This window comes from Ochotona curzoniae, unplaced genomic scaffold (genome assembly GCF_017591425.1).
Source record: "Ochotona curzoniae isolate NIBS_2020 unplaced genomic scaffold, NIBS_Ocur_1.0 contig_883, whole genome shotgun sequence".
Taxonomy (NCBI): domain Eukaryota; kingdom Metazoa; phylum Chordata; class Mammalia; order Lagomorpha; family Ochotonidae; genus Ochotona; species Ochotona curzoniae.
In genome coordinates, this window is record NW_024466599.1 from 44,234,086 (window position 1) to 44,377,073 (window position 142,988).

Genomic DNA, 142,988 nt, shown 5'->3' on the forward strand with positions numbered 1-142,988 from the left:
TTCAAGAACGTTTAAATCAACACATGCCAGAGATATGCAAGCTTTAGCAAAATCTCTTTATGTGCCCAATGTCAAATAAGTAATGTAGATGATTTCCTTTTCCATTTACAGTCAGAAACTGAGTTTATTTTAAAAAATCCCCTAATTTCACATTTTCTCCTACAAATAAGCTCTGAGTTCAAAACTCAAACTGAAGAACATACACAGACACGTCCCTTATTGCTTGAGGCAGCATGCAGAAACCAGTGTTTGGGGATGGAGTGGCAGGGGGCAGTTGCCAATAGAAGGCTCTGCAAGCTTCGCCCAAAGGAGAGCCAGCTAAAAGAGGCCTTGGTATTTAAAGGAGGTAGTGTCTGGGGAATCAGGCTCCAGTATTAATATCTCACCATTATTCTGTGGTACAGTGCACTTGGAATTTGACTGAAAATGTTATTGCATTTCAGAATCTGAGGACTTAAAACAATAAAAAGATTTTTTTTTAATCAATGATAGATAGGATTTGGAAGTTTCTGGATGCCTGTAAGGTTTACTTTGTGAGCCTTTCCAGGTATCAAACATTTTCTTCAGGTCCTACTCTGTGCTGAGCGGGGAAAGGCTATGCCCTATCAGCACCACTGTCCCAGGATGTGAACGATGTGGCAGGTTTCATGACGTGCATTACTAAATGAAATTTACACAGAAAGGCAAGCAATTGCTTCCACCTGATTAAAATGGGCATGCATTGATGTCAGTTAGATAGCAGTGCAGGTGACCCATACTTCTTAACTACTGAAAAGGTGCAATCATTTTCCATTATGTGAGTATTTAATGCATTAGTGAGAAGACACAAGTATCTGTCTCTTTCATCAACAGCAGCAACCAAACACGTGCTTATAGAATTGATTCCTTTGTTCTACAAATGTATTAAATACCTACTATGTGTTAGGGAAGTGAGACAAGTGTTGTCTTACGCATGCTGTACTTGCAAACACATGCTAGAGTTAGTCTATAAGCAAGCTTACACATTAAATGGTATCACAAAAAGCTCATTTCTGAGAAGAAACTGTTAAGCTATTTGGTAGCATTATAAAAACTGACAAGACAGTGGAGATGCATTGTTAGACCACATTAGTTACCATTTTCAATCATTTCTGGGAAACTAAATTCATTCTTCAGAAAAAAAAAAGTCTGGTGTCAGAAATGACCAGAGCTTTGCTGCCTCACCCAGACCTTTGTCATAGGCTTAGAACTGTTTAAATCAGCCATGGGAAGCCCAGGCTCTTCTAAGTGAGGGTAATAGTGTGCATTGGTGTGGCTTTTGGCATTTGTTACTCTGAACTATATGTGACTTGCTTATGCTGTGTATGTGTGTCTGGGTGCCTTAAACATACATATATATGTATACATATACATATATATCTCCAGAAGAGGGGACCATGTCTCATTAGTTCAGTGTGGTGCACCAAAAAGAAAGAAAGAATAATGCTTCTTGGCCATTTGGCTAAGATCAAGTGTAGAAAGAAAGAATAATTTCTAGGACTGGAGTCTTCATTTTATAGGAACCTAGAGGGTTAGATAACTGACCTCTTACAAGGAGTTGTTTTTAAAAGAGAAAGAGAAAAAAAATATGGGCAACTTACATATGAAAAGAAATAGAAGACTATAGAAATGTGTTTATTCACCACCAAGCTGCTAAGGATGAGAAAAGGGTAGGCATTTTCTTCCATTGCTGACTTTGGCAGGGAGGCAGGGGAGGGAGGACACGTAACTGATGATTGTTGGGGGAGAGGGAGAACCAAGATGTTTTAGTTTCTAGAACAGGGTGCAGAATGGCCCCAGCTGTGGAGTGTGCTCTGGGTATGATTAGTTTGCATCTGGTTGGCTGTGGGGCCAGGCATGGGTGAGATTTAGGAGATACTGGCAAAGAAGGAACTTGAGCTGGGTGACACATTTTAAAGATTGCTTCTCTTTTGTCACCCAGCGAATTCCCGAGAACAGCTGAAGCTTTTGTGAAGTTATAATTGTAAAAGCCTTATGATACTGGGTGGTCTGATTTGGCGGCCTAATCCTGGTGAGAGAGAATAGAGAAAAGGAACTGTGTTCCTGGGTGTGAAAAGGTTTCTGAACGCAGATACAGTTGCTGCAGAGTCAAAGGTGTCTCTAGGCACAACAGGCACCCCGAGTCAAGGCCATACCTTGAGGTAGGGGTTGGTGTGAGAGATGCACTACAACGAGCTGCCTGCATTGGAGAACTTCTCATTAACTCCGTTTCCACCTGATCTTCAAGCAATGGCTTTTCCAAAGCAGTGAAAGTGGAAGAGCAAGCGGTTGGGTTTCTCACCTCATCCCACCTTTTATCCTATTTCTACTGCCCTCTGGTGGGCATGTTAATTAGGGACAGCACAACCACTCTAACCGCTGTCACCGCTGCCATTATAACCACCACCATCCTTGTTTTCCTCAGGCAAAGAATCAGCATCAGCCACATCATCACTAATAAACATTAACTACATGTTATGGTGGTGATAGGCCAGGTTAATTGCACATATTTCAAAACTCTGGTCCAGGGGGTGGTTACTTGGCTTAGCAGTCAAGACACAACTCAGAACACCCCCCATCCCACCAGCAGAAGGCCTGGGTTTTAGTCCCAGCTTTGCTCCTCAGTCCAGCTTCCTGCTGATGCACACCCTAGGAGGCAGTATTTGAGGGTTCACGGGCTTGGGTCCCTGCCAGCCAAGCGGGAGACCTGCACTGAATGCCAGGTTGTGATTTTGGCCTGATCCAGCCCTGGCTGTTGTGGGAGTGAGCCAGTGGAAAGCTTCCTGCCTTTCAAGTAAGTTAATTAACTAATTAATAAAAACTACTAAAGAAAAAACTCTAGTCCATTAGATAACCCAAGGTAGATTCTCCATCTATGACATTGGTACACAAGCACTGGGTCCTGTGGTATGAACTGTACCGTACCAGCTGAAGCTTTCTCAACATTCTAAGTGATGTCAGCAAAGTACAGCTTTTTATCAACTAAGCTGTTAACACCAATTCTTTTATTTCAGTTTGACAGACAAGATGAGGGAAACATGAGGTGCTTTATTTCACTTCTTTCATGAATGCATGCTTTTCCATTAGAATGTAACACACGTTGTCTACTTTTGTGTCTGTATGAGGCTGCAACATTTGCTGGCATACAGTCTTTATTTTTAGATTGCTTCTTCCTGTGTGTGTGTCTATGTGCATGTATATATGTGTGTGTGTATATACATATATATGTACACACCCCCCACAAACATACTCCAAGATAACAGAACAATAAAAACTTACAATAATAGTAAGGAGTACTTGTCCAAATAAAGGACTAACTGCCTATAAAATTTCCTTTTAGACAGTGAAGTCATAGCTGAGAAGTTGGCAATACAACCATCTGAAACCACTAAAAATCATTTCTGCAGTGTTCTCTAAGAGAGAGAGGGAGAGCTCCCCAAAGCTTCCTCAACGAAGTTATTCTGCCTTTTATAAAACAACCTCACATCTGGACTGATAACTAGAATTCCACCCAGTGCCATTTAAATAGCCCAAGTTATAAACCTCTTAAACTTGGGGTTTATAATAGAACCACTGACAGACCCTTAACTATAGTGCCTCTATAGTAATGAAAGCACAACTATTTCATTATAGCAGTGTCTGGCAAGGCTGCTATAATTAAGAGTCTGTCAGTGTTTCCATTATAAACCCAAATTTTAAGAGGTTTTTAAACTCACATTGTTTTAAATCACATTGGGCTGAAACTGGCTGTACAAAGTGTCAGACCAGATGTGTGTGTGCATGCGCGCGTGTATGTGTTTGTGTGTGTGTGTGAGAGAGAGAGAGAGAGACAGAGAGAGAATGTTGCTTTCCCTTTCATTTACAGAAAAAAAAAAAGAGGCAAATAGGTGATGGTTGTTTTTAAGATTAGGAAAAACAAATATTGAAAAAAAATTCTCTTCCTAAGAATGTAAGATTCATGGTGATAGGCAGGCACAGTGGGTGTGGAGCACAGAGAATATAGTTTGAAATATTTTTTATGTTTGGTTGTGTTGATTGCATTTTTCTGCTGAGAAGCTCTCATTTGGGAAAGCAGATTTATACATATGCAAAAAGCTGTGTTGAAAAAATGAATCATTTGACACTGGGTTCTTGATATTAGCTTATTTGGAAGCTATATAATGATGCAAACTGCTGGGGACACGGACAGATATTACTTTGTGTTATTGGCTCAACTGCTCTGACTTTTGGGGTCACTCTTTTTTGAGTGTACCATCCTTGACGGGAACCAGTTGTGGGTGTGAGTGCACTGTTCCATCAGGTTTCCAGATCCAAGTGTCATTTTCTGTGGCCAGTGGATAGCATCTGGATGGTTATATTGGCTTCATGTGTGTGTGTGCATAGGGCTTACAGAGTCAAGGACCATTTCTGGAGCACCTACTGTGCACTTGGCAATACATTGGGAAGTCTCCAACGTAGGATACTCACTGGCCAGGGAATTCTGCCCAGCACCTTCGTGTCTTTGATGTCAATGTTAGGTAGCTAAATTAAGTATTCCACCCAGACTCCAGTCTCTTCAAAGGGGCCCCTTACTTAAGTGGTGAGACTACAGTTTTTGCCTGCCATGCATTATAAACCGCACACAGCATCTGGGTCTAGAGGCATGCATAGACTTGCTTAGAGCAAATTCAGCCCCTCCCCCTTTGGTCTTCTCCACCCTCCTTTCTTTCTTCCGTCCATCCATTATTCCATCTTTCTTTCCTTCTCTGCCTCTCATCCTCTTTCCCCCTTGTTTCATTGCCCCTTCCTCTTTCCTTGCTCCTTATTTCCTTCTTTCTTCTTCCCACCATTTCTTTCGAGTAGGTTCTTCCAGGCACATGAAATAGCCACACCAAAGGTCCAAGAACCTCTAATCCATCACCCAGGAGCTGCCTTGGGAGAAGTCTGTGTCTTGCCCCAAGGTGTAGACGCTGCCCTCCAGAGGCCTCCCCAGATGCCAGGCTTTGGGTCAGCATTGAGACTAGAGGAAGAATCAGCCTACCCATTTCTTCAAGTACTGCAGCCCCCTTCTGAGTTTATTTTCCATTGTTTTAACACCCCAGCCCTGCCTCCCTCCCCCAAACTCCAGATGCATAATGTATGCCACGTAGAGACTCCAGACTTGAGTTTTATTTTTATGAAGTTCATTCTCTTAGGTTTAACTTCATGATTGTCAATTGACAAAAAATTAAAATAAGAAAGAAAAAGAAAAAGAAAAAAAGATCGAAAAGGTGGGACTGATGAAAATGTTTTTAATCGTTCATTCATTCATTAATCTCTAAGTCTATCACAGTATTTGCCCCTTACGGCAGACAGTGAATATTTTATTTTGGTTTCCTGTAGTTTCCATCCAGACAAATCTTTTAACCCTTCCTTCCCCTGCTGCACCCCAGGGAGCCCAGGCTCCAGGGTTGGGACTCTAGCAAGTCTCCCTTTTGGAGCTGTTTGTTGACCACGTTCACGTTCAGAACCCTGGAGCTAAAAGCACTTTACACCATAAAATAAAAGCACTGCCTTTTTTTCTAAAAGGTTACGTCTGGAGGCCACGCGGCTCATACTTCATACCGAAAACTACTGAAAGGACTATGAAATCCTCTATGATTTACACTCTCTCCCTGCATTAGGGTATAGATCTCTTCGACTCTAAAAATACGGTGGGTTTCTAACCGACGTGAATATAGGTGCATTATTTTAGAAAGTCTGTTGGAAAACTTGTCAACACATTATAAAGCATAAACCAGGACTTGGCTATTAAGTACGGAGATCAGAGGCGCATTATATACAGCAGGAAGTCCTGGGGAGGCTCCTCCGCGGGCAAGATAAAAGAGGGAGGCGGGCCGGGGAAGGCTCACGCCGGCCTGTGGTTGACTCACGCCGTGGTAGCCCAAGGTTCGCGAAGGAGCCACGGCGTATGCTGGCCCTTCCGGTAGAAGCAGCCAAGGATCCACGGCCCCAGACGAAGTTAACTCAACGGCCACGGAATCATCTCAACGTTGTCCTAATTGATGACTTTCTAAAAGCCACTTCAGCAAAAGTAAATATACTCAGGGTGCAGCCAAGTGTGTGCCTCTCACGTGACCTTTCACCCCTTACCCCAACCACCTCCATCGTGAATATTTACGTAATATTTCCAAATCTCCTCAAACAACACTTCAAAAACATTTTTTTTTCCCTCCACTCACACAAGCAAGTCCTCCCCTCCCCCACTACTTTGGGGCTCTTCCTGGAGCATCCAGCGGCGACGAGGGGAGGGGACGTCTCCCGCGGGGCAGGGCCAGAGAGGGTGGCGGGCGGCGAGGGTGGGTGAGAGGGTCAGATGCCCTCGCAGCCCCCGGGTTCTGGATCTGGGTGAGATCTGGCTGGGGGAGGGGCGGGAGCGGAGGGCAGTCCTCATTTCACCCTGGACATTTTATGAGGGTGAAATTAAATATATGTTAATGCCGTTTCCCTCTGCATGGGCACCCAGGGAAAGCAGCTGCAGAACTGGCTTTTTAATGTTTGTTTTTAAGATGTGGTTTCGGAAGGAACCCCCTGGAATCTGAAACAAGTGCAATAACATAACAGACCTACTTGTAACTAAAGTGCTTAATTTCCTATGATTTTTTTTTAAAAAGAAAATCAATACAATGTTGCCAGTTATTTATTGGAAATAACCACAGATAGCGGCCCTGATAGGGTGCCGGTTTTAGAGAGCACACAATTGTGTAATGAATTGTAATTCAGACGACTGTTAAATGTGAACCACAGAACCTTTCAGAGGCAATAAAGTCATTACCTTTTACACTACAGCCAACCCTGAAAAGCTTTAGACACGCCATTATGGATAAATCATAGGCACATCGTATGTATTTCCACAACCCAAGTCGTCCCACTTAGATTTCTCCCTATGTGTAGGACCGTCTGGGGGTGGATGGGAACTCGGTTGAAATTCTCAGAGCTCGGTTCGGAATGCCTGTATTTTATTATTTCTTTTCAAAGGCCTCCTGTCTCTTTCCCTCTCCTCACCTTCCCTCCGAGCGTCCCCCTGGCCTCGCCGCCCCGCCCCTCCCTCGCGATGACATTCATTCATGTGGAGGCTCCCAGGTTGGTGGAACCAGACAAAAACCAGACCGCGTTGGGGGAGCGCTGACCTGCTCCGAGGAACTCAATGAAAAGGGTAAATGGTGTCACACACACGCCGCAGCGCTCGGCTGCTGGGGCATCTTGCTGTCTCTCCGACAGAATTTGGGCTTCTCAGCCTTCTTCCACCGGGGCGGGGTCGGGGGGGAACCCACAGCACAACCACCACCCACCACGAATCCATTTTTACGAATCAAGTCCAAGCACACACCTCTCCCGACGGTGAACCTTCAGAGCCCTGTCTGAGAGGGGCCCAAAGCCGCGCCGAGCAAGCTAGGCTGCCGGTCTTTTTCGAAAAGGTTTGAAACTTTGCAGAGACGACCCAGGGATAAAATAACCACTACCCGGCGAGGCTGGGCGCTCCGAGAGCGCGCGCACGGCTAAGATCCTTGGTTAAAACAATGAAGCGTGCCCCCCCCCACCAGGTTCCCGCCCCCCCCTTCGGCTGGCTGAAGGGCGGGCAAGTATGCGGACACAGCACCCCTCAGCCTGAGGAGGGGCTGTGAGCGCGGCTCGGGCTGGCTGACCCACACTCACGCACGTCCACCTGCAGCGCGGCGACTGGCGGTCGGGCCGGCCAGGCCGGCGCCCTGAGCACGGCACGCAGCCCCGAGTCCACGTCCGCCCCCCGCACCCGGCCCTTCCCGATTGGGATGGCAGCGTGTTCTCCCCGGCGGCGGCGGCGGCAGGGTGGCGCAGGCAGGCAGAGAAGCTGGGAGGCGGGAGCCGCCGGGGGACTTTGCAGGCACGTTTCTGAATAAACTTTCCAATCGCAGGGGGTGCTGTTGCTGTACATTTTACGTAAAACTGAAAGTATCCCACGCCAGAGTGAAGCCCGCTTTTTGACAGCGGCAGCGCGCGCGTGTGTGCATGTGTGCATTAAAGAGACAGGGGTTTATTTTCCAACAGGTCTTCCCCTAATTTCCACAGAAGCTGGACAGGCAGGCCAGACCGGGCTGAAGGCTCTAGGCCGCGCGCCCCGACCGCGGGCGCTGACCCGGGGCGGTCAGCACACCGCCGTGGCCTCTGCGCAGCTCCTGCGAGCCGGCTGAGCGTTTTCCTTGTTGCCTTATGCCTCCTTCCCCGGGTCAGCAGCATGGGATCAGTTAGGCTTTGCCCGTAGGAAACCTTGTCTTTCCGTCCTCCAGTGCATTTGCGGTTGCTCTGGGAGAGAGGGAGTGCCCCCCCCCCCCCCCGGCTCTGGGACCTCCCGTGGTGCCGAGAGCACGGTCCCAGGGACAGGACTCCCGGGACTGCACACGCTTTTGTCCTTTGGCTCTCGGCCGCTCGAAGAGGTGGACCTCTCGGCGCCTCCTTCGCCCATGCCTCCGGAGCTCCCCTGCCGGAGCTGGATCGAGCCCTGACTCCGGCTCCCCATTCTTTATGACTCGGTCTTCACTCTTCTCCCACGCGACCCTGGGGAACCGGTGCTTCCAGTTACATTCAGATCCAGCCGCTTGTTGGGGCGCGCAATCCCTGGTCCCAGGCTCGGCTTTGAGGGCACCCCTTCGGTCCTAGACCTGCGCTGACTTCCTTGCCCCAGAGACCTCTTCTCCATCCCCGTCCCTAGCTCCCTTTAGGTTGCTGGGGGTCCTAGGAGGCCCTGATGCTGCCCTTCTGGACCCTCAGCCCTCTCAACTTGGGCTGGAATCTGCTTCGCTGAGCGCTCCCTCTCGACTTCCCCTTGCCCCGCTGCGGAGCTCTAACTTGGAAGCTCAGCTCTCAACTTCGGGTTATTTTTCTTTGCTATCCTCTCCTCCGGCAAAGTTTCCCGAGCGCAACCGTGGGCTCGGGGCTTTCGCTTGAGTCCCGGGCGTCCGCACCCGGGGCGCGAGCGCGGCGGCGGCGGGGAGGGGAAGTGGGTGTGCGCACGGAGGAGGGTGTCCGAGAGCAACTCTACCTGGCTTCCCTCCGCCCGAGCTTCCCCGGCCCTTGGCTACAGCCTCCCGGTGCACTCTGTTCTGTTTTTTTTTTTCTTTTAAAATAATCTTTCTTTTGGGCGTCTTCATATGGGGGGGCGAGCAGGGCACACGTCTTGCTCCCCCCCACTCCTTCCTCCCACCCCCGCCGCCCCTTTCTTCTCTCCCGGCCACGCCACCGCCGCGGCGCTCACTGCGGCCACTGGTGAGCCAGCGGCCCCAGAGCCCCCTCCCCTCCGCCCGCCCCTCCCCCAGGGGCCGCGTCTGGCGTCTGCGGAGCCCCCCGCCCCGCACCTCCCCCGCCCCGCACTGGCCATTGGCTTGTCCTGGTCTCTTTTTCATGTCCAGCCCCTGATGTGTGTCCATTGGTGTGAGCTTCCCCTTCCCTCCTCCCCTTCTCTCCTGCTCGCCCTGCCCATGTTTTGTGTGTCTCTGTCCATCCAGACTCCTGACGTTCAAGTTCGCAGGGACGTCACGTCCGCACTTGAACTTGCAGCTCAGGGGGGCTTTTGCCATTTTTTTTCATCTCTCTCTCTCTCTCCCTCTATCTCTGGTCTCTCTCTCTCCTTTTTTTTTTTTTTTTTTTTTTGCTTAAAAAAAAAGCCATGACGGCTCTCCCACAATTCATCTTCCCTGCGCCATCTTTGTATTATTTCTAATTTATTTTGGATGTCAAAAGGCACTGATGAAGATATTTTCTCTGGAGTCTCCTTCTTTCTAACCCGGCTCTCCCGATGTGAACCGAGCCGTCGTCCGCCCGCCGCCGCCGCCGCCCGCCCCGCAGCCCACCATGTCTCGCCGCAAGCAAGGCAAACCCCAGCACTTAAGCAAACGGGAATTCTCGCGTAAGTAACCCAATAATAGTAATAATAATTATTAATAATCACGAGAGTGCGCAGGACAAGAAGCGAGAGCGAGGGGGAGAGAGGGGTGTGTGCATGCATTAAATTTTTTTTTCCGCAAGAAAAACCTACGAGAGTCGAGGCAAAAAGAGATGAAAGGGGGGAAAAGCACCCATATCCCATCTCGAAACATAGCTGTGTGTGCACTTTTGAAATCGCACGCACCTTTTACATTTTATTTAATTTTACAAAAAATGTGACTCCTCCTCCTTTCCGCCGCTTTCTTTTCGAAAAGGAATGCAATGATCCCCCCCCCCCCCTAGTTTTTTGCAAAATAATGAACAAAGCTAAGGATGCGAATAACTCAGTTGCAAACCTGGGGGTGGGAGCTGGAAGGAAAGGGGGGGGGGCTGCTGCTATTCGCCGCAGGAAAATGGAGGGGTCTGAGCGAGTTCAAGTCTAAAAAACAATTCCCGGGGAGAACGGAGGTGCTACTGGCCCTTGGCACAGCAATGCGCTCACGGTCAAGTGTTCCGGGAGAGCAAAGTAGTCATCTCCACAATAGTGAGAAAGTGGGACTGGAAGGTGCGGGGCGGTGTGTGTGTGTGTGTGTGTGCGCGCGCGCGCGCGCGCTCCGAAGCTCCCAAGTCCGCCGAGTCTGGAGAGGGGCTGCGGCTGCTGGGAGAGCGGGGTGACCGGGAAGCACGGGCGACGCGGCCGGCGCTGCTGCCTTTTGTTCCGGCCCGAGGTGGGTGTTTGTCCCGCTGCCTTTTGTGCCGGCTCCTCGCGCTTGCCCTCCTGCGCCGCCGCTGCCGCTGGCGAAGGGCTAGAGCGAGGGCCAGAGGAGGAGGCGGCGGCCAGGGGCACGCGGGAGCCGGAGGGAGCTAGCCCGAGGCCACTGCTGCCCGGGTGGCCGGCTGCCCGTCCCTCCCGGCCGAACCCCAAAGGCGGCGAGGAAACGTGCAAAATCAATAAACAAAATAAATTCAAAGTTAAATTTAAAAATAAAGCAAAAGAAGGTACAATTTCTTGCCCCAAAAGAGACGCCAAACGCTCCACCAGCCCTTTTCCGCAACGCTTTCTTCTTGGATTGCCCCCTCCCCCATAAAAAATCTTGCAATCTTAATCGAGAGGAAAAAAATCACCCCCTTTCCCAAACCCTCTGGAGTTGCAAACTTAGAGCTCCAGCGGCACAGAGAGGGAGCGAGGAACTCCCTCCTCTTACTATTTTTTGGAAGATTTTCAAAAAAAGTGGAAGTGGATTTTGATTGGGAAAAATCTCGTGTCTGAATGTTTACAAGCACCGCGTGTGCGGGAGCTTCCTGCCAACAAACAGACAGAGGACCGAGCGCCGCGCGGCAGCCCCGGGAGCAGGCGGCGGCCGGGCCTCGCCTGACCTCCTCCCAAACCCCGACCACGATCGCCCACCCGGCGCCCGCCGCCCACCCGCGGGGCAGCGCGGCAGGCCACGCCGCGCCTCCGCACCAGCCCGGGCCGCGCGCGGGCTCCGTCTGCCCCAGCACAATGCGGAGCTCCACCCCGACCTCAGACTGCTAGATCTGCCGGGTGAAACTAGGCTTGGGGAAGCATTTTTGTTATTTTTGTAAAGCAGCTGTAAATGAGCGTTCTGCGCGCCCCCTCCCCTCAGCTCAGGGTACTCTTGCAGACTTCTCTTGTCCACGACTCCGGACAGCCGGGAGGTCACCACGTGCTCTCTTAGCCCCCTCCAGCCCTTCTTCCGGGCCACCAGACCCCAGCGCTCGGCTGCGGCCAGGTGAGGGGGGAGGGGCAGAGAAGTGTGCTTGAATGTGCGTGGAGGGTGGGGGGTTTCTGTTGGATCCTGAGAGCCCACGCACCCCCCACTCCAGGATTCTTGCTCTTTATCCCAGGCCTGGGTCGGTCAGAGGTCCTTGCGAGTCTATTTAAGGGGTGGTGGCGGTTGTCCGGCCGAGCGTGCCTAGCCAGGCGAGCAGTGGGGCACTTGGGGAAAAGTTTGTCATCGAGGGAAAGAAGGGCGTGAGAGGGCCCGCATCATTCCGCCCTTCCCCTCAAGCCCCCTTTCGGGACTCTAATTTTAGTTTTTGATGACATTTTAAAGGACCACCTAGACTCGATTCTGTGTTTTTTTTAAGGGGGAGGTTGGGCATAGGGAGTTGAATTTTTCACTGGGCCCTGGAACTTATCACACACTTCCGAAGCTCCCCCGCCCGGGCAACATTGCGGGGCCCTCCCTCTCCCCACCCCCGCGCATCCCTCCCTCGCCTCTCCTCCCCCGCCCCCCCTCTCCTGGCCGCGCCGGATGCGGAGCAGACGCGGCGTGCGGCGGTGTGAAGTTACAACCCGGCCAGGTACCCGCGGGAAGGAAGGGCAGCGTTCGCAGGACTCGGGAAAGCTGGGCCCTTCTTCCCAAGGATGCCGTGGGGGCTCTGAGGACCGACGGGCTCTCAGTCCAGGCTGCTCGCTTACACCCTCCTCCCCCTCAGGTCCATCTCGGGACATTCCAGGCTGGGAGGCTTAGCTGTCCCCTTCCTCCCTTCCTCTGCCCCACAGCCTGGTATGGGCACTGGTTACGGACACGGGAGGGCAGGGGTCACTCTTTTCCTCGTTTTCTGGATGCGCACAGGGGGCGGGAACTATCCTGTGTCTAGGGACCCTCTTCCCCCCAACCTTCCACCCCCGCTATCGCTACGTGGGCTGAATGAGGCATTCGGTCGCTAGGAGGCAGAACAAGATCAAGAAAGCTCAGAGAACTTGAACCTGTACCAGAACCTCCCCCCCGCCCCCCGCTCGGCTTTTCTTGGCCTGGGAGGGACCAGCTTTGCGAGGGTGTGTGTGTGGGGGGGGGGAGATGGAGAACGAACGGTTAGGCAGACTTCCTCCCTCTACACCCCCACCCATCACCCCTTATGTCTTTGTTCTTCATTTTGACTTTTATTTAAAATGCTGCTGGCCAGGGCCGCGGAGAAGCGCCCAGGCGCGCGGCCGACACCCCCGCGCGTGAGCTAGGAAGAGCCTTGCGCGCTAGGAGCAGAGCGGAGTGGGGTGCAGTTTTCCGCTTTCTTTCGGGGCAGGCATTTTTTGGGGAGGGGATAGGAGGGAAGCGGGAGTGTGCGCTCTTGAGCTTCGGGGGCTTGGCCGAAAGAAAGGCTGTGGCAAGTTTGTACTTGGTCTCCAGGTTTACTTCTTCCACGACCTCACCCCCGGCGCAAAGCACAGACTTCGGCGGCGGCGGAGGGCTCTCCCGGCGGCTCTGGCCAGCCCGGTCACCCCTCCCCTCCCTGCCTCCCGCCGCTCTTCCTCCGAGTCCGAAATCACAATAGTAATAGTTATCATCATAATGATGCGGGCTAGCAGCGTCATTAATAATGAATAACCGCAGCCGTGGCGCGCACGCCGGTGCCCGGGATTGCGGGGTAAACTCATGTGCACAGATTCCCTAAAGTATTAAAGAAGGGTGAGCGCGTGGACACACAGAATGAATTTCAGGACCCGCGCCTGGGGCGTATCGGTGGTACCGAGACTGCACCCGGTTAACCAGCCGAATTTGACCAAACCCCACTTCCTTTTTCACCAGCCGGCGGACCTGGTGAGCCAGCCTCCCGTGCGGCCCGGCTGGATGGGCGTGGAGGCCCCCCGGCTGCCCGCTGCCTCCAGGCTCCGGAACCCAAGGCCGCGCGGCCACCGCTGCACGTGCTCGCAGCCAGCGCGGCCCGGGCGAGCCTACAGCCTGCCTGCGGCTGGCTTTGTGTCGGCAAACGGTCCCCCAACTTCACTTTCCGCACGGCCCAACCCTGCGGGGCTCTCGGCCCTACTGCCCCCAACCCCCGGCTCTGCCCCTCGGCTTTGTAGCCCCCGGCTTCGCTTTTGTCTTTTTGCTTTTGCTTTCTCCCCCCATGGTTTGCCTTTCAGATCGCGGTTTTGCTCCTTTTCCGGGTTAAGACTATCCCGGGGAAGGACTTGGGAAGCAAACTTGGAGACCCATCTCTCGGGCTCTCCCCCTCCCCCACCCCTGCAACCCTTGTTTCCAAGGCTCCTTCCTGACGTGTCTTCTAGAGCTTAAATGAAAAAAAAAAAAAAAGCTTTGGCAACTACCGAGTGAGGATAGGGGACTCTGTCTGCCTCTGGAAGGTGGAGATCCTTCAGGCTGTCTTGCTGTTGGAACGCAGAAGCGTTCTGTTTTCTCTTTTCTCCCCTGGTAGAGAGAATTCGCGGCTAATTATTCTGATGATTTGTCCACTCCCTTCCACTTCAATGGAGCACTTCCCGCTTTGTAGCCGGAGTTCAGGCCGGAGCTCAGAAATGATGGTGTTATGGGGGGGGGGGGGGAGAGACGCACAAGGAAGCTGGAGTTGAATTGAGGGGAGGGGGAAAATGGCTAAGGCAGGGAATGTTTTTAGGGAAGAGGAATTTGCATTAAAATACGGAGAAGTGATCAGATGCCCAGAAAGGCAGTGCTGATTGCCTCCGAGAAGAGATGTCAGCGCACCTCCGTAGACTGCACTAGAATTGTGTTTTCGTATTTCCTTTGTGTCCCACATCGTCTGCTTTTTAATAGTGTAGCAGCAATAAGAGGAATATGTCCTGGTCTTTTCTCGGAACACCACCAGGCAAATGTTTTGCAAGAAGCCCGATGTTAAACATATTTCATACATTAGGATATAATTCTTGTTAATTAGCAATAATTTACGTTAAGAGCATGGAAAATGTTGAGGTTACAGGTTTTATATCTGTACATTTGATCATCTTGTTATTTTCAAGAACTTTGCCTCCTATAAAATTAATTAGGTGAAATGTGGAGGTGTACTCAGCAGCCTCTGAATTACCACTTCATTTCCTGGTTTTGATTGTAAATCACTTCAGTCACTACCTTCGGAAGACTTGAAGCCAAGTCTGTTTTGCACAGAATTTACTTGAACTGTTTGAAACCTAGGAAAGTATTTCCTTTTGCTCCTAAATAATATTCCCACTTTCAGAAATGTGTCGGGCTTTGGGAATAGATGGAGAAAGAAAGAGAGGGAATCTTATCGATGGAATTTATTTTTTAAAATGTTTTCGAAAACATTCCACTGTGCTATTCACTTTAATAAAATATCGTTTTTTTCCTTTCTTGGAGAACCCCACATTTTCCTATGCATACTTAAAACCCTGAATTCGAATAGCACAGATCATGGAGAATGACTTCCCTGTTCAATTTCTCACTTGGTCAAAATGAAAGCAAATGTAAGGAGAAACAAATGACATGTGGGTGCAATGCAGAAGCACTTCCGTTTGTCTCCTGTCTCATTTGAATGTATGCATGTGTATTCTGTATTTATCTTTTGGTCAGAATGTTGGGCAAAGAAACATAAGTGCTTACTTTGCTGTCTTTATTAGTAGGGATGTAACCTTCATATTCTTTTGGTGACCTTATGTTAAATTAGGAGGAGTACCAGAGGCTAGAAATGATGACATGTCCTATTTGAGCCCAGGTGCAGCTAGGAAGGGCTCTCTCAATATTATTTCACCCAGCACATCTGGGAGTTACTCCAGATCTTCCCCCTCAATATGCAGCCTGAGTAGGGTTGAAATAAATTTAACCTGAGTTCACTAGATTTTTGCACTTTATCAAAATCTGTTCCAATATTCTACACTCAAATTAAAATCTATTTTTTGATTCTCTGTGGCTTTAAGTTCATTAAATGTGAAATTGGCAGCTTGCTAAAGAAGGTCAGACTGATTAACTGTTTAAGACTTGTACATTTTCTGCTTCAGTTTTATTAACTGGCAACATCCTGAAGGTGTTTTGTATTTTGTAAAAAAAAATTTTTTGATAAGAGTAAGCATATTTTCTAAGCAGAGCCTTTTCGAATCTCTTTTCCCTCTTGGAAGGCTAAGAAATGATAGAAGCTGTCCAAATAGATGCTGAAGTATTTTGGTGCAAAGTTAAAAAAAAAAAGCCAGCAGGGAAGGAAGACATGTCTACCTTGTTATACCATCCGCTGTGTGACTGTGTACAGAAATAGTCCCATAGTGAAGTGTGATGAAGCTCATTCAGAAAATTAGTCAACTTGGACAACATTAGATGAAATATCTCAAATCTGAAGAAAGGGCTTCACAGCCTGCTTTTGAAAGGTGCCGTTGGCCTGACCATTTAGATTTTTACATCCTGGATACCACAAAGTGCAAACATGTTTAGGATATTTTAGGTGTTCCTTTCTTCAGAATGAAAGAAATTACTGATTGGCTTATTTTCCTAAGTATTCAAAAGTATCTTCTTTAACTAATGTGCCTCAGAGGAGCTACTAGCAAATTTGGTATTTCTTTAATTTTGTGGCACTGCTAAGTCTGAGATCAGTTTTTTAGGCATGTGAATTGTGCTGCGCTGTGATTATTATTTAGATCTGTTTCATAGGTGAACATAGTGCTTTCCTTGTCACAGTGAGGTAAACGGGGCACATTTTCTGTGTGATGTAGGAGCTTTCTAATTTACGAAGCTTGAGTGGACACTTAAAGGTATCTGCAGTCACACACAAAGGCTGTGTGCTTATTCCTTTCTCCTTTTATTATTTGGCGTAATAAACAACTTAGTGTGTAGCAAAAAAAAAAAACAATTTGGATTTTAGTTTGTGTCTTTTTTTTTTTAAATCAATTTCTCTTTTGTAGTTCTTACTTAAGCTTTCATATTGTCCCCAGCCTTAACTCTATGTCATATTATTTCCAAACCTACAAACCAGATTCCCTTCTAGTGTCTGGGTGTGTTTCTATGGAGTTAGGCAGGTCAGTTTTGTAGAAATATTGGACAGTTGCCCTGGCTGATCCCTGTGCCTTTTAGTGGATAACCTGCACGGCCTGATGCACGCTGCGCACTCAGGTTTTCTGGGTGTTATGTGGAGAAGCCTAGAACTGCCTTCTGCAATATGGTGGGATGGGGTGGAACTGAAAGTGTGTCTGCCCCTTTTCTCTCCACACTGGCATTCTAATCGTGGTGCTTTTGTTTCTTCTATCACAGCCGAACCTCTTGAAGCCATTCTTACAGATGATGAACCAGACCACGGCCCGCTGGGAGCTCCAGAAGGGGACCATGACCTCCTCACCTGTGGGCAGTGCCAGATGAACTTCCCATTGGGGGACATTCTTATTTTTATCGAGCACAAACGGAAACAATGCAATGGCAGCCTCTGCTTAGAAAAAGCTGTGGATAAGCCACCTTCCCCTTCACCCATCGAGATGAAAAAAGCATCCAATCCCGTGGAGGTTGGCATCCAGGTCACGCCAGAGGATGACGATTGTTTATCAACGTCATCTAGAGGAATTTGCCCCAAACAGGAACACATAGCAGGTAAATGAGAAGCAAGGAGGAAAGCTGTTTGCATGTTTTAATTTTCAGAGGGACTAGAGCCAAGCAGTGTAAGGAGTGGTGAAGTGCTTTCTGTGTATCTCCATGGGGCTGTCATGATAAAGTAATCATGCCTATTGCTTATACCCAGAAGGTAAAAGAATGAATATTTCCCATCTTACCAAGTCAGCTGCAAGCAGAGTAGGAGCACATACCTGACACCCTCTCTATAGGTCTCCTGATTCTGTGTTCAATTTCCCTCTCCACCTGCACACTTGAAAATGTTGAATCTGGTTACCCCTAGCCCAGTCTGCAGGGTCCACATCCAGCCTTGGTGACGTGTCGGAGGTCGAGCTGCCATCTGGGTCAGCCAGTGTACCTGCTGCACCCAGAATCTCTGTCCAGGCCTCCCCAGGGGTGCAGTTCGTTCTCCACGCCTCCCTGGAGTGGGCTGGGCTGGCAGGGTGGTCTGGAGGAGGTGGAAGGAGTTAACTGAGCTTCAGGGCTAGCCTTAGATCCATATTGGCTGACAGCCCGGATGGGGCTGTAATTAAACACAGCCCCGTGGTGGGATGACACTGTGACCTTGACTTTAAGATGCCATTTTCGACTGGCCAGGCCAGAGTAGAGAGGGCAGTTGCTGAAGCGCACAGACATGCTTACTCGAAAAGTTTAAGGGCATGTTGGAAATTTCAAAAGGTTGGTTTGACAGGAACGGCTGCTCCCTGCAGTCTGCCTCCTCAGCTCAATGATAAATGCTTCTCTGGGCTCTCTCTTGTCTCTGATGTGGTTTTGACAGATGTATCTTGATTTTGTTTGTGGTTTACACAACCACATGTCACCCTTACAAATGTCCAGTCCAGGCTCCTCTGTTCCTGCTCTAACGCTAGGTACAAATCTTTCCTGGAAAGATGCGAACACATCTTCCTCGGGGCAGTGCATCTTCACAGGGAGGAAGCCAAAGTGTGTGGGTTCCCTGGGAGCTCAAGGAAATAAGAATTAAAGGCCAAGAAAGGGACCTGCCTTCTCCATTTGGACTGAGAAGCAGCAGCAGCACTTGATGGTCATCCTTCGTGTGGCTTTGATGGAGCAGGCCCCACAGTGAGGGTGGGTCCTGTGAGGGCTGAACTGCTGTGCCAGGTCCCTTTCTCCTATGTCTCCCTGACCACCGCCCCCACCGCCCACACATACACCCCCAAAGGCAAGTTTGTTGAAGTTTGGGGAAGGTGCTGCTTGGAATCAATGAATTCTTTCGAACTCATCTCTCCAACAGCATTGGGCCAAAAAGTTGAACTGTAATAGGTCAGTTGTCCGGAGGGGATTAAATGTCATGTTATTTCTCCTCATCTCCTCTGGAATTTGATCATTAAAATCAAATGTGGCATTTTCTTCCTTTTTTTTTTTAATAAGACGTTTTCTGCAATACCACTCAGATACTTTCCCTTTAAAGAAATGAGAGATCTGCCACCAAGAAAGTTGCATTTAGACAGTGTTTCCTTGAGGTCTCTGCAAGGCTTAGGTGGCCTGTTGGTAAAGATTTTTATCTCTCCCAGCCCCCCACTAGGACATGGCAGTGACCATTTCCATGTGCTGTCTTGTGGCTGGAAGGAAAATGAACAGAAGTGTAAGGCATGATTAATGAAGCAAGAGCAGGCGGAAGGGGATTTGTCGTCTTGCTAAATCACCAAATATGGAGTAACGCTTGCGTGATGTAACATCGTATTTACATATCGGGCTGCTCGTTTAAAAGACAAAACACAGTGTCTGTCAAGCAAGAATTAAAACCACACTTCTTACTGAGGTCCCAGATAGGTTATTCAGTCTCAGACTAACCAGCTCGGAAATTTTGCGCCTCTGTACTTAGATCTAAAAGCATGGGGGAGGGGGGAGTTCCTCAGACATACAAGTGGTGCAGGCTTTGTACTGTTACAGCTGTGAATCTACACAGAGGAAGAAATATACCTTAGCTCCCTCATTGTCATTAGAGTACTATTATTTTTTTTTAAGGGAGTCCAAGAGCAGAGCCTGGGGATGCAAAAACAAAAGCAAAAGCAAAGCAAAGCAAAGCAAACAACAAATTCCAAATATGTTTTATGGGAAAATGCTAAATTATTTCCCTGAGATGTAAAGCCATCTGAGGTGTGTAAGCTACTCTGTGGGTGCATAAGGGCCACGACCCAGGTGAGGCAAACCTTTCATGCACGAATAATTACTAAGTCTTGATTCCTTTCATTGTGTTTAATCACTTGTTCCCACCCTGGAATTGGCTGAACATAAATAGCATGGTCACATCTCAAAGCGAGATGTCAGTACCTGGAATCACAATTTCCCATAATTCATAGTAATGAATTAAGAGTTTCCTATGGTGAAATTAACGTGCTACTATTGCACAGAAATGATGAGATGAAGTTCTGGAAGGCAGGCAGTGGTAGTCTCAGCTCGTTGCGCCAAAGCTCACGTCTCCACTATTCCAAGTCTGCTTTCCCTTTTTTTTATGATGAGGAAGGAAACAATAACAGCCGTCATTCAGTAGATATTTGAATTGTTATGAAAAAGAAAGGGGAAGCAACCGCTCTATATCAGGAAAGAGCTGTATTGATGAGTCTCGAGCAGAATATGTTTGGCAACCACATAAAAGGTAGCCATTTAAGCGTGCTGGGTTGGAAAGGCTTTATTAAAGTGATGTAAGTTGGATTCGAGTTCACTGTGTGCTCCGTGCCATTTTACAGGCAGGGAGCAGAATAAAACAGTGACAAATCTGCCTAAGATAAACAGAGCTTAGAATCTGGGGCTTTCCAATAGGAGATAGAGTTCTTTACGTGAGCAGTAAAAATGGCATGTGTTGGACTATGCAAAATACTACCCTCTCCCCTCCCCTCCCACCCCTGCCAAAGCTGAGTAATTGTTAAAGAGGATGGTTTTTACCTGGAAAAAGGGTGGATATGTGTTCCTGTGCTTCATACATGTGCATGTGCTAATTAGACACGGAAGACATTGATCGGGTTGCTTTTTCCATTTTATTCAAATATTCCAAATACTGTGTGATTGTGATCTATCGAGAGCCCTGAAAAAGTATTAATTTGACTGGAAATTAGCAGCTTGTTTTGTCTTAGCTCAATGTATCAAGATGTGTGTCAAATATCCACTATCAGATATGAGCAGCTTTTGACTGGAAGTCAGAGCTTTCAATAGGGGTTTTGTCTTGTTTTCTAGTCTCATTCTGACGGGGTGTGTGCATGGGGAATATTCATAGAAGACTACTGAACGTGAAAACTGCTGTTGCTTTATAGAAAAAGGTGAAAGTATTATCCCATAGTTATCAGATTTGAGGTCTGGGCTTCCTGCATGCAGGACTCGTTAGATTGGGGTTACACGATCATAAATAATCATGTTAAGAGAATGGGGAAAGTGGGGAAGCTGCCTTGTGACAAATCCTATAGCCAAGACTGCTGCTGTGGATATGTAACTTTTTTCTCCTTAAAATCATGAATATAGATGTTTATACCCAGGTATTTAAATGTATTTGTCCAGACAACACAGTGGCTATCCAGATAATGACATGTAAGACAGATTCCCTAATTGGGGGGGGGGGGGATGGTGACTCAGAGTGAGAAGACATTAGCATGTTACAAGTAAATCAAGTCTAACATACTTCGTGCTCTTCATTACTGAGAAAGTCAACTCGCCTCTTGTTTTGGTACCCATTTTCATTCTCCCCCAGCTCAGGCCGAATGGGGGGGATGTATTTATGTACTCTATGGTGTAGTTGTCCATGCGACTATAAATTACTGTGTCCTGTTATGACCACCTATTTTTCATTTCTCTTTATTTGCGTGATTTTGACCTCTAAAGTGAAAGATCAACATGGCAGGTAAAACAAAGACAAACCAATATCCTAATGAACATAATATTACCTCCAGAATCCTGAAAGTGGAGTTCTTGTTTCCCTAATAAACACCTAGGATTTTGCTAGGGAGTTTTGTGTTTGCTAGGCTACTACCCAAAGCCTCATGCTCATGAATCTGGGAGTCCCATATACAAGCTGTATTTGTAAATAAGACAGAGAAAGGTTGTGAACTGGCAGCTTGGATGTTTTGTCAAAGTACAATGTCAGAGAAACTCTTTCTAAGACAAATTGTAAATAGAACTGTCACAGTGATTGCATGATTGAGCCGCAGAAGTGTCCTACAATTGTTGGCATTGTCAGAGGACTTTTGAAAGCTTAATTAAACACAGTGGCCCGCATGGCTGCTAAATTTACTTCAGAAAGCCAAAAGGAAAAGAAAAAAAAAAAAAGGAAAGAAAATCTAAAATGCAGAAGATCCCAAGGATCCCAAAGTTCTTCCTACGTTTATCCTTTAGGTGACACAGAAAGCAGGCATTGTGCTGTCTTTTATAAATAACAGTTGCGAGAATAGGTCCACGTGATATGAAGACCATCCTGTGTGTGATGTGGAGATTGTGTTAGTTTTTCTGTCTCCTGCTGTTACAGACAGTTAATGTAAAAACGGCCTTTTATTGGAAACACAAATATGTATTCACTTCAAGAACAGGAGCCAAGGGGGACAAAGTTTCCCTCCCATTCTCTCTGTTTATTCTGTGAAGGCTTTAAAAAAAAAGTGCTGTAATTTCTGAAATCGCCCATCCCTGGTTGTGTCGGAAGTTGTGCCTTTGACTAGGAAGGCGCTGTGTGTTTTGCACACCCTTCTCCTGGCGAAGGTGCCGTTTCATTGTGAAGCTGCCCACGGGCTGGAGAGCAAGACTGGGCGGAGGGGCGGGCAGGCGGGGTCAGGACCGGCAGCCCGTAGCTCAGGGACAGAGCGAGGTGGATGCATATTAATAGCACATTCTAGAATCCTGGAAAATCATTAATTTCACACGGCAGCCTCTGTTGTTGGACTAATCTGGGAGGGCTGGAATGGGAAACAGGTTTCAGATTTTCAGAATCTCTTAATTGAAAGTGTTTAATAAAGGGGACTAGGTGAATGATGCCTTCAGCAATACTATTCAGTGAGGAAGGAACAAAGTTTGGCTTCCCTTTAGGGGGAAAATATTAAGTGTAAGAAAGTAGTAAGCATAGCTAGGGAGATGCAGCTGAGAGAGCTTGTGTCACTTGTGTTAATTCAATCTACTCTGGTTGGTCGTTTTACACCCTTTATTGCACAAAGAAATCATTTGACAAAATTTACCCCAAGCCAGTGTCTGTTTTCCCCATATAGTGGTACCAGCTTGTGCAATGGAAAGCACTTAGCATCAAGCTGGACCCAGCCTGGCATCTTGCCACATTTTTTTTTTAGCATGAGATTTAATCACCAAGGATCTTTAATACCTGTCTACTGGTTCAGATTTCATTTGGGTCATAGCTATGTCAGTAGTGTTGTTACTTCAAGAATTAGGAAAGGAAAAAATTTAGAGCCCACTTTTGGCATTATTTCAAACTACACAGGTTTGTATTTTAGGTGTCAGTTTGGAGGACCTTAAGAAAGTTCACCTCATGTGTTGAGTCTGTATAACCTAAAGGATAATGACTGATATTGATATTTGTAATAGAAACATAAAATGGACAACCGTATCCATCCCACTTCTGTGCTTTCTCACAGGCAGGTAAGCACGCACCTGCTAAAGGAGACAGCACTGGCCAGTGTCAGTGCATTTACCTCTGTCATTTGCCATGTAGTTTTTACGACAATGACCTAATCAATTTGAGCAGGCACCATATTATTGCTACTGAAATCATTTTCTGTCACAAACTTAATTTCCAGGAAATGTAATCTGACGAATAGGAATTCTTTCGCTCTCCACATGTGTTCCTAGACACCGAAGACTGATTTAAAATAATAATAACAATAATCATTTTTAAAAAAATGCCAGCATTATTAAAGCCAGTATGCCTGATGCCAAACTCAATTGGAAGCCAGTAAACACGGGGCTGTATTTCTAATCAGTTCTAGAATGTAACGTATTCCATATTGGGTTCGCTGGAATTTGTCTCCCTGCGTTTTACTGGCCAGCTGTACTCCCTATGCATTTTTAAAACATTTCAGCAAAGGCTTTTGCTGTTCTTAGCAGGGTGAGTAACTTGGGGTCTATTTCTGAGCTCATTCGTCATTCTGCGATGGCATTGAGTTAGGTTGGCAAGGGAAGGATTTGAGGCATGGGGGGTGGTGAGGTCACTTGTGATCCCAGCAGGGAATAGGTGAGCTTCATTTGCCTTTACAATAGGCGCACAGTAACTGCACCTTGGAGGAGCTCTGAGGTGCCGCTCAGATGGGCGCATGTAAATGCCCTGTCAGATGCAGAGCCGAATAGTAATGCCTCTTCCAGCACCGCACAGTAATAAAGCTGTACACAGCAAGCTTAATATGCAGCTAGTCCGGGGAATTGTATAAACTTCCAGAGCCCAGTGTGAAAGACAGCGGTGGAGAGGTGCTCGTTCTTCCATGGTTCCCATCCCCGTTCTCCTTTGATCAGTAGCAGAAGGAAAACATCATCTTTCCTTCTCTTGGAGTTGTCTTCCCAACTCTGCCACCTCTGAATCCACCCACCGGCAAGACTTGCAAGACTTTTTTTTTTTTTTCGCATGTGCTGGTATGAAGAAATGTGCCATAATTTGTTTCATATGGTTAATTACAGGCGTTTGAATATTTAAAATTTTAAATAGCCACAGTTCCAGCTTTTCCTGTTAAAAGTATGTGATTTGAACAAAGGGATTACAGTGTAAATATTTGTGGTGATTTGCAGCACTCCTCTTTCCCCATTAAACACACACACACACACACACACACACACACACACACACACACGGTTTAAATCCAGTGCTGACTTGAAGGGCTTGTGTACCTTCATTTGTACTTATATTTTTTAACCAACTCTCCCCCTAGAACTCCATTAAAATATTTTACCATTATATTTTTGAGTACACTGTTACTGGAGTTTTAAAGAGGATTTTTATAATGTGTTCATTTAACAGAATCAACAGCTGTCAGATCCAGTTGTGGTAAATCCACCAAAAAAAAAAAAAGGACAAAGAAAAAAAAAAAAACATGTTCCTGAAGCAAAACACTTGGAAAAGCAAGCTGCCAAGAGCTGGTGAATGAGAAGTTTGCAGACAGGCAGGCAAAGTGTCTCATGTCTTGGTTCACCCCAGAGACTGATCTGAGGATCTGATGTAATAACGCTGCTGCAAGGGCCACCTGAGCGGCCTGGGCTGTAGCCTGCTGCTTTTTCCCTCTCCTTTTTTTTCTCTTTGATCTCTGGAGATAAACTACCAGGTCCTGAGAGTGCTAAAGGACAAATTATAAACACCTCCAGGTGAGCTGATCTGTTTTAAACTTCCTGTAAAAGAGGCAAGGAGGTGCATGGCACACCTTTCCTGGCTGGGCTTGGTGGTGAGTTGGTCTCGCCAGGGAATTCCCAGTGGGGACCCGGAGCAGGTCTGTTGATGAAGGGGATACCTAGGGACCTTTGGTCACTCACAATGAGTTTTTGTTTGTATCCTCACTGTTGTTAGCGCTGTCGCTGAACAATTACACCTACAATTTGATCTTCGTTTTAGATAGCGGTGAATCCACTGATTAAAAACTCCCATGAAAATAAAGAATGGAATTATTGTGGGACCTGCAAAGGTGCTTTCAGGAAGAACACAGGTGTTGCTGTGTCCAACCCCCCCCCCCCCGCCCGCCTGTTCTGTTTGCTTTTTTAAACTTTCTGGAAAAACAAGGAAGCCTCCTGCCAAGCATCAGGGCATTTATGTTTCTGTCCATCAGTTGATCAGGTTCTTAGAGGTACTGGTGCATTGAGAAAGCTGCAAAAACAAAATGAAACAAAACAACAATAAAAACCGTCACATCTGTTAATTTTCAAGGAAATAAGATATAAAGTGTGTGTTCTTACCTTAGCTGGAGCTCAAGGCTTCTTGTGCCAAATCTGATCTTTTATATTTTTAAATATGGAGTTTTTCTTTGGGTAAAAAAAAAAAAACAAAAAAACCAAAAAAACAACTTCATACAACCAACTACTCCCCCCACCCCACCACCATTATTCCAACCTCCAAAACAGTAACAAAAAATATTCCTTCACCAGCTCCAGCTATATGAGGGGCTCATGATTCATTTACGCTTAGAGGGGGACACCTACAATGTGTAGCCATCTCCTGCCCATCTTAACTGCCCCCCTCCAAATCTTCTGACTTTGCAGCTACAACAGTGCATTAACCCACGTTAAATTTTAAAGCCCTTGATGTTCCATCCTACCCTGAGATTTTTTTTTTAAACGATTCCTCTACATTTAAAAGTGAACATTGGCTGCTGAAGAACGATTTCAAGGCTGGAAAAAAATTTTAATAATACATCGTAACCTTCTCATGTTATGTTTTTGTTATGTTAAGGGGAAAAAATCAATAAGGAAAAATTTAATTCTGATAAAGATACTCTTGGATCTTTGAAAACAACTGCTGTCCTTTTAACTAAAACATTTGAGCAGCTTCAAAGCCCATGTATTTCTTCTGATCTTGGAGCTGTGTGACTGGTAGCAAGAAAGAAAAAAATTCTTATTCTACATACAAGTGGATTGCTTAACAAGTCAGCACAGACACGTACTTGTTTGTACAATAGAGATAAAAATTCCTGTATAAAAATAATTCAGCTGTTGACAGCAGGCATTGTTGTTGGACCTGTCTTTTGTGCTAGTCCCAGCTCCTGGCCCTCCTCCCCTCCTATCTGCTTGGGACAGCCTGCTATTGCAGACTCCTGACCAGAAGTTAATTGCTAGATATTAAATATATAGGTACTGTGTTTCAGGAGGAGCCTTCCAGTATGTATTGCACTGTCTTCTCTGGTGTGACTGCTGTGGTTGTGCCAGCAGGGGGGTGCCAGGCAAAGGCTCTAATGGGGAAAATGATTGGGAGGCCGTTAGGGGGAAATTTAGCCTTCAGGTCCCATTTGCTCTGCAGTGTAACCTCACTTTGTAAACTTTTGTTTTTAATCTAATTCTGATTTGCTCTGTCACATCCCATCTCAACCATCACGTGGAGTAACGTTAGTGTCACATGGAATTGGTCCAGACTGTGGACCTGTGGCTCCTGCAGGTGATGGGGGATGCAGGTTTCATGCAGCTCTGCATCCTGTGCTTCCTAAGAAAGATGAAAAGATAGCCCATTGCTGGGTGGGACCCCCGGGTCAGAGAGTGAGGCAACAGAAGGAGCACCTGAGGTTTCCTCCTTTCCACTTCCGCTCACACTTCTGGTGAGCTCAGCTGCGGGTGTGAGAGGTGGAGGAACCAAAGGCTGGCAGAGAGAAATCATTGGTTTTCTTTTCAGTTGAATCCCTCTAGCAGGGGGCCTTGTGGGCCCAGCAGTGCCACAGGGAGCACTGGCACGTGGCCCTCAAAGCTGTTATCTCAGATTCTCAGTCTGACTTGTTCTCTAGCTGGGATACAACTTCCATAGACTTTTTACCTGAGTTGTGGGGTGCTTGGGGAGTTGGGGGTGAGGGGCTCATGAGCTTTTCTGTCTTTGGAATTGTTCACATGCTAAGCTAGTAAAATGTGAGTTTACCTGCACAGGAAGGCCGCTTCTTCAGACTGGTGACTGGGAAGTGGGAAAGCCCAAATTCCTAGGATAGTCTCATAACCCAGGATGGGATTATAGGGAGTGGGGGAAGGGGGCGGGCGGGCCTCATGGCTACCTCCAGGTCAGCTGGTGTCTGCAGGATCCCTTCGGAAAGACAGCCAAGGTCAGGGGCTCCTTCCTCTGCTTCCTGCTTGTCTCCTGTCTTCCCCTTTTCCCTTTGAAAGCAGCAACGTCTAAGAGGAAAGCCACTCTGAGTCGATGAAAAAGCTGTTTCTATACCATAGTGGATGTTTATATGGAGAGGCAACTTCAGGGGAGAAAGAGTTTTTTTGGGGGGGATGGAGGGGTGTTAATCTGTTCTGTGGGAGGACTGTTCAGTGCTGGCTGTGAGCAACTCTGAGCTGTTTTTGAGAAATTACTATGTTTAGAGATAGGTTTGGCTCTTAAGGGCTTAGTTTTATGAACAAAGTCCGTAACGATGTTTGCGGCCTCTGTTTGTCTCCTTAGCCCCTTTGGCTTGACTAGAAGCTCTAGTTTAGTTTAAGCTCAGTCTGGAAGATATAACAATTTTGCATTAAAAAAATGAGGAAATCATAGGAAGAAAAACCCTTTGCTTTTTGGATGAATCTTACTGATAATTTGCTAAAGCTCATTTGAATTTTAAGCACTTCTTTAATCTTCAAAGGCTAAATTGCTTTATGAATATGCATGGTGTGGGCAGACTTCAGTTCATTACCTAGTTGTAAATTCTAATGACCATTAGGTCCTTCCAGTAATTGCGAATTGTTTTGCATTTTTGATTGGCCTATTAACATGTACATTCGGTGCACATCAGGCCGGCCTGTCAGCCTGCTGAAGGAGAAAAAAAAGGTGAAAATTGTTTATAGCACCAAGATTCTTAGATTTTCAATCTTGCAAAATTGATGATGTAAAAAAATTAAAGCAGTGTTTTTTCTTCTCAAGATTGAAAGTTCACCAAGAGATTTGACATATTTAATTTACATGATGACTTTGCACTCCTTCATTAATGCAATTTGCATATGAAGCTGTTGTTAATCACTTTTGATCATGTTTTGTGTATTAGCTGCCTCAGTGGCTCTCCTCCTCAGATGCCCCAGTAGAAAGGAGCAAAATGATGCATCTTCTTGCCAAGTTTCCTTTAGTGAATTGAGGAATTAGAAGTCTAACCTTGAGTAATTACATATGTTTTATCCGTTTCCTTTGAACGTTAAGTACAGTTGGTGGATGTGTTGGCTGGAAACCTTTCTCATTTGGGGAGAAGACTGTAAAATTGAAGTGTGTGATGGAGGCAGACCCGGAGATGGACAGAGGTCCCAGGCGCCTGTCTCGTGTGTTCCCTCACCAACACCGTTGGGCACTTCCATTGTTCGCAGACTGATAGCAGGGAGGCTGGGATAGTCCAGCATATTAAGACATCAGGCTCCCCCTCTGGAAGAAAGCAGACTAGAGAATTAACAAATCTTTCCAACCATGGCTTGGGTTGCTTCTCTCAGTGACTGTAGGGTTAGCACCCGCATGCCATGGGTCTTGGTCTGGCTGTCTTGTTTTGTCATTGAGGCCAAGCAAGTTTGTTCAGCCCAGTTCTGAGCTCCTGGGTGTCCTCTGGGTGCTAAAGCAAACGTCTCGGCTGCTGGGGGCCTCCCTCCAGGTACACAAGAGCCCTGCTTGTGAAAACAAGGTGCTAACTCAAGGTTTCCGAGGTTTGAGAGCCTGTGATTTTGGTGTTTGCCTGGGCTCTTGAAGAGCCGTGTGCTGTATTATTGATGCTCCTCTTCGGTTTATGAGTTTATCACTGGTTAACAAGCAGAATCAGAACACTGAAACTGATATTCTGATGAAAAGGAATGTTTAATGAAAGAAAATAAATTGTGACGGAAAGTGAACAGTGTGTAAGAAACAGAACTATAATTTTAACCTCCAAGGGACCTAGCACTGCCCTACCGTGACTTCTATCCATACCATGCTAAAAGCATGCTTCAGTTCAAAGTTGTTAATATTCAGCTGGGAAACAGTATCCAGAACACAAATAAATTATTAAGTGCATGAACTTTTTAGGCAGTAAGATGAACTGATGGGGTCCATCTGTGAGATCCAGGGGCTTTTTATTTGTGTGTGTCGAGCGATTCTGCCCTCTCCGACTTCACAGCCTTTGGTCTCTGGCCAACTGCATGCATAATTGATTCCACACGCACTATCATTTTCTTGATGTAATTGCTTTACTAAGATATGATGAAATCTAATGGATAATTTGCTATTTGAAAATGGGAAAAAATATCTTCATACTTTATATTGGGGGGGTTGGGTGGGGAGTGGAGAAGGGGACATTCCAATGGCCTGGGTCTTTGAGAACAAAACAGGCAGGGCTATTCCTGGGCAGTGCTGCCTCAGCTGTGTGGACTGTGACTCGGAAGGCCTTTGTGACATCTGGAGGCCCGTGTATAAATCTCTCTCCATCTCTCTCTGTATCTCACTCCCACCACCATATTCCTTTTCTCTGTCTCTCCCTTAAACTTGACAAGGAAGGGATCCCAACAAGGTAAAAAATAAACAATTTCATCATCGCAAGCCTTATTATTCAGTCTATCCAGGAGTTTTGCCATGTCGGTTTATTTAACTTCCAGGAATGTAAACACTGACATAGCCCTTAGAAGCAGCAAGAAAGATTACAGTATTAGAGTTAAAAACGTGAGCATGGAGTAGCTGTGCTTCATCCTCCAACATAATAACACTTTACAGCGAAACATAATGGTGAGTCAAAACCCACTAGCAACTTGTGCTTAGATGAAGTGCAAATTTCGTGCTAATAGATTGGCATCATCTAGCGTGCCCAGGGTGGATTATTATATAATGGAGAAACTGTATAAATGTCAAGTTCACAAATAATTCTGCGGGAAGTAGATGAAAAGTATTAGAATTTCTTAAATCACCATTAAATTTTTTTTGGTAGGACAGTCTCATTAGCTCCTTCAAAAATCATGTGTGGCTTTGCATAAGTCTCTTGGAAATGTAGTTTGAGGGAATTTACGCTTGTTGAAACCTTGTTTTAATCCAAACCAGTTCGTGCTTCCAGTATACCTTAGGAAAAAATAAATAAATAATGGTAGTGGTTTTCAAAGTCCTTCCAGGGAGCGCATGGGTGGGAAGTGAAGAAAGCGAATCTCACTGTGGCACACTGTTTCTCAAGGAAAGTCATAATAATGAACAACACATGATCTGAAATTTGATCAGCAAACATATACTTATGCCAAGGAATTTTCTTTTCTTTTCTTTCTTTCTTTCTTTTTTTTTTTTTTGCCATTCACGTACCAAGGTTCTGAAATGGGTAAAGCAGGCCCAGTAAACCTTGGAAGGGGAGCCCCATCCTCACACAGAGAATGGCACAGAGCTGCCTTTCTGAAGAAATCCTAGCCAATACTACCACCATCACCACCACCACCACCACTGACCAAAAAATCTCCCTAACAAAACTGGAAATGACTGAAAAATTTTAAAATGGGGCTTTAAAAAGGGGGATGGAGGGGAGGAACTCGCCTTCTGACGCTCAAAACTTGCAACTATTCATAGACCACCAGTGAGAGAGACTGCCTTTGTGCCTTGAAATGCAAAATGAGGGAAATAATTAGCAGAGGAACAAAATTCTCAAAATTTGAAGAACTTGTGTGATTGCTGGGGGTACAATGAAAAGAAAATGCAAATTTCTTCCTGATCTTAATTAGATTCGATTGTGTGGTGGGTGTGTTAGATGGGGGCGGGGCGGGGCCGGGAGTGCCGGGGTGAGGCGACGGAGCAGAGAGGGTGCAAACAGGTTAGCCCGGGGCCGGCCGGCTGGCGGGAACAAAGGCGCTTTCCAGCGCAGGGGCACTGGGCAACGTCTTAACCCCGCTGCTGATGGTGCCCCAGTGCTCAGACCTTTGAGCTGCTTGGGCTCGCTTCCCATTGGGTCTGGGGGATTTCATTTGTCCTGCCAGGGGTGGGACGGAGACTGGCCTGGAACGCGGAGGCAGCTGCGGGCCAACTTTTCCCGGACACGGAGGAAAGGGGGCGGGGTGGGGGCTGTAGAACCCGGAGCAGTTGGCTTTCTAGTGGCGGCGTCCGGGCCGGGAGCCCCTCCCCCGGGGCAGAGCCAAGCTCCATCTCCAGGAGTAGAACGGTGGTGTGTAGTTAGGTCCTGCCAAAGCGCGTGCAGCAAGTTTCCTTGGCATGAGCGCCCCCCCCCCTTTGCGTGAAATAATAAAAGCCCCGGCCAAGGCTTATGAATCTATTTTTGTTTCATTAATATTATTTATTATGTATTTTATTAATATTTTTAGGAGGGACCGTGCTCTCATTTGACCATTTGTAGTTATAATTAATACATTCTGTACCGGCTGTAAAAAGTGTACTTGCATTTAATTGCAAGTCAGGATAAATTAATGGATATGATTTAAAACAAAACTCACTTAAAATATTCTTGCAGAGAGCAAAGGAGGGGGGCAGCCCCTGCATTTCATTTGCTTTGTGGGTGAGAGTCCGTGGCGGGGGCGGGGGGGGGGAGGGGTCCAGAGGATCCAGGACCCAGGTTTCAGGTTGTGGTTTTGCAGGACCAAGGGGAGCAAAGGCAGGGTGTGTGGGTGGGAGGGTAGGGGGAACCTGCATGAGAGGAGGGGCAGCCAGGAAGGCACTGCTCCTTTTCTTTAATTTCTGAGGTTGCCAGGAGGGGCTTAAGCGAAGTGGTCAAGTCCATCTGCTCCGGAGAAGGTGGTAAAGAAAAGAGGTTAGTGGCAAGAGCGAAGGAGCACAAAGGGAAAATTGTACGTGGAGAGTGCTGCTCTCCCTGGCCGTGGTGTAGCCAGACTGGTTTAGCAGACAGAATGATAGATTGTTTTGTCAAGGGTCCCAGGGTGCGCCCTGAACTTGAAGCACTTTGTTTATCTTGAATAGAAAGGGAAAAGCCCAGACATAATCGATGTCTAGTTTTTTAGGAGCTCGAAAGAGGTAGGAGAACAGAGAAGACTTGGGGAGGGGCTGGGGGGATGTGGGGGAGGTGCAGGCCCTGGTTGTGGCTGTCCATTAACAGATGAACTTGGCCCAGGGCCAGCCTTTAGATGAGAGCATGTCAGGCCCCAGAGCAGCCAAGCCTTTCACTGTGTGTTTTGTTTTGTTTTGTCGCGCCCCCATCTTTCTTCCAACTTACTTTCTCTCTTTCTTTCTTTTCTTTTCTTCCTTTCTTTCTTTCTTTCTTTCTTTCTTTCTTTCTTTCTTTCTTTCTTTCTTTCTTTCTTTCTTTCTCTCTCTTTCTCTTTCTCTCTCTCTCTCTTTTAAATTAGCTGCTGATTGTATAGCAGATACTCTCAGGTCTTTTGGTTAAAGGCAAAATTAATAAAGACACACACAGCTCCATCTTCCCCTCTGATCCAGTTGAGGCCATTCTGTTGGCTACAGATGTGGGTTTTATCATCTGTCCTGGCTGGCCACTGCGGAGAGGATGATGTTCCAGAGGCCAGCCTCGTTGGGTGCAACTTGGGGACCTGCTGTACAGGGAGGTAGGACATCTGGGGAAACTTTTTTTCTTTGTGACTGAAGTTTGACTTGTTGGCAAAGAATTGTGAATTAATGTGTTGGTAGCTGAGAAGGATAGCATGCAGGGAAGGCTGGAATGGGCAGGAGGTGCCCCTAGTTTTTGGGGAAAGGCAGCATCTCCCCTGCAGGGCTGGCAGCAAGCCCTTGTGTTTGGGCTTCTTTCATTTCATCTTCTCTTTGCTCCGTATGTATGCGCTTTTTGTGTCTTCCAGTTTATTATGGCGTTCTGCATTCATATCTGAGTGTTGGCAAGGGGAGTCATCAGCCCAGTAACTTCCTGACATTTTTAGTTCCTTTAATGTGCAGTCTCTGCCCTTCTGCCATAAGTGGCCAGGTAATTGAATTTCCCTGTTACTTCCTGGCAGGAGACATGTACTGGTTCCCACCAGAGAGGCAGCCAGGGCTAAGGCCAGGCGCATAGCATTGTCCCTGGGGGACACAGGGATTTCCAAGTGGCTTAGGGACCTGTCTACAATGCGATTCACACACCAACACGTTCTTTCCCCCACCACAGATGTACAAGGGTGCTACTGAGAATGTCCCTACTGAGCAGTATACCAACCTCGCTCTACTTCTCCAAGCTGAAGCCTCCTAAGGGAGGTGGGGTTTTCCTCTTCAATATCTGGGAAATTAGGGGTTCCTTGGCTTACCCACAAGTAAATAACACAACTGTCAAGTATTCATTTAAAATGTTATTATTTATGTATTTATTTTTATTTTATTTGAAAGGCAGAGAGAGAGAGAGAGAGAGACTCCCATTCATTGGCTCACTTGCCATTGGCTCACAACTGGGACCTGGCAAGGCCAAAGCCAGAAGCCCAGAACTCAATCCAGGTCTCCCACGTGAGGCGTGGAGACTCGGGCAGTTGAGTCATCATCTGCTGCTTCCCAGGATGAGCATCAGCAGGAAGCTGCAATCAGAAACTGAGCCAGGATTGGAACCGGGGATTCCTTTACTAGGGGATAAGGATGTGTCCCAAGTGGCAATTTTGAACCGCTGTGTCAAAAGCTCGCCTCATCAGCCAGGCACCTCAGTGCAGTCTTTTCCTTCACTTGGGTGTTGATAATGAGCTGCTAAGAAAGGGAAGAAGGACTAGGAGAGTGGAATTGTGCTTGGAAATGAGTTTTAACTCCTACCTTTCCCTCCTCAGCCTCTGAGCCCATGAACTATGATGGTTTTGGTTGAAAGTGACGAGGAATTGCTATTTCTAGTTGTGCAGCACTGGGCAGAAGTCTCTCTCTGTGCCGCAGTTTCCTAATTTGTAAACTGGGAAGAGTCCTAAGGGCCCTCCCCTTCCATCTTGTACGGCTTGGTGAGCCGCGGTTCAGAGTGCTTGGGTGTGCTTGTGTGCTGGCCACAAGATAAGCATGTAACCAAAGCCAGTCATTTTTAGGATTATGTGATGATTCCAGACACAGAACTTCTCTCAGAGGAGCTGAGATTTCCACATGGTACCCCTCTGTGTGGGGTGAGTAGGGTGGGATGAGAAGAGAGTTCCATGTCTCTAGGTCTCAGGGTAGGCTCCCTCCTGCCAGGGTCCCAGGAGGCAGGGTAAATGGGTGGAGGGAGCTGGGAACCATGAAGCCTGGAGAGTTGGGGAGATTGGGCTCTGCAGTGGCTTTGTCCCTCTTGCAATCCCTCTTGTTACTGCCTTCTTCCTGTGGATGCCCCCTGCCTCAGGAGTGTGTGCCTGGGTGTATGACTTAACCCCCCTGACTTCATGGTTGCCCCTTTGGCACTAACTGGTGACAGTCATTTAATTTTAATCATTTGAATAATCTGTGAAGTGGAGACAGCTCAAGGTCCCCTACATTCCAGGATGGAGATGAGGGGCCAATTAGGTGGCCAGTAAGTTACTTGCTACGCAGCAGCTCCTGGAGAGTTGCTGTCATCGTTCCTGTGAGTCAGGGATGTCCTTCCTCCATTCTCTTTAATCCTAGTACTCTTGTGCCAACAGATACTGAGGTTGAGTTAGGGCTGAATAACTGGCTGGAGTGTCCACAGTTGTTAAGGGCTTAGTTCTTGGACTGCCAGCATCCCTCCTTACTCCCTCTTCGAGAGATTGGCTGCTTTCTGTGTTGAGGCTGGGCACCAACTGGGCAGGAAGCTCTGGCGATGGACAGCAGTCCTCTTTGTGGGCTTTGCGGTCAAGTTTTTTAGTCTTCTGGGAAAGAGAATGTTCCCATCCGGCTCCTGGGCGGTTGTTCTGGGCATATTGGAGGAGGCTGGGAGCCGTTGGAACGGTTACAGTGTAAGGAATCCTGCTTTGCAAGTAGTCACTTCCCCATCTGTTCACGAGGAGCCAGAGACTGGGCATGGGTCTCACGAAGAATAGGGAGGAGGTGTGACTTGGAGAGAGAGCAATGAGCTTAGCAGGAGACCCCGTGAGGGCTTTGAAGGGCTGGGCAAGGCTGGCTTCACTTAGCTCTGTGTGCTGTCTCTTCAGCATGCGCTTCTCCGGCCACACCTTTAAAGGGTGAGGTTGAGTCACCATTGGTACTGTGAGGGAGAGACTGCCAGTGTGTGTGTGTGTGTGTGTGTGTGTGTGTGTGTGTGTGTGTGTGTGTGTGTGTGTGTGTTGGGGACAAAGGAAGCTAAGGGCCATCATCTGTTTCCAGGAGGTTTTCAGTTTTGGCCCGGCAAGCCCTCTGGTGAGGAATGTTGAGAAGGTACTCTAACAGACTCAGGGAAATTTAGCTTCTACAGCTCCAGCAGTATCCACATGTGGCTTGCCTCAGGGCAAGTTCTCAGCCTCCTGGTGGCTGCCCACTCCCCTCCCCGCAGGCTATTGTGACTCTGGTAATATTTGCTGCAGCAGGACCTGAGGGATTATTCATTGGCCCCCAAACCCTTGCTTTAGCTCCCATTCCTCGTCCTTTCCAGGAGTTAGGAAGCCACCTATTGTGTGAAGAGGCTCCCTGCCAGGGAGTAGGAGACTTGGCCTCAGCTCTGGCCAGAGTCAGGAGGAGCTGTGTGCCCCTGCTGAGTCCTCCTGCTCCAACCCGGCCAGGCTGCTGGGGCCACCACCACCAAGAAACTGGCTGTGGTGTGGAGCCAGCCAGCCATATTCCAAGCTGGGCATGGGCCTGGAGGTGGCTGCTGGGAAGACAGGCAAAGATCTCCAGACCTTCAGTTTCTTTTCTTACTCTGTTCCCGATGGGAGTGTGCATCCCCCATGGATTTCCCTTGAGTCCAAGCTGCCTTTGCTCTCAGGCCCCCTCCTCTCTGCACCCCTTGTTTGAGAGCACTGTAGCATTCTCTGCTCTCCCCGGAGAAGAGCTCACTGTGAGTTCATTTGCTGGGACTCCCCAGGCTGGGAAGCTGACCTGATGAAAGGGACACCTTTGCCGTTGCTTTTAGAACCCTATGTGTCTGTTCCGCAACTCTTCTCCCTCACACCCCTATTTTTCTTCTGTTTCTTTGAAAATCAGGCCGAAGCACTGATGGTGGCCTATTGTTTGTTTTTCTTTTTTTGGTCCTGCCTTCGTTAAGGTAAACAGGAATGTTACGTCCCAGGAGGCAGGCCAGTGACCCTCCAGGCCAAGTGCCTGGATGTGGCAAAGCTACAATAAATATCGAGTGGTGAGAGCAATGGGCATTTAACAAAGCTGGGACGAGGAAGCCTCAGAGGGCCAGCAGACTGGTTAAGAGGCTGTTGGATGAGCTGGGTAGTATTTCTACTTCAACCTGATTGAAATGTCGACTAAAAATCAATGCTGTTGACTAGTGATAATTTACAGCGTTCCTGGTGCTAAGTAGATCTCCGCTTAAGAATGCCTTGGCTGGGCAGAGATTAGTATAGGGAGCGGTGTGTGTCACAATGAGTCAGACGCATTATGGGTCAGCCCTTTATTTGTTTCATCATGACTTTTACACAGTTGTCATGTAATTTATGGCTGCTTTCACGTTGTCAAACATTTTCCTTGCGTCGTCTTTAACACACTCTTGACACAGACATGCTGCATTGGAGAGCTCAGTATTGTTTCCTAATCCAAGAGGAGGCCTGTAAACCATCAAATTACTCTATCTCTGGGCTAACCTCAATGCGCTGCAGATGAAAATCAGAGCTCATTTGTCCCTGATGCAAATTATTAAGTTCTAATTATAAATATCCATTTAATTACTCCATACATTCTTATGTTGCAGACCCTTTTGAGCACGGCTGTCTAGATGGGATGGGGTGGCGTGATGCCTGGGAGATAGTCTGTGGTAATTAATGTATACTTCCCCAATGGTAAAGGGTAAACATATGCTGCTTTGTTTGTGTTATTGACTGATTGATTGGATGTATAGAGACTTTGGCGTCGGCACAGTCCGAAGTTTAAATCTTTTTTGAAAACTGTCTAAAAATCTTTTCTGGGGGAGAATAAAGAGCCCAAATGTAGCCAAACTAGTAGCTTTTTCTGCAAGAAGTCGTCATCCTGAACTGCAGGATTCTGAATTCGATCAAACCACCACTGAATTTGGTAATTTAGGTTTGACAGAAGCTAAGGTTGGGGGGAAGGAGTTATACATGTTTATTACCTCGAGTGTGAAATCGTTCTTGAGAATACGCAACAGTGGGGTTTTATTTTGGTGGTTGCTGTATTGTGTTTTTCAAGTATTTTCTTCTTCCTAGCCTGCTGTCAATGTCTACCAGAATGTGTGTGATGTGAAGATGCTGTGGGAGCCTGATGGTCAGCTCTGGTTGACTGTCAAGCAGTCATTTGAAAGGCAGTAAGAGTCTTGCAACTAGATAATGCCTTTCCATGAAAGAAGTATAAAGCAGAAGTGCCAAGATTGGTTGGGAGGGATTGAGGCCTTTTGCGTATTACAGAACTTTCTAGAACCTAACTTTGACTTTTAATGACAGTGAAAGGACACTGGTCTGAAAACCAGGGTGCCTGGGTTTTGACCGTGGATTTCTTTCACCCACTGGCATTTTGTTTTCTTTATCTGTGACCTAGGACAGACAAGTATACGACAGTGGGTGGGTCTCTCAGCTCACATCCTTTTCTACCGTCATGTCAACACCTGTGGCCCCTACTCTTTCAGGACCCTCCGGGCCTAATGGAGCTCCACCTGCAAAGAAAGCAGGGCAATTTTTATAATTATCACTATTATTTGCTTCGAAGATTGGAGGTGTGGTGGAGGTTAAGTCTTGGGCTCATGATCCCTGAGCAGAAAGCTTAACTAAATCTTGTAAATTGCTGAAAGCCAAGTTGAAGCCCAGTGTAGTGGAATGGTGATAATTCACAGAAGTTTCTAGCCTCACAAGATTTTTCCATCTTTTAATTGCTGCAAGCTGTTTTTGAAAAAAATCGAAAAAAAAATGTGTATTTTCTTTCCCAACTTGCCTTTTTGGGCCACTGTAACTACGTCAAAATAGAAAAACGTCTGAAAAAGAAATCGTTTGAATTCAAACACCCAGGTATTTTAAATTCAATTAACTGACGGAATGTAGTTATTTTCCGCCTACCTCCTCCCCAAAGCTGATCTCCCGGTACGGACATAGCGTGCATATGCTGAGTTCGTGGAGTTACCAATCCCTGTTTGCCACAGGCATCCACGGCAGCCTGTTTAGAAGCGCTCTCCCTCTGTTAGTGTTGAAGACAGCATAAATTGAGTAGAAATGTTCTTTTTTTATTCAGCATGTAGGTAAAAGCATATGGCCTCTTCTGGGACATGCAGTCTTCGCCATCCACGTTCTAAACTTGGTGTTTACCGTTGGCTGTGGGCACGGATGTTTCTGTTTTCCTCACCGTCCGGCAGATACCATTTATATGCGGCGTTAAATGAGATATGAAATGGTGTTTTGAGAAACATACTGAAAAAGAGCAGTCACAGTTAGTGTAGGGATAATGATTGTCTGAAACTTTCTTTTATTATCCCACAGGCTCAGAGTAAGGGGAAAAATGAATCATGTATTCCTTGTAGGACACGGGCACTCTTGAAGATCTATAGCATCCATAAAAATGTAATTTATTTAAATTACTGCCTCTTTAACTTATAATGTTTGGGATGGTTTATTATTATTATTATTATTATTAGGAGTGCTTTATTAAGGTGCTGATAATCCGCTCATTCAGATTGCGTATATTCTCTTCTGGAAACCCAAATAAGAAACTAGGAGAAAAGTTTAGCCTTCACCCTAGCTAATAGATGATGGACAGATTGAATGAGTGGCAGCCCTAGAGGCTCTGCCTGAATGCAGAGTATGATCATAGTCATGCCAAAGGGACAGGGGATGACATAGGTGCACAGACATTTCCTAGCCCCATAGTCCCCATCCTTCTGGTGTTGTGCTAATGTATCAGCCTTTGTGTTGTTAATGTATGGTGGGAAGCTGCGGCCAGGACAGTAGTGGCTCACTAATGGGGTCAGTTGTGTCACCATGTGATATATGGATTATGTTTACTATGGCATATTTTGTTTGCGAGCTGGGCTGTGAGATGGGAGAAGATGATAAATGAAGATGCCCTACGGTTTTCACACTAGTTCCTGTGGTCTCCAAAACAATGAGGCGGCCCTGATAACGGAGAGGTATTTATGGATCCATAATTGACTTTGAAGTTTTAGATTCCTGGTTCAAGTTTCAGATGGGAGTGTCTACTCCATTAATAACTGCGTAAAGCTCCTGTTTGACTTAAATAAATTATTTAGGGCTGATTGCTAGAACCTTGGTAAGTTCAGGAACCTTCAGGCTAAGTAACTGTCCTGTGGCTTTTGTGTCTTGTTGGCTGTATTTGCTAGAGCCTCTGGGTGTTCGTATGTTACTGCATTTATTTCTCAACTATCTTCTGGTAGTGAATGATTTTTCTTACTGGAACCTTCAGTGGTACACATATAAAAGGCTTAATACCTCTTGTCAGAAAAAAGTCCTCAAGCATGTCAGCACCATCATTATAAGATATAGCACACACACACATCCACACTTATACATACAGATAGAAATACACCCATACTATATACAGATGTGTGTATATATAATATATATATATATATGTAAGTAGATAGGCATATGTATCGAGAGATAGGGAACAGGAAAGTCTTTAGATCTTTAGAGCTTGCAATTTCCATGTACCAGGGGTTGACAGTATATTGTGAAAAAAACTATACATGGATTTCAATATATATATTTTTTGCCCTCAAATGAACTTTATCAGTTCCATCTTCCACAAATGTTTAGAAGGGCTCTTGCAAGACCCTATCATTGGCCAGATCTTGACTCAGGCACTTCCCTGCTCACCAGATGTGATTGGGTGGCCCTGGGAGGCAGCCCCATGCTTGTTGCCTTCCCTGCATTGCTAGGAGCCACAGCACTTGCTGCCTGGTAGCCTCCCCGCTGTAGCATTCTGCCACGCCTGGGTTTCTTGTGACCCGCCCCTGCATCTGGTTAAATGGACTTCAGAGATGGGTACACCCTTACTTCTTACTTGTTTTATACCCTGAAAGATATTAAGTCCAACACGCTTTTACCCACCAAATCTATAGAGAAAACAGCTGGGCAATTTTTGTTTCAATCTCTGTGTCTCTCTGGAGCACTAGTTCCAGAGACTGATCAATAGGTTTTATTGTAGACCTCACTATCTCTAAAAGGTATATGACCTTATCCTGTCTAAAAATAGTATTTGCTCTTGCCTGCAGAACCTTGACCTGTGAAAACCCATTTGGAACATAACTGACATATCTAGTCAGCTGTATATCCAAGAAATGCTCTTTGAATGAAATTCTGTGCAGACCCAGCCTGAAGAACACTTGCTTGGAAGAAAAATAAATACCACTTCTGAACACTGGGAGTGCACCTGCCTGTCTGATGTGTGCCACATGGCTGAGAAGGGCGAGGACCGGATCCAAGGACTCCCAGGGAGGGTGTACATGCAAGGCCCTAAATAGCACAAAGCCACCACAAAGGGGCAAGGGTTTGGGCTGAGTGCAAAGTGGCTTCACCCATCATCCTTGGCCCTTTCAGAGAGCATCTTTCTCTCAGTGCTTTCCTTGAAACCTCAATCTTAACCTTGGAGGATGGGATTTCCCCAGAGCATGACCTGAAAGGGAAGAAATATTTCTGAGATTAAACTCACTCTACTATTTGATATTAAGACTTTGTTGTCACTATAGGTTTTTAGGTATACCAATAGTTTTGCAGTTGTGTGTAAGAGGGGGAAAAATGAGTTCTTATCCTTTAAAAATACATACTGAAGTAGTTAGTGATGAAAAAGATATGATGCCTGGGGTCCACTTAAATAATGAGGTGGGCAGGGAGATGATAGGGCTGTAGATAAGAGTGATTGAAGCTGTGTTGTGAGGACTTGGATGGGTTATTGCCACCCTGTTTCTCCTTTTGTGTACATTTGAGAGGCTTCCAGAGAATAACAATGGCGAGCAAAAAGGCCTTGTCCGGTGGGTGCTGTTTCTGCTGGGAGAGAGTGAGACGGCAGGTGGACATTCTGTGGGGGGAGAAAGTTCCTTTGTGTTTGGGCTTGGATGGCACAGGCTTCTGGTCAAGGAAATCATCTCAAGGCCTGTACCAGGCATTGTGCTTTGTTCTTCTGGAAGATGAGCTCTGATGCCTTTCTCCCAGTGTGCAAGGAAAAGCTGCAGGTGGAGACTGGTGGAGTTGGACACAAGGTGCCTTGTTTGGTGGGAGCGGGGATTGCAAAGAAGCAGGAGGAAGACACTTGGCTGACAGCACTGATGGAGGCAAGGTCATTTTGGCCCTGACCCTTGCCTGGAAAGATGCTGGCCACCCTCTGAAAGAGAGGGGATAGAGAATACAGTCAGGGACAACTTAGACACTGACCCAGAGGGAAGGGAGCAGTCCTCCGATGGCAAAGGTGGAATGGGGCATAGTGTTCTCCTGGTAACCAAGGCCAAGACTGTGGTCACTGTGGGCTTTGCACAGCATGGAAACCTTGTCTGTGCCGGAGATGCTGCTGCCTGGAAGCTGGGACCCAGAGCCCTCTGGTTTTATAAAATGTTCCTGCTTGCTTCATGCAGAGGCTATTATTAGCAAGTGTCACTCAGTTATCTGAGAGTGGCGCTTTTAGCTGCCATCTAAGTGTCTGACACTTGGGCTTACAGCAAATTAAATTAAACTCTAAGTTGGTTTAGCTTCACTGGCAGTAGACAATAGGAGCAGCTGTTGTGGAAATGGAACCTGGCACCTCCAAGATCAGTTGGGTGAGCGTGTGTGTATGTGTACGTGTTCACTTTTGGTAGTTGTGAACCTGCAGGTGACTCTTGGGAGACTAGGGAGCTGCCCAAGCCGTTTTTCATCAGTCTCCTTTTGTGAGGAATGGGGAAAGTATCATTGCCTAGAGATGACCACTAGGCCACATCCCTTCCCAAACTTGGTTGCACCGTGCTTGGCTGACCAAGGTTGTGTGTAAAGCTGGAGTCATTTTTTTCTTCGTTCTACTCTTTGTCCATGGCAGTGCTTTTCTGCCACATAGGGTAACTTGCATGAAAACACCAGTGGAATCCAATTGGAGAAAGGGGTAGATGGTGCCGGCTCTGTGCCACACGGCCACCAAATTGGTGCGATGAGTGGTGCTGAGTGCCTGTGGTTGGAGACACTCCTCCAGGTTCAGCAAGCAGACAGGGTGGGGAGAAATGGGTACAGTCTGCTCTTTCTGATGCAAATGTCTTCACAGGCCTTGGAGCTCTGTGCCTGTGAATTCAGGACCTTTCTGCCTCACAGTGTTGAGTCAGAGCAAAACCCTGTACATCAAAAGCCACTGATTTAAAATTCTTCAGAAAACTCATGGTCATTTCTCCCTTCTCATAAATGGAATGCAAATGTGGGTATTATCCTACCAAAGGGCAATGCTCTTTGCTTTTCTAATCTAGATTTTTAGAAAATTCTGTGGCACTTGATTTCAGTTCCTCAGATTCCAGAATTTATACTCACTGATTAGTAATGCATTATGCAAATAATTCAGTTTACATATCCAAATACTGTTTTGCATCATTCACACCTCATGTCTTGAAAAAAAAAAGTGAAATGTTTCCTCAAAATAAACAAAACCTGCAGAAGAGTTTATTGTAAGGGTGCAAATTAAAGAGGCACCCATTTGCCTGGGAACTTTTGAGGAAATTTTTAATACTCCTACATAAATAATTATGCAAGATTTTTTCTTTGGCTTTTACATGTAGGACATGCAATTCCTACATTATTTTATCTCTGGCTTTGTAAATTTTTAAATTTCTTTTTGAAAAAGAAATTGTAACACCATGTTCCATACACATTTGCGAATATACGTACGTGTAAGGAATAAATTAAAATCCAGGCTGAGTTACTTGGAGAGGGTCTGATAATTGTTTACCAGTGATGCGACCCGTCTGTCAAGGAGTAGGGAGCGTGAGCAGGTGCAAAGTCAGTGCTGTGTGTCAACTTAGCCAAGTCCAGCCGAGAATTCTGAGGCTGCACATTGGCAAACAGCAGTGCCCTAAGATAAGTCTCTCTTGTCTTTCAGGGAATTATTTATTCATATGTCTGAGAGGCAGAGAGAGAGGAAGAGAAAAATGGAGAGCTCAGTGGCTTATTTATTTGAGAGGAAGAGAAAGAAAGTGCTCTTCCATCTGTTGGTTTGCTCCCCCAAACACCTGCAACAGCTGTGACTTGCTGGGTTAGACCACTGTTGAAGAAAGCTGGAAACTCATTTCAGGTCTCCCACAATGGGTGGCAAGGACCCAACTTTTTGAGTGCTCACCTTCTGCCTCCCAGAGTGCCCATTAGTATAGTACTAGAATCAGCGTCAGAGCCAGGACTTATACCCAACACAGGGAAGTAGGATATGTACATGCCAACGGTGAGCTTTGCTGCACAAATGCTCACCCCTGCTGTGTGTTTTTATCGTCATTAGAGTAGTGTGGGAGAATGTGGGATGGAACTGGAGCTCCTGTATGAGTGAGCATGTTCCCAGGTCTGCAGCAGCCCCAACCCCTACCCCAATCTCACATGTGAGAACAGAGTTGGCCCCGGAATCCTCAAGGAATTCCGAGGTATCAGCCTAGTCTGTTGAGCAATTGACTCAATACTGTTAGAGAGCTTGTCAGATTTCAGGAGCAATTTCCCTCCGAAGGAAGGAAGGAAGGGAAAAGGAAGGAAGGGAAGAAAGCCAAGCAAGGACCTTATGTTTCCTTTGCGCGTTTGCTGCTCCACACCCATCCCTCTTTACAGGTTCTGGACACATTTTTGGCACCGCATAGGGTAAGCGTTCCAACATGTTCTTAATCTTTAACTTTCACGTCATTAAAAGTCTGATGTACTGACTTTCAGCTGCCTGGAGACAGTTCAGGGCCCAGCACCTGACAGGTGTAATGGTCTGTTTTATGTCTCTCAATATGGAGGTTACAGAATCAAAAAGGCCGCAAAAAGCCTTGAAGATGTTGATCCCATAGATGGAGCAAGCACACAGGTCTCTGTCTTACCCTACTTTCACACCTTCACCTCCTCCTCCTCCTTGTAGCACCTGTATTTGAAAGGGACCAATTGGAATGCTGGGGGACAGGGTGGGGACGGGGAAAATCTTCTTGGCTTGGTACTACCTACTGATGACGCTCTGCTTTTCTGCTAGGGTCAGTACTAAAATTTCCACTTTGTTTCCCTTTTCCTCTCCAGCCTGAGCGGTGTGTGTCATAGCTTTTTTCAAGAATGAGTTCTCCCTTTGCTGTGGATGATAGGGAAACAAATTTGTTGCCTATTGTGACTTCAAGTCCTGGCTTGAATGGCAGAATGTAGCGGGCAACCCCAGGAAATGCAGCTGTGAATGACTGCATGTTGGTCTTTGCCCAGGAAACAGAGGCTTGTTGATGAGATCCCTCCAGCTTGACTTGAACTTGAATAACAATAGCTGGGCCCTAAAGGATGGCCCTTCCAGCAACAACTTCCCATCTTACATTCTGATTATTTAAAAAATTATGTATTTAAAAGAGGAAGAGAAGCAGAGATTGATCATCTGGTGGTTCACTCTCCAAAAGGCTACGACAGCTGGGGCTGTACCAGGCAGAAGAAAGGAGCCAAAAACTCAATCCAGATCTCATGGAGGTGACAAGGATACAACTATTCGAGCCATCATGTGCTGCTCCCCAGCATGCACATTAACAGGAAGCGGGGATCGGAGTGCAGTCCAGACTGAAACCCAGCATGCTAGTATGGGCTGTGGGTGTCCCAAGTGGCATGGTAACTGCTGTGCCAAGTGCCTGCCCCACATTCTAATTTTAGAGGGACTTTGAAGGGAACTCTGTGATGACAGGTAGGCTCTCCAAACTCTGCTAGCCTCTGCTTTCTCTGCTGCTCTCCCAGGCCTCTCTGGGTGGGGTGATTCTCAAGGCTCCATGAAACGTCTGGCCTGGTCCTCCATGCCCATGCATGCCCTGTGCACTACCCTGTATTGGACAGTTTCACTCAGTGCCCTGTCCCACTTTCCACCACAGGAAGCTCACTGCAGTCCAGATGAGTTGGAGCGTCATCTGCTCTAATGCAGGCGTTTAGAAAGTAAGGAGTTCTGAAACTGTCATGCTAAGCTGTCACAGGCTTCTTAGGGTCTGCTTGAGAACAGGCTGCTGTACACCAGTATGGAATCATGCTCTGGTTTGATGCGTCCTTCCTGGGTGATGTTTCTGCAGAGGATGGGAGCTCAGCAGTGATGGGAGCCACCAGGCAAGGTGCTTTCAAGCCTAGGCTTGTTGCAGAGAATCTGAATCCAGGCAGAGTGGAGGGGAGTCAATGGGTGGGGCGGGTGGGAAACAACGCAGAGACTCATTCTTACATTAAGATTGCTAAACCTCAGGAATTACTCTGAAGTGTTTCAGAAAATGTCTGTATCCTCCCCTAACACAGGCTTGGAGGGAGAGGCTCTTGTTCGTCTGTCTGACAAGAGTAGTTGGGGGATCACAGAAAATAGAGCAGGTCTGTGAGCACAGGCACTTTGCTCTGTGGAAGGGAGAAGACGTCTTTGTTGAGAATCTTCTGGATAGGCAGAAGCATGAGGTCACAGTGTTGGCCCTCTTATTTTACAGGTGAGAAAGGTTGAAGCTGAGGGGGAACTGTGTGCCAGAGGCCCCTTGCTAGACAGTGACAGATTTGGCCCTGAGCCCGGAGCTCTACACACTTCCATCTTTTCCTGCCGGGCTCTGCCAGCTCCCACAGCCTGTCCGGTCCCACAGGGACCAGGGTGACCCTCCCGTGCTCTGCTGCTGAACAGGCGCCAGTACTTGGCCGTGAGATGGCTGCTCCTTCTCCAAGTGGGAGCTTTGCTGGGCTCTCTCAGCTGTGCTGACCTCCAAGCCATCTCTGTTGCACTTGGCCCAAGCCTTCAGTGCCCTGTGTCCCGTGTCTTCTGTGAGGCTTCCATCCTGTGGCAAGTGTGAGGCTGGCAGGGAGTGCTGTGCTTATTTGATTCAGCCAACTGGATGTATGGGGTCAGCAGAATTAGTAGGGTGGTGCGACCTGTACCCTCTCAGGGACAGACAGTCGGAGTCCTGAGAACTGGCCAGTCAAACCTCTTCCACCCCTCACGGGTGCTATTTTTAAAGACCCCTCTCAATTGCAGGAAATCCTTCCTTTTGTCTGTCTTCAATCCCTCATGCCTCAGTGTAAACCCATTTCCTCTTCGTGGTGGTGAAGACAAAGTATCCCATTACCAACTGTGGACTAAAACTTCTCATATTTTGAAATGCTTTGTACTACTCTGCCACCACTTTTTCCTGAATAACCTCTCTTCCCTGAACTTGAACCCATGGATCTATTCCAAATATTCCACGTATCACCTTTATACCTCTCTTCAGAACCTGTTGGTTTCCTAGATTCTTTGCTCAATCACTAGCAAGTCTGGTGATTACCCAGGATAGTAGCCAGGTACTTGAGGGTTCTCCACCTTCCTCACTTTTCTACCTGCACCCTTCCGTCTGGCTTTGTCTTGGAACCAAACAGTGCTTCATTGATGACTCATGCTGAGCTCGTGGTCTGCTGGGAATCCCAGATCTTCAGCCAATTTGAGTGCTGTTATGTTTTCACTCCCTCCTGTGCTGGTGCCACATTTCTCCCCGGGCATCCCTCTCTGTCCTTATCCCTCTTGGATGTAGTTCTCTACCCCTGACCCAAGTTCCCCGACCTCGCTCTCCCCTCGGCTGGGTGATGGAGAATTACGATCCTGTCTCCGAAGGTGCCTCCTCCTTCTTGGCAGCTTGCCCAGTGACAACTTCACCGAGGCTGAGAAGTACAGTGAGTGGCCTTTCTTGCCTCCTTTAACTGCTTGGGGGTGGTGTGGTGGGGGGATTGTTCATAACTCTCCTCTGACACCTGGAGAACAAAGGTTTTGGAGAAGCAGAGCCAGGAATCCCTGTGAGCCAGCTGGGCCAAATCTCTTTGGAGTTTCCAAAATCCTGTGTTAAAATGATAGCAGTTGGTCATCGTGTTTTGTAAGAGCACAACAGAACCCGAGTTGCAGGTAATAGGCGTGTCCTGTCTGTGTATTGGGGTAAGGAGAGGTGACAGTGAGTGTGTAGGATGATCTGAAAAGCATTACAGACATGGGAAAGCATTTCACACAACACCAGTGTGGCATGAGTAATCATAGGCTTATAGCCACAGGCTAGATTTTGAGTCCCTGCCTCTGTGTTTTTTTTTTTTTTCAAACTCCTGTTCCATGAAAGACATACTGCCTTGGTACCATGAGAGGGCTACCTGTCTTGAGAACTCAAAGTGTATATGCCCCCAACACCCCTTTTTTGTGGGCGTTGTCCCAGCTGTGCCCAGGCAACACTTCTGGTTGGCGCTCTCTCTGATCGTCGTGCTCACCTCCCCTTCTGCCAGGCCTAGTAGTCATGCAGTAATCCCCATGGTTTGACATTATGGTGGATGGGCGGAAGTGGGATGGGCTAGAAACTTTTGCCTTAAGTGTCAGGTCAGGAGCAGCAATGGAGAAGCTGGGAAATGTGATGATTAGGAAACTTCCGTGTCTGTGTCAGACTCTATGGACACCTGTCCCCTGCCTGAGATCAATGGGTTGAGTGGCAGAGAGGCTTGATGTGGTTAAGCTGATGCTTGGGACACCTGCAGTTTGTATCTGAGTGCCTGGGTTTGATTCCTGCATCTCCACTTCCAGTTGAGCCAATGTGCACCCTAGGAAGGAGCAGGTGGTGTTCAGGTGTTTGGGCACCTCTCGCCCATGTAGGATGTTCTGTTTGAATTGCAAGCTTCTGGCTTTAGCTTCATCCATCCTAGGCAGGTTGTAGGCCTTTGAAGGAGTGAATTGCTGGATAGGAGATTTCTTTCTATCTGCTTTTCAAATAAGGTTAAAAAGAAAAAGAAATTAAAAGTTATACTGGTCCTACATATACTTATCTATTTTTTAAAATTTATTTTTCTTGGAAAGACATAGTTACAGAGAGATAAAGAGAGACTTTCCATTTGCTGATTTGTTCACCAAACGCTTCCTTGCAATAGATAGTGTTGCACTGGTGTGAAGCCAGGAGCAGGAGTTTCTTTTGGGTCTCCCACATGGGTACAGGGTCCTAAGGCTTTGGGCCATTCTCCACTGCTTTCCCAGGCCACAAGCAGGGAGCTGTATGTAAGTGGAGCAACCAGGACACAAATTGGTGTCCGTATGGGATCCCAGCACATGTAAGGGGAGGATTGATTTTTTTTTCATTTTTGTTTGAAAGACAGATTTATGGAGGGAAGGAAAGGCAGAAAAAAAACCCATCCTCACATATACTTATTAAAGGCTTGCTACTATATAAGGATGCTTCAAAAAATTCATGGAAAATGGAATGAAGAGATGTTTATTTCAGTGTCAAAAGTTTTGAAATATATGCATGAGATGGATCTTCAAAAAGTTCATAGAAAATACGTGGTATGAAAAAAATTATGCATGGATTAAAAAAATGTTTTGCACCAAGATAAATTTATCTTTTACTTCCATTTTCCACAGACTTTCTCCTGTACCCCTAGTATCTCTGCTTGATGGGCTTGAGGGCCTGACTCTGTCAACAACCTCACTTCCTTTGCAGGGGTTGTCACTCTGCTCCTCATGAAAGGGGGTCAGTGGCTTTCACATGAACTTGTGGGTGTTGGTATTTTCTTTCTTTCTTTCTTTCTTGCTTTCTTTCTTTCTTTCATTTCATTTCATTTTGAAGATTTACTTATTTTTATTGCAGAGTCAGATTTATAGAGAGGAGAGACAAGGAAAGATCTTCCATCCACTGGTTCAGTGCCCAAGTGGCTGCAACATCCAGAGCTAACACGATCTGAAGCCAGGAGCCCAGAGGCTTCTTCTGGGTCTTCCACGTGAGTGCAGGGTCCCAAGGCTTTGGGCTATCCTCAACTGCTTTCCCAAGCCACAAACAGGAAGGTGGAAGGGAAATGGAGCAGCCAGGATCTGAATCAGTGCCCATATGGGATCCCAGCACATGCAAGGTGAGAATTTAAGCCGCTAGGCTATTGTTCCAGGCCTTGGTGTTGCCATTTTCTCATTCCAAAATGATCATCTTTCAGAGAGCAAGTCTGTTTTCATCATGTGCATTGAGTACCCATTCTCACTGCTCGGGCACAGGAAGATCCAGGCTCTGCATCTGGGGAGATGGGGGCTGGGAGTTTATTTCTCTCTTTCCTCCCTGCAGAGAAGACAGTCTGGGTGGAGGGGGGGATGTAGGATGAGTCTAAGGGGCATCTTCTGTGACCTTCCCTATGTGGCTGGGTGGGGAGCTCGCCTATAATTACTGGCCCTTCTCACCTGGATGTTGGTGTGGGCAGGCTCTTCAGTGCTGGGCAGATACTGGGGAGGAAAGGAGCTAACCCCTGGGGTGTGGGAAGCTGGCAGCAGCATCCTGGAAACAACAGCCCAGTGCCTGTCTCAGTGGAGGTAGCATGGCCAAGGACGCCAAGTGTGACTTTCCTTGGGGAACCTTGGGCTGGCTTTGGGTTGGTCTGGGAAGGTGCTTCTTCCTCTGCCTGGGGAGGCTAGCCATGTATGTGGATTTGATAGCTAAGTCAGGAAACCCTCTGCCATGGAGGGGACAATTCAGTGACTTTCGAGGCAGGACGCCCTCTTTGGTGTGTTGTGAAGAAGACAGATTGGGTCTATGTCTTCTGATTGCATTTCTAACAAAAAGCCATCCAAACTTCAAGCTGTGTTCAAATGACTTCTCCCCATGAGTCCTAGGACTGTGCAGAAATGGATTACCAGCCCTTCCGTCCCCGACCAGGGCTGGTGGTCTTAGGATTGAAGTCAGTCCAGCAGTGGTAAGGGTGGCCCACAGTTATGGCCTTTTCTACCTGCCGTGTATGGAAGCGGTCCCATGTCTTGGGCAGTGGTTCTTGGCCTGTGCATGGCCTCAGTTCAAGCCTGCCCTCTCCCATGCTTGTGCTTTCTCTTTTAGACCTTATGGTGGAGGGACAGTGGGCTTAGGAATTCAAGATGGTGGAGATGGGATTCAAGGCTGTTGACCTGATCCAGATATTCTGTCTAGTGCAGGCCAGGGAGCAGCTTTTCTTCTTGTGGAGGTGCCTGTGTGTAAAAGGAGGCCACTTGCCCCCAGGCTCTGTGTGTTTGTGTTTTTGTAGCCTTGGATCCCTGGGGAGGCCTGCAGCTTGTGTAGCTAGCTAGTTCCACTGAGTTCCACTGGCAGTGCTCAGTTCTCATGGCCAGAATGGTGAAGCTATGGCAGGGTTTGTTGTGGTGGTGGAGGCTTCTTCTTGTTATTTGCTTAATCCTGGCCAGAGAGGAATCTGATGCGTTATGGGTGTGAGTGGGAAAACCAAATAAGCAGTCTGCCTTGGAAAAGTAGGAGGCTCCAGAAAGGAGAATCAGACTGAGAAGATCCTAGCAAGATATGCAGATGTGCTCCATAAAGAGTGGAGCAGGAGTCTGACTCGGGGCTCTCCCAGCATCCCAGGCTGGTGAGGAATGCCTGTGTGGGCACTGGTTTGAGGGTATGTGAGGCCTGGCTCTGCTTGTATGCAGCCTCATGGGTGTGCGCGGGTGGTATCTCCCCCATTAGAGGGCACTGGCACCCCCGTGAAGTGCATACACTCACCAAGGCAGGGACCCCATTTAGTGCTACTGCTGGGACCAACTTCCCTGTTCCTTGACCCAGCACATTGGAGCAGTGAAAGCTACAGAACTGCAGAACTACCCTGGGATGGGGTGGGAGTACAGCTAGAATGCAGCTGGTACCTGTGTTCCCGAGTCTGGTCATCCCATCTCAGGGAGGAGCCAGCATAGGGGTTTGTCCCTATGTGGCCTGTGTGCTGCCTGTTGCCCTGGGCATCTGTCAGAGTTAGGTTCATCTCTGAGATGTCAAGAGAGAGAAAAATCTCCTTTCTCCAAATGGATGCCTTGTGAGTGGACAGCAATGTGGTGAGGATCATTCATCCACCTGCGGTGCATCACGTAGTAGTGGCTGCTTGTTCCCGCACTCATCGTAGGTGACTCACAGCCGAGAAGCTGAAGGGGAATGAGCTGTCTGTGCCAGACCGTAAGGCCGGGAAACCCCAGTATTGGTACTATGGAAGCTGTCGTAACTGACAAGTACATAAGCAGAATGAACTTCCTGGGGGGCTTTGGCTTCTTTAAGACCAAAGAATTTAGAGCTGAGAGGAAGTCCACTGTCTAATCTCATTTTTAAAAAAAGCTTCAACCTGTGTTCATTGAGTTATTTCCTTATGCCAGGCCCATGACAGGTGCTGGAAGAGAGAAGAGATAGTGCTGCCTGGCAGCTGACTTTCTCATCTGAGATGTGGGTGGGTGGGGTGGGGAGGTGCAGGAAGACCAAGGCATAGAGCCAGGAAAGCCAAGGACACCTAGCTACCCAGCAGAGCTTGCCCACAAACCCACAGCAAGTATCCTGAGTCCAGAGCCATGCTTTTTCAAGGACACCGTGTGGCCACCTGGAGTGACTCCGGTAGAACTGGAGGTAGGATTCTTGGTGGCCCCTTGAGTTATTTTCTTTAAAATACTCCAGGTGGGGCCCGGTGTCACGGCGTAACGGCTAAAGTCCTCCCCTTGAACGCACTAGGATCCCATATGGGCGCCAGTTCTAGTCCCAGCAGCTCCACTTCCCATCCAGCTCCCTGCTTGTGGCCTGGGAAAGCAGTCGAGGACAGCCCAAAGCCTTGGGACCCTGCACCCGTGTGGGAGACCCGGAAGAGTTTCCTGGTTCCTGGGTTCGGATCAGCGCAGCACCAGCCGTTGCACTCACTTGGGGAGTAAATTGTTGGACGAAAGATCTTCCTCTCTGTCTCTGCTCCTCTCTGTATATCTGGCTTTGTAGTAAAAATAAATAAATCTTTAAAAAATATAAATAGGGCCCGGCGCGGTGGCGCAAGTGGTTAAAGGTCCTCGCCTTGCACGCCCGGGATCCCATATGGGCGCCGGTTCTAATCCCGGCAGCCCCGCTTCCCTTCCAGCTCCCTGCCTGTGGCCTGGGAAAGCAGTCGAGGACAGCCCAAAGCTTTGGGAACCTGCACCCGCGTGGGAGACCCGGAAGAGGCTCCTGGCTTCGGATCGGCATAGTATCGGCCTGTTGCGCTCACTTGGGGAGTGAATCATCGGACGGAAGACCTTCCTCTCTGTCTCTCCTCTCTGTATATCCGCCTTTCCAATGAAAAAATAATAAAAATAAATCTTTAAAAAAATATATATATAAATAAAATACTCCAGGTGAGCTGACTTCCTGTCCAGCTGTGATGGAGACACACCAATTCTTTCTGGCCCCTCCCAGTCTCCAGGTTGCTAGAGTAAAGCTGGAGCTTCCATGGAGGTGCTGGGACACTTGCATTTCCTGGGAAGAGTCCTCTTGTCTCAGGCTCCATTAACACTAAGCTCTGAGCCCCTCTCTTGCTTGCGCCTCTGGACACCCACCTGAAACCCTCCCTCCCTCTCCCGTTGTTTGCTGAAGGACAGCTTGGTGAGTAGCGGGGAAGCACCTCCCAAGCCTATTGATTTATTTATTTGAAAGAAAATGATTCTTTTTCCCACTTGCTTGACACTTCCTCCTCTTCCTGCCTTCTTAGCAACAGAGTGCTCAAAGTGTGGAGAATTAACAGCAGCCCCCACCCCCTCCCGAGCTTGTGTCTTACATTACGAGCTGCTGCTCTGCTTGCTGCATTTTCAAGCATTCTGTGGCTTGGAAAAATACGTTGACTGAGTGATGATTGTTTTCATGAAACGGTACAACATGTAAAGCCGTGGTTGTCATTAATAGTGCAGTTATGTAGAGAGTAGCTCTTTAAGTCTTCAGTTTCGAATCAGATTAGTGCTGTTAACTCAAAATAGCCCCAAAAAAGAAGAAAGGGAAAAAAAGAAGAACTGTCGGAAATCAGAGGGAAATATTAGCATTATGAAACATGTTAACAAGTGGCCATTAGCACTTTATGTCCGCATGAATGGCATCTTTAAGTGTTTTATTGGTAACAAAATAGAGTGGAGTCACAGAGAATGGCATTACTTTCCAAATTGGCAAGTTCTTTTTAATTCAGACTTCTCCTTGTTATTGCCTACTGGGGAGCATTTATTCACCTGTCAAAATGTATGCCAGGGCCCGAAAGGGGGCTTCAGTGTTTCTGGCTGGGTCCTGGGCTCTCAGGTATAAGGGGGTTAGCCCTGTTGCTCCTGTTCCGCCCTTCTCTCCATCATCCCCTCCGCCCCCCATGAGCCACCCCAGGAGGTAGGATCTAAAAGTACAGACAGAGGAAGAGCGATGCCATTTGGGGTTTGGCTCAGGCCAGTGTCCCCCAGGCTACCCTAGGTGTGAGCAGTGGTGGCATGGGGGGTGGTGGGGCAGACTCTCAGTACACCAGATGTGGAGCGGGCTGCCCAGGGCCATGTGGGTACCACCAGCTGGGAAGAGGCATTGGGCTGGGAAGTACCCTGGGCTCTTAGCCTTTGCTCTTGCTCCAGGCTCCAGGGAAGCCTCAGGAAGGGACCTCTGTTCCAGTGCTCACTGACCCCTCCCCAGGGCCCCACTCTTTTCCCTCAAGCTGCTGAGCTCCTGCCCATGTATTACAATGTATGAGACTCTTTCCCCTGGGCCTCCAGGCCTGTGGAGAAAAAGGGGTTTGGCTTCAAAGCAGACTCCAAAGCCAAGCTCCCCAGATTGGGCCGCCTGACAGTCTTACAGATTTGGTGCTGGGCAGCTGCCTAACAGGTGGGAGTTGTGAAGGCTCATACACTCACTTCACAACAAATGTTTTGAGCATCTGTCATGTGCTAGGTGCTGATTTTGGTAGTGGGCGTATGGCAGTGGTCAAAGCAACACGAAGTTCCTGTCCTTGGAGCACCCCCATTTTAGATGGGAGAGACCAGAATACGGAAGTCAATAGGTGTGAGCACTGGTCACACTGCCTCAGAAAGGGACAAGCCAGGGACAAAAGGGACAGGGTGTATATGGTGGGCAGACCTTTGTGTAAGATGTTTGGGCAGGCCCGCAATAGGTGAAGGTGAGGAAGTGGGTTGCATGGGGGCTGGGGAAAGAGGGTCCTGAGCAGATTCAAAGATGTTGCCATTACCAATCGAGTTGTTAGAGGCAGGTGGGCAGGATGTTGGGGAGAGCCGGTGTTGGGGCTGGGCAGCTCCTTGGAGACCATAGGAAGGATCCTGGCCTTGATCCCAGCCAAGGAAAATGGAATACATCACGGAACTTTGGCTACAGCCTGAGACATGGGGGAGGTGAGGCAAGAAGAGTTGTCAAAATCCAGGCAAGATGATGATGGCTTTAAGCAGAGCACTAGGGGATGTGGGAAGGCACTTTCTGCCGGGTTGGGTGTGTGATAGGGGAGGAAGAGAGGAGTCGGAGGGAACCTTAGGTACCTGGTAACAGAGGGTGAAGGATTGCTGGTTCAGTGGACAAAATTGGGGCTCCTTCTGCTCCCCTTAACCTTCCTGGTGTTCTTTGGATGCTAGACTAGCTCCCCTGCTCAGGCAGAGCCCCCTGGGAAGAGAGCACCAGTGGACTGCTTGCAGTTGAGATAATTTGGTCAATCTCTCATGTTCTTCTTCAGGAAATGCTGGGGTCTCCTCTCCCTAGGTTTTTTTTTTTTTGCTGTTGTTCAGTTTCCTCCCTTTCATTCACCAGCAAAGACCACCCCAGGGGCTGCTGGTGCTACATGGGGTATAGAAGTGAACATGTACGCCACCTCTCTTTAGGGACTTGGCAGGTGCTATGTCCTGACTCTGCACAGAATCTTTCCAAGTAGGTTTTTGTGACTATGTGGGGTCGGGGTCTGCCAGTCAGCCAGCATGTTGGCCTTGCTTATGGAAATCCCTCTTTCAACCCCCACGGCCTCCTCCTTCTTCTCCCCGCCGCTACCTCCTTCCCATTCCTGGAAAGAAGTGGGCTGGCACACAGAGCCTTTTTCCTTGAAAGGAGAGTGGAGAGCCCTCTAATGGAAAAGTGGAATAATTCTTGGAATCTTCCAAACACCCAAGGCAGCCAGAGCCGAGATCAAGTGAATTATCTGAGGGTGGTTTGCAAGGACCTGTCTCAAACCAAGTTGCTTTCTTGCTTGGCTCTTGCCTTCTGAGTCTTTAAATCAGTAACTGAGGCTTTGAGGAGTATGGTGAAGTTGTTGTCTGAACCTCTTTGCTTACAAGAGAGGAGATCTTTCAGGCATTGGGGCTCCAGTCAGCAGTTACCTCCAGTCATACTGAAGAGCACAACTTGAGTAGTGGTTAGAGAAGAATTGGGGTCTCCCTCTGCCCCTGCTGTGGTGCTGGCTTTGTCACAGGCAAACCTGGTTATCCTGGAATTGCTAGTGACCCAGGAGGAGCCCATCCAAGAAGTACAGTTGCTTGCTCCCTAGCCAGGGTCCAGCTACATTGTCAGAGACACTCAGGGAAGCCAAGGGAAGCCAGCCCTTCTCAGGGTCTCACCACAGCAAGGGTAAGCCCATTCCTGAGAACCAGGCTGGGGTGCTTCCTGGGTATCTTCTCTGATTTAGTTTGCCTAAGTTGAGATAAGTTTTCATTTTTTTTTGTGTGTCCTTGTGCATACTTACTTCTAAGAGAGAGAGAGTGTTTCTATCTGCTAGTTCATGTCTTAGATGCTGCAGCTGCAGAAGCCAATAGCTAGGAGCACAGTCTAAGGCTCCTACATGGCTGGCAGGGACCCAAGTTCTTGAGTCCTCAGCTGCTGCCTCCTAGGGTGTGCATTAGCAGGAAGTTGGACGTGGAGCCTAGCTGTGACTCAGTCCTACATATGTGATAGCACCAAGTCATAGGCCCACTCCCTTAGGTTTTCATCCATCATTCACAGAATTCCCATCCTGTGGGAGAGCAGTCACCTCTCAGAAAGGGGAAAGTCCAAAGCATCCAACTGGTTCCCAGTTGCATCCATTGAAAAATGTGTTGGGGATGTTGGTCTCACAGCTTCCCACAGCCTGCTTTTTGGTGTCAGTCAGACTCATGCAGCTGGGCTCCAGGGTGGGCACCCATGCCCATTGTCTTGGACCCCTCTGTTTCCCTTAGTCTTCCCAGTCTGCACCAAGCATGCCTCCTGTGAATTTTGGGTGTTTTTTGCGGGGGGGTAGGCTAGTAGCATTTTAGGGTGATTCCTCAACAAGACTAAGTACTTACCTGTGGCAGCCTGGAAGGCAGTCCATTGCGTTTGCATCTGTTCTGTTCGCTGAGGATACTATCTGTGCCCACAGAGGAACCAGCATAGAGACCATATGGGTTTGAAGCATTAGAAATCTGTGTGTGTCATGGGCCTTTAGTGGGTTTCTCTGGTCTTTGCTTTAGAACCTGCAATAATAATCCACAGTAATTGCCCCCTGGTATAATGTCCTTTGTTACAGGAGTGTTGGATTAGTGTAAAATGGTGTCCTGTGTGCACTTGCAATAGCTTGATGTGGCTGCTTCCTTCTCCCCCTTGCACTAGTCTGTCTGGTGCTGTTGGGGAGACAGTTCCCTCGTTTTGGCCACATGTCTTAGGTGGGCCCCAGCTTGGGAGTGGCATTCTGCTCAGCCATGGCAGTTCACATTGGGAGCAATGCGGAGGTGCGGGTATGTGTGTAGTGCCTGCTCTGTGAGGCAGGCTCTGAGTCCCTGAAACAGCTGCATTTGAAGGAGTCCTTCCCTGGACTGCCCTGACGTCTTGAGGCTCCCAGACATTTGAAAATGGAGAAGCACTTCACCAAGGCCTCAAATTTCCCGGTTCAAAACAGAAGCAGTTTCAACTCAGTGAGGCTGCAGCCACCTTTGTAGATTTCGTACACATTTCCACTCTCAGCTATTCAAGAGAGACAAATGCTTTCTTTCCTTCCAGTCTTCCTTCCTTCTTTTTTCCCCTCTCTCTTGTTTTGTGTTGTGCTGAACTGAAGACCGTTTAATCCTTGGCCTCCTGTCTGTTAGGATATGATGTTTTTTTAATAGTGCTTGTTTATGACTAAGGTCAAAGACAGTATTTCAGAACAAAAATTAGAGTTAGTTCATAATTGAGTACATATGTATGTTACTGTTTATTTTTATAGTTTGCTAATTTATTTTTAAATAGCTCGGTTACACCAACTTGTTTATAGCCCTGTTCATCACATGCCTCTCCCGTCAGGGTGTTAAAAGGCACATGCTTTTCAATAGTTTGGATCCTGAGTTAAATTAGATAATGCCATCAGGTAGCCATTTAATTACATTAATTGAATGCTTAGGTGGAAAGGCAGTTTTGCAGGGCTATAATGAAATAGCATTTATAAGTACACATGTATAAATCTCAGCATTACAGACATTATGTGAGGTTGCTGGCAGAAAAGTGGATATATATATCAGGTGTTTCGAAAGTAACCCAAGGGTTTCTCTCGTCAGGGGTAAATGTTGCCTTCATAAATGATGAGGCTGCTTGGCACGGCTGTTCCCTTAGTGAGATGCCTCTAGTGGTAGCCCCCTGTGCCATGATGCACAAGGCACGGGGTGCTGCCTCTGCTACAGCCAGGGCTGTCCCAGGAAGCATAGTGCTGAACTGGGCTGCTCACTGGGGCTCAAAGAGGAGACCCCCATCTAGTGAGATCCCTGGCTCCATGGAGGATCTGAGTGTCAGTACATTTGGAGTGGTCCCAGGCTCTGCCTGAATCTGAGGAGCACCACTGCATGGTTCTGCGGGGTGGAAGTGCCAGCAGGGCCTTATGGCTTCGAATGTGGCACATCAGAACCAGCTTACCCTCCTGGGATGTACAGAGAGCTACAGGAACAGGCCAGAGCCCCCATGGCTGTTGCTTTGCCCTTAGGGCTTACAGATAGAGCATCATAGGTGAGGACAATGGCCTGCCTGCGTGTGATATGTGGTGATAGGTGCCAAAGGACAAAGGACGGCTGGAGAGCAGGGAGTCACAGGTGTGCTGACTGAGTGAGTCTCTGTCTTCTCATTCTGCTTGGTCACCCCTGGAGCTGCAAGGTCAGGGTGTGTCCTGAGACCATCAAACTCTGTTTGCCTTGTGCCCCAGCTTACCATTCCTGGGCCGTAGTGTCCAGCAAGTGAATGTAATGGGCCTATGGGTGTTTCTGGGCCATCTCTGGAGGCCAGGCAGCCTTGTTTGGCCAGGTGCTTGTCTCTACTTCAGGTACAGTTGTTTTGGATGGTATGTGTAATGAACCCTTTGTGTGGTTCCAGACCCCAAGGGCATTACAATTTCATCAGAGTGGCCAGCTTGTGTCTCCTGTATAGGAGCTTCCAAAGAGGGCTGGAAGGTGTGTATCTGAGAGGCAGGAGGCCCTCTAGGCTGGACAAGGAGAGAGGGGTTGGTGTGCCCCATATCCCCTGCACGTTCCTCCCCAGGGGAAGGCTGGAAGAACTGGGGCTCCCAGTGGCTGGGCAGTGTTTGTCCAACTGAAAGCAGCCCGTGCAGTTGAGCACCTGGGGAGTGATTTCCTCTGAGCTGACGGCTGCTCTGACACATTGCACCTACAAGTCCCAACAAAACGATTTGTTCTTTTGGGGCTATTGTTGCTATAACAGGCATTTGGGAAACTGCAAGAAAAGGACAGCCTGCAAGCAACTTGGTGCCTTCGTCTCCTCCCAGCCACCCCCTAGCTTTTGTGACTATGAAAACTCAGGGCCCATCGCTTGCTCCATTGTGCTGTTACTAAGAAAGGCAGTGATAAAATCTCCCCATGTTTTTATGGGTCTTGAGTAAGCTCTTTGAGGAGTCTTGTTCTTTTCTGAGCCTCACCTGATGAGTAACATTGTGGAAGGGGCAGGAGAAGGTAGTATCTCAACTAGAGGGATCAAATGGCATTTCTGATCTCAGCAACTGCAAGGCTAGGGACTCCAACCTAGGGTGCCTCTGCTGGGGGCCCCCATGCCTCCCACAGCCTGGCCTCTTTGGGTTGGAAAGTTGCAGTTTGCCAAAGGCTGCTTTTTTTTTTTTGGTGGAATATATATTGCAACTGGCCATAGAGGGGCAGCTGGTAGGCGAGGTGGGTGATAGGAATTAAATTGATCTTTTCAGGATGTTGCCTGACAGCCTGTTACTGTAGTTTCAAGACTTTATTGCCATAGTCCCTAAGCATCAGTGTAAATGTTATCTTGGAGAAGTTTCTTGGTAAATGTATCAGTTCCATTTTCAGGTGAACAGCAGTATCCAGCTTCTTAGATTTCTTCCTGTCTCACTGGAATGCTGTGAAAAAGGCTGGAAGAGGCTGAGTTTGGGAGAAGTAGACATGCAACTGTCTGTCTGAGTGAACTCCTCCTATTTCTTTCCCTGATGAGCCCCCTTTTAATTAGAACGTTAGTATAAACATAAAACCACGGGCATCAGAAGTGGACTGTCTGATTCACCCTGCCTTCCTCTGTAGGGGAGCAGGCCAGTAATGTGGAAGGTTGAGGTGGGTGTGATACTCAGGCATTCAAGTCCATGGCTCCCTTGTCCTTGCAGATCATGGCTTGGCCAAGTGAAGCTCCACAGTGATGTGTTCAGGGTATGTGGACCTGCCCAGACCCCTGGAAGGCTGTGTGTCTTCATCATGCTCCCCTACGTGTGTGCTGCTGTCCAGCATGTTGGGAGTTGCTGGGGTGGGCTCTTGGCTCTGTTCTCTTTGTATGAGAGCTCAGCTGAGAGCTTCTGCTTGATGGAGGAGTCCTACCCTGCCAGGCAAGAGCCCTGTGATGGGGGGGCCATGTAGGCCAAATGGTGTTTAGAATTCTCAGCGTATGCCACCCAGAGCCTTGAAACTTCTAGAATGCACTGGGATTTGGCTTGATTGGTTCTTAACACTTTACCTGCCCTTCTTTTTTCCTTGCTTCCTTCTTTCCTTCCTTCCTTTCCCTTCTTTTCCTTTCTCTTTCCCTCCTCAGTAAAGCTAGCTGCCAGTATATAGTTTTCAGGAAGTTTAGATAAACGCCAATTACAGTTTAGTTGTAAAAGTTTTATAAACACAATTAAGTGCTGACAAGAGAGTCGGTGTCTTGGTGCTCTTCTTGGGTGTTGGGTTTGCGTATTGTCTCTCAAATCTTCTAGACAGGTTCAGTTCATCCTTGCAAGACGTAACATTTTCCTGGCCAGAGCCTTAGGTTTCCCAGAGGGTGAATCCGGGCCATCTGGGTGTTTGATGAAGGCTTTTCAGTTCTGGGTAGGGTGTGGAAACCTCCAGGGCTTTTCAAACCTATAAACAGGCCCTGGTGTTGGGAGGTTTGACAGTGTTCAGGCCTGAGCTCTGCCAGGGGCAGTGAGCGGGCAGGCTCATGTATAGCTGCAGGCTTGTACCCTGGCCTGGGAGTAGGAGTGGGTACAGAGAAAGCTGCTGCAGTGCTTCGAGGAAGTGGGAGTCAGAGCCTGCTGACTCCCGGGGGAGGACCTGATCCTGGAGTGCCAGCTACTGTAGGGTGGGTGCCATGGATGAGAATTTGAATAAGCAAGAACTGAGGCTGTTGCTGTGGAGTAGTAGGGAAAGCTGCCCCTGCAGTGCTGGCAGCCTGTATGGCTCTGGTTTGAGTCCCGTCTGCTCTGCTTTCTATCCAGCTCCCTGCTAATGCCTGTAGGAAAAGTGATGCAAGATGTCGCAAGTGCTTGGGCCCCTGCACTTGGGAGACCTGGTTAAAGTTCTTGGCTCATGGCTTCAGTCTGTCCTAGCCCTAGCCATTGCAGCCATTTGGGGAGTGAACCAGCAGGTTATTGCTCCTTTTCCCTGTCTCTTATATCTCTGTAACTCCTGACTGTTAAATGAATCTCTCTTTCTCTTTTTCTCTAAGATTTATTTATTTTTTTATTGGAAAGGCAGATGCACAGAGAGGAGAGACAGAGAGGAAGATCTTCCGTCCAATGGTTCACTCACTGAGCCAATCGAAGCCAGGAGCTTCTTCCGGGTCTCCTGAACAGGTGCAGGTCTCCCACATGGGTGCAAAGTCCCAAGGCTTTGAGCCATCCTCGACTGCTTTCCCAGGTCACAAGCAGAGAGCTGGATGGGAAGCGGGGCTGCTGGGAATAGAACCAGCACCCATATGGGATCCTGGCGCAGTCAAGGCGAGGACTTTAGCTGCCACACATTCGTGCAGGGTCCTCAAATAAAGAAATCTTTTTTAAGAAAGCAGATTTGCTGGAGAAGTGAGGGTCTTTTGGGTCTCCCGGTTGGACTCTGGTTGTCCCCTGCAGCTGCATGAAGACTGCTGAGGCTTCACAATGCAGTTAGTAGTCAGGTGCTGAGGCATCACCCTTATGGGATGCAGAGGGACTGAGTTTGGAGGAGCTGGCCTCCTTTTCTGCTCCCACCATGGAGGCAAGTGCAGGGAGCTGGTCTGGTCCGCCCCTGCCCCAAGGGGGTGTCATGACCACTTTGGTCTTTATTTTAAATATATCCATGGGCTTTAAGGTGACTTTGTTCCAAGCTGATAGCCATCCCCCTTAAAGGGTTCTGCTTGGGCCTCCCAGATGGGTAAGGTATTAGAACAGGGAAGGAGCGGCTTGTATCACTGAGAGCCCAGGAGGACCCTGGTTCTTTCGCACTTTGCTCCCTTGAGCTGAAGTGGCCCCTCTGGTCCCCAGAGCTTCTGAGTGAAAGTTCTAGAACCTGCCTCTGCGGTTACTGGCTGAGTACTCCTGTTTCCCCTAGGGTTACTGGGACTAGGGCTACATCAGTTATCTTCCTTCTGATGATGACTGAAAAGAAAGGTTTTAGAAAATATGTTAAGAACACTAGAACTCAGGACTTTCATGTCTAGAAAACATATTTTACATGATCTTAACGTAGGAGGAAGATACAGGAAGGAAGGCATCTGGGGACAGGTCTGGATTCAGGGGTGGGTGGTGTGAGCAAAGTGTGATAGCAGAACTCAAATATGGGGAGTCTGAAAAGTTTGTGTAAAATGCACAGAATGATGAAAAAACTGTGTGTGTATCTCAAAATTTTTTCTACCAAAATAAACCTGTCATTTAATCCCATTTTCAGGAGCTTTAAAAAATTGTTTGAGAAGCAGAGAGAAAAAGAGAGATGGAAAGAGATTTTTTCCATCTGCTGGGTCATTTCTCAAATACCTGATACTGCTGGGAACTGAAGCCAACAGATGGGAACTTGGAACTCAGTTCAGGTCTACCAATGGGTTGCTGGTACCCAATTACTTGCATGATCCCCTATGTGTCCTAGCGTTTGTGTTAGTAGGAAGTTGGAGCCCGGAGTTCATTAGGGATCACAGCCAGGCACTCCAGTGTGGGATGCAGTTGTCTTAACCCGTGTCTTAACCGCTAGGCCAAATACCTGCCCTTTCACCCACTGTTTGAAGACCCCTTGGGTGTGCTAGCCAGCTCAGAGTGCAATGCTCCGAATCCCACGAAGAGGTTCCTCTGCCTGTGTACTTTGACTAGACTCACTTCTAAGCCTGTGGTTTATTTTTCCATTTGTTCACACAGCCTGTAGGAGGGTTAGGGAGGCAGCCGACGGGTTTGCACTGCTTACCTGCTTTCTGACTTTGGAGCTCAACAGATCTGGCCAATGTTTTGTTTCATTGACGTTGCTAAATCAGGACACTAAAGCATCCTCACAGCAGCCCATTTGGAGGGGTCTGAGCTCTGATGGATGCTTGGATCAGGGACTGCACAAATATTTCCAGGATTCTGGTAGTCTGGAGTTGTGCTGTTACAACACGCAGAACAGTCAGGTTTCCACCACTCCTGGTGGTCCCCTCCCCTCTATACACTCAGCGAGGCTTTATCCCCCGCTCCGTGTGGCCCTCCTTTCCCATAGCTCTGCCAGCTTGGGGTTTCACCCAGTGCAATGCATGTTATGTAGAAAGAAATGTAAAATCACGTGGTTCCTTCCTTCACCAGTAAAATAATTGGAAGCAGAGGTCGTTCTGGAATGCAGAGAGGCAGGGAGGCCAGGATAACTTCTCAGGAATTGTGTTCCTACTCCCCCTTCTCGGATTTTCTGAGAGAGGAAAACATGGCAGAAATGCTGAAGGTACTTGGAGTGTGCCTTCAAAGGCCTTTGTCCTTGGCCACTCAGATGAGCACCTGAGAGAGAACTTAGAGAGGAGGTACAAGTTTGCAAGCCTGTAATCCGATTACAGAAATGACTATCTTTCCCCCACATGACCCATGGCTTCCTGGGAGCTTTGCCACTTGTATTTACAGAGCAGCAGCAGTGACACTGCTTAGACAGGGAGCTCCTGGGGTGTAAAGAATGAGGCTCGATTCCTTTAGTTGTTCCACCCATGCGCAGAGCATGGCTGGACTTGGTGAATGGAATTGGCTGCCCCTGAACATACCACACAGGGTGCAGAACTGGAGGTCAACTGGCAGCTCCCCAGCACTCCAGAGGTATTGAGTAGGGGAAGGTGCTTGTGTCACCTGTGATGCTGAGTCGGTCAGCACTGAGCTGGCCCAGCTTGGCCAGCTAGGTTCCAAGGCTCCCCTGAGCCAAGCGCACACACAGCACTTCTCATGGCAGCTTCAGGAGGCTGGCACTACAAGGTTGCCATACATAATTTAGCAACCAACAAACTGCACTCGGAGAAATCTGGGGACCGCCATGAGCCCCTGCCAGGACTTGGTGGTTTCAGGGTGGAAGTTCCTGCCCCTATCCCTCTTGTTTACCTGCTGATTTGCCTCAGTGAGAGGCCTGTGCCCCAACATTCATCTTTAGGCTGGTGGTCCGGGGCCACTCAGGCTTGCTTCTTGGCTGCTGGCTGGTGTTGTAGCTAGAGGTAGCTTGTCCCCAGGAGTTGGGAAGTGCAGGGATTGTGGTTCATCCCCTGTGTATTGTCTTTTCCCTTCTGTTTGGCACAGGACTTCTCCTCAACTCTTGCCTCTAGCTCTCAGGTAGGGTGCCTGCCCCATGCACATTCTTGCTGGGCTGACTGCACTAGCCAGGCCACCAGCCGCACCCCGCCCTGTGCTGGAGACATGTCTGTCAGCCCATAGAGGTGTGGTAGGCGCATCCTGGGGGAACTGGTCCCAGGGCACCTCACTTGCCCCCACCCCCCATCATTGACTACTCTTGGGGACTCTCATTTTCAGGACCACCTCTGTGCTGTCCCAGACCTGGCCCTGGCCTGTGAGTTTTACATCCAGGCCAGAACAGCAGGAGGTTGAGAACCCAGCCCCCAATGCCCTGGGCATAGCTCTGACATGCAATTGCTCTGGCAAGCAGCCTCAGGCAGGCCTGGGCAGAGGACTGAAAGGAGGGGAGGGAGGGAAGGGAGCTGTGGGGAGTAGACAGGAGACAAGAGCCAGCCTAAGAGTAAACAACAGCCTGTCAGTGAGGTGGGTGTCCTGGCTGGAGGGGCTGGCCCCGGCTGGCCTGCTTTGGGAGCAGGCAGATTGACACCTGGCTTATCTGAGTCTTAGTCCTTCCTGAGGCCCTGCCAGCTCTGGAGCTTGCTGTGGGGCTTGAATTCTGGTGCTACCGTGCTAGGAAGAAGGAACAGAGATGGCTGAACTGCTTCCAAACACACCTCTTGTCTCCAACACCCCATAGCCCCAGAGCTGTGAAGGTAGCAAAACTTGGAAAGAACACAGGCGCTAAAGCCAGATACACCTGCTGGCCAGGTGGCCTCGGACAAGCTGATTAACCCCCACTGAGCCACAGGCTTATCTGTGAGATGGGGTTAACTGCCTTTCTTCTTGCCTGTGGGAAGAGATGTTCTTCTGGACTCTCACTCAGCCAGTGTGATGGGATGTGTGGCTTCTCACGGAGCCATGAGCCAGCCTGACGCTCTCTGTTCTTCCGTCTTTACCTTGATGAGCTGGTTGTGTGTGTCAGGGGAACAGGTGTGAAGGGTATGGTCTGCTCCCCTTACACGTGACTATTCTGCACCCTACCTGTCTTCCTAGTCCCACTGGCCAGGCACTGTTCTCTTGTTCATCGGGTTGGTCCGCAAAGATGAGAGAAAATGACAGCAGCCCCAGAAAGCTGAGTTCTAAGGGATACCTACCAGAGTCATCTGCCAGTAGACAAAGATAAAATGGCTGTGGCTGTAGCATCTTTCATTAGAATGCCTGCCTGTGGACAGGATTTGCAAGGTGGTGGTGGGAGTGAGCAGAAGGGAAGAGACACCGCACCTGCCTCCGTGCCTCCACTACCCACCTCTGCCTGCCACTAATTCCTGTTTTATTGTGTTGCTTTTGGCTACTGGAACAGTCCTCTCAGCTTGGTCAAGGTTTACAGGTGGCTCAGATCTATGTGTGCATAAGGCATACACACAGTAATGTATAAATCCACAGATGGGTCTCCTTAGGCTTCTCAGAGAATCTGTAGCCAACAGTGAGGAAGGTCTGGATGACCTTGGACCTGCAAGTGACCTCTTTGGCTTATGGCCTGTTTGCATCTCTTTCCCAATCATATGTATGGCAAGTCGACAGATAGATTGGGTTACCATGCTCGATTCTGTGTAGCCTACTCAACATACTTGCTATGGGGGTGCCAGAGGTGGCTTTATTTTCAATGTCACTGACCACTTCTAGGAAAGGAAGTGGGTATGGGGCAGCCTGTTGCTTTCCTGATACCAAGATGATGCAACGTGTGCAGACCAGGACCTCCTCAGGGCACACCCAGCACCCTTTCAGGGACCCCACTTGTCCAGCCCAGCCTTGCTCAGCACTGATAGGGGTCACTGGTGGGGAGGTGTGTTTCGTGAGCTATGCCTGAGACTGTGCCCAGCCTGCAGTGGCCAGGACCTCTTCTGCCAGGGCCCTGCTGATTATCACCGTGGGCATTATCTTCGTTTACCATCCAGGGCTGGGATGTCCCTTGAGAAGCCACACACTCCCCGAAGAGCACTTGTTTAGAGTCTAATCCACTCTCCATCCCACCCTGGGACTTTTGACTCACTCCAGCCCTGCTCAGGGTCAATGTCCTTACCCCAAGGAGCTGCCTTGTCCCATACCTGCAGCCGTGTCAGTAGCATCAGCAGTGGCTCTCAATGGAGCACTGGGTCCCAATGGAGCAGTAGGTCCAGGTCCCTCCATCATCACCTCGACCATTCCAGCCAGTGGAGGCAGTCTAATTTTAATTTCCCTTAGGTCAATGCTCAGAAGCCTTTTGATTGTCTGTGTGCTGAATCTTGGTCCTTCCATCAGCAAAGGGAGAAATGGGACCATAGCAGCCATGAAAGGCGAGGTTTTTCTCCTTAAGGCCTGCCAGTGAAAAGTGTCATTGCTGTCATCATGGTCATTGCCATTGCCCTTATAGGTGATGGCAGTGACCCAGGAGGTCACTGGTGAATACCAGTCAAGGGTCCAGCCAATTCCTGATGTTAGAGGCTGTGGATTTATCCACCTGCATCACTTGCTGTTCAGTTCAAGAGCAAGGTTTGAGTCCAGACTACAAAGCTTTCCAGTATATGCTTAGCCTGCCTAAGTTGGATGTTTCTGTGGAATGATTTGAAGACAGTTGGTATTGAATACTAATTAGTTATTCCTATATTGAAAAATCTAAATTTATCACAGCAGTTAAAAGGTGGTTCATTTTGTATAAGATTTTTTTGTCACCTTATAAAAGGGTCTGCAGCAATATTCCTTTTTGATAAATGTTTATCTCCCTATTAAGTGTTTGCAGATCACTAATGACTCAATAGATGGACTTTTCAGTACAGAAAAGGCAAGCTGCAAGCTCCAGCTCAGGGGATGCTGCTAAGGAGAGTTAGAATCTGGTGGCCAACAGGTGGCTTCTGAGTTTCCCCATGCACTCAGCTGGGGGTCAGAAGTTGAGAGCATGTCTCCTGCACCTGAGAACTCAGACTCCCTTTGGAATCCAGACTTATCATGAAGACAGTTTTGTGAAGAAAGAGAGTAAGTGCTAAACTGTATTCACTCATCTCTTAGGATTCTCAATAGGAAGATAGATCTTGCTTTCCAGAACATCAGTCTACATGCTGTGTTTCTTTTCAGGAATGCTCCTGTAGTACACAGAGAGGAAAATGAGAGGAAGGAAGGAGTTGGCCTGAGGCTCCTCTTTGGAGCACAGCGAGCACTTACAATGGCCTCCAGAGAGCGATTCAGACTGGCTGTCTTGGACCATAAGACTCTGGGGTCAAGGTTTGCACTCAAAAACGGCCAGAGCTCCTTTACTGCTAGGAGAGAAAGAATGAGGAGCAAGGATTGTGCCAGATGCGAGTGGTGCCCTCATCAGGCTCCTCCAGGAGTGGACTCTGGCTCAAATCAGGCTCTTGAACCTGTGGCCAAGCAGAAGACGGGGGTCATTGTTCCCTTCCTGGCTCCTGCTGGCCACTACTGGAGCCTTGCCATCTTTATGTGCACAGAGCTGACCAGAGGCTGGTGTCGGACCTCTCATTCATTTGACTGTGGGCACAGCTAGCATCTGTGTAATGCCTGGAGAATCTCCCAGATTTGTTCTGCCCTCAACGCCTGCCTCTCAGGGGCTAGCCACCTTGCCCCGTGACTGACACCTGCGGGGTGTTCATTCCCATTTGTTCTCCCATTTATAGGGCCTACACTCCCTGGCTGGGCAAGCCATTCTGCCAGTGTGTATCTGTCTTTCATTGCGTAGGTCACAGTTGGTTTTCTTGCTTCTGGCATTCTGCTCTCCTAACCCATTTCCTTTGTACACGTGTAGCTGTTAGTTGTTTCCCATCTTATCTTCACAGCCTTTCTCCTTGTTGTTATAAACATGGGTAGTCTCTGACCCTTGCTTTTGGTTTGTCCCCATGCTGGCAGTCTTCCCTATACCTGAAGTATGTGCTTCTGAAAAGGGAGCTGTAGATTCTTAGAGCGGTGGCAGCACCACAGAGAGCAGGTACCAAAGTTTGCCTTATTTGTTCCAGGATCCTGCAGGGCAAGGTTTGGGGTTGTAGGTGTGTTAGATGGCCTCTCTGTGAACAGGAAGAGAGTTGTGTTTTGGCATACACAGGCCAACTGAGAGTCCCTTTGGAAGACTTTGAATTTCAGGGAAGCCCCAAACTCTCCAATCTTAGGGACTGCAAAACATGCCTGTATCTGCACCTCCACCCAGAAGATAGCTGACTGTCCCATGCTGAACTGGACTCATCCTCGGGAGTTTCCACTCTCAGGTGCTGGCAGACCGCATCGGTCATCCCTCAGATTAGGAAGGAAGTTGGGTAGGTTGAGGGAGTTTGCTACAATGGTTACAGCTGAAGAGCCACTTGGGACTGCGCCTCCACCTATGTGCAGAGGTAAGGCAGGTAACTGGCTGCAGTGTAAAGTCCTAGCAGATAATACTCTGGCCAGGCAAGAGATTGAGCACCCACTCTGAGACACAATGCACTGGGGTCAGCACAACCCGAGCATCCACTGGGCTCCTGTAGGCTCCACTTTTATCACTGCCTTGTGATAGTTCTCTTGTCTGGGGAGGTTTGTTCCCATGTCCTCTTCTGGAAGGCCTTTGTGCTGGTGGAGAATTCTGTTTTATTTCTCAATGGAGATAAAATGGTCTTGTACACCAGGCTAGGTGGATGAGATCATCCCTCCCCCAGCTGTAACCTGTTTATACTCTCCCACCCTCACCACTGTCCATTCCATCCAGTTTGCCTGCCTGTCCATCACATGTAAACACCTATCAGATGTGACAACTGCATGAAAATCTGCATTTTTAATCTATTTCCTCCCTACTCCTATCTTTCCCTCTTCCTTTTTCTACTGATCCTGACTTGTTCCTGAGAAAGGGTCTAAAAAAAAAATAAATAAAAACCCCATATTGGGCCTGGCACGGTGGTGCAGTGGTTAAGGTCCTCGCCTTGCATGCCCGGGATCCCGTATGCGTGCCAGTTCTAATCCTGGCAGCCCCGCTTCCCATCCAGCTCCCTGCCTGTGGCCCAGGAAAGCAATTGAGGATGGCCCAAAGCTTTGGGACTCTTCACCCGTGTGGGAGACCTGGAAGAGCTTCCTGGCTTCAGACCAGCATAGCATCGGCCGTTGTGCTCACTTGGGGAGTGAACCATTGGACGAAAGATCTTCCTCTCTGTCTCTCCTCTCTGTATATTCGCCTTTCCAATAGCAAAAATAAAATAAATCTTAAAAAAAAAACAAAACCCATATTTCTGAAGATGTGTTTTGTTTCAGAAATGTAGAGTCCTGACTCTATTCTGAGAACTTTACAAATATGAGCTCATTTTCCTAACAGCACTATGTAGCAGATGCTCTTAGTCTCAGTTTACAGATGAGTCCATTTCTTAAAAACTCTAGCTGAAGCAGTGAAGTTGGTGGTGACTCCTCACACGTGGGCCAGGCAATACATATCATCCCAGAGCTAACGTGTTCAGGCTCCCGTCTGGCATTGCCCACTGGGAAGTAGGGCAGAGGAAAGGATTGACTTTTCTCCATTTTCCTGTCTTGCTGCAGTGAACTCTGGGTTGTCCTCAGTTTCCTCTCCCCATATCCTGTGTTCCAAAATGGCACAACATTTAGAAGATATTAGGATATTAGAGATAATTTATTCCAACTTCCGCCTTTTAATCAAAATGTATTTTTTTTTAAAGATTTATTTTTATTATTTTTTCATTGGAAAGGCAGATATACAGAGAGGAGAGACAGAGAGGAAGATCTTCCATCCAATGATTCACTCCCCAAGTGAGCGCAACGGGCCGATACTATGCCTATCTGAAGCCAGGAGCCTCTTCTGGGTCTCCCACAAGGGTGCAGGTTCCCAAAGCCTTGCAGGTTCCCAAAGCCTTGGGCCGTCCTAGACTGCTTTCCCAGGCCACAGGCAGGGAGCTGGAAGGGAAGCGGGGCTGCCGGGATTAGAACCGGCGCCCATATGGGATCCCGGGCGTGCAAGGCGAGGACCTTTAACCACTTGTGCCACCGTGCCGGGCCCCAAAATGTATTTTTAAAAAACTTCGTTGAGAGGCAGAGAACTCTACCTGTTGGCTCACTCTCCAAATGCTTGGAAGCCTGGAGCTCCATGTAGGTTTCCAGTGTGGGTGGCAGGGACTCACCACTTGAGCCATCATCACCTGCTGCCTCCCTGGGTCTGCATTCACAGGCAGCTGAAAGTGGAAGGGAAAAATGGGAACTGCATGCTCTGATACAAGCCACATGCCCACCCCTCAGCCTCCTTGTTGACAGTGGGGCATGTGAGGAATCCTGTGGTTACCTCCAGTTTAGAGACAGGGCACAGGTGTGCAGCCAAGACTGCCCAACTCCTCTCCGTCAGCACCGTGCTCTTTGTCTCCTTTATTGTCTAGTTAGCTCCAGGATCTGTTGCCTTCAATGTCTTAGGTTATGTAGGTGTGCTGCCCTTAGGGGGCTTTGCTTTGGTTTCTCTTGCCCAGTTTACTGCCAGTAGGATCTCCTGGTTTTTTTTTTTGTTTTTTTCTTAAATCATGAGTTGTTCTTTTTCTGTCACATGGTTGCCCCTCCTTTGTCCCCTCTTTCCACGCCCTCCCCTTAATTGGCTTCAGCTGCTGCCTGGACCACGGTTGCTCCAGTTCTTAGCCCTAGCCTGTCCAGCCATCATCTTCCTGCTTCCTGCTCCTCTGGTCCCCAGCTCTGCCTTGTGAGAGGTGGTAGGTGGGGGAGGGAGGGGACAGAGAGTGGATCTTGTTTTCCAGCACAGGGTGGCAGCTGTTCATCCAGGGTGTTGAGACCTGGCTGTGAACTTTCTTCCCAAGCCTTCAGGCAAGGTAGATAATCTCTCCAGAAGTGGCTATCCTGTGAAGGGTGAGATCTATTCAACCATTCTTCACCCCCACCCTCAGCTGGTGGGGACAGCATGGTAGGGTTTTTACCATTCTGTTTTAACTGTCTTTTAACTGTCACTGCTGACCCAGAGGCGCCTTTTGTCTAGAAGAATATTCCTTGCAACAATGTTTTGGGGTTTCTGCTTGGAATAAGGTAACATTTGGTGGTTGAGCCAAACAGATGGCTGGGACACTGACTTGGGAGTTGTACTCCTTGGGGGATGGAGTGGAAGTGGGGCAGGCTGGACAATGACAAAATGAGGAATCTCTGGATTCCAAAGACTTTTTATGTGGTTCCAAATGCCTTAGATATTTTCCTAAGAGAAGTTGTAGACATAAATGCAAATATACAACTACAGGCATATGGCCTGTTGAGATGTCAGTTAAAATGCTCATGTCTTACATTGGGGTGCCTGAGTTCAATTCCCAGCTCCTACTCCTGGCTCCAGCTTCCTGCTCATGTGGGTTCTGGCAGGCAGTGGTGATGATTCAAGTAGTTGAGTTCCTGCCACCCATATGGAAGACCTGGATTGAATTTTTAGAATCTGGCTTTACTCCTACCAGATATTGAGGGCATTTGGGGAGTGACTCAGTGGATGGGAGCTCTCCATCTGTCTTTACCTGTCTATTTCCCTGCCTCTCAAATAAAAAAATATTTTTTTTAAAACTCATTTATACATTTGTACATACACAATGTTCATTATTCATTATAGTCAAAAAGTAGTAACAACCCAATACCAATCAGGAGGTGGGTAGTCAGCCCTATAACAGACTGTAACTTGCCAGTAAAAGAATGAAAAGTAACATGAGGGTGTTTCCAAAAGTTGGTGGGAAATGGAGTCACAGGCTAAGTTTGTTTGGGTGCAAACTTTTTTAAAATCAACTTACATTTTTAGATAATACAAATTTTTTACCATGAACTTTTGTAGATGATTTCATTAATACAAAATTCTGAAACACTCCCAAACTATAGTGGGCAGAAAGCAGATCCCTAATGATAATGATTTGGGGGTTTGGAAAGGAGACTCACAGTCAAGGGGGCATTGAGGAAATCTCAGAGTAGGACCAGGTCTTTCTGTCTTGGTTTGGTGGCAGTTACAAGGCTGTGAGCAATTAGCATAAGTCATCAAATGGCACAGTTAAAAAGACTGACGGTTATTGTATGTAAATTATGCTTCAGGAGAGCCAACAAAAGCAAAGCACTAACTAACCTCTTGTTGGAGCAGCAGGGATGGCCTACTGGCTGGCTGGTTGCAGGTGTGTTCTTATGACTCCATTGGCTTCTGGAGGGAAGGGCTCCCAAGTATGTTTCAGGGCAATCAGCAGATCCTTGAGTTCTAAGTGGTTTTCATAGGTGTTGGTTAATGGCAGGCAGAGAGACAAAGGCTAAGATAGGGTTCTTCACCATGAGCAGAGCATGGTGAGTGTGTTAAGAAAGACACATGTGCACTGTGACTATGTGAGGCCAAAAGGGAGCAAAGAGAGGGGTTGCATTTCATGGGATTCCAGGTAGCTTGGAAAGTAGCACAAAGGGGATCCCCAGCTCAGTCCTGTTCTTTGATCATCGTCTTGGGTGTGACTGGTGAGTCCTGGGAAGTGGGAGTTGTTTGTGGTTAACACCTGTGTTCCTCTCCCAGCTGTGTCTCATGCAGGATTCTCAAGGTAGTTAGCACCAGCATGCTCATTTATTGGGCAGACCCATGTGGAGTGCCTTTTTGAACTCAGTTGGGTGCACAGGGCTGTGTAGACATGGGTGCTGACCATGAGGTAAACCTCCGGACTGGGCACATGTGGTGTTGGGTGTCACCCGGCCACATACCTCCCTCCAGGTCTTAGTTTGCACAGTTTGAGGGGAATGCCCAGAGTGCTGGTCCTATCTGGAGACTTTGTAGGTAACATTTCAGATAGTAGCTAAACTATTGTCTTCCATTTTGGTAGGTCTTCCCTTTACCACTCCCAACAGCTAAAGGAGGCCAAGAATGTCTATGTTAGCTGCTCCCTGGCAAGAAAAATGGAATTCTTTTTAGTGTTGCCGAATTTAAGAGTGTTAAAAACAGATTTTTCGAACTTAGCATTTTGAATTCAGGGTGTCCTTGCACTGAGCCTGACTGTACAGATGACTGTGGTTACCACACAGCTACCAAGTTGCACAGCCAGGTTTTCAGGTGGCGTTATTTTGGTAACTCTGACAGGCAGATTTGATTGGCCTGGTATATGAAATTCACATTTGCTCTTCTCCAGGGTGTGGAGTGGCTGTTTGTTGAGGGTGGATATTAATGCTAATCTTGGTGCAGCATAACATATTACTGCCACATGCCTTTTTTTATCTGGAAGTTCAAGCAGATATCAGAAAGAACTGTTTGTGGGTGCTGAGAAGGTTAAAATTACCATTTTGAACAGAAATGATATTTGGAGAAGAAACTTCCTTTTTAGGAAGGTAAATCAGTTATTTAGCCATTGTTTGTTAAATTCTTTTGAAGTTTTGAATATCATATGTCACATGCATGCTGGGTACTTTGGAATAAAATAAAAGCAAGTAAAAGATAGAGTCCCTACACTTAAGAATTACATAGGGAAGACTTGTCATAAGGTATAGATCTTGGAATAAGACCTAGATCTGAGGTCAGGTGGATAGCCCAGAATAAGTGTTCTTTGAGACTGTAGAAGGGTGAAACTGGTCCTTCTTGCCAAAGTAGATCTTCAGCAAAACTCTGAAATATGATCAGAAACCAGGAAGTAAGGGAAGAAGAATAAAAGCCAGAAGGAAAATGAGATTTTCACTTGAGCAGAATATTTTCATTGTAGGTAGATGGGAATGAGATCGGAATAGAGATTTGGAAGTTTTTTGGTGGAATTCTGCATTGGGGGGAGTGAGGAATTGGAGCACATTCTGGAGATGGTAGGAAGTTGTTGAAATGTCCAAATGATAAAACCAGCATACTGGGAGACCCAAGCTGAAGGCTTTGTAAGAGGTGAGGGTTGCTGGAAGTCTAACAGCCTTATGCCAAGTTCTTCCCTGTTGATTTACACATTCTGGAGGATGGGTTGTAGTTGATTGCCAGGCGTTTCTTTCACAAGTGGATGGGAGTCCAACAATGTGGGGCCATAGCACATAGGTCTGTCACTGATGTAGAGGGATGTTGAAATCTTGGGACATTTCCATTTGGCTTCTGTTGAATATGGGAGTATGCAGGAATGAAGTCTAGAAGAAAGAGCCCATCAGGCTCTGTGTTAACCCTGTGTCTGTCTCCTCCTGTCCATCTATGCTGGAGAATTGTGCATGGCAGGGCAAGTTCTTCATGATGCCAGTTACTATGCAGATCTCCCGTGATGGAACAATGCAAGCACCACAATCCATTTCCTTGTGGGCTCTCTTAATAGCACCTTCTTATTTTGGGGGGTTGTTAGGGTTGTCTGAATTTGAAAGAACTTTTTGGGTGAGGTTGATAAAACGGCTAGTGACTAGGCAGTTGGAAAGGAAAGGAGGCCTGGGGACACAGGAGATTAGCTGGAGGACCAGGACAACAGTACTCCTGGGGGCCCAGCATATCCTAGAGAGAATTAGATTCTTCAAGGATTGGAATAGCAAGACTTTGTCCAGTTTCCTTCCTGGTTCTTCCTCTTCCAGCCAGAGGTTTCTTTTGACCCAGCGTTGGTGACACACACTGTAGTTGGTCACATGGCATTACATGGCCCCTAGTCCTGGATAATGAGAAAACTGTTAGAATGACCAGTAGGGTAACCATGTGTCTACTGCAAAAAAATAGCAGCTTTCTAGAAGAGTTGGTGGCTTTGGGTAAAAAAACTAGAAAATTAACTAATAATAATTAGAAAGCAAAGTAGATCTGTGTTGCAAAGGCTAATGGTATATTGATTTGCATGGGCTGTGGACACACTGATGTAAAGGAAATAGAGAAATAATGTCGGTGGCTGACAAACTCCTGTTGGTAGGTAAGTTGGTGCTGACTGGCTTCCGCTGTGCAATTTAGTTGGGTGTTTCTACATTATCTTCCCAAACTCTTCACAGTAACGGTCTTTTTTGGGGGGGTGGGGAGGGGCGTCTAGGCTGTCTTTCAAAGATCTTGACCACCTATTGTGTATTACTAACAGTGGTGCTTGTTTTTTCTCTCTTTGAAGATAAATTCATTTAGGGTGAACTTCATGCATTTTTTTTGAATCTTTGACTATTAATTAGAGATCTTCCTATCATTATCTTCACATCAACCAATGGTAGAAAATTTCACTGAGTTCCTCTTTTGTAGAATAAGTGTTGCCTTTCCTTGGAGAAACAAACTATTTACAGTCCTAACAGGGTTTGCAATGAATTGAATAAGTGATACTGACTTCTGTGTCAGCAAAAAAAGAAGCAAAAACTGATTGTAGATGACATTACATAAATGACAGTACCTACGTGTGTCCTTTCTTTCACATTTGCTGTAATCCTGTTATGGCATTGTCCTATTACCTCAAGCACTGTCATCTTTAAATGCTGTCAAATCATAACTGGATTGTCAAGGACAGAGGACAAGAATCAGGAAGAACACAATGGCCTTTCCCAACTTACCGAAACACAATCTCGCCCCTCCTCACCAAATCCACTGACTTGTCAAGAAATTGCTCTCAGGGATCTTTTGTGAACTTTGGTGGAATAGACCAATTTGCTCCTCAAATTCTTAGAAGGAAAGAGACACTATTTTTCAACAGCTAATACAATAAACTCTAGGAGAGTGATAGTAATGTTTCTGTCTAATGAAAATGATTGTAAGTATTATTATAGCATTTTTAAAACCAAGGTCAATGGCCCAGCGCGGTGGCGCAAGTGGTTAAGGTCCTCGCCTTGCACGCCCGGGATCCATATGGGCGCCGGTTCTAATCCCGGCAGCCCCGCTTCCCTTCCAGCTCCCTGCCTGTGGCCTGGGAAAGCAGTCGAGGACGGCCCAAAGCTTTGGGACCCTGCACCCGCGTGGGAGACCCGGAAGAGGCTCCTGGCTTCGGATTGGCATAGTATCGGCCCGTTGCGCTCACTTGGGGAGTGAATCATTGGACGGAAGATCTTCCTCTCTGTCTCTCCTCTCTGTATATCCGCCTTTCCAATAAAAAATAATAAAAATAAATCTTAAAAAAAAAAAAACCAAGGTCAAAAGTAGTGGCAGGTGCTGGCATTGTGGTGTGGGAATAAAGTTACCATTTGCAATGCTGCATCCCATTTTAGAGTACTGGTTCAAGTAATAGTTTCTCTGCTTCAGATCCAGCTTCCTGCTGGTGTGCATCCTGGGAAGAAGCAGATAATGGCCCAAGAACCTGGGCTCTTGTCACTCCTGTAGGAGACCTAGATTGGATTCCTGATCTGGCTGTGGCCTGGTGCAGACCTGGGTGCTGTGGCCTTTTGGTGAATAAGCTGCAGATGGAAGATCTCTGTCACTCTGCCTTTTTAAAGAAAGTACTAACAGAAAGAAGGCTCTATCTAGGAGTTCAGCATCTAAGTGTCCTTTTCAGACTTACTTGGAGGGCTGTATTCTAAAGCTGACAAGATGAAAACAGAGTCAAAAAGGTTAGAGGTAGATGTTGTCAGCCCGCTGGGCTTGGGGGAACACTGTATTTTGCATTTGTGCTGCTTGTTCAAATTCCTGCTCATATGTAAAGACCAAATTCTTACCCAGGCTTCCTACAGTAGGTTTGTCAAACTCTAGTCTTCACCTTTCTGCAGCTCTCTTAGCTAGATGGATTGATGGGGAAAATCACCAGGTTAAAGCCAAACCTCTGATTTTAATGTCCTGGCTCATAAATTAGAAAGAGAGAAATGGTTACTTGAATGCCCTCATTAAAGGCTGGTTTGGTGGCCAGAGAATGAAACTGCTGAAGAGGGATGGGCTAAGACTTCTCTTTAAAGCCTCTTTTGGTTCTGTAGATTTCATAAGGGCTTCACTTAGTTTTTCTCTCCTCTGATTCTGTATTCATTTTTAATGTCTGCTGGGGATTAGTGTGTTCTATTATTCACGCCCTCCAGAAGAATCCCAAGGGAAGATAATTTCCATCTGAGGAGATGATGTCCCAGTGTCGACAGAGATGACGCAAGCGCACTGCCCACTGTGTTGCTCCCCTGGGGAGATATGCCCCCAGGCTCTTGGTGTGTGCCACTGTGGGACTCAGACACCTGATGGCCTGGCTGAAGATACAGCCTGGGCTGTACTGACATTGTGCCAGGAGCTTGGCTAATTGACTTGCAAAATATAGGTTAGGGAGTTTTATGGGATAGCAAATTATCTTACACTTTCTTTGATTAAAGACAAAATATATGAAGTAAATCATTACGTGGGCAAAAGGTTAGAACTTCATGCACTTGGGGATGTTCTGCTGCCTCTCCTTCTCCTGTCTGTTGGGAGATAACTGGCTAAAGACTGGGAAGACCCACTGTCTGTACAGCTCTGCAGTGTCTGAACTGGGAAAGAGATATTTGTGTTGCCTTTGAATTTCCCAAGTCTTCGTTATTCTTATGCAGTTGTCATCTGAAAATTAAATTCTAATTCCAAAGTTGCGAGAAGAGCAAATCCAAGTGTAGCAGTGTGGATGTAGGCAGAGCAGTGGCCAGGTGTGAGAGAGGTACTGACCTCTCACAGCATGCCCGGGCTGAGTGTTGAGTTAAAGCATCCCTTGGGGTCATTTGGGGTCTTTGGGCTGTTTCTCTGTCAGACCATGATACCTTGGCTCAGCCACCTACTGCTCTCTAGGTCTTCCTGGAGGAAGATCAGGGGTGGAGTTGGAGTTGCCCGTGTCTGAAGATGACCTGCCAGTAATCCACCCTGCTGCCCACCCCTGTGCATTGTTTAGCTCAAAACCTAAGATCTTCATGTCTATCACAGGGCATGTGATTTGTGAGAAGGGATTGTGTCAAGGCTTGTCTGAGTTTGCTGTACCCATTTTCTTTCAATATCGTAGATGGGTAAGTCTTAGAAATTTTCTCTTAAAGTGTGTGTGTTTGTGTCTAAGTATAGGTTTTGTGATTTTCTCACTTACTTCAGTACTTAACTACACATATGTGCTGAAGAGGAACTCAGAATTTGGCCACCCCTTCTCTCTCATTGTGTGAGAAGGAGGTGCTGTTGCCAAATTGGAGGTGGGGCAAAGTGGGCTGATGGAGCAGCGATTGGTGTTTCAACTTGATGTGTGGGGGAGAGAACAAATCAGAAGGCATTCTCTGGAAATGAGCCTTGGTCCACCCACAGAGCAGTGATCTTCCAAACACCAGTCCCGGGCTGCCCAGTGTGTCTTGGCCCTGAGTGGTTATTCAAACCCATTTCTGAGTGCAGAACAGATTGTTTACTCTTGACCTGCTGACAGAGCAGGAGTTCTCAAGATTACTTTGGTTAGATGTGGAAATAGATCCTTAACTATAATAACAAGATTTTTTTTTCTTGTTTTGTGGTTGGGGAAAAAAGAGAGCCAGAGCAGAATGTTGGAGAAAGAAAGTTGGGGAGACACTGCACTGTGTGGTCTCCCCTCTAGGCTTGGTGCTGGCTGTGGGAGTCAGATGTGTGTGTCAGGGTGTGTTTCCAAGAGAAGGCCAAGCCATCTATTTGGTGAAAGATTGATCTGGGTGACCTATATTGGCATATAACCTTAGGGAAGCCCTGGACTTCTGGGATGAGCTCAGTCCATTGTTCACAGGGGGCATTGCTGCTATTTTTAGCCCTGCCTATCCCAAGTGAAAGTCAACTTAACTTCTCACCCCAGAATAGTAAGCATTGTTTCCCATATCTAGGTTGCTGGGGAAGCTTCCGAGTAGCTTTGTGACATGGCATGCACAGAGGGCTTTTTGTAAATGAGTTGATTGGATTTTGCCAAATTCCATGTGATTTTTCAGAACCAGGTTTACTTTTCCCTTTACATGCAGGATCTAAAGGATTAGGAGATCTGGCTCATACCTTGCTGGTTTGTGTGTGTATTTCCTGGGCCTGGTTTCTAAAAGCAGTTGACCAAACTGACAGCAGTGAGATGACAGTAGCAAGGAGACTTGGACCCCATTGGAGTAATCTCACTCCACCCTGCCTGGTCACTGTGTCATAGTGCATTCTGGATTTGTGTAGATGCATCTTTTGGCTTCCACACCACCCTTACCCTACTGTGTTTCATAAGCCAGCAACTGCCAGGCCAAATTACCATTACCTGATACGTCCTGCTTTTGGTTGCAGGGACCTCAAATAAAAGGGGGCCTGCTTAGGGAATTGGGCTCTTGTCTGAGGGCGGGATGAGTTTGCTTGGAAACTGTATTTGCAAAGGATAGCTTGTTCTCCCAGGGCCACACCTCAGTGATGGTGATGGCAAGGAGTTGTAATAGTTCCTATTTGATTTAACTCTCTTTCTTTCCTTTCCATTCAAGTTCTAAGCAAGTGCCACAGAGGATTTATTTTGGTTTAAACTTGTGAAATACAGAGCACACAAGATACACCCTAGTCATGGACATACCCCACCCCAATCCAGAGCCAATGTCCACTGATGAGCTGTTCGGTGTGAGGATCTCTATCATGCTAAGGCCCTGTGTCGGAATGATGGTGAGGGCAGGAAACCTCAGTCCCATGAGCATTTTTTGCTGGAGTTATTAAACTTTCTTCCATACCTGAACCATACCCCTTCATTCGAGGATAAAAACAAAACAAAACATGTGGGCCATGCTGGAAGTATAGACTTGACCTCAGCCTCCCCAGGTGCAACTGCTGACCAATGTAAAATAATTGGCAATACTTTTCAATAGGAGTGGGGAGGGAGTTTCCATTCCACCATCACTGCCATTTCAATAGTAGGCAGCCTGTTTTATCTCTACAACTCACTTCTCTTTCTGGTTTCCAGTAGCACTAGCCCCTGGGAGTTGGAGGCGGGAAGGTGGAAGCTGGGAGTCAGGAGAGGATGGAAGAAGAGTGAGGAGAGAGGTGGGAAGGAGAACTCGAACAGGGAAGAGAGAAATGTGAGCTATTTTTAGCAGAACACGAGTGCGGATTTCATTGGGCTTCTTGGCCACTGAGAAACAGAGCACAGCAGCCCTTCCTGTGACTTCCCGCGCAGCAGCCACGGTGACTAGCTCCGCTGACACTGTCACAGTCTGGACAACCCTGCCAGCTCCGCGAAGGGCGGCTCGGCAACTGTCACAGGCGAGGCATTGAAAGAAAGCACGAGCTGTCGATAGTGACCTGCATTTGCAGAAAATCTGAGGGCTTTCTAATTAATGGAGGAGCTCTAAATTAGAGTAAAACTGTTCGACAAGCCCCTCGCACGTGGTAAGTGTCACCATGCAGATAATCATTACATCTAACAAGCCTCTGGTTTTTAACAGAAGCTGTGTGGCAAGCTCACACATAATGGTTCAGTTTCCAAGAGGTTGGGGATATGGGGTGGGAGGGGGAAGAGAAAAGCAATCCAGAAAGAGAAAGAGGAGCAAGGAGAAAAGGAAGTAGGAAGGAAAATGAGAAGAAATGTTCACAGTAGTGCTTGGGCCTGGGGCTCCGTCCCCAGCCCCGCACTCTTCCTTCAAGGCTAGTTGGAGCATTTGGACCCATCTTCCCTTTGAGGTTTTCCTGACTAGTCTGTCTGCTATTTAATAGGGCCAGCTCATTCATTCTGTGTTTCCTGCAGATGAGCGTCCTCTGGGAGTTATTTCTGACCACTGCAGCATTCCACGGAGTCTGAGTTGTTAAGTATGGTGCCCCAACTTCAATACCCCAATCAAAGCATGTAGCATAGACAACTGCCACACTGGGTTCTTCCTTGGAGGGGGAAGCAAACCGGGGCTAAGGGACCTGCAGCGGTTCCCTGGGACTTGCCTGAAGTCACTTGCTTTTGCCTGGACTTGGGCCTCCTGACCTTGGCCAGCGCTATCTGCATAGGGCACAGGGGATTTGAGTCCTGGTTTGGGAGACTGATAGGAAAGCAGTGTCCAAAGGCCCATCTGCTTTCTTTTGTGGGTGTCTCTAGCCCTGGTAAAGACCAATTCTCTACCACAGTATATGTGTTACAGGGCTCCGCGCTGGCAAGCGTGGAGGCTGGCTGGCCTTGTTCACCAAGTCTGACGTGAAGCAGCAAAAACACTCTCTTGCCTGCATTGATTCTCCCCAAGCTCTCTGCACCGTGCTTGCAATTATTCATGGGAAATAAAATAATATAAATCATGCTGCCTGATTCTTCTCAAACATCTCACAAAGTAATCACAGGGTGAAGTGCAGGTTTCCTTGCAGTGCCTTTATCAGTAAATCAGATTCTGAGCATTTATCAGCAAAAGTTAGATTTAAGCGTCATTCCTGTAATGTTTGAAAGAAAGAAGATTTGTTTCAGTAGGGACTCTGCCAATCAATGATCTTCCAGCCTGACTCTGCTATCAATTATTGCTGCAATTATTTGTCTAGTTGGATATTTAAAATGTCATCAGAAAGAGATGATTACATATTCCAGAAAGCAAGGCACTGTATAATCAGATGAACTGAATCCAGCTAAATGTAGTGTGGTACCAACCTGTCCTTCAAAGTAAAATTCCTGAGCTACCGCTGAAGCAGCAGCCTTCGGCCCTGCTTTTAGGCGCTGATCTTAACCTTGGGACACAGTCTGCTGTTGGGGTCGGGCGATACTCAATTATGGGGAACTCTCCAAGTCTGAAAATGGAATTGCTGCTTCGGATACACGAGAAGTGCATTTTGGTTATCTCATTCAATTCATCTGCAAGTCTATAAATAAGCGGTCCCTCTATTCTTCTTGCTTCCTGTGCATGTAAATGCCAAATCCTGATTTGTGGTGAAGTTGTCACATGCCCCTTTCCCACTCTCCGTGCCTGGTGCCCAGGAACTCAGCAATGGCAGTAGAAATTACAACTGTTTGAAAGCCAAGAAAAAGCTCCGTTTCTCACTTTTCTCCAGTTCCGGATATTCTCGGCTCTGCTCCATCTCTCAGCCTCCTCCCCACACACCACCTCCACTGCACACCCTCCTTCTGTCCGCTCCATGAACAGGAAACAGAAATTCAGCTCCAATTTCTTTCTGCATGGTGGAAAAGAAACCACAACCTGAAAAACAACCTAGAATTCTCCAGCCAAACTCGACTCCCCAGATAAAATGGTCCCAAACATGCTCTACACATCGAAAAGTCCCTTTTTAAGAGGTCTGACTCTCTCCTGGGAGTTAGGAGTGCCCCCAAAAAGCTGAACAGCACCTTCCCATCCCTTTTTGACTTGAATCGAGCACCAACTAGAGGTTCTAAGGTCTGTCTCTAGATGGGTCTTGTGAGTGTTAGCATTGTCTGTGGGGCCATCTGTTGAGGCTTTTTCCAGAGGGCAGGTGGAAAGCTCTCACCCTTCCCAGCCACTGTTAGATGGGTTTGGTGTCCGGGCTTTTGGTGCAGTGATTAAAATGCTCTATGGGACACCGACATCCTATTTTGGGGTGCTTGGGTTTGAGTTAGGGCTCCACTCCTCATTCTAGCTTCCTGCCGAGGCACAGCCTGGGAAGTAACAGGTGATTAGTTGCATCCTTGCCTTGGCTTCAGCCTGATCAACCCGTAGCTGCTGAGGCATTTGAGGAACAATAATGGGAGATCTCGGTCTCTGTCCCTCTGTCTTCCCAACAAATAAGATTAATCTTATCTGTGACAAACCTTTGCCTGTGGCAGAGCTCTAGGTTACGTGTGCTGGAACCTCAGGGGAAAGATGTAGGGAGTGAAATACTAAAAAGCAAACAAACAAAACTTTTACAAAAAGATTTGTTTATTTGAAAGGTAGAGTGAAGATTGATCTTCCATATGCTGATTCATTCCCCATATGATCACAAGTGCTAGGCCAGGAATTTGGATTTCTATCTAGGTCTTCCACATTGGGAGCAGGGGTTCAAATACTGAAGACACCCTCCACTGCCACCCCAGGTGCATTAGCAGGGAGCTGGATTAGAAGTGTAGGGGCCAGGACTTGAACTAGCATTCTGATATGGTATTTGGGCATTGCAGGTGGTAGCTTAGCTCACCATACCACAATGTTGGCTTCCCATGAATGTCTAAAATAATCACTAGACATCAGAATAGAAAAAAGATGCTGTTCCTGCCACAGTTGCTCTCAGGAGCTGGCCTTGGCACCTTGGTTCCCACTTCTTCACTGTCCACATCTACAGACTCCCCCATCCAGTGCCCAGGCTCCCACTGTGACCTGGATCAGCTCTCTGTATTGTCTTATTGGGGGCAAGGGAGGTAGAAATTCTTTTGTTCCTTGAAAGCATGTTTATATGCTTGTGGTAGGTGAAGTGTAGCATGTGAAAGCCACAGAAGAAAGGCGTGAAGGACTTGGTTTAACAGTGAGGCCCCTGGTTCTAAATGTCTTTGCTTTTTCTTTACTTGTTTCTCCATGCCTTCCAGCATGTTCTGTGCAGAGCTGAGTGCCCAGGCATGGGAAGAGACTCCTTGCTGGTGTGTGTTGGTAGGTAGAGGTCTTACAAGCCCATGGCCGTGGTCTCCAATCCCAGAGCTCTTGTTGGTCATTTGGCTGGGATGCCCTGGTCTCCCAGAGTACTTGGGGACTTTGCACTCCTTCTTCCCTGGATTGTGGCACAGCCAGCATCTGGTGCAACCTGGGTAACAAGAAGTGAATTTTTGCATATATCCTGTCTTCATCTGAGGCAGGTGAGGGCATCCAGCCAGCCTTGCCTGAGCCTTCTGTGGCTAGTGTCCTGACCTTCTTTTAAAACCCTTTGAATGAAGCAAAAACCATTAGGTGATGACTGGTCCTTGTCCTCAGATTGTTCTTTATCTGTGGGCAGAAAGGTGGGGGTGCAGGTGGGAGATGAGATTAAAGGGAAGGGGATGATTTTTAGAAAAAAAAAAAGTAAAAGAGGAGAGCAGGGAGAGGAACGAGACTAGTAATTGTGACCAATTCATCAGAAGACTTAAGGGAACCTGACATCCATTGTAGCTCTTCTAACTGTAATTGCACAGCATTTGGAAAGTGAATGATTAACCTGATTGTCTATAACAACCATTGAGTAAATATACAAGTACAGATTGCCAAAATAGTACAGTGAACCGTGGACCAGCAGCCACTTCCAAGGGGCTGTAATCATCTGATTCAAGGCTGACCCAGAGACTCCTTGGTTAGTGAATCATTTACCAGGGAGTCCTCAATGACTTGGGAAAAGCAAGATTTCCCTGGGCACTGGTGGCTCCACAGCCGGTCAGAGCCTTCCAACAGGTCATTTAGGAGAGCCCTCTAGCAGGAAGAAAAGTCCACTGCACAGCCCTTGATTTTACAGATGGGCTCTTGTTTGTTTAACATGGGGCTAAGCGATCCAAGGCCCACGGTGAAGTCTTTGTTCTTCAGAGGGCCCCACGGGCTTGACCGTAGTGGAGGAACCAGTGGGACACGTATACTGATCTGCAGAGCCCTGTCTGTGTTGGGGAGAGCCAGGGCCAGGCCTGTCCTCTGTAGCCCTTGGCACTGTCAAGCGAGGTGCCTTATGATCCCCAGACCCCTGTGTGGCAAGCCCTCTTGCCCTTGGTGCAGAGGGAGTAGTCATCTCTGTGGGGCCTTGGCCTGGGGAAGTCCAGAGCCTGCTGCCTGCTGGAGCAGCCAGAGCCAGCCAAGAGCCGCAGGCCATAAATGCAAAGTATGATTTAACAAAAGCAGCTTTTGAGTGAGAAAGCTGAGTGGAGTTGTCCCAACCTGTCAACTTCAGATTTCTTTCCTCCTCTCCATAAATCAAAAAAAAGAAGAAGAAAAAAAAAAAGGTCGGTCGGTGGAAGGGAGGGACAGAAGTGTTTCATTTTCAGATTTTGTAAGAAAATAAAATCAAATCAAAAGAGCCTGTCCCACGCTGATACCTCACATGCCAGGTTTGAGCCTGAGGCAGATTTTTGTGGCCATGTAATAAGCCTCTTTAAAATGGTGACAGACCCTTGACTCTTTGCCTTGAATTACGTTGATAAAAGACATTTTATTGTGTTCGAGCTGGGCAGGAGTACAGGATGGTTCTTGCCTGGTCGGCCTCTTTGAATCCACATCAGCCCTGCTGTCCACACTCCCCTCCACCTGACAGTGTCTGAGTGCCAGGGTGTGGAGATCTGGGGGTGAGGTTGGGGCCAGGGAAGAGGGAGAGATTGAAAAGGGGGAGGAGGATGGAGACACAGGGGAACTGGCAGTTGAAGAGGCTTTGGAAGCAAAAGGATTTCAGCCCGAGGGGCTTGTTATGGGAGAGTTGAGTCCTTCATGTTCCTAGGAGACCTGAAAGATCTTGACATTGGTGGCCTCAGATCAGCCTCATTGCTGGAGCATGGCTAGGAGTACTAGACTTTCCGGGCCTCATTTCCCAGGTCAGGCAAGAGCGAAAGCAAATCAAAAGAGGATGCCCTGGGCCAGCCGCCTGCTCCCCGACTTGTTGCAAGAGGAGTTTGGTTTCCTTTGCCCAGAGTGTCTGGATCCCTACTGGTTTCCAAGAGTGGACTTGGCCAGAGGGGTAGAAGGACTTGCATTGCTGGGGTACATGATGGGCTTGAGGTCTGTCAATGACCACAAGTCCCCAGATTTAATACAGCTGAGGCCAGCCAGTAGGTGCTAACTCCACAGCTGGACCGAAGCCCTCCGGTGCCCCCAGAGTGTACCTTTGGGTCTCTCCTTTTTGTCTGAAGAGCAGGCTCCTCCTGGATTGGTCAGCAGGATAAGCAGAGGATTAGGACCAGCAATGAGAGCCAGGAAAATCCCTAGGCAGCCCAGAAAATAGGCCTGGTTCTGAATGATCCCCCTGTCAGGGAGACTGGGGCTGCTGAGGGACACACGGGATGGTGGCAGTGGCCGCCTGCCCCGAGCAGAGGCCTGCTTCTGAAAAGACTCGCCGTCCTGGGACGAGCCCCGGAACCTTCCTTGATTCAGCTCACCTCAGGCGAGAGGGCAGCCTAGTTTTGTTCTTGAAGAAATGTCAGAGCCTGACCTGCTAGACCATTTTTATTTTTTTTTTGAGAGCTTTGAAGCCTTAAATTAGTTCTTATAATTTCTGAGCAGTTCTGTGTTAACCCTAGGACATAATAGGTTTTATTTCTGGAGAATGGCCAGTTGCAGCTCTAAGAACCTCTTGGCCAGGGTGATGTGTTTGATGCAGCAGTTAAGACATTGTTTGGGATGCCTTTAGCCCACAGGGGACTGCCAGGGTTCGAGTCCAGACTTGGCTTTCTGTTCCAGCCTTCTGCTGCTGTGTGCCTTGGGAGGCAGCAGTGATGGCTTACATCGTTGGGTCCTTGCCACCCAAGTGGGAAACGGAATGGAGTTCTAGGCTCCTGACCTCAGCCTGACCCAACCCCTGAGCTGTTGCAAGCATTTGAGGAGTGAAACAACAGAAGATTCATTCTCTCTTTTTCTTCCCCTAATTCTCTTTGCCTTTCAAATAAATAAAAATAAATGCGATTTTTAAAAAATGGAATCTTTTGGCCAAGAATATATGAATGAGACTCATAGCTGGTACCTCCCTCTTCCCAAGTGCCCCTCCCTCCAACGTAGTTCCAGATGGGCAAGTGATTGCCTGAAGGTGATCCTAAGTGCAGTGCCTAAACAGACTGCTGTGCCCCCTCTGGGGGACATTCAAAGTGAGTGGCAAGAAGCAGTGTTCACACCCAGACCCAAGGGAGTGGGCTGGATTCTGTGGTCCAGCCCCATGCCCATAGCCTGCATGGGTCCTCTCTGAGTTCTCTCATCTCCTCCTGGCAGGAAAAGGAAAATTCCCCTCTTTGAGGGTGAGGACATGGGACAAGGAGGCCTGCCAGGGTCTTCCTGAGGCTGCCTGTGCTCCTGGCCCCTTCTCCATTGAGAGATTGTGTTGATCAGTTGTGAATAATAAAAGACCAGATCTGTCCATGCTTCCTGTGTCACCTCGGCACTGTGGCCCCACTACCCCTAGGTGCCCAGAACACGAATATCAGGTGTCTTGGAATCCCCAGGTTTGATTTTCTTTTGCTTCTTTTGGTGTTTCCTCAAGGCAGATCAAGATGGTGATGGAGAGGCATGCTGTGCGTCGTGAGCTGACACTGATAAAGCCACGAGGGCTGGCCTCTTCAGGGTATTGAGGGAGTTTCATGTTCTGTTGGCTTTGATAGACCAGGCTTTTCGGCTCTGGTGGGTGTTATCAGAATCAACATTTACCAGGCATTGCCTAAATTGAAGAATTAGCCCCACTCTCGGGGTTCTGTCTTCACAGCCCCAATGCCTCCCGTGCCCCCAGTTGAAGGGGCTTCTCGGACATTTAATTGTGAGTTTGGGAGACAGACAGATGTGGTCTCCAAGGCTTTTCTGGGGTCCAGGGTCACGACTTCCCTTCCACTTTTTTTCATCTCTCTAGGAGGCAGGGCGGGAGACACAAGCGTTATCTGGGAGCACGTTGGTGTGAGCCTGGACAGTCTGGGTGGAAAACATATTTAGGGCACTTCTTTTTGGATTTAACCCTTTGCCCCCTTTTCTTACCACAAAGGCATCGTGGTGCAGTTCAACCTCACTTGGAGAAGGCCCCAAGACACACAACAATCTCATCAATGGAAACTGATAAATTAGAGGGTGATTTTTCACATTACCCAAAGATTGTTAACTTTTCAAAAGGTTTCACAACGGGGTTCCTTGAATAGTGAGCTCCCCCACTGAATTTAAAGTGTTTGTTTACAGATCATTAGCTGCTTGACAGAGAGGATGGTAGGCAGAGGGAGGGCCCTCTTAAAAGGTAAAATGTTAGAAGCCCTGCCAATTTTCCATTGAGTCTGGAAGGCTAAAGGTGGGTCAGTTAGTACCTGTGATTCAGGTTACACACAGCTTTCCAGGAACCCTCCAGGCGGGATTGAGGGCCGGGACCATGGGACTACAAGGCGTGAGGAGAATGCCTTTGCTTGGGGGACCTGTGTGTGCTGTGGGTGGCAGACCCTGGCACAAGGCTGAGCCTTGCCACTGGCCCTTCTGGCACCGACTGCAGAGACCTTTTCCCTTGACATTTAGCCTTGGTTTGCAGGAAGTTTCTTCCTGGTTCTCTGACCTTCAGTGTCATTGGCTCAGGACTCACTCCCTCTCCCTGCTTGAAGTTCAGCCAGCCCACAGGCATGCTTTGCAACATTTTGCCCCAAGAAGTTGAAGTCCTCCATCAGGCTTACTCTTCTGCCTAAATTGAAGAATTAACCTAGTGACTGGACCCCACCCACCATCCTGCAGGTCCCAATGGGTACAGCCCTGTGCTAGCTGGCTTCTAGCATGGTGGCAAGGGTAGGCTTCTAGCATGGTGGTCTGGGTTGGGGCCCAGAGCCTTGGACGGGTCTGGGAGAGGGAGACAGGTATCAGCCTTTGTGACTCAGTCTTAGGATCAGAAAGGAGAAGCCATGCACTGAAAATCTGAAACAACATGCTGAGGGCCAGAATCAGACTAAGGGACAGACTCCTGACCTTGAATGAGGCCTCACTTCCTGGAGGAAACAGTCTCAGGGGTGACCATGTATGACTCACCAGGCCAGGGCATCTTCATTATGGCTTCCAAATCCGCCCCCCACCCCAGTTAACCTGGAAAATACCTCAACTAGAAGCAACTCCACATAGACACACACATCAGTCCTCTTGTAAGGACAGAGAGCTGGATAAGCTTATTACCAAGCCTCCCCATGGGTTTGAAGGAAAAAAATGAGGGGAAATTTGGAGGGAAGGTCAAGTTGATAACTGAAGAGACCAACCAGTAAAGGCAAATTTCAACATTTCTTGCAATGTGTCAGCAAGCACAAGCCCTGCTTGAAGTAGAGCCACACTACTGAAACGTGTGCAGGAAGGCTGCTTCCCGGATGGAGCTTGGCCCACAACACACCAAGCAGCAAGCAGGGGAGCAAATACTGGACAGATGAGCTTCCTCTTGGCCCTCCAGGTCCAGTTCAAAGTTATTCTTCCCTACAGCCTCTCTCCTCCTTTCCAAATGTAAAGACAGCTCCATATCTGCTGGCTCGGCATCTAGCGATCCCACCCACTGCAGATTGGAAATATCCATCTATTCTAATTGTGTCTGTACTGAACACGCACAGACTTTTTCTTGTCGTTTAGTCCCCAGACAACACAGTGTAGCAACTGTTCACATGGCGTTTACGCTGTGTTAGGCATTATACGATGATTTGAAGTGCACAGGAGGGTGTGCCTTGGCTCTATGCAAATACTGTGTCCTTTAACACCAGGGGCCTGAGCACCCTCAGATTTTGGTGTCTGTGCAGAGCCCAGAGCCAGTTCTTGAGAACTGTAAGGCAGTTTCTGTGAGGGCTCCATGTGGGGAGATCTCTGCCTGAGTTTTCTGTGTGCTATCCTCAGAGGCTGGCCTCCAGGTTTGGGCATTGTATGTTCTTGGTAAATATTTGGTGAATGAATGCATGAAAGAATGAATGAATGGAATTTATCCCGGGGAACACACTTTTGCATAGTGAGGTACATGGTTAAACAAACAAAAAAATACTGTCCTGAGACAATGTGTCTTCTTATATAGCTGCCCTTCCAGTCTGCTAGACAAGTTCCGCCATTCTACCACAAAAGCTTAAAGTGTAATAAAAATTTATCTAATTCGCGATCAAGTGAAAATACTTTGGGCCCCGAGCCAGAGAATATTATTGGAGTGAACTTTTTTTCAACACCCTAAATTTAAACAGCTGGAATTCTTTTTTTTAAGTACCATCCTATTCAACCTTTTGAAATGAAGGATTTGCCTTTTAGTGGCAAATCTGCATTTCAACACAAAGATGGAATACAATGTCTCTGGCTTAGTTATTCTCCAGAGAGGCAAGCTTTTTTTTTTTTTTTTTTTTTTAAATTATGTGCTTTGCTTACATTAGGACACAGCTTGCAGAAAATTTTGTTTGGGCCTGACAGATTGGTGGCTTGCAGTTCTCGCATTTTTATAGATAAAGGGGCATGAAAGATCTCATCTTCATCCTCCTCCCTTGGAAGAGAGTAACTGGGGAGAAGTCTTAAAAGGTGGCATCAGACACCTGTTGGGGGAGTCAAAGCTCTGAGAGGATGGAAATTGACCAAAAGGGAGGAAAAAGAGTTTTTTTTTTTTTCCCATGAGCAAGTGATGTAATTAAATACACTAGTGAAAGGATGCATAATGCAAGGATCTTAAGTCTCCACAAAAAACCTCGAATGTGGTGTTTCGAATTCTTGCTTTCGCTTTTGCAGAGGCACACTTTCCGTGATTTCGCTAAACTTTCGCCAGTAAAAACGCAGTGAAGGAAAAAAATGCTCCAGTAAATGCTCATTTCTAGAACAAAAGACAGTGAGATTTTGACAATATCAGGAGGTTAATTAAGAGGTCTGTTAGCGACAATCAAGCCTGGTGCAGTCTCAGTTCAGATTGACACAACTCGAGACACAGGCCTGGCTATGGTTTACCCTCTAATGCTCTGGTAAGTCATGGGACCCAAGGGAGGACCTGGCAGCTCTGTAAAACAGGGTCAGGAGAGAGACTAGCTATGGCATTTCGGTGGTTGCTGTCTACTTAGAAAAAGCGGCTGCTAGCCCAGACCCATGGTACATTATTTGGGTAGCACAAATCCAGTAATTGGATTCAGAACTGGAATTGGATTCTCTAGGGTATAGAGGCTGCTGCTTGGAGGAAAAGGGAGGACTTGAGACTCCTGGAGCCTGAGGGGCCTGGAAAAGTGCTTTAGTTTTGCTGGTTAGTAAGGGGGTTCCCCTGCTATCGCTGTGGATTGCCATCATTGTCTCCTAAGGGCTCAGGCTGCAAGGGAGGCTGTAGCTTTACAAAGTCATTCATTCTAGCGTTTGTGTCATGTCCTGCTGGAAAGAGAATGGAGATTATCTGGAGATATCTGTTTCAGAGAAAAGCATAGAAGAAGGTACTTCTGCACCTTCATGGACTAACGGAATTAAAAGATGCACTTGTTTTGATGCAAAATTTCACCAAAGTCATGCCTGTGGGTTTGTCATAACACACTTCCATGAAATTTTGATGACCCCCACATACGTGTGGATTTCAAAAAATGTTTATACCAAAATAAATGTATCTTTATTGACCTTCTTACCAACTTCCTTCCAGCCCCAGACCCCTCATGCCCTGCACACGTCAATGAATAGCACACATCTGCGTACTCCTGTGGAGAGAGTTTCAATAACCTGAGAAGAGTTGGGCTCTGAATCCTTCGTTTAATGTGTTGGAAATGATGCTTGTGCTTAGCTGTTTTGGCATACTTGGAGATCAGCAGTATTACGCGTTGATTAAGTAGACAGTCCTGTGGCTGGATTACATGTGCAGTGATTAGTTTCAGATGCAAATAGCATGTTAATAGTCAGGAATCTTTAGGATGTTCTTGTAGAAGCCAAAACTTGATTTAATGGCCTTAAATTTCAGGAGCTTCCCTCTGGGCTTATGTCAGAAGTTGGTACCTCACGTATGTATAAATGTAAAGTCAGCCATTCCCAATTTGTTCAAGGGGTTTCTTTCTTTCTTCCTTCCTTCCTTCCTTCCTTCCTTCCTTCCTTCCTTTCTTTCTTTCTTTCTTTCTTTCTTTCTTTCTTTCTTTCTTTCTTTCTTTCTTTCTTTCTTTCCTTCTTTCTTTCTTTCTCTCTTTCTTTCTCTCTCTTTCTCTCTTTCTTTCTCTCTCTCTCTTCTTCTGCTTTTTTTTTTTGGCTGAGCTCTGAACATGGTTCATCCTTTTTTATTAAGCCACAGGGCACTCTGCAGCCATGCAGTACTTAATGCATTTCCAAGGCTCCAAATGAAATGCTGAGTGTGGAGAGATATCTCTGGGACAGAAGAGGTTAAAACACCTCTTGCAAGGGGAGTTCAAGGCCTGGGAATGGAAAGGGCAGCTTGCTCTTTGGATGGGCCAGAAAGTAGAAGAAGAGCCCAGGTCTTCTTCCATCTGTACTGTGGGCCACTGTTCCATCCTCCAGCCTTTCAGCTTGTGCGGTAGCAATGAGGACTCCATTGCCAGACATGAGCTGGCTGGAGTGTTGTCCTGATGCTTGACAGACCAGCCAGTCCCCTGTCCCGGGTGGGTCACAATTCCACATGGAGGGATGCGTAGAGGGTCCCAGGTGTGTGATTGTGAGCCCTGGAAGAAGGGGCAGCAGCCTCAGGACCCGGGGCGTGTCCCTTCACCTAGGGAGCACTGATGCTTCTGACTCCCACACCTCCCCACCAAGGGCAGGACTTAGTGAATTTAACCACAGCAGAATCACCTGGAAGACTTACTTCACAGCAGCTGTTACTTCCCACAGCACCCTCCACTTCCTTCCTAGTTTCTTACTCCCTAAGTCCGAGGTGGGACCCAAGAAATACCTTTCCACCAAGTTCCCAGGTGATGCTGCTGTTGGGCCTGGGGATGTTCTGTGAGAGCACTTTCCTGAGTGCATCAAGGAAGAGAAGAGAGCAGACTTAGATGCCTGCTTCCCAACCAGCAGCTAGGACCTTTTGTCCCTGGGGACAGTGAGGGGAGAGGGGTGTGGAAGGGAAGAATCCCAGCTAGGGATTTTTCTCAAGTCCCTCCAGACCTAGAAAGGTAGGTTGCTCTTTGAGTTTGAGCCTTGGAAGCCTGCACTGTGTAACTTCACTTGGTCTGGATGGTGTTGACATAGCAGAAAGTTAAACCCCAGGGAGGTTGTTCATGATTTACTTTTCCAGTCCACGGGGGAACTTTCATTCTGATTACCAAGGAACCAATTATGAACCGGAAGAAGCAGCAGAAATCAGCTGGGTTCTTCCTGGAGGAAGATCAAGCAGACCTCAGCTTCTACACAAAGCATGCTGTCTGCTTACGTGAGTTGCTGGGCAGGCTGATAGAATTGGTTTGCTTATAAGAGGGTGAGCCCTGGGCCCCAAGACAGCAAAGCCGGCATCATTTTTCTCATGTGAAACCAAGTTCCCTAGGACCTTTGGAAAGCTTCATGTGACACAGCTGGGCTGAATTTCTTTCCTCTCCTCCATGACTCTAATGGGTCAGTGAAAGAGAAGCTTCCAGATTGGCATTTCTTTGGCAGTGAGGACCAAGGCAGGGCCAGCAGAAGGGTAGGTGGAGTAGATGCTCCAGGAGAGAACTTGGAGCAGGTCAGGAAACCAGTTCTAAGCTCCACTGTGTGGTGAGCCATCAGCATCCATGGCAAGGCGCTCGACTTCTCAGGATCCCTGTATCCCCACCTGTACAGTGAAGGCACAGACTGGATGGTGGCTCAGGATTTTTACAACACAAAACAACAAAAGCCAGGGGCAGGCACTGTGGAACTGCATCATGGGACCCTCTCATTCTATACCAGAATGTCTAGTTTGAATGCCACCTCAACTTCTGATCCATCTTCCTGCGAATGCACCTGGGATACAGCAGCTGCTGGTCCAAAGATGTGGGTCCCTTTCACCTACATGGGAAATCCAGATGGAGTTGCTGGTTGCTGGCTTTGGCCTGGCTTAGTCTCAGCTCTTGTGGACATTTGGTGAATGAGTCAGTGGTTGGAAGGTCTCTTCTCTCTGTCATTTTGCCTTGCAAATGAATAAATAAGTAGGTCTTTAAAACAAAAAGGAAAGCAAGGCAAGAAGACAGATACAGAGCTGTCCTGTTGAGACTTTACTTGGCTGCTGTTGCTGCAGCTCAGTGGCCAGGCTAACGGGTTTGCGGATGAGTTTGCCAGTTGGTGTCTGTGTGCGTGGCTAAGCTGGCCAGGTTAGCAGCTCTCTCATTTCACACAGGGGGCCTTTTGAAGCACTTTGGGTTCCCTTGCATGGAAAAGGCAGGGAATTTGAAATCAGGCTCTGCTTGTGTAGGATGTATAAGCTGGGGTCACAGAGGTGCTTCAGTGCTATGGGTTTCCTAAGAAAAGGATTTTGGCCTTGGCTGCAAATGAGTTTATTAAACAACCAAAGGCAAGAACAAGTGCAAAAATGGATTCTCAGATTTCTTGTTGAAAACCACTGGGACTAAGTCTGCAGTTAATTTTACTTTATATTCTGAATTCATTTAACATAAATAGTCAGATGTAGACAGACTTGGTTTTCCTGCTTTTGCTGGTTTACGTTGTGGTTTTTATTTTGTTTCGGGTCAGGGTGGAGGAAATACCTTTCTAGATGGTCTCAGACTAGGTGGTATGTCCACAACAGGCCCCCTTTGCAGGTCTGTGCGCAACAGATTTATGCTATGTGTGTAAGAGCTGTCTTGAGCAACACGCTATTGTTACCCACCAGGCTCCTCATGAAAGAAAACCTTGTCCTGACTGCCCTGGCTGCTCTTGGCATTGGAGTGTGTGTGAGCAGAACAGGATGTATTTTACACCGGACACCTGCTGTCCTGGAGCATAACAACACACTTCTAAGTGCTCTTAATAGAAAGCTAATGGAAAACATACAATTTGTTCACCCTCAAAGATCTGTTTTTCTTCTCTCTCACCTCCCCCAATCGTCACACACGTCCAAACCTCCAGAACATGCAGAGCGTCCCCTGCTCCTTCTACTCCCCAGTGGGCCTCGAAGTGGACTCTCCACCTGGTTGGTCGGTGGAAAGTGAATTTGGAAAAAAACTGGGAGCTCAGATGGCACAAATCAAATATTTCCTTTCTCACAAATATATCAGGGCTAGAAATGTTTGATTGCTAGATTCGTGACTAGTATGAGAAGTCACTGGTCCTAACCAGAGTACAGGTATCATAGACTTGGGAGGGTGGGCTGTGGTTTTTTTGTATAGCTGTTATGGATATTGGTTCTTGCCTTACCCTTTAGCGATAAGGCTTCTTCACCATCAAGGAGGTACTGAGCTGAAGTTATTTGAATTCCAGAAGTCTAATCCTTGTTCTCCATGCTTTGTACTGGGAGAAGTGATCTTACTCCCCAGTTCCCCAATAATAGGATTTCACACGATGGCCTGCCAACTCCTGAAATGCCCAAGGTTTTATTCTTGTTGAAGATTGTCTTGTAAATGTGGCATGGGAACAGTGGCCAGGGGGGTTGGGGAAGGCAAAGAGGCCATGGCAGGGAAAGAAAAAAAAAGGTTGGTAAATCCACTAATTTCCTATGAGCACCTTGTCCTTCACCTGGTTTTGTCTATGAAGTAATGTGCGCCTGTAAACCAGTCTTGCAGATAAGTCTTATTTTTCCACCCTACTTAGAATTTTACCAATTTTTCCCTTGCCATTTATACATCTCTTACCATAAGATAATAATCAGACAGCAATAAACAAACAGATGAACCAAAGAATTCCTCCCAGCCCTATAAGAAACCCCATTTCCTTAAAAAAAAAATGGTCCTGGTTAAAAAACAAAGCAAACACTATGGAAAATCACTCACCACTGTTCTTTTGTTTCAGGCCTTGGGCCTGTTAACTATCTGCAAGGCTGTTGTAATGATGTTAATCTGTTTTAATGGAACTGAAATGTGCTGTCCTGTGGTGTCCTGCTCGTGTTGTTTATGGCTGCAGCTCCTGATTTTGGGTTTCTTTCACAGATAAACTTCTGCACTGGAGGGGCCTGGCTTCCCCTCGGTCTGCACATGGAGCTCTGATCCCCACCCCCGGGATGAGTGCAGAATACGCCCCGCAGGGTATTTGTAAGTTGAACATTATTTCTTCTACAAATGTCCATGTGTATAGAGATGAGAGTTGCTGGAAATTAACCTTACTTTTTAAGTACTGGAGGGAGTTACTTCCAAAATAGGCTGGCACCCGCAGATGCATTATTCCATTACTCACTTGGCACCCGCTCCCTGGCTCCACTCAGCCCCAAGAGTGACTTTTTCCTTCTCCTTTTTCCCCTCTGCTCACTGAGGACCCAGAGCTGAGAGCAGTGCTCCCCTGGGCCTTGGCTGGCTCCATGCTGGGGACCGGATATGGCTGTCTGTGTGTCCAGAGCCCTGTGTTATGGCTGGACAGTGACTCCCAGGGCCTTGAATGGGACTTGGGATTACTCCAAGTCATCCACCGTCAGCAGAGGTCAGACCCTGAAGGAATCATTGGCAGTTACTCTGCAGCATTTTGTTTATGCATATACATTGTATCTGAAGGTGGCATACTTTGACATGTGTCTGGTGCATCACATATGTGCATATGTCAGCATGTATAAGGAGCCCTCTATGTCCGTTGATTCAGCATTTGCACATTAACCCATCAGGGATTGCAAATATTCAAAAGAAAATGGCATCTCTTTCGAACAGCTTTTCTCTTGTCCTGATCCCCTAAGCAACACAGTTTCCCAGCCATTCCTCTAGCATTTACATTGTGGTGTTTAGAGGTGACTTACAGTATACAGGAAAATGTGCATGGATTTATAAGAAATACTGTGCCATTTTATATAAAGGACCCAAACACCCATGAACTCTGTGTTCCCAGGGTCCTGGACCAATTCCCTACAGATACTGAGGGATGACAATCTATATGCATATACATACGCGTACAGATACATACACATTCACATGATATCTACAGACACATGATTTCTACCCATTTTCTCCTAGTTGTGGAGAAAAAACACAGCACTGTAGCTGACATGTGAAGACACCACCACCACCACCATCACCCATTCATTGCTTGAAGCCCAGTTTGTTAGGGAGGCCTTTTCTATGCGTCTGGGGACCTTTTATGACAGGTGTGCACACTCATCCCAACAATCTCAGAAAGGTGCTGTTTAACGAGGTTGCACAGTTTTCTTCTTTCTCTGAAGGAACACATGGTATGAATCATCATGGCTAACGTGTGGAGGTGGAGGGTGGCTACTTCTACCCCCACCACCACTAAGCTCCTTCAAAGGCACAAAGAAGTGTGGACATATAGTTTTTATTTGGAAAGCAAATGAAAAATAAAGACAAGAAGAAAGCTAGGGATAGGGCCAGGGGCCTGAGGAGGAGACAGAAGACAAGAGGCAGGGGGTCCCTAGGCTGCAGGGGGCCTGGCTTCTCCCACCAGGGAGACTGGATTGTCCAGCTTGTGAGCAGTGTCTGCAGGGCAGGGCAAGCACCCTGAAACCCACTGCAAAGCCAGTTGTTTATTTGTGTTAACTCCTAGGTAATCCCAGGTAACAAAGAGTTATTGTGTGAATTTCACAAGGCCTTGATTCCTGAGGGCTGGGTGGTACAGGGGTTAAAAGCACCTCATCTGCCCTCCTGCTCCACCCTTCCCCCCCCCACAAACCCAAACTGGGCTGAAGCCTGGTTTAGGTCACAGATTACAGGTGATTGGGCTCATGGTTGCCAGTCCCTACACGCTGGCTGGGTGCAGAGCACTCTCCTTTTGCTGGGACCTGGGGCTTGCCCTTGGCTGTGGGAACAGCGCCACCCTCAGAGGGAAGGGAGGGAAAGTAGTGGGCCAGCTAAGAGGAGGGTGTGGAGGGGACAAGGGCTGCTGGCTGGGGAGACAGCTTAGCTCTGTTTCTTTAACTTGGTTTTCCTGATGGTGGGGAGTTGGAGACTGCTGTGGAACCAGTGTCCTCCCCTCCTCCTCCCACAAGGAGAGGGTACATGGTTTTGCTGGTGTCCATGCCAGCATGACCACTTTAAGAGTGATCAGAACAAGGTATGTGAAAATGGGTTGTGGGGTTCCAGAAAGTTCTAGAACATAGCTGGTGCCCTTCAGATTTGCTGCACCAGCCAGCTGCCCTTGGCTTTCAGAGTTCTTTTGAGCACCAACCCTGCAACCTCCTGCTTGTAGATCAAGCACCTGACTTAAAAATACCCCATCTACCCGCCATCCATGATGCCTCTCCAACCAGAGCCTGGCTAACAAGATCCCTGGGCAAGGCCTGGGCCTTCTGTTAGAAGCCATTCTGGATGTGTCATGTGGTTAGTCATTACCTTAGGTAATTAATCACACCTGGTAGTAATGAAAACTCACATTCACATTGCACCTGATAGTTTACAGAGGGCTTTTATGTGCTTCTGTCATTTGACCCTCGCGGTAGTCCTTTAAAGGTACTGTCTAGGCTCACTTCACAGGTAGGCATCCTAGGACTTAGAGGACTGAAACGGACTGTCCCAGAGTTGCCCGTTGGTCACAGAGCCAGGCTCCAGCCTCAGACCTCCTTCTTGTTCTCAATCTTGAGGCTTAGATTACCAGCCTTCTTCTTCTTCTTCTTTTTTTTTTTTTTTTTTTAGCATTAATGACACTTTAGAATTGGGGGCGGTGGGGGGGGGGGATCATTCTTTCCCATAAAAGGAAATGAAATAAAAGCCAGTAGGTGGGCTAACAGTTGACTTTAACCCTTTCAGTGCCTGAGTTCCTACAGTTGGGGACCAGTTTATTGCTCTCAATCAAAACAATCCCCGTGAATGCCCACTGAGACTCTCAAATTGAGAAGTTGATTTTCATCAGAGTAAATGAAGAATATTATTATATTTTACACGTCAATAAATCAATGTAGCCCTAATTTTGCCACGCAGGAAATCAATTCTGTTCTTTCTCAACCATCAAAGATGTTATGAACAAAGTAATTTCACAAATTATGGCAAGTAACACATTTATTGATGACTGCAGTTTAGGAATTTAGAATCCGTGAGCACTGTAATATAATATGGCGCACCCGCCTGAGCTGAGTGAAATACAGATTATATGGTGAAATTGTAATGCATCATTTGCTATTAGTGGACTGGTAATAATTACCAGTTTCAAAGCGGCTCTTTCCATGTAATCTTTAGTCTCAATCGTAACAGCCCTTCTCATTGACATTATGATTACACTGGCTGCCCTCATGATCTAGAATATCTAGTTGATGGGAATACTAAAATGTGGTAGTGAAAACTGTATGTTGTGTGCTCATTATAAAATAAAATGCCATTTTCTCTGACCTGATGGAGGAGAGAGGCGAGGATAGCATCACAGTGTTAACATACTGTAGTGTGATAACATAACAGGCTCAGAAAAAAAAAAAAAGTGAGGAAATGCAGGCAGCAAAATACAACAGACTTTGCTTGTCCAAGCCTTTTTTGAGAGGACACAAGTGAGACCCTTGATGTGGTGTCCTGGGCCAGAGGTTCCAGCATCTGTCAGCAGTTGCATTTGTGGCACATGCCAAACCAGCAGAGCTCATGCTGGGTCCAAGATGTGGGTTTCAATAGAATAATTTCAGGTAAAGGATGATTTTTCAGGCAATGTGAGTGACGAAACTGTTTAGGATTTGCTTCAGCTGACAAACTTCCTCTTCACTTGCTCAATTCAGATTGTTAGGCTAAATGTTTGATAAGAACCCAGGTGCCAGGCAGGCCCAGGAGAATGCCGCATCAGGTCACGGGAGTTGGAACCATATAGTTTTTCCCCTGCCTGATTGGGACTCAGTCATTATTCCACAATAACAACAACAACAAACTTATGAAAATGCCCTCAATGAAAGCTTTTTATTTCCTTTCAAAGAGAGGAGGCAAAACAAAAATAGGCAGATAATGTGATACTCATGTCGGCGTTTTCTTTCAAAAATCTTGCTGCTTCCTCTCCCCCCTGCCTCACCCCCCAATCTCCACATTAGACAAATGTTTGAAACCCAATTTTGGGATCTTACTGTCTAATCTTGTTAAGGGGATTTGCCCAGGAGTGGGTTACGTTAAGTGAGATTATAAATGCGTTGTAAAGTAAATTACAAGGTCAGCGCAGGAGTCCATCATGGAGAAAAGCGTCTGAGCTGGGCTGGCTTTTTTTTTTTTTTTTGGAATAGGAGTGCCTGTCAGTCTGTCTTTCCTGTTTGGCTAACAGAGGAATCTCGCACTCTTTTAACTCCCATGGTAAATGTTCTTTTTGGGGAAAAAACAGTTGCTGAGAAATACTAGCTGTGGGCTTCACAAACCCTCTGGCCCCGCTTTGGAAAAAGGGAGGAAAGTTTACTTGTAAGTTATTGTATCTTAAGCTCCAATTTCTGGAGTTGCTGGGATGCTGTCTGTTTTTCTCATCCTTATCTTTTGGCTGCCATCATTTTATCCTTTTAAACTGTTGGTTGATTACTCACCACGAGATATCTGGATATGCAGATATTTAAATTTAGCTATTGCCACAAATGCATGATTTTGTGAAGTCAAGCCGGCCCCTCTTTGCCAAAGTGGCATGTACCACTCTCGGGTTCTTTTCAGCAAGAGAGAAATAATGTGACTTAAGCAGGGCCCCTCTCCAGACGGCTTGGCTACTGGCCAAGGAGTTGACTAGCTGAACTGTAGCTTTCTGTTTCTTTCTCAACTGGAGCTGAGTCTCGGCCCAGGGCACAGGATGTTGTATAATTTGGTTCACGTTGTTAGCCTCTCAAAATAATGAGGAGCAGGCTGGTGTAGCATTTCTCAGCCTGCTGCCTGTCATGGTGCTGGCTGCTCAAAACCGTTCCTCCAGCTAGGATGCCATGTCTGTGGAGGCTGGCTCGTGGTACTCTCTTGAACTTCTCTAAGATTTGTTCCCCAAGACATGATACAGCCCATTCATGAGATCTGAATTAGTTCCTATTTTCCTTCTGAGACAACATCCTATGAGATTGAAATGGGTGTCCCTGTGGAATGTTGTGGAACAAAATTCACACACACACACACACACACACACACACACAGGCTGAGTTGGAGAAAGTGGCTCATCTCCCCAAGAGGGGTTTTATGGATCCTTCATTTTTAATATAATCAATAATTGGTGTGCTTCAGGCAAGGGCTCAGAACTTCTCTAGAGTCACAGAGGATTGTAGGGAATTGAGTCCAATTTCCTGCTTTTTTGATAGCTCTGTGAACTGTCTGTTTAGAAAGCTCACCTGCCACCCCAGGAGACTAGAGTAGGAGGATATGGGAAGCAGAGTTGGGGTTGACTTGTCCATGTCCCTCCTTTAACAGACAGGCAGGCGGAGTTGGAATGACTTGCCCCAAACATCAGCAGATACAACTGGAAAAGTTCAGGAGACATGTGGAAGTAGCGATGCTCTTCCCCAAGCTTGAAATCTGTCCAGGCTCTTCTGCTCTTGGGGGATTGGAGATAAGATCTTTGCAATTGAGTTCTGTGATCAGAAACAGCAGTTTTGGACAGAAAGTGATCAGGGGCCCAGCACCAGGTGGCAGGTCTTGGGGTTGTATGTGTATGGTGTGTATTGGTGGGAGGGGAGGGAGGAGGGGACCAAGGTTGAGAAGGCTCTGGAAGCGGAACATAAATAAGCAATTGCTGATGCCCGCCTTGGTGATTAAACATTGATGTTGGTGTTGTATTATTTTGCAGGTAAAGATGAGCCCAGCAGCTACACATGTACAACTTGCAAACAGCCATTCACCAGTGCATGGTTTCTCTTGCAACACGCACAGAACACTCATGGATTAAGAATCTACTTAGAAAGCGAACACGGAAGTCCCCTGACCCCGCGGGTTGGTATCCCTTCAGGACTAGGTGCAGAATGTCCTTCCCAGCCACCTCTCCATGGGATTCATATTGCAGACAATAACCCCTTTAACCTGCTCAGAATACCAGGATCAGTATCCAGAGAGGCTTCCGGCCTGGCCGAAGGGCGCTTTCCACCCACTCCCCCCCTGTTTAGTCCGCCACCAAGACATCACTTGGACCCCCACCGCATAGAGCGCCTGGGGGCGGAAGAGATGGCCCTGGCCACCCATCACCCGAGTGCCTTTGACAGGGTGCTGCGGTTGAATCCGATGGCTATGGAGCCTCCCGCCATGGATTTCTCTAGGAGACTTAGAGAGCTGGCAGGGAACACGTCTAGTCCACCGCTGTCCCCAGGCCGGCCGAGCCCTATGCAAAGGTTACTGCAACCATTCCAGCCAGGTAGCAAGCCTCCCTTCCTGGCGACGCCCCCCCTCCCTCCTCTGCAGTCTGCCCCTCCTCCCTCCCAGCCCCCGGTCAAGTCCAAGTCGTGCGAGTTCTGCGGCAAGACGTTCAAATTTCAGAGCAACCTGGTGGTGCACCGGCGCAGCCACACGGGCGAGAAGCCCTACAAGTGCAACCTATGCGACCACGCGTGCACGCAGGCCAGCAAACTGAAACGCCACATGAAGACGCACATGCACAAGTCATCCCCCATGACGGTCAAGTCCGATGACGGCCTCTCCACTGCCAGCTCCCCGGAACCAGGCACAAGCGACCTGGTGGGCAGCGCCAGCAGCGCGCTCAAATCCGTGGTGGCCAAGTTCAAGAGCGAGAACGACCCCAACCTGATCCCAGAGAACGGGGACGAGGAGGAAGAGGAGGACGACGAGGAAGAGGAAGAAGAGGAGGAAGAGGAGGAGGAGGAGCTGACGGAGAGCGAGAGGGTGGACTACGGCTTCGGGCTGAGCCTGGAGGCGGCGCGCCACCACGAGAACAGCTCCCGTGGCGCGGTCGTGGGCGCGGTCGTGGGCGACGAGGGCCGCGCCCTGCCCGACGTCATGCAGGGCATGGTGCTCAGCTCCATGCAGCACTTCAGCGAGGCCTTCCACCAGGTCCTGGGCGAGAAGCATAAGCGCGGCCACCTGGCCGAGGCCGAGGGCCACAGGGACACTTGCGACGAAGACTCGGTGGCCGGCGAGTCGGACCGCATAGACGATGGCACTGTAAACGGCCGTGGCTGCTCCCCGGGTGAGTCGGCCTCGGGGGGCCTGTCCAAAAAGCTGCTGCTGGGCAGCCCCAGCTCGCTGAGCCCCTTCTCCAAGCGCATCAAGCTCGAGAAGGAGTTCGACCTGCCCCCGGCCGCCATGCCCAACACGGAGAACGTGTACTCACAGTGGCTCGCCGGCTACGCGGCCTCCAGGCAGCTCAAAGATCCCTTCCTCAGCTTCGGAGATTCCCGACAATCGCCTTTTGCCTCCTCATCGGAGCATTCCTCGGAGAACGGGAGCTTGCGCTTCTCCACGCCGCCCGGGGAGCTGGACGGAGGGATCTCGGGGCGCAGCGGCACGGGAAGTGGAGGGAGCACGCCCCATATTAGTGGTCCGGGCCCGGGCAGGCCCAGCTCAAAAGAGGGCAGACGCAGCGACACTTGTGAGTACTGTGGGAAAGTCTTCAAGAACTGTAGCAATCTCACTGTCCACAGGAGAAGCCACACGGGCGAAAGGCCTTATAAGTGCGAGCTGTGCAACTATGCCTGTGCCCAGAGTAGCAAGCTCACCAGGCACATGAAAACGCATGGCCAGGTGGGGAAGGACGTTTACAAATGTGAAATTTGTAAGATGCCTTTTAGCGTGTACAGTACCCTGGAGAAACACATGAAAAAATGGCACAGTGATCGAGTGTTGAATAATGATATAAAAACTGAATAGAGGTATATTAACACCCCACCCCCCTACTCCCACCTGACACTCCCCTTCTCTCCAGTCCCCTGCCCCCCCCACCCCGTGGCCCTCCAGTCCCACTCCCCGTAGGATTTTTTTCTAGTCCCATGTGATTTAAACAAATAAACAACAAACAAACAGAAGTAACAGAAGCTAAGAATATGAGAGTGCTTGTCACCAGCACACCTGTTTTTTTTTATTCCTGTTTTCTTTTTTTTTTCCTTCTTTTCGTTTTTTTTTTTTTTTTTTCCTTTTTCCTTTATGTTTTCACCGTTTGAATGCATGATCTGTATGGGGCAATACTATTGCATTTTACGCAAACTTTGAGCCTTTCTCTTGTGCAATAATTTACATGTTGTATATGTTTATTTTTTTTTAAACTTAGACAGCATGTATGGTATGTTATGGCTATTTTAAATTGTCCCTAATTCATTGCTGAGCAAACATGTGGCTGTTTCCAGTTCCGTTCTGAGAGAAAAAGAGAGAGAGAGAGAGAGAGAAAAGCCCATGCTGCATACGTTCTGTAATACATATCATGTACAGTTTTATTTTATAATGTGAGGAGGAAAAACAGTCCTTGGAGTAACCCTCTACAGACAGAACAGATAGCACTGAAATAAAAATCCCTGTGATCTGCATGTCTGTCTCTAAAGGGTTAAATGTGACCAATTGGAGAGGGGGAAAAAAGGCCTTGAATTGACAAATTAACAGAAGAACAGAAAAGTTTATTCTAGCATCTGGTTTTAAAATATTGAGTGCCTTGGAACTATCAAAATTGCATTGATGGTTCTTTCTACTTGTTGTAAACGTGTAGCTTGATTCTGCCGTGGCTGAGGTCATAAACCTTAGGACCTAGCATATAATTCTATATTGTATGTCTGACAACAAAGGCTACCTAAATGTATGACCCATTATGTCCTAGTTAATCATCATTTTCCCTTTAGTTTTGATTTTGTAAGCAAAAACTGATCCTATACCAGTATAAAAAGCTACTTTGCTCCTGTTGAGAGCTTAAAAGAAACAGGCTGTTCTGCCTGGAGTTTTATTTGTTTCCAGTGATGAGGAAATTGAATGTGTAACGTGCAAAAGGCCTGTGACACCATGACGAGGCATTAGTGTGGCGTTTGTTGAATGAAGAGCCTTTGTTTTAAATCATATCTTTAAAATGTTCTGGCACCAAAAGAAAGAGATCCAGACCTACTTGGTTGTCAAATAGACAATCAAATGATAAAAATGTTAAGACCACGCATACCATATTGAAAAGAGACTGACTAAGGTTTGACAGAGGGGAACAGAGGGGGGAAAATACGTGATTCATTAGCACAACGTGGTACTCTTTGCCATTTTAAACTAGAACAGGTGTATAAGCTAATACTGATACGATGATGATTAACTATGAATTCTTAAGACTTGCGTTTAAATGTGACATTCTTTAAAAAAAAAGAAGAGAGTTTTAAGAGTAGCAGTATATATGTCTGTGTTCCCTAAAAGTTGTACTTCATTTCTTTTCCGTACTCTGTGTGATATTTGTGTTAACATGGAAGAGGATTCATTGTTTTTATTTCCTTAATTTCTTTTTTTCTTTTCTTTTCTTTCTTTTTTTTTTTCCTTTTTTTTTTTTTTATTAAGCTAGCATCTGCCCCAGTTGGTGTTCAAATAGCACTTGACTCTGCCTGTGAGATCTGTATCTTTTCTCTAATCAGAGATACAGAGGTTGAGTATAAAATAAACCTGCTCAGATAGGACAATTAAGTGCACTGTACAATTTTCCCAGTTTACAGGTCTATTCTTAAGGGAAAAGTTGCAAGAATGCTGAAAAAAAAAAAAAAGATTGAACACAATCTCATTGATGAGCATTTAAAAAAAAAAAACTTGCCAGCCATTTACTTGACTAATGAGCTTACTTACTCGGACACAACGTGCAAGCGCTGTGAATGGAAACAGAATACACTTAGAAATGAATGATTGCTTTGCTTCTTACAGTGCAAGGATTTTTTTTGTACAAAACTTTTTTAAATATAAATGTTAAGAAAAAAATTTTTTAAGAAAACACTTCATTATGTTTAGGGGGAACTGCATTTTAGGGTTCCATTGTCTTGGTGGTGTTACAAGACTTGTTATCCATTTAAAAATGGTAGTGGAAACTCTATGCCTTGGATACACACCGTTCTTCAGGTTGTACAAAGAAAACATACATTGGGGAAAGGTTTAAGATTCTATAGTACTTAAATATAGGAAAATGCACACTCATGTTGATTCCTATGCTAAAACACATTTATGGTCTTTTTTCTGTATTTCTAGAATGGTATTTGAATTCAATGTTCATCTAGTGTTAGGCACTATAGTATTTATATTGAAGCTTGTATTTTTAACTGTTGCTTGTTCTCTTAAAAGGTATCAATGTACCTTTTTTGGTAGTGGAAAAAAAAAAGACAGGCTGCCACAGTATATTTTTTTAATTTGGCAGGATAATATAGTGCAAATTATTTGTATGCCTCAAAAAAAGAAAAAAAAAAGGAAACAAAAAAGTGTGACATTGTCCAGATGAGAAGCCATATAATGGCGGTTTGGGAAGCCTGCTAGAATGTCACACGGATGGCTGTCCTAAGGGTTGTACATATCCTTTTTTGTTCCTTTTTCCTGCTGCCATACTGTATGCAGTACTGCAAGCTAATAATGTTGGTTTGTTATGTAGTGTGCTTTTTGTCCCTTTCCTTCTATCACCCTACATTCCAGCATCTTACCTTCATATGCAGTAAAAGAAAGAAAAAAAAAAAAGGAAAAAAATGTTTTGCAGTTTTTTTCATTGCCAAAAACTAAATGGTGCTTTATATTTAGATTGGAAAGAATTTCATATGCAAAGCATATTAAAGAGAAAGCCCGCTTTAGTCAATACTTTTTTGTAAATGGCAATGCAGAATATTTTGTTATTGGCCTTTTCTATTCCTGTAATGAAAGCTGTTTGTCGTAACTTGAAATTTTATCTTTTACTATGGGAGTCACTATTTATTATTGCTTATGTGCCCTGTTCAAAACAGAGGCACTGAATTTGATCTTTTATTTTTCTTTGGTTTTTGTTTTTGTTTTTTTCTTTTTTTTTTTTTTTAATTTGGATGACCAAAGGTCATTACAACCTGGCTTTTTATTGTATTTGTTTCTGGTCTTTGTTAAGTTCTATTGGAAAAACCACTGTCTGTGTTTTTTTGGCAGTTGTCTGCATTAACCTGTTCATACACCCATTTTGTCCCTTTATTGAAAAAAATAAAAAAATTAAAGTACACAGTGTCAGCTTCTTGTGTCCTCATTTGACACACTCTGTAAATTATCTTCAAGAAAAATAGCAAGTTTTAAGAGAAGGCCAGTCAGTCTTTTTCAATATTCTTTCTATGGGTATTTTGATGCATGTATTATACCCTAACAGAACATAAAGTATTTCTTATATTAAAATAGACATATCACAAGCCATGGAAATAGTTTGTAGGCTTTATTGTTCTAGAATAATTTTCAAGATATGGACGTTATTTTCAGCCTGATGTCAAAAAACTTTTGCTCCATCTCTTAGCAGAAATCCGTTCAGTTAGAAGTGAAAAACTTATTGGTAATAGTGATTTCAACTTGTGTTTCCTTTGGGTTTTTTGCTGGTCTTGTCTGAAAGTTTTCTTCTATTCTCCCGTCCTTGCCCTATCTTAGAATATAATGTTAAAAAAAAAAAAAAGAAAGAAAAAAGAAAAAAAAAGGCGTTTGTGTGTGTGTGTTTTAATTGGCTCTGTAGTTCCACCTAAATCTTTCTTAGAACCAATATAACCCTACTCCTCAAATGGAAAAATCCAGAGACAAAGGCACTAGGTTTAAGAGAGAGAGAGAAATTAAATAGGCAACGGGGCAAACAGTTCGTAGGCACGTCTCTGGAATAGCCATTGTTGGATTTTCTGAGGCCCATGTTGGTCAGCCTTGTGGCTCCAAGATCTGGAGGCTATCCATTGCTTCAGCTGTGTCCATGGGGCCTTCCTGGCCCTCAGTTTTCTTTAACCAATAGATTGATGAAATGTATTTGCAAAACAACTTGTGCCCATGTTAAAAACCTCTCCTTAGAAATCTGTGTTGTCAGTTTAACAAATCCTGCATGTTGCAGCATCTATTTGCTGCAGGAAACACACTCCTCTGTGATCCTGTCTCCTGTTTCCAGTGTAGATGAATGGATACAACATTGTTTTTATTTTTTTTGTAAAAACCAAAACAAAAGATGTTCTGTTGTCTTCTTGTGGTAGCTTTTTTTTCTGTTGTTGTTGCTCAGTTCTTATGCCCTAGTGCCTGTGAGGTGGCCTTTTCATGTAATGCTTTTTATCTGAGGCAGGAATAGTTTTTATCTTTCTAAACTATAGAGAAGGTGTGTATTAAAAACCAAAACAGAAAAACAGAAGCAATTTGAGTGGAAAACAAAGTAGGGCAGAGCAGAATCCACTAAGAGAGGCTTGGGAGGATGTCGCATGGGAGCCGGGATGGGATGGAAAAGTTACCATGGAGAACCTGATGTTTTCCAATGAATTGAGGAAAAAAGGAAGAAGTGTGTTTTAGATAAGGTGGCTCCAAAACAGAGCCCAAAACACTTTCAAGACAAAGTTCTTCCCCAGTGCCATGCCCCTTTTAGATGTGGCCACTTCCCGTCCTGTCTTATTAAACATCTGTGAAACCTCTATGCATCCCTAATACTCTTGTATCAGCAGCTATTCATGCAGCTGGGTAGGCCTTATAGCCAGTATTCATTTGGTTTCTCAGTGTATGATGCTCTTAGTGTAATTAAGTTTTGCATCCTGACAGAAAGAATTGATGGTGGATACTATAGACTTGCATGTTTGGATTTCTTAAATCAACTAGGGACTGGGGAAGGGTGCAAATATCTGGTGATAAATCACAGATTCCATCTGATTTACATGGTCTCAAAGTTAAATCAATTTATGGGGAGCAAGTTTCTTTAAGGTAGTCTTTGACTTATGAGAAAATATCATTTCTGAGGGTGAGGGAACAATAGAGGCATGGAAGTCTAGCCAACAGGGATGTAAGTTATAAATGACATTTCCTATCCGGAACCCTAGAATTAGGAAGCAAGCAAAAAAAAAAAAAAAGGCTCCTGATTTCCAACAGTGTGATGAATTGATGATATATTTGCTAAATGAAGAAATACTAAGGACATTAATATCTCTCAAAATTGTCAGACTGTAGTAACGCTTTGTTGCGCTGATGGAAAAACGCCCTCTACTTACCTGAACTCCTGATGCTGAAAAACGTGCCTCTTTATCATTAGCTTAATAGCTGGGAACCCAGTAAATGCCATTTTGCACAGATTTTCAACCCTGAAACTCTACTGTGGCATTCAGCTCCTTGCCCTCCTCTTGCTTAGGACCTGCAGAACTAAAGCCCACATGTGTGTAGGTTGCTAGGGAGTGAGGCAGACACGCCTTTCCTGTGCACAGGATATGCGAAGTAGTTGAGTGTTTCCCAGGGCACTCAGTGGATAGTTTGTTTAAATACCGTTGTGTGTGTGTGTGTGTGTGTGTGTGTGTGTGTGTGTGTGTATGCAAGAAGTACATATTGTATATATTCATAATGCTTGAAGTGAGAATTTGAGAGGAAGTGGCTGGGGGGAGGGTGGATTAGATGTGATTTCCATTGGAGAAATAAGGAAATTAGGTGGTTTATTCACAGATGCTGGCGGGGGCGGGGGGCACTGAGAGGTGCTGTGCTTACTTGGGGGCCACCCTGAAAAGGAGATGAGAAGCCTCAGGTCCCGTCCTATCCCGCGTCTGGCACCCGGAAATGCACAAAAGTTGAGGGAGCAGGCAGACTTTTTTTTCATCACACACACTCATTCTCTTTCTCCTCTCTCTCTCTCTCTCTCTCTCTCTCCTCTCTCTCTCTCTCAGTGCTCCCTTAGGCTAGGGCTGCAGTTGAGCCTGCACTATGAATTCTGTCCCTCCATTATTCCTGGGCCTGATGTGTTCCACTATGTGCGCAGCCCAGTCTCTTCCCACATAAAAAATAATAAAAATAGTTGGGGGAGAGGTGCCACTTTTGTTGTTTTGAGAATGGGACAGGCAGGGTTCTTTCCACCTCCTCAAAAAACTGTTTCATAAAAACCACTGACTTTGAAGAGGCACAAGCCGCTCGGCAAGCTTTCCTCGATTTCTCTTAAGGCCCAGCCGCTTTGCCGATCGAGAGAAAAGCACATCTTGGGGCCTATGGATGGACTTGGGATTCCAGGGGTACCCTGGGCCTGGGGCTGGCGTCTGGCGGTCCCATTGTAGCCCGTTGTCCTTTTCTCCTGGCCTCTGGCCAGTGAATCAACCTTCACCGGACAGGCCTGTTTCTCTTTCTCTCTCTCTCTCTGTTTCTCAGTGTCATCTATGAACGTGGAGACCGATGAATTACTCCCTTCCAAATGGGCAAAGGAGACCAGCTCACGAGGGTTCTTGTCCTCCCTAAGTGGGGCTGGACACACTCAGTGGCAGGTCCTTTCTGTCAGGTGGAGTCCATGTGTCAGGTTCTTGATAGCAGACAGCAGAAAGGACAAAGTGAGCGAGTGCCCCCGGGGATGCCCAAGCACTTGCTGGGGCTTGCTGACCGTGCCCAGGCTCTGCTGCTTCTGGTAGCTTGGGGAGCAGGTCAGACTGAGGGCGGCCTGGGGCGTCCACTAGAGGGGCTTCAGACAACAGGGACGGGGCACGGTGGAGCCCACCTGAACACAGCAGGGCTCTCGGCCCAGGTCTCCACTGCTCCGGGCTGGGGTGGGGGGCGGGATACTGGAGAGCAGCTGAGCACCAGACCCCAGGCTTCCCGCGGCGGGCCCGGGCAGGGGAGAGGAGGCCCCAGGCCCCCAGCTCCAGGTCGCCATGGCAACGAGGCCTGGAATGCCGCTGTGGCAGCCTCCTCCTGGGCACTTCGGACTCAGAGTTCTGCTGCTTCAAGTCAATACCCACAGCCAGGGAGGAGCCCTGAGCAAAATGGCCACTCCCTCCTCCCCCTTCACCATGGCTTCCTACTCCGTCCACCAGCCCCCCCAACAAAACAAAACACAACTGGAAAAAAGAGAAACAAAACACAACAACAACAAAAAAGGAAAACAAAACTGCATATTTGAAAGAAACTGCAGGCAGTTTGGGGTGTTATTTGAAGGCAACTCATTCGGGTTGTGGTCTTCTCAGAGATGTGTTCGCCTCTTGTAAATTGTTGGCTGCTTTGACGTTGAACTTGATGACATTCCATGTTTTCGTTGTGCTGCTTTTACATCAATTTTGAGTTTATGTTTATTTATAATTTGATTATGATTTTGAGACCGTGTCCCGCTCCCCACCTCCCTCCCCCACTCTCCCCAACCCAAGGGCTGCTCCCCACCAAGTTTTCTCAGCCATAGGGGCAAGTGTTTCTTCCTAGGTGTGTCCAGAGTTTTTCTAGGACCAACTATGTCGTGGGGGCGGGTCCGGGGGCGGGTCCGGGTCCCCTGTGGGCAGATGGAAGGTGGGGGTGGGGACGGCTGGGGCAGCCCCTCAGAGCGATTTGGGGAGGGCAGACGGAGTCTCAAACTCACGATTAAGACACCCGTGGCTCAACCTGTGGTTGGTTGGAGTGGAGTCTGAAAAGAAGCTAGTCAGAGGACAGAAAATCGCTGGGCCGAGTCACACCTGTACTTTTTTTTTCCCCCCCTTTCCTCTGTCTCCAACCTCTTTCTAGGTTCTTCACACACCCCCATTCGGCGTAGTGCCCAGAGAGCTCAAGATGTGTGGCAGTTTTCGGATGGAAGCTCGAGAGCCCTTAAGTTCTGAGAAAATGTGAAGCCCCCAGGGGCGGGGTGGACGCGTGCCGCCCAGCCGCCGTCTGCGTGGTCTGTCATCCCGCTAGTTTGTGATGTTTTCCGACAGTAGCCTCCAAGAAGCCGTGGTGCGCCGACAGTTCCCGCCGAGTCCTCCCAGCCCGGGCCTGCAGTGCCATTTTATTTATATTTTTTAAGAAAAAAAAAAAAGTTAAGAACACAAGAACAGACCCACATTGGACCCGTGAAGCAGTCCCATAGCCAAGGCCCACCGGGCATCGCCGACCCGAGTGCTGTGTTGGCCCTTTGGAAGCCGGCCGACCTAATTACCCGTATTGTGGAAATGAGCATGAGTCCCCCAGCCCCTGGTTTCTATACATTCTCTGTTGTCTTTTAAAAAGTGTGCTTAACATTGACACAATAAATGTTGGAGCTTTAGGCGGTGTTCGCTTGTTCTTTAATGTTCCGAACGCCTAGGACAGGGCAGCCCAGGAACTGGAGTATACCACAGCCTCACTGGGCGGCTGGCAGGAAGACTTGAGCAATGCTTAGAAGATGGAGGAGGGGAAATAGGGTACTGTGCATCAGATGGTGTAAATTTTCTAGGAGAATCCAAATGCAAAAACTTAGGAATAAATCATAGCAATATCCTAACTAATGTAGTGGTAGCATTGCTGTTCATTAATGCGGAAGTGTGGTTTTCCTAACTGTCTTGGCTATAATTTGCATACCATTAAATAATGCATAATATGGCATGCACTGAATCCTGGTTTGCAAATATATGCTTTTGGTGGCTCCCATGCAGGATTTGAGTTGTCTTTTAATTTAGTTCCAGGACGATAACGTCACTAGATGAGTGGTAAATCCTAAAGAAGGTGATAAATGCCAGTAGTTGCTCATTAGCTATTCCATTTTTCAGCTCCTAGGCCCCCAACAAATAATTGGTAATATACACACACACACATAAACTTCCTTAGTACTTCTTTGGTATCAGGAAATTTGGGGGTAGGTTTTGTAAAAGTAAAAAGGTTCATAACAGAAAACGGCACTGCCATGACAGTAATAGCCCCTTCCTTGGAAACAGGTAACACAAGTAAGTTAGGTCCCTACACAGGTGACACACACTTCGGTCCAAGTAATTTGTAAAAATCGGTTCTCAGTAGGGTGTTTTCTGCCACTTAGAGATCCAGCAGGGTGTCAGGAATGAGAGCACATTAAAATAAGTTTATAAATAATAGAACTCAAACACCTGTGTATCATAGATTTACATATTGGCTGGGAACCTAACCGGGGAGCTTCTTACCACTCACCCTCGGGCTACATTCCCCAGTAGAGTGAAAAGATAGCCCAGTAATTCGCATCTGGACTTCTTCCTGCTCATTTGTCACAGATAATGACTCCTTCCATGCACCCCACGTAGTTTCCCCCACATTTGCACGAGCCTTATGTCACCTGGTCCTCCCCAGGGTGTGGTGGCTTTCTGGGTTCCCCCAGGGGAAGGGTTTGCTGGAGGCTGTGTGTGTGTGTGTGTGTGTGTGTCTCCGCGCTAGCGGAGCAGAAGCATCTGGTCTTCTGGTGGCTGGTCCAGAACTAACTACGCTCAACTCCAGTGTTGAACTTATCAAAGGGAATATATCTACCTGGGGTGCTGCTCCCAGTGTTAGCACCCACACCACACGCTCAGAGACACATGGGTGGCACACACACACCCCCAGACCAAGGGCATCCATTGGTACAACGGGTGCACTACAGGGTCTCTTCTGTGTTCATGACAGAAAGAAGAGGTGGAACAATGGTCCCTCCCCTGTCATCTTTCCCCTGTGGATTTTCTATGACAACCCCCCCAATATTACATAGGTGGCTTCAAGGGGTTGGGGTTTGAGGTGAGGGTGGGACTTCCAGAGAAGAAGTTGTTTTACGGAGGACAGCTCTCCAAGTCCTGTAGTGCCTCTGTGTCCTGGAAACCTAAGACCCTTAGGGAGTCATGAACAGCAATTGACCTCAAAGGGCTGCACTCCCTGCTGACACCAGGCCAGTGGCACCTCCCTGGGGGAGAGCCAGGCTTGCAGCTGGGCACCTTGGCCATGCTCACCACCTGCTCTGGTGCACACCACACTTTTTCGCTGCTCTGTGTTGCCACACTGCCACTGCCTTCTGTTTCTTAGTTTGTAAATAAGTTGGTTCCCCTAAAAGTGGGGAGATAATTTCTTTTTTTTTTTTTTTGGCAAAGAGGATGCTTCACTCAAATCAAACACATGAACAAACAAAAAGCAAAGTGAAAAAAAAAATACCCAATGAATGAGCAACAAAATTCCATGTGTTTCCTTGTGTCTTTTTTAGTTGGAAAAATATAAAAATTCACTTATGAAATTCATGATGACATGATGCTATGCCAGGGCTGGAGCTTCAGAACTCCTGCCAGCCCCAGGACTGGTCATGGGGCAGTCCTCTCCTATACTATGTACAAGGTCTTAGTTACTCTGTGAGGGCGGAAGCAGGGGAAGGAACTGACACATCTGACTGAGGTCTTCACCATGCCTTCTCTGGAGAGTGGACGCTCAAGTCACAGGAAGATTAATTCACTGCAAGCCATGCACGGCACACAAAGAAGGGCGCAGTCACAGCACCTTGGCTGTTGGGGACCTTGACTGTTGGGGAGTGCCACAGTGACCCCCGTCTAATCCTGGTCTGCTAACATAAATTCTGTGGTCTGTCCAGACTGTCACACAGTACAGGAAAACAAAACATCCTTTGGACATCAGCATCTGTGATGGGAGAGTTAGCTCTTGGGTACCCAGCACCCAGCCTGCTGGGGTGAGCCTGGTGAGGCCTCAGACATGAATGCATCAAACGGCCACAGATCGCTTTAGAAACATCGTAGGCAAGAAACGTAGACCTGAACCCTGTGGGCCTGCATGTATGTGTCCACACCTTGGCAGCACAGCTGCTGGGTACTGGGCTTGGGGTTCTCCAGAGCAAGTGGATTGCCGACAAGCCCTCTTGGCTTTGTAGGTATGCGTTAACATGATTGGATTGGATTGGAATTTTTGAGGGTTGGAGAGTGAGGTTAACGCTGGAGATGATAATTACTAACTGAGGGGGCTGTGAATGTTAGGATTCACATTTATTCTTAAATAAAACAATTCTAATTTTGTAAGAACCTCCCCCCCCCGCCAGTCGTGCTGAAGAGGATTAGAACCCAAGTAATATGCAGACTCTTCCTTCTCTCCTACACAGAGCTTTGGCTCCTCGTGTGGGTGGGGTGTTAGAGAAACAGATGTGAGGAGGTCTGGTAGGCATTCGGCAGTACCACATGTTGCAAGCACCTCTCCCTTCATCAAGAATTAACCTGTCCTGGTTCCTAACTGCCATGGAGATGAGAGCGCTGTATTCTTTCCTCTGGCCCTCACACAGAGAGCCATACTTCTGCACTTCTCAGGGATTCTGTTTTTTAAAAAGATTTATTTATTTTTATTGCAAAGTCAGACATAAAGAGAGGAGAAGAGACACAGAGAGAAAGATCTTCCGTTTGACGATTCACTCCCCAAGTGACCGCAAAGGCCGGTACTGCACAGTTCTGAAGCTGGGAGCCAGGAGCCAGGAGCCAGGAGCTCTTCCAGGTCTCCCGTGTGGGTGGAGTCCCAAGGCTTTGGATCATCCTTGACTGCTTTCCCAGGTTACAAGCAGGGAGCTGGATGGGAAGCGGGGCCACCAGAATTAGAACCAGTGCCCATATGGGATCCTGGTGCGTTCAAGGCAAGGACTTTAGCTGCTAGGCCACTGTGCTGGCCCCCTCAGGGTTTCTATTAAGCCAAAGAACTTCATACTTCTAGCAGAATTCAGAAGTAATTGTTTCCCTACTGTCTTAGTAGAAATTAAGATACCTTATTGCTAATCCCACTTTCTCATTACTTTTTCTTTTTCTTCTTTTTTAAAAATGCTCCTAGGAAATACTTATTACAAAATACTTTTGCTGGTGCCTATGTGATGGAATCGATTTTTCTTGTGATTCTACAAATGAGATAGGAAGAGATTATACTAGAGCTGAAAGGAGCCATAGCTATCATTCACTTCACAACAGAGGCCCGAAGCTGCAGCCCCTTCCATCACAAAGTAGGGAAGAAAGGCAGAGTGGAGCACAAAATCATGTAGCAGGTAGACCGGAATTGGAGTTCTAGTTCTCCAGATCCTGTGTGAAGGAACACAATCAACACCTCTCTTTCTATGTGACCCGCTCAATTCAGAAATAGGAGAGGCAGGATAGCATGCATTCCATAAGGATTTAAGATGACAACAGAACTCCAAGTCTTAACTGCTCCACATCAGGTCTGATTCCCCCTAATGTGCCTGGGAAAGCAGGGGAGATGGCCCAAGTCCTCGGGTCCCTGCACCCATGTGGGAGATTCTGATAGTGTTTGTACTTACTGGTTTCAACCTGTCCCAGCTATAACTCTCATGGCCACTTGGATTATGGACCAGCAAATGGAAGGAATTTCTCTCTCCCCCCTCTGTTTCTCAGGCTTTCAAAAAAAAAATCTTCTAAAAGACCAGATACAGAACTTGTTTTGGGGGGTGGCGGTCCTGGTAGGGGACATGTGAGCCTCCCGATCCCTTGGGTTCCTAAGTTTTAGCCCCAGGACAAAGCATTGAGGCCACTACCTGGAAGCATTCTTCTTGAATTCACCATTGCAACAACAGAAAAAAATTCTCAGGAACAAGAATTGCTGAGAGATAGCTTTCGAAGTTAAAAGGGCATAAAAAAGAGCTACTCATCAAACCAAATTCATCTCAAATGACTTAAATAGATCTCACAATCTGCTCCATTCTCTACACGGGATTTAAGAGAAACACCGACTTCATTTGAATTTCGAGGCCACATCACATCCTGTTAGGGAATCCAAATCGCCAATGGCATGACCTGAATCTTGTTAGTGAGGCTGCTTAACTCTGAGGTCATTGGCATTGAAGTAGCTGTGATGGCAGCGGGACATGGCTTGCAGTTGTGGGAATGAATCCGCTGACTGTGTCATTTATGCCCCACGTTCTTCATTGTGCAACAGGAGACCTCATTCATCATCTCTTTGGATCGGTTTAGAAATGGTTATGTTCTGCTTCCCCCTCTACCACATCTGCTGTGTTCAGTCTTATGCACATCTCTCCCCTTGGATTCACACTGACCACTTCCAGCAGACATGGGTTGACTTTGAATGTTGATTGGGCTGCACAGCAGCTGTGTGGAGTGAGGCTCAGTGGGGAACAGGAAGCCTCCCTGGGCAGCTGAAGAGCGTCAGAGAGGAAGTCCCTGGCCAGTTGGGTCCTCCACAGAGTGTCTCCTGGATTTCCTCCGATGACCACGCAGACAGGCAACTCTAGCTGCCTTCTCCATCCCTTCTGCTGCTTTCTTGTTTTGGATCCAGAGAAAGCCAACCACGAGGGTTGTAGAGATGACCTTCTTTGGGGTTTCAGGATCTACAGTGAGCATTGTTTTCACCTGTTGATTGTAACAAGGGGGCTAAACCATGATACAGATAGATATTCCTTCTCAGACACTCACCTGGAGCTCAGAACCCAAGAGTGCAAGGGGTTTCCCTGTAGGGCAGCCTCCTGTGTCTGCCTGGTCTGTATTTGCTCTGCCTTGCTGTGAAAGTCTTTCTCTTTGTCTTCTCTGAGCACATTTCCTGTGGCTTCTAACACAGGCTAATGGGCCAGGAGTGAGCTGCAGCATCTATTGGTTTGCATAAGAGATGGAGGTGGGGACAGAACTGACCAGGTGACTGCAACCACCAGTGTGTGTATAGTCTGATGTGTGTGACAGACTGAGCTGGACCCCATGCTGACTAGCACACATGAGAGTCAGGGTAGGGATCACCTCTAGAGAGGTTTTTTCGGGGATTCTCCCCAGCTGAACCATTGAATTCAGAACTCCAACTATGGGGACAATTGCAGAATCTGAGATCTGACCATGGAGTGCATGTGTCAGAACTGGACCTCCTACTGGCTAAGACTGAGCAGTGGACAGCATGCCCAAATTCACATGGAGGATACAATGGTCCATTGGGGCCTGCAGAGGACATATGAAACCATAGCAGAGGATGGAGCACAGAACAAATGGGACAACTACCCCAGCCAAGCCAAGCATTGACAGAAAATATCTGTGCAAATGGAGACTCTAAGGTGGATTATGTCAGCCAAAAAATGTTGGAAGGATTTCCTAATTCTTGGAGCAAAAAAACCAGCAGCATTTCAGAACTATCGAAACCACGTGAACAGAACCCTCAGAGCATGCGTCACATCAGGGACCAGGATGACATTGGGTGACTGTCCCCCATCACCGGGCCCCTGATGTGATTAAGATGCTGGGTGAAGCTTCTCCCCTTTTCTTCCCCTTCCCCCAGATACAGGAAGAGGAGGAAGAAAATCGGTAGCAGTGGTCTCATTCACTTTCTGCTTAATCCTCAGCCCTTCCCACCCTAATCAGTGGTCCACATGGGCATGCATCCTTCTTGACTATGTAAAAACATTATCAAAAGTAAAAAAAGAAAGAAAGAAAGAAAAATTTTAATGCTAATTTTCACTTGAAAAGCGGAGTTACAGAGAGAGAAGGAAAAAGAGATATCCTCCATCTGCTGGTTCACTACTCAAATGGCCACAATGGTAGAGGCTGGGCCAGAAACCTAGAGCTTCTTTGGAGGTCTGGCACATGGATGCAGAGCCTCAAGGACTTGGGCCATCCTCTATTGCTTTCTCAGGCCATCATCAGGAAGCTGGATTGGAAGTGGAGCAGCTAGGTCATGAACTGGCATCCAAAAGAGATATTGACATCACAGATGTAGTCTTAACCTACTATGCCATAGTAACCAACCCTCTTTCTTTTTCTCTTCTCTCTCTCCCTTTGCCTTCCATATATAAATAAACAAATGAAAATTTCAAGAGAAAAAAAAATAACATTCCCTAGCACTAAAATGCCTTCCTTGCCTGGCAATGTTATCTATATTGGCAAAGCAAATTTTATGCTAGTGTTTCAAAAGGCCCACAGCCCTCACCACTGGTCTCAGTGAGACTAGTTACTTAGTGGCATCATGATGAATCCAGTTCCTCATTGCTGGCAGTTTCTGGTGGGCAGTGGCTGAACCTTCTGCCTTTGCTTCCCTTTCCTAGCACTGAACTCAGTGGACTGCGTATCGCAGATTGTGGTCTCAATGCTTTTTCCTGGGGCTAAAACTTAGAAACCCAAGGGATGGGAAGGCTCACATATCCTTTAAAATTTTTTTTTTTTTTAGATTTTCTTGTTTGAACGGTAGAGTGACAAAGATGGAAGATGATATACACAAAGGGAGGGCTTGAGAGAGGGGGAGGTGTGGAGAGAGAATCTTCATCTCCTGGCTCACTCTTCAAATGGCTGCAACAACCTGACCTGGTCCAGGCAAAACTAGAAGCCTAGAACTGCTTACTAGTCTCCATGTGGGTGCGGGAGCCCCACATTCTTGGATCATCTTCCACTGCTTTCCAAGGCAACATCAGCAAAATGTGGGCTTAGAAGCAGAGCTCTTGAGGCTTGAATCTGCACTCTGAGATGGGATGCCAGCATGGTGATGTAGAGTGTAGGCATCACAGGCCATGGCTTAACCTGCTGCACCACAGTGCCAGCCAGGGCTGCATATCCTTGAACATGTCATTGATCTCCTTATGCTTTGACAGAGAGGAAATAATGATAACAGCTCCTGCTCTACCTACTCTACCTATAGGCAGTTCTGGTTCTATGAGTGAAAAACACATACAGCTGTGCCAGAACATAGAGAAATGGCAGTAAACATTAGCTGGCATTGTGATTGCTAATTCAGCCTATGTTTTCCCCTTTGCCAAACTCTAGGCGATCTACCAGCCCAGAACACGAAGGTTCTTGCTCAGAAATTACACTTCAAACCCATGGTAGCCCTTGATCTTCAGGCAACAGAGGTACAAGGGACTTCACCACCTTCAGGGTAATACCCAAAGCTCTAGGGGAGACAGCCGTCTTCAACACTGCCCTCCAGCAGAATGGGGCCAGAGGGGGGCTCCAAGACCCCCAATCCTAAGGTGCAACTGAAGTGGTAAAAGGCACTGCACATGTAGCTGCTTAAAATTGTGAGCAATAACTATCTAACTAACTAAATAAATAAAATTGTGAGCAAGACAAGCTTTTGGCCTGTTGCTTAAGATGTCTGAGTCCCATACCAGAGTACCTGAGTTCAATGCCTGCCCCCCGCTGCTGACTCCAGCTTCCAGCAGATAGCGACCCTGGCCGGCTGCAGTTGTGAGCCAAGTCACTGGGTTCCTGCCACTCAGCAGGAGACCTGGATTGAGTCCTGGTTCTCAACATTGGTTCCAACCCAGTCTCAGCCATTGCGGACATTTGGAGGAGGGAACCAGCAGATGAAAGATTCTGTCTGTCTTTGTTTCTCTACCTCTCAAATAAATAATTTTTTAGAGTGAACGTGACATTTCAAAAAAATTGTTATTTTTCCCCTGGGGTGTAAACTTATAAAGCAAATGTGGCTAGCCAGCCCAGAGCAAAGGAAATCCCACACCTGCAGTGGACTATATGACCCCACTTATAGTCAGCAGGAAGCACGTGAGGCCCCCTAGGCCCACCCAGGGCTCAGGTACTTCAATGCCTCATCCTGATACGACTATGGTGTGCTGCTGTCAGGTAGTAGGTACAAAGCAGAGCGTATCCCTTCTTTTTTGAAGAGAGGACTAGCCTTTAACTAGGGTCAAGTTTAGAGACAGTGAACAGCAGGGACACGATAAGGTCAAAATCTTGTCCGGAGCAGCAGGATCAGAGGGCAGCCTAGCTCAACCCAACTGACCCCAGTATCTAGCTCATACTCCTGTTGGTGGGTGCTACCACCTCTTTAGTCATACCCTGTCCCAGCCCCAGTTCTCATGCTCACCAGTGGGAGTTGCAGTCCATCAGAGAGTTGCCCACAGTTTTCCTACTGGGCCCAGAGAAAGAGAGATTTTCTAATTGCTAATTCACTCCCTGCAAATATTTGCAAAAGCTAGGGCTGGTCGTGTGGAAGCCATGAACCAGAAACTTAGTCCGTGTCTACCATGGGAGTGGCAAGGACCCAAGACATCACCTGCTACCTCCCATGGTGTATGTTAGCAGAAAGTTTGTGTAGGAAACAGAGCTAGGAATTCAACATGGGGTGAAGGTATTCCAAGCAATGTCTTACTCACTATGCCAAATGTTCATCCAGGGAATGGTATTCTTTGCAGTTTATCTGTACAATGCACACTTGAATGTTGCTTTTCAAATGTTAGGGATGAGTATACTTTGATATTTCCTCACATACTTGGCCAAATTTTGTAAATAATAGCACCAAATGATTTGAAAGAAGGCAGTTCTTGCCATCGGAAAGGTCTTTGTCTTGTGATCCAAGAGAAATGACCTGTTCAGGGGATGAAGCCATGTGCTTAATCCTGTTGAGCTGACCTGTGGTTGATTACCTGTCATTCATTCATTCATTCTAAATGGAACAAAGACATGTGCGGTAACATGATCTCTCTCAGAACATCAGTATAAGTCAAGTCATCCCTCTTCCCATGTGCAAGACGATGCTCTAGGTACTTAGGGGAAATACTAGCAGGTGTAAGACCCAAACTCTGTCCTTGAACGGATTACAGTCAATCTAACAGAAGGATAAGTTTATAAACACAAAAGCACACCACAATGGGAAGTTGTACTTCACTTAGTTCACAAAACTGAGACACAAACTGGAAGAATACAGAGCTCATTTCTCTGGGGTCCTCAGAGATACTGGGTTTCTGCTTGGACACCAAAGATAGGCCAGGATTTAAATGATAAAGAAAAAAGACAAAAGCAAATCAGTCACAGGCATCACAGTGATGCTTGGAAGGCTGTGACTAGGCTCATGTGGCAGGAAAGACTTGGTTGTAAAATAACAGAAGACATTATTGGAAATGAATTGAGTCCATATGATAGAGGCCTTCTAATCATGGGCCCAGGATTATAGTTGATCTCATAGTCAAAAGGGTTTCAAAATATCTTATAAGCCATACATGGCTTTTCAAAATCATGTCCATAGGAAAGTTGTAGGAAGGGAGTATCAGGGCATGAAATGACTGGATTGAAGGGCCTGCAAAGGGAAGCAAAAGGACCTGCATAGGCAGTGGGTCCTTGAAGATGTAAGTCATTTACAAAGGAAGGGCTTTTGGGTGCCATCCTTGCCAAGTTCAAATAAAAAGTGATTTCTCAGTCCATGGTGTGTCTGAATTCCCCACCTGCAGTAGTCTAGGTCTGTCTATGACTGTCCACAGCAGCCAACAGAAGGTCTGCCCTAAGGGATGACTGTAGGAAACTCAAAAAAAGAGCCTAAAGATAAAGACCTGGGGGCCCACACAGGCTTGTTAGTTCCTGGATATTGACTATTTTTACAATACAAAGGAGGACATCATGCCTCATCAAGCTTTTAACACTTCAGCATTATGCCTCAAAGCAAAAGGGTAAGCCCAATCAGCAAAGAAGAGAAACTGCAATTAACCACAAGTCCGTGAGCTCCAAGGACTTTCTTTTTGGAAGGAAACACTGAAGAATGTCTTTATTTGCCTGTTAGTGAAAGTTGTATGGTGTTGCCTCTTTTTCAATAGACCTGTTGGTGCAGAGTACGTTTTGTAATGTTATTTTATTGTCATTTGCTCCTAGCATTTGATGAACTGCCTAATGAAGGCATGGATTAGAAGTGAGCATGTTCAATGTAATAAGAAAAGTTTTCTCTGCACAAATCAAGGCAGAGCAGCTGGGGCTTTGTCCTCTGGGAGCTTTTGTTTCAAAAACAGAGACCTTGTATTTTTGTGACGTAGTCATGAATCATGTCCTCTGGTCTCCTATACCTCCCTCATGCCTCTCTCCCATCCTGTTCCCCTTGGAAGCAGGGACTCCTCCATAACTCTCCAGTGTCCTAAGTTATTTAAGGTATACAAAAGAGTTATTTTGATGCTGGATTGTAAACCCCAGTTTCATCTTAGTGATTGGCCCAGAGCCCCCTCACTATGCCTGTCGCCTAATGAGCCAACAGCTAGCTAGACCATGGCCTAGGACCAGTATGCAAACACAAGCTCAGGCTCAGTTATCAGAGGGTAACCGGCAAGTGCCTGAGGGATTGAACACAAATGGAAACAGCCCCTTGAGGTATGAACACATTTGGATATTACCAGCATGGGTCACATTTCTCCTTCAACTGAGATAAAGTGTAACAGAAAAAGTATCTCCTGTAGGCCTTGATGGAGGACAGTAAGGACTGTGAGAAGTCTCTGAGCAGAAGACCCAGCTCTCTTGACTATTGGGTACCCCTAATTTCACGTCAGTGCAGTGCTCTCCAGTCTTTGCAAAACCTTCATCATTAAAGCCTTATATGCTTGGACTTGGGAAATCCAAGTGTGTGTTCCAAGGGACAGCTGGCATTGAATGTCCTTTCCATTTCTCCATGAATCAGAGTTCTGATGTAAGTGCAGGAAGTGTGATATATGCACAATTGCGCACATAATTCATTATGCATCCATTTATTCCTAGCACAGGCAAGTCCATGTTTTATTGTGCTACCTGAACACAGATATCTAGACAGGAAAATATACCTCGTCTGTAGCGACTATAATGCCTTAATGAAGTTACAGGGTCTTGATCTTGGATAGTCACTATCCCTAACTTTCTAGAATCTTATTCTTAGGAACTGTATTTATGCTGGATTTTCCTTCCTTCTCCAGGTGTTAAGAACAAAACCTAGAAAGACAGGTTGGAGGACGCTTGCTTGTTTTCTTCCAGCCCAAGGAATCTTTGTGCCTATACAGCAGTCAGAGCTTAGGCCCAAGTAGAGAAAATCTATTCTCTTCCCTGTTGGAAATCACATCTCATTCTGATCCTTGGGACTTCCCAATTAAACTGAAACTGAGGTTTTTGGAGAAAGAGGGTTCAGTTTCCACATTCAGGCTTTTTTGTTTTGTTTTGTTTTTTAAGCTCAGAGGGTCAAGGTCAGAGACATTGGAAACCCTGAAGAGAAGAGAAACAAGATGACAGGTGTCAGGTGCATTGCTGTTCATGTGGCATGGATCAACAGGAAACGCATTAGGGATAAGCATCTGGTACACTGGCTGGGGCCCCAGCTGGGACATTGTACCACTTACTGGAGTGCTAGTTTAAGTCCCAGCTGAGAGGCAACAGGTGATGGCTTGAGTACTTGAGTCCCTGCTACCCATGTTGGAAAGTCTGGACTGAGATCTGAGTTCCTGGCTTTGGTGTGGTCCAGCCTTGGCTAATGTGGGCATTTGGGAAGTGATCCAGTGAATGGGAGACAGAAATTTCTCTTTTACTCTTTCTGAATTTAGAATAAAAAGTGAAAATGAAAGACTCCAGAAGCACAGACAATAATAGCAAAAGTAGACAAATGGGACTGTATCAAATTAAGAAGTTATTATTATTTTTTTTATTGCAAAGGAAGCACTCAACAAAATGAAAAGGAAACCAACAGAATGGGAGAAAACATTTACAAACTATGCAATTGATAAGGATTAATATTCATGATCTCTAAAGAGCTCAAGAAACTCAACAACAACAAAACAAACAATTCAGTCAAGAAATGGAGAAAGGACATAACAGGCATTTTTCAAAGAAATTTAAATGGCTAACAGACTCAAGAAAAACTAGTTAGGGGGCTCAGCGCAGTGGCGCAGTGGTTAAGGTCCTTGCCTTGCACGCCCGGGATCCCAGATGGGCGCCGGTTCTATCCCAGCAGCCCCGCTTCCCTTCCAGCTTCCTGCCTGTGGCCCGGGAAAGCAGTCGAGGACGGCCCAAAGCTTTGGGACCCTGCACCCGTGTGGGAGAGCTGGAAGAGGCTCCTGGCTTTGGATCGGCATGGTATCGGCCGTTGCGCTCACTTGGGGAGTTGAATCATCGGACGGAAGATCTTCCTCTCTGTCTCTCCTCTCTGTATATCCGCCTTTCCAATAAAAAAAATAATAAAAATAAATCTTTTTTTTTAAAAAAAAGAAAAACTAGTTAGGATCATTAGTCATCAGGGATATGCAAAACAAAACCACAAGGGGTGTCACGTCACCCCAATTAAAATAGCTATCATACAGAAATCAGAAAACACTAAATGCTGGTGAGGATATGGGGAAAAAGATACCCTACTCCACTGCTGGTGGGAATGTAAACCTGTGCAACTATTATGGAAGACAGTATGGAGAGTCCTTAGAGATCTGCAAACCGTCTAAGACATGACTCAAACATCTCATTCCTGAGAATTTGTGCAAAAGAAATGAAATCAGCATACAAAAGAAACCGGTATGCTTACTGCAGCTCAATTTATAGTAGCTAAGATATGGAATCACCCCAGATGTCCAGCGACTGATGACTGGATAAAGAAAATGCAATATGTACACATATATATTATATATGTATAACAGTGTATATGTATACATACATAAATATATATGCTACAGAATGCTACTAAGCTGTAAGAAAGAATAAAATCTTGATTTTCTGCAACCAAATTGATGAAACTGGGAACCATTTATGCTGAGTGAATGATCCTAAAAACGAATATCATGTTTTCTGACTCGTGGTAGATAATATGGAAAGCACACACGAAAAGTAATGTATATGAGTGAAATTTTGAGATTTGATTTTTGTTCATAGCCCTTGTTTACACTCTTGAGAAATATAGTTTTTTTTTTTTGTACCTACTGCTTGTTGAATTATTTATTTGGTTAAAGGTTAAGCTTGTGATTATGAAATAAACTGAAGATATGTCATTGTAAAAATTAAAAAAATAAGAAAGAAGAATGTGTGGGCAGGAGGGAGGGCAGGGTACTGTTATACTCTTAAATCTCTATAAAATACATGACATGTGTTCACCTTATAGAAATAAAAAGAAAAAGAAAACATAGGTTAAAAAACACATTTAAAATGAACTCTAGTTTTCAAGTTTTAAGAATATTACCACTATCCCTGATGCTGTGATGGGAGAATGGGGCCACCAACTTGCCTAGTGAGTGCAAAGTGTGAGTCGGAAAGTTCCACCTGCAGAGACCTGGAGTGAGACTTCGAAGGACAGGAGGCCACAGCTGGTAACAGCACCTGGTTGTTAACCAGCACAGACCAGGCCACAGCCCAAGGCCTGGAGGGAGCTGGTGAGAGAATCAGTCAGTCCCCCGAGGGCTGTGAGGCCCAACCAGGAACACTTCGCTTGCTGCTTCTCTGTGGATTCAGATATGATTCCCTCCTGGGTATGGGCTGTGGTGGATCCTGGAAAATCTGAAGCAAGGGTAAGCACTGGAGATTTCCACGGGGGAATGTTGGCTCCTTCCCAGGTTCAGGGATCAGGGTGAACACGTGAGTGGATTGGGCTTGCACAGAGTTGGGGGCTGCACCCCTCTTCCACCTCCCCTGGCTGTGTTCGACCTGGCAAAGGGGAAGGTGCAGCCATCTTCTACCCACCCTTGCCTTCTCTTGCTCTGCTTTTGGAGCTGAGCTGACAGAGCTCTTTAGCATGGGCACCCTTTTTTTTTTTTTTTTTTTTTTTTGATGGGCCAAGCTTACAGTTTTCAAAGTGCTATGACAGGATGGTTGCAAAAATAAAAAGCTAGTGAGAGCTTAGTCACAATATTTCTATAGCTGGCAATCAAAAGATCATATTGCATGCAACTGGCAGAATCATCATAGGGAAATTATGCATTTTCCAGAATACCTTATTCCCTTCTGTGTATTAAACATTACTTTAATATTCTGGTGACAATGTTTTATAATTAATCTCAATGTAAGGGAAGGAACACACCAGAGAGTAGGCCTTGGTACAAAGAGGTGAAAAAGATGTCTTGGCAGCCATAGCCTGGATCCCCAGGCCAACTCCATTCTCTCAGCAGTGATCATGGGCGGCACCCAGAGCTGCTCTCCACTGCAGCCTCCAGTGAACGCAAGCACTCAGTCCACTTTGGAGAGTAAAACCCCTTCACTCCTACGGGTGTTAATGTTAACACAGAAAAAGAGGGCTTTAAAAATTGCATTAGTTTGTAGAATTCTGTTAAACTCATAAGGGGAAATCTAGCCCCTCCAGAGACATAAAGACTAAAGAGCTGTGCCATAAACCAGTATGATAACATCCTTATTATCAGATGCAAATTGAGGGACCCAATTCACTAAAACACATGTTACTGGTATTTAATTTTGCTTGTGGGAATATATCAGAAGTTGGCCTATGCCTTATGCGCGATGTACTCAAAACGAGGGCGAGTAACTTTTGCTATAAAAAAAAAAAAGTGCGAAAGAAGCATAGGGCAAGCCAGGATGGAGCGATAATTGCCAGGATCTAATTTAAGTGTCAGTGTACACAGCTTCCTTCCCGGCTTCGGCAGAAGCCAAGTGGGGCTGAGCTCCCCCCAGGCTGGGAGGCAGGGGAAGGAGTGGGGAGGGCACCTCCTGGGCGGGGCCAGCAGTGGCAGGTCCACACCCGGTGGTCATCGCAGGAACTCCACTTGAGCTGGTATCCCGGTAGCCTGTGGTTTCTAGAAGGGAAGGTACACTTCCCCATGAGAGCAAGGTCGGTTCCTCTTTCCTCAGGCAGCACAAACAGCCTGCTGGGTGGACCCAGGCTTCCTGCTGTTACTTCCACCCCACCACGGGGTAAACTGTACTTTCCTCCCAGAGTCACACAGCCATCACCGAGAGGATGGACCCCGCGCTCATCCAGTGGTCACGCTGTGGGACTCGGCAGGCAAAGAAGCAGTCCCTTTGTTCTCCCCTCCATCTAGAACCTTCTGCACCTAGGGGCTCTAAGTCCTACAAGGTGCTAGCTGAGCCTGCTAGGAACATACAACTTGTAATGCCTGCTCAGAACTACTGGATCATGATCTGCATTTTCATGAGCCCCAGTAGAAGTATGGCTAAGCTTACTTTGAACTAGAGCACACTCGGTGATGATATGGAGGGAACTCGGAAGGTCTGCTGGGGTTGCATATGCCTGGACAGCGTTGGCTCAAACCCAAGAAGATGCTCTGACCCTGACCAGACCTCTCTTCAGGCCTAGGTCAGATGCCCTGTATGAGTGCAGCTGAGTGAGAAGGGGAAAGGAGAGAACAGAGACCCCTACCCCACCCCAACCTCATGCATGGATGATGAGCCCCCGCCAGTCTGTGGGGCTGAATGAGCCCACAGTGGTCTCTGGGGACTCTCAGAGAACTCTGCTACCCAGATCTGCCATGCCTGAAAAACTTTTTAAATTTTTGCCTTTTTAAAAATTATTAGATGAAAACTCTTTCCAACGCAATTAGGACAGCAGATGTTCACAGGGCAATCAGCTGGGCTGAGGCAACACTTGAAGTGTGAATGAGGAATAACTGGCCAATCAGCATGTCACAAACCACTGGTGTCCAGCGTGGACCCTCCTGACTGCTGGGCAGAACTAGGCCCAAGTCCTCCACCCTTGAGGTGGAAACAGATTCCGACAAACCTAGAAGAGGGCTGGGGATGGAACACACATGTTGAAGGTTCCACTCCCAGCCCGGCGTGGAGTCCAGCTCACCTCATACCCCATGAATTGAGAGGAGACAGCTAAGCAATCAGTTGAGTCTTGCAAGGGCTTCAGGTTGCCTTTGCTATGTTCAGTTTGCTTATATCAAACCTAGGTTATTTCATATTCAGGAGCCTGCTGCTGCCTTGGGCATTATGAGCTGAGGAACTGCATGTCCATGTCTCATCTCCGTCCCTGTGCCTGTCCCACAAACACGGCACCCTATGCAGAATGCCTGAGGTGTGACTGGTCTCAGTTCAGAGGCAACAGTGAGCGGCTGGGAGAAGGGCCAACAAAAGCAGCCAGGATTGCTTTCTCTGCAAGGATCGGGTTGACTTACTGTGTTATCACCAGAATGGTCCCGTGCATCCAGGTCTCTGGGGTAGCTAACTTTTTTCTTCTTCTGTGTTTGAAGAGCAAAGTAGACACATTCTCTAGAGGCTCTCGGAGTTCTGATGACACCATCAGACTGGCCTACATGTGTTCAGATGGGCAGGAGACTCAGGATTGGCTGGGGTGGAGTGGGTCAGATTGCTAATCATGCTTTCCAACTGTGTGGACCAAAGGTTTAATTTCGTAGGAGTTCTGATTTGGGTTCTGACTTCAGTTTTCAGTGAGCTTCGAGATGCCCTCTCCATGTGGTTCCTTTTGGAGGGAGAGCTCCAGTTGCCTCTCTCCTAAGGAGACCCTTGTTCTGTATGACATTTTTAAAAAAATATTTATTTACATATTTATTTGAAAGGCAAAGAGGGAGGAAAGAAGGAGGAGACATGAGAGCGAGAGGGGAAAGGCAGGAAGGGGAGAAGGAGAGAAAGAGACAGGGAGCTCCTCCAACTGCTGATTCACTGTCTAAATGGCCACAACAGCCAAGCCTGGGCCAGGAGTTCCTTCTGGGTCTCCTATGTGGGTGCATGGGCCAAATATTTGGGTTAGTTCACTGCTTTCCCCAGGTGCTTTAGCAGGGAGCTGGATGAGAAGTGGAGCAGCTGGATTTAAACAAGTGATCAACTGGGATGGCGGCACCTTGGGCAGTGGCTTCAAAGCTATTTGTGAGCTTGGAGCAGAAGGAATCACTGGGTTTATAGGAGGCATGAGAAGACACACACAGGGGGATCAAGTTCTTTTCAAATTCTCAAATTCTTATTGCCATCGATTCTTAGTGTTTCCGAAGGAGCGCCTGAGCACTGTGGGTGTGTACTGTTGCTCCATTCTGATGATTGGGAGACTGAGACCCAGAGCGACTGGGGGCTCTCCTGACGCCACAAAGCTAGTTAGACGGTAAGTCAGGCCCTCTGGGTGAGTACTGTGTGGAGATGATGTGAAGTGAGATCTGTGGAACATTGCTTGTGGCTGACAGATTCAAGTCCTCTGTTCTGCTGTTCCTTCCACCGTGGTGTTGAGCTGGTTCAGGGCCCTGTCCCGGGCATGAACTAGGGAAGCATCTACCTATGCTAGGTAGATGCTTTCCTTTCTTTCTAGGCAACTTGCAAACCAACCAACCAAGTGACACGAGAGAACATAACAGGAGTTGGTGACAAAATGGAGAAGTTGGAACTCTCATACCTTGCTAGTGGGAACCTAAAATGATAGAAAATGGTTCGGCAATCTCTCTGAAAGTTAACCAGTGTACTTATTGTATGATCTAGAACTTTCACTCTCAAGTGTATCTTCCAAAGAGTTGAGAGCAGAGGCTGCACCAGGTATCCGTGCAGTCCTGTTCACCTTCATAGCAAGTTTGTTCACAAAGCTGGAAAGTAGACATGACCTGAGTGTCCAGCAACAGATGAGGGACAAGACAGAGCCTACCGTGAAATAGCAGTCAACCCTTGAAAAGCATGGAGGGGTGATGCTGCACGTGGGCAGCCCTTGAGGACACTGCATTGAGAGCACTGAACCTGACCTATGAGGAATTAGAGTGAACGACTTTATTAATACAATGCTTCCATAGATGGGAAGTAGGACAGAGTGGGGGGACAACGAGAGGCCCTGCCACCCCCAGGAGAGACTCGGATGGAGTTCCTGGATCCTGGCTGTGGCCTGGCCAGCTCTGATTGTTGTGGGCATTTAGGGGCTAAACTAACAGGTGAACGCTCTCTCACTCTCTCTTCTTTGCTCTTCCTTAAAATGAGAAAAAAAAAAAAACTGACAAAAGTAGGCAAACAAACCCAAACAGGAAATTGTGTGTTTTATCTCCAGAGAGTAGTAATAACAATAAGGATAATAATAATAACAACCATAATAATAACAGTAGTAGAATGAGGAGGCAGGAAGGGGCCCAGCATGACAGCATAGTGGCTAAATCCACACCTTGCATTCACTAGAATCTCATATAGGTACCGGTTCATGTCCTGGTTGCTCCACTTTTCATCCAACTCCTTAATTGTGGCCTGGGGAAGCAGTAGAGGATGGCCCAAAGCCTTGGGACCCTGTACACTTGCAGGAGACCTGGAAGGAGCTCCTGGCTCCTAGCTTTGGATTGGCTCAGCTCTGGTCGTTGTGGTCACTTGGGGAGTAAACTAGCAGAAGGAAGATCTTTGTCTCTCCTTCTCTCTGCATGTCTGCCTTTCCAATTAAATGAGAGAGAGAGGGAGAGAGAGAGAAAGGTAAAGGTAAAGGTTCGGGATGGGGATGAGGGGGTGTGGGTGGGAGGTGGGGTGTGACTGGTGTGGAGGAGATAACAAAGGGGAAGAAGAAACGGGATGAGCATCTCTGGGAGAGAGCAGCCAGGCTCTGACTGGGTCTGGCAGCTGTTGCATTGGGAGTCCTGAATCTCAGGCAGAGAAACCACCCCAGCATCTCCTGGAGGAGATCTGACTTTGATTCTGTGGCACTTAACCTGGGCTGCAGCTGGGAAGGTGCGTCTCCCAGGGAGCAAGGAATGCCCCTTTGCAGTTCAGCTGTGTGTTTATCCCAGATTTGGGTAATGAGCTGTGAAGTTGACCTGCTATTTCTGTCCTATGCTGTATGTGAGGGTAAGCCCCCCACACCACTGGCTTTAGTGAAAGTGGGGGTGCCATGAATGGCATGGATGCTGCTGCTCCTGTTGATTTTCTCATCTTCCAGCACTTTCTGAGCACATGATAAATGTACGATGTTGCTATCTTAAAGTCCTGGGCTAACTTCCCAAAGCCACACTCTTGGTCAGTTTGTGAAATCTCCGCTTATGATTCTAACAGCTTTACATCGTCCACACTGGCTGCCAGGAAAGGCAGAAGATGTGCTACTCTGGGTCCTGAGACATGAGCTTCTGCTATAATCATCTTTTCAAAAAGTGAGTTGGGGGGGTGGACATCATAGCACAGTGGATTAAGCTGTCACTTAGGATGCTTGCATCCCATCTAAGTGCCTGGGATCAAGTCCTGCCTCTGCTTTCTATCCAGCTTCCTGCTAAAGCACCTTAGGCGTGGCAGCTGATGTCCCAAGTACTCCAGTAACTGTGAACCAAGTGGGACCAGGATGGAGTTCAGGCTTCTGGCCCAGCCCTGGCTGTTGTCACTCAGTGAGTGAACCACTGGATGCAAAATCTCTGTTTCTCCTACTCTGTCTCTTTACCTTTTAAACAAGCAAACTCATTAAAAAAACAAAATCAGCTGATATAGGCTGGGATTAACAAGGGAGTTTAAGAAGGAAAAGGAATTCATTTTTTTTTAAAAAAAATAGATTTACTTATTTTGTTTGAAAGGCAGATTTTACAGAGGGAGGAGAAACAGAGAGATCTTCTATTTGCTTGTTCACTCCCCAGATGGCTGCAACGGCTGGAGATGAGCTGATCCGAAGCCAGGAGGCAGGAGCCTCTTCCGGTTCTCCTACATTGGTGCAGGGTCCCAAGGTTTTGGACCATCCTCTGCAGCTTCCCAGGTCACAAGCAGGGAGCTAGATTGGAAGTGGAGCTGTTGGAACATGAACTGGCGCCCTTATGGGATGCTGGTGCTAGCAGGCAGAGGGATTACCTTGCTATGTCACTAGACCGGCCACAATGAGGAATTCATTCTTAAAAACTACATGGTACATCTGGGAAGTTCTTTGAAGTGACAATGTGAGGAGGCAAGGGAATAATTACATTCTTACTAATATGATGAATTAGTCATGCCTTTCACAAACACTTGAAAGATTTTATTGGAGTTTTTATTTTCTTTAAATATATATATGTATATATGTATATATATATATTTTACTTAATTGAGAGTCAGAGAAAGTGAGGAGAGACATAAGAGATGGTAGGAAAGAGTATTTTCATCTGCTGATTCACTCCCCAGCAGATTGCAGTGGCCAGGGCTGGGTCAAGGCTGAAGATAGGAGCTGAGAACTCAATCCTGGTCTCCCATGTGCGTGGCAAGAGCCCCTCATCATCGAGCCAGCACCGCTGCCCTCTGCGTCTGCATTTAGCAGGACACAGGAAAGCAGGAACTAAAGGTCTAACCAGGTACTCAGATGTGGGCTGCAGCCCTTCCCCCTGACATCTGACACCCCGGGCACCTTGTGGAAGAGTCTTTATTTTTTTCATTTTATCTCCATGTCCCCCACCCCCGGCATGGCCATCACCCTCATTCCTCAGATGGGTGACCTGGGGAACAGGGCAGTCCAGTGGGGTGGCTGTTGGAGGCCACAGGACTCACTGCTGGGTCTGGACTTCTACCAGGCACTGTGTGGGAAAGGATTGAGTGCAGAGGGAGTGGAGGCTAACTCTTGAAGATGCTAACAGGCTCAGGCGGGAACTGGTCCTAACCCTTTCCTGGAGGACAGTAGAGTGGGCATAGGGTTCATGACATGGAAGCAGGGTTCTCAGAGTTCCCCTCAGGTTGTGAGAGAAGTCAGATCCAAGACCTGCAATCCTTGGAGCCCACCTGAAGGCTTTGGGCCATCCTTTACTACTTTCCCAGACACAAGGTGGGAAGTGGAGCAGCCAGGACACAATTGGCACCTGACACATGCTAGGTGAAGATTTAGTCACTAAGCTATCATGCAGGGCCGGGCCTTAGTTTTCTAATCTCTAAAATGGACAGATGAATTCCAAGGTCACTTCTGACCTTGACCAGGTAGAAAGCCACTGGGCATGGATGGGGAGAGAACATCAACCAGAAGGCACTGGTCATCAGATATCTGTGGTGAGCCAAGTAGGCTGAGGCCAGCCAGGAAGGCAGGCAACTACTGGAAACTCCCCGGGGTGGCTCATCAGAAGGGTTTGCCTGAGTGACAGGCAAGTATCCGACCGGAGCAGACAAGTCTGCACAGACTCTCAGCTTGATAAAGAGTGGAATGTTTTTTGTTCAAAAAGGAAATAAATCCAAATGAGTCTTTTATCTTGTTTAGAAATCATAAATTTAACTTCTATTGGGGTTAGTAGACCAGTTCAGGGGCTATTTGGGGGCATGGGCTCATTAACCTGGAGTATTTATGAGGCAGGGTTTAAAGGACGCAATTCAACAGCCTCTGGCCTGGCCTGTCTTGGCCACAGCTTTGGGTGAGCCTTCTGACTTTTCATCTTAGAGCTCCATTTATTGCAACAACTAAATGCCTTTTGGAAGCATATCCCTCCCGCCCCAACCATTTCAATTCCTAACACTTTGGAGTCATGCCTATAATTCAGTTTGCAAACACAGAGCGTGTGTGCTGTGTCTACAACCTTCAAGACACAGTGCCCGTTATTTTGAGAGAAATAATGACTAACAACAATGGGGCCACAGCAGGTGACTCAAAAGCCTTGTTTGAATTTTAATTCCTTCAGAGAATATTCCTTTCCCGATAAGAAGGCACATTTACATCCCTCCACTCTGCCCTTCGCCTGTCTTTTTGCTGTAGGAATTGGTTGGTTCCTAGTAACTTCTTCGCAATTGATGCATCAGATGTTATCCTAACCTAAATGTGGGAGGATGTGTTCCAAAATGAACACTGTCCAAAAAAGAAAAAAAACCAGACTCTGGAATGCAGATTGGTTTAAAGATCAGTAAATGAATTCCTGCGCATTGGACACTTGACGAGGTGGAAGACATTGCAGATTTTTGAGTGCATATATCAAGTGTATTTCATCTATTCATTTCAGCCATATGATGATAGAGCCACTTTCTGGATGAAAAAAACTGAGGCTATAATTAGCTAACTGACTTAATGAAGGACATCGAATTAGTAAGCATGACGTTCGATCTTTTTGACTCAAAAATTCATTCATTCAACATTTGTTAATTGAGCATGCTTCATCACACATGTTGCTTGTGCACGCACATTCTAGGTACTTTGGGGGGCAAATCAAACATAGCATGATGTCATGGATTTTATGTTGGTGCTACTTTAAGAGCTACATGAAGGGAGAATAATGGGGAATGAAAAGGCTCAGCCAGGTGTTGTGGGAGGAGCTCCAGATGGGTCTCAGAACAGCAAAGGTTTTCGGGAACAGGGGACAGAGATGTATCTGGGGGGATAGGCAGTGGTGAGGTACAGAGGGGGTACCTAAGTGTATGTGTGTAGTAACCTTTGCAATGTCACGTGTTATTGGATTCAAAGCTATCTGCCCAGAGAGGCCTTTCAACTCCCTGATACTGGACAGGATAAAAGGAACTTTCATTGTCTTGCCCCCTTGCTCACCTGCCTAAAGACTGGCTGCCCCTGGTCCAGAAGGAGATGTGGGAGGCATTAAGAACATAAAATAATTACTCATTAATCATATCTTTCACGTGTATCCTAGAATAGTACCCAACCTGAATGACCTTTTGACAGGTTCCCGTACACAGATACAGCTTAATAAACTTGAAATAAAAAGCAAGGAGATCAGCAACACAGATTTGAAAAGCCCCACGTTCCCCTAGAGGCCAAACGTCAGGAGCCACTCCTTTCTGTGTGTCATCCAAGCCTTTTTGTTCCCTTTAAAAATAACACACTTGCAGGTAGGTGTTTCTTAGTGAAGCAGTCACTTGGCTGCTGGCTTGGTTTTCAGAGAGTAGAGAGGACAATTCTGTGGCATCAACCAGAGCTGAGGAGCTCACTCCGCTTCTCAAAAGCTGCCTGTAAGCTTGACTTCAAGACAGTCTCACAGGAGGCCGTGCTGGTGACTAACTTATTGCACACCCTGCCCACTCTTCCCTCTCTCCCCTTCTTTTTTCCAGCCTGTGTAAGCTGGGGGAGATGATGTGGGATAAAAGCCTACAGGATGGACTGGGGCTCTGATGTCAGTCAGGGGAGGTCAGAAGCTGCAGTTGAAGTCCCAGAAGGACGTGGTGGTGCCCTGTGGCCTTGTGGCCCCCACCCTGGGTCTCCCTAGGAGGAGGTTCCGGCTGTTGCTTTCCTCTTGCCATGATTGCTAGATGTGACCCTTAGATTGGGATAGTGGTCCAGGTTCATCTGGAGGGGGGCCCATAAGTTGGTGCCTTGGTTGCTCTTGGGAGTTATGTGGCATTTTGGAGAGAGCACGTGGTCAAGCAAGCAGCTTGTTCCCAGCATCCTGCTTTGCGGCCTTCAGCTGCTTTGATGTCCCAGGGTCCTTATGCTACCTGCAGTCTTGCACTGGATGGCTCCAAGGTCCCCTCCATGTGTACTGAAGCTGTGAATTCTGTCTCCTTGCATGACAGTCACAGATATCAGCCTTCACCTGTCCTTGTCCTGACTCTCTCGCAGGAGAGAATGCATCAGGGGTTCTGACTGAGTCACTTGGAGCACAGCAGCTGCCAGAGGATGCTGCCTGCACAGTTGTGCAGACGGCCTGCCATGCAGGGTTGCTGAGTCTAGGTTTTTGCCTTGGTTATAAAGGAAGTGAAGTCTGGTAGGCCTCAATGAGGATGCCACTCCAAGAAAGTCAATGCCTGCTGACTCATAGTGATGCTGCTCTCCCGCTGGGTGAGGAAGATGTCTCTCAGGGCAACATCTTTTGCAATGACTTTGTTTCTGTGGAAGTTTTGCAAGTCTCTGTTAGGACAAAGAAATGCAATGGAAATGATAAAATGCACTCTTTTACAGCCCCAGTCTTTGTCACCAATAAGCTTTTTGTCTCAGAGGTTGTTTTGGATCTGGCCTGGCTGGTCTTGCACCATAATTTCCTGATACTGTGCCCTATCCCTGGTCACCTGGCTTAGGATTGGGGAGTCAGGTGGGATTTCCTTGGCTGGGCTTTCGTATGGTAGCTCACATGGGATGAACAATTGCTCTTGCATTTGGACTGGCTAAGGAAGAATGAGGAGACCCCCAAGGGAACAGGAGTTCTCTGGGGTGAATGAGGACGTCTTGTGTTCAAGTGGTTCTCTTTTCAAGCGACTTCTTCTTGCAGGGAGGGCCCTGAGAGGGCCCCCAAGGGGCTGAGGAAGCCAAGATGGGCACACCTGTTCCTCCTTGCCAGCAGTACCTCCTTGTAGGAAGGCAGCCTCTTCAGCCTGGCCCTTGGCCCCATTGTCTCTCTTCTCCTAAGCCTCAGGGGAGTTGGGGAGGCGTCCCAGGGGTCCTCCAGTCCCTTCTCTCTCTGCTCATTCTCTGCTGCCTTGTGAGGGTGCTCTGTGTGTTCCAGACGCCATCTGGATCCCACGATTTCCATGCATATCTACATCCATTATGTAGCTTGTCATATTCTCAATCCGATGGGCATTGAAATTATTTCAGCGATTTCAGGGATGCTTGTTCTCCCTTTAGCACACATTTCCTTGGGTCTCTGGATGACTGTGTGGAGTAGGTCCTTCCTATCCCATCCCCACCTCGGCCCACTCTCTAATTTACATCACACTCCGATATGATCTAGAAACAAAGCATCGTCGAGTGGGGCCACCAAGATTGCATCTGTTTGTAACAGCAGTTAGCCTACCCTGACTGTGGTGGGGCATTTCAAATAACAGCAGAAGCCAGAAATATTTTTAGCTTCTTAATAAACCATGCCGCACAGACCCTGCACTCTCTGGCCTATAGGTGAAGCTGACTGATTTCTTTCTTTTTTTCTTTTTTTTTTTTTGTTAAGATTAATTTATTTACTTGAAATTCAAAGCTACAGAGAGAAGGAGAGACAGAAAGATCTTCCATCTGCTGATTTACTGTCTAAGATATCTGCAATGGTGAGGGCTGACCCAGCTGAAGCCAGGAGCTAGGAGCTTCTCTAAGTCTTCCAAGTGGGTGACAGAAGCCTAAGTATTGATGTCATCTTCCAATGCTGTTCCCAGGCCATTAGCAGGGAGCTGGATCAGAAGTGGAGAAGCCAGGACATGAATTGGTGTCCATATGGGATGCTGGGGTCACAGGTGGTAGCGGCTTTACCTGTCATGCTATAGCACTAACCTCCCGTATGGTTTGAAAACCCATGGAACCACAGGGACTTGAAATAGCCTTTTGTCCTTCCCTTGTTTCTGTCTTCCTCCTGCAGCCATCTTGCCTTTTGGAGCATCCTTTTCCTCTCTCAATTTGTTAAAGTAAAATGAAAATGTTCAAAGGTTGAGCTAGGCCAGAGATTCTTTGGCTGCGTCAACGCATCACAAATGGGGATTGAAAGTTTTAACAATTAGAAAACAATTGTTCTTCCTTTGACCCTCAGTGCCAGCTAGAGAATTATTGTCAGAGGGGTACCTTTTCGCGTCTCTCTGGGTAGCTGACTATTTGCACCTCAGCCCCTTCCTTCTCTTTGTGTATGTGTGTGGAAATAATTTCAATGTCCTAGCTGAATATCTGGCAGTGAAAAATATCCTTCTCCCCTTGGAGAAGGTCATCCAATTCTGGCAAAGCTGCCTCAAGAAAGGACCATATACACGTTTTGTAAAAGCATGATTATTAAGTTTCAGGTTTATTATCATGCAAATGCATCCATCTCCCCTCATACCCCACCCAATCCCATCCTACAACGGTGAGTAAAATGACATCGGGGACATTGGGAATTTCACCAGCCGGGCAGGAAGAGCCAGCAGCATGCCTGCACTCAATGGTCCTCAGGGTTCTCCGAGGGCCTCCACCGGCCACTTAAGGAGTTGTTCCTTTAAACAAGGTGTTGGCTCATCTCACACTTTTAAACTCCCTTTGCTTTGAAAGGTAAGTGTTTATCTCCTCGGGAACGTGAATTGCTTCAACCTTTCGGGAAAGTAATTTGGCAACATGCATCAGGAGCCTGGAAAACATTTGCTTGTTTGACCCTGCAGTCCCACCTTCAGTGCTGTACGTTACAGATATAATCAGAGATGCGCTCACGGATGCTTGTACAACACTGCCAATCATGGCGTCATTTATGGCAGTGAATGACCCGAAATGGCCTGCCTACTGAATGCTAACGGCAGGGAAACTATGCCCAACAACGGAATACTACATAGCCCTTAAAAATAGTGGCCTCAAGGGCAGGTTTTGTGGTTAAGATGTTGCTGAGTGTGCCCACAGCCTGGGCTAGATCAAGTCCTGACTCTGCTACCGGTTCAGCTTCCTGCTAAAGCATGTCTCGGGAGGGTCAAGTACTTGGCTCCCTGTCACCCACATGGGAAACCCAGACTGAGTTCCAGACTGCTTGGCTCATCCCTGGCTATTGCTGGAATTTGAGGAGTGAGTAGGTTAGTGGAAGATCTATCTCTCCCTCTCTGTTGCTGTCATCCTCAGGGTACCTTTTGAATACTAAATGAATAGCAAGCAAATAAACTTTTTAAAAAGTTTGTGGAGAACAGAAGTAGTTTTCAAAAGTTTTAATGCTCATGGTAAAGTGTTGAGGGGAAAGAAAGGATACAAAACCAAGTCTAACTTCAGTGAATATAGTTTAGTTGGGCCCCCCCCCCACACACGCATGCACACATGCACACACACATGCGCAACAAGAATGAATAAACACAAGCAAGAAGAGTTTGGATCTACCCTTACCCCTGACACATTCTTATCACTGAATAAGTGACTCTGGCTCAGGGATCTGGCGAGGATTGGCAAGGCTGCCTGCAAAGCCCTTAGCATGTGGGGGCTGCTCGCTGAGTGGCAGTGGCCTTGGCTGTTCTGATTTGTACATATCATCCTGGCTGGTGACGGAAGCCAGGGAAGGGTCGTGGACTGCAGCCTGCAGCCCAGTCACTCTCCGCTGTTGGCTCGTGTGTCCTGTGAGGAGCTGCTCCCCCTGCCTGAGGCAGATGGCACCAGACCATGGAGCACAAAGCAGGACAAATCTAAGAGAAGCCCTGAATGGTGGAATTTGGAACACAGCAGAACATCTTGGTCAATTTCAATGAGTTGATATGAACATTTAACAAACTGACCTATTGACTTAGTCAAAAACAAATAACACCATACATGTGTATAGTGCTTCACTGTCTAAAACCCTCTTATAGGGTTCCTGATGTTGCAGCACAGCAGGTTAACAGCTGTGGTGCCCGAATCCCATATAAGAGTGCTGGTTCAAGTCCATCCAGCTTCCTGCTGACATGTCTTAGTGGATGATGGCTCTAGTGCTTGGGCCCCTGCCACTCCTGTGGGAAACCAGGAAAACATTTGGGGAAAATTAGCAGATGGAAGATGTTCTCTCTCCTTGTCTGTGCTATTGCCTTTCAAAGAAAAAACAAATAAACTACTATAGAAGAAAATATCCCTCTGAAGTTATTTTCTGTATAGTTTTTCTCTCCTAAATACTAAGTCTAATTGGGTGTTTATTGTCATATAACACGTTTCCCCAAAACTTAGCACTCCTGTTGATAGATAGTTCTTATCTCGGAGTTCCTGCGAGTTAGGAGTAGAGCACAGCTTGGCTGTAGTTGCAGCCGCAGGGCTACAGTCTTCTGGGAGCCAACGGGGCAAGATCCGTTCCAAGCTCTCTCAGTGGTGATCGGCGGCATGGGTTTCCTCCTGGTGTGTTGGACCAAGGGCCTTAGTTTCAGTTCCTCAGTGACTGTTGGTCGGAGGCCACCATACATGCCTTCCTAGGAGCGCCTCTAGGAGCAGTTCACATCATGACTGCTAGCTTCCTCAGTGTATGTAACATAGAGAGAAAAGGATTGTCTTGGAACCTAATCTTGGAATTGATGCCCTGTCATTCCAGGGCACTTCTGCTGGATTTGTTTTGTTAGAAGCAAGTCACTAGGTCCAACAAAACTTGGGGGACAGAGATGACACAAGGACCTGCATATCAGAGTAGAGTCATGTTAGGAAGTCACCTCCCACATTCCCTGTTGGTAGCTGAGGCAATCAAGGCTTAGCAAGGATACGCGATTTTCCTGAACTCATCCGCAGAGGAAGAGTCAAACTGTTCTGCTATCAGCTCTGTCATGCAAACCCTACTCAACTCATCCCAACATAATCCTCAGGCGCAGAGGTGCGCATGGCATAAACTATGGAGCTCTCCGGAGGATTTGCATGTAACACAAAAATTCCCATGTATCTGCAACAATGTTTTAATATTCTAGGACATGGACACACTTTGGAGACAGAAAGAAAAATGATAATTAAAAAAGCGTACAGGGGCTCCATGGCCTGCAAACACCATCCGTGGTTTCACAGAAGAGGGCCTGGAAAAACGTTCTTAGGCCATTCAGGGTAACAGCGATGATTAATTCCAAGCTGTTAATGCATTTTATTATGCAAATACTCCAGCAACTCAGCCATGGAGAAAGTCTGGGCACCGCCTCCACCCCATTCACTCTGGACACTCAATTTGCATCGAAATGTGGCACTCTCGCTGGGAGACAAGACAGTGTGGTTGTCCTTGTGGGGGCGGTGGGGGTGATTAGGGTGTGGGTGGGGGAGGTGGCTGGAGGGAGATCCAGCTACCCATTAGCGACATGGATCGTTATAATGCCATTTGTGATTAGAAAAACAATGATATTGCCTTAATTTACTAATTAAATTGCTCAGAGCAAGAGAGAGAGAGCGGAGTCCCAGGTCGGTTGCAGGCACACTGAGTTTGGGACTTTGGGGCCTTCTGGGAACCGGACAAGAATCCTGTGTCACCAGAGAGGAGGCTGACTCTGTGCAAATGGGGTTCAGCCCCAGCGGGTGAGGAGGCTCTCCTTTCTTGGGGAGGGGGAGGGGAGCAGAAGGGGGAGGGGGCTGGGAACCAGACAGAACTCTATCTGCCTGTGGAGCGGTAGCATGTATGGGGTTTGGCTTCTAGGAGTGACTGCCCATGGCTTTTGTGGCCTGCTAACTGGTGGCCTGGGCCTGATACCATGCAACCATCAGTCTCGGGCAAGACAGCCTGATCGGGCGTTCAACCCCATGGTGTTCAAGGTAGCCTTTCAAGAGGAACATCGGAGGCACCCTTGGCTGTCCCTCTGGATGCTGCATGGATTCGGGAAGGGACTCGGTTGCAAGTTTAGAACTCCTGTAGCTGAGCCCCTAGGAGTAGCAAGCCTTCTGAGACTGCATCAAAGGTCACCATTTCAACCAAGAGAGGTGAAGGCAGAGGTTGGTCAAGAGGTGAAGTGTCCACTCACCTGTGCACCCCAAGCCTCTGGATACATGTCTGTCCTTCCAATCTGCAGGGAGCGTGCATGTACTCCACATCTGCTTCTGAACCTCTCTGCCATTCTCACCTCTGTTGACGAGGCTCAGAACGTGCATATCCATGCGATGTGTCATTGTTGTCACTATCTCTTTCAGTGTGTGTCACCCTGTGGGCAGCTAAGGGCATTTCTGCTCGGTTTCTATTGAAGCTGGCAGGGTGGGGACTTGGCAGCCTTGTTAACAGAGTTGGGGTAGACAACTTGGAGACCCTGAGGGATGTGCTTGCTGAGTAAGGGTACCAGGGTCCAGAGCTGGGTTCATGCCCTCTGCTTTGGGAGCCTTCTCATTTCATTCTGCAAAATGCCCGGGCAGGCCAAGTTGGACAGCAGCCTTGAAGCCCATGGCAGGGAAAGGGAGCCTGGTTATAGTTAGTATTTGTGCTGAGAGGGGACAGAAGGGAGGAGTGCTATGAGAAGACGTCTGACTTTGTGGAACAGTTGCCTCAAAAGCAATGGCTTCTGTCTGCAGGAGGAATGGCAGACACGTGGCCAAAACCAGAGGCTGCACTATGCTAGCTGTGACAGTGGCCTCAGACACAGAGACCTGAAGTGTCTTCCAGTGTTAGCTATGCTGCTCCTTCCCCGTTTGACTTCTGTGTATTAACTCCCTTGGAAAGCGTGGGCATGATGGTCTCAGACCTTTCTAGCCCTTTCTAGCAGAAGCTCAAATCAGATAGAAAGGATGTCAGCTTGTGTTTCGTTCTTCAGAGAATCCTAGCTTTTCTGAGAATCCTAAGTTCTGGCCATCTCTGTGAGACACAGTGACCTTTGCTATGAAAAAAAGTGGTTTCTTCCTAGCAAGGCATCCCTGCACCACTCCCAGGCTAACTGACATACCAAGAGCTCTCTTCATCACCTCCTGTCTGTGTGGGCTCCTCAGCACTGCCACTGCCTTCTTTCCCTCTGCCTTTAGGCATCAAACTCCCCGGCACAGCCATGTGGCTACAGCCAGGTGCCTATCTGACCATCATTTAGGAATCATGGGAAAATGTAGATAGGTTCTCTGTCTTCCTAGAACTCAGCACAGAATGGGGAGTTAAACTGATCTATAGAATTTACTGCAAATTAAATCAAAATCCCAGGAGGCTTTTTGTAGAAATGGGCAAACCTGTTCTGACATGGGAATGGAAATACAAATGCCTAAAAGAGTTAGAACAATGTTGAAAAAGAATAACAAATTTGAAGAACTGATCTGAGTGAAAGACCCTAAGTTCAAATAGTCAAGATTCGTGGTGTTGATGTGTGCATACACCTGTGGATCGATAGAACACGATAGAATTCAGAACTAAACCCATGGGGCCAGACCATGGCATAGCAGGCTAAGCCTCTGCCAGTGCTACTCTTGGATATGGGTTCTGGTGTAAGCCCAAGTTGTTCCACCTTCAATCCAGCTCCCTGCTAATGGATGGGAAAAGCAGCAGAGAATGGCCCAAGTCCTTGGGACTCTGCAGTCACATGGAAGACCTGGGTGAAGCTCCTGGTTCTTGGCTTCAGACAGGCCCAGCTGCAGTCCTGGTGGCTACCTGGGAGTGAACCAGCCGACGGACCATCTCTCTCCCTCTTCGCCTCTTCTCTCTCTGCCTTTCAAATGATACTAATAATAGTGTAAAATAAATCTTTTTTTTTTAAAAAAGAAACTGAGGGCCCGGCATGATAGTTAAAGTCCTTGCCTTGAACGCGCTTAGATTCTGCTTCCCATCCAGCTCCCTGCTTGTGGCCTGGGAATGCAGTCCAGGACGGCCCAAAGCTTTGAGACTCTGCACCCGCATGGGAGACCTGGGAAAAGCTCCTGGCTCTTGGCTTCTGATCAGCTCAGCTTCAGCTGTTGCAGCTACTTGGGGAGTGAACCACTGGACAGAAGATCTTTCTCTCCGCCTCTCCTCCTCTCTGTATATCTGCCTTTCCAATAAAAATAAATAAATCTTTAAAAAATGCAAAAAAAAAAAACCCACCAGAAACTGAGCCCATATTTGTAGTGTCAACTGAGTTTTGACAAACATGCAAAAGGAAATCCAATTGAGGGGAAAAGTTTTTTTTTTTTTAATTGAAAATGAACTGGAAGAATTTGAATTTGGATGCAAGAAGAGACTTACACTGTACACTGACATGGGCCATAGACCTAAGCGAAGTATTGTGCATTTGTAGTAGTATTATTGCTAATAGTGAAAAAGCCAGAAACAACTGGAAGACCTGTCAATTGGTGAGTGGGTAAACAAATTATGATATATTCACGTAGTAAAGCACTACTCAGTGACCAGAAAAGTACTGTATTAAGAAGAGCAATAAGAAAGTACTGAAGTTTTTCATGCGTGTGGCAATATGGAGGCATGCAACCATGTGCAGGCGTGAGGTACTGATGCATACAGCATGGATAAATCTCACAACACTATGCTAAGTGGAAGAGGTTGGTCACAAAAGGGTGCACACTGAGATGTCCCGCGCAAGTGAAATTCTAGAAAAGACAAAGCCAGAGTGCTGGGACACAGCTCAGTGACTGCCAAGAGCCGGGGAGCCTGCAGAGGGGTTTGATGGCAAAGCGGGTGAGGCATAACATAATGCTCCTTATGTGACTGCGGGGTGGGGGACTG

At 47.1% G+C, this 142,988-nt stretch overlaps 1 protein-coding gene across 9 annotated transcripts; it reads left to right on the forward strand.

The window, feature by feature from the left end:
• Window positions 1-9,502: 9,502 nt before the first annotated feature.
• Window positions 9,503-110,864, forward strand: BCL11A (BAF chromatin remodeling complex subunit BCL11A). Of its 9 annotated transcripts, none has more exons than XM_040993408.1 (5): window positions 9,503-9,919; window positions 16,905-17,234; window positions 94,880-94,981; window positions 100,584-102,332; window positions 110,348-110,864. In XM_040993408.1, exons 1-5 carry the CDS (start codon window positions 9,865-9,867, stop codon window positions 110,437-110,439), a joined length of 2,328 nt encoding a protein of 775 aa, XP_040849342.1. In that variant the 5' UTR covers window positions 9,503-9,864; the 3' UTR covers window positions 110,440-110,864. The 9 variants fall into 9 exon arrangements, with proteins under 9 accessions (XP_040849342.1, XP_040849345.1, XP_040849340.1 ...); XM_040993411.1 differs by having other exon boundaries at window positions 100,584-100,726; XM_040993406.1 differs by lacking the exon at window positions 94,880-94,981 and having other exon boundaries at window positions 9,514-9,919; window positions 100,584-102,484.
• Window positions 110,865-142,988: the final 32,124 nt, after the last annotated feature.

Excerpts from the sequence above, each read along its gene's own strand:
- BCL11A (XM_040993403.1), top strand. The coding sequence starts at position 9,865 with ATGTCTCGCCGCAAGCAAGGCAAACCCCAGCACTTAAGCAAACGGGAA. Across the intron at positions 17,235-94,879 it reads CAAACAGGAACACATAGCAG|ATAAACTTCTGCACTGGAGG; the intron begins GTAAATGAGAAG and ends TTTCTTTCACAG. Across the intron at positions 94,982-100,583 it reads ATACGCCCCGCAGGGTATTT|GTAAAGATGAGCCCAGCAGC; the intron begins GTAAGTTGAACA and ends ATTATTTTGCAG.